The sequence below is a fragment of the Ovis canadensis genome, chromosome 2 (assembly GCF_042477335.2).
Source record: "Ovis canadensis isolate MfBH-ARS-UI-01 breed Bighorn chromosome 2, ARS-UI_OviCan_v2, whole genome shotgun sequence".
Lineage (NCBI taxonomy): Eukaryota > Metazoa > Chordata > Mammalia > Artiodactyla > Bovidae > Ovis > Ovis canadensis.
Genome location: NC_091246.1, coordinates 133,005,187 through 133,149,365, shown reverse-complemented (window position 1 = coordinate 133,149,365; position 144,179 = coordinate 133,005,187). Strand labels below are relative to the sequence as shown.

At 39.0% G+C, this 144,179-nt stretch overlaps 1 protein-coding gene and 1 pseudogene across 2 annotated transcripts; one reads left to right on the top strand and one right to left on the bottom strand.

Annotated features, from left to right (window-relative positions):
• Nucleotides 1-24,141: 24,141 nt before the first annotated feature.
• PPP1R1C (protein phosphatase 1 regulatory inhibitor subunit 1C) lies at nucleotides 24,142-143,920 on the top strand. 2 transcript variants are annotated; one of them, XM_069577061.1, is made up of 5 exons: nucleotides 24,142-24,222; nucleotides 25,866-25,926; nucleotides 71,968-72,005; nucleotides 74,173-74,233; nucleotides 143,815-143,920. In XM_069577061.1, exons 1-5 carry the CDS (start codon nucleotides 24,142-24,144, stop codon nucleotides 143,901-143,903), a joined length of 330 nt encoding a protein of 109 aa, XP_069433162.1. In that variant the 3' UTR covers nucleotides 143,904-143,920. The 2 variants fall into 2 exon arrangements, with proteins under 2 accessions (XP_069433162.1, XP_069433161.1); XM_069577060.1 differs by having other exon boundaries at nucleotides 25,845-25,926.
• LOC138434655 (proteolipid protein 2-like) lies at nucleotides 45,261-46,030 on the bottom strand (annotated as a pseudogene).
• Nucleotides 143,921-144,179: the final 259 nt, after the last annotated feature.

The window sequence follows — 144,179 nt, the reverse complement described above, 5'->3', positions numbered from 1 at the left end:
ATATGATCCCATTCAATGTAATGAAAACTTGTTAATTAAAACCTCTTGGTAAGAACTTTGTTCTCATCAGCTATACCTTTTCTTTGAAATTCATCCCTTTTTAATTTTTTTTCTTTTTTTTTTCCATGCCTTATAATTTACTGGCATTTACAAACTGTAAGGGAGTCATTGAGCAATTACTAAGGGAGACGTGCACAAATATAATTTACTTTCCACCAGGTAAAGGTTGTGTGTGGGTGGGTGTTTACATGTGCCTATCCACTCCCTTTCAGTATTTGTCCATCAAGGAAATAGATGTTAGGAAAATGGCTGATGGTTTAATCTTACCACTACCAACAAAACCAGTTTCATTTTGGTCTGTAATGCTCCCTTATGTTGGCATATTCTCTAAGCAGTATAGGATAGCTCAAAGAAGTCAAAGTAAGTCTCTCTGCCCGATTCACACAAGCCTTCATAATCACGTGTTTCACAGCATGCCCATGCCTAGGTAACAGTCACCCACTAAGTCTCTGTTTGAGGTAACTGTGAATTGGAGAGAGGCTCTTACACAGCATGTTTTTCATAAACTACCCTTTTCCTGATGAAGAAAATAAAACGATCCTCAGTCCTAGCAAAGAGAGAGAAACACAACTGAAATGCTGGCATGCTTCAGTATAGCCTTTGTCGATGCAGTTTCCTTTGCACATTTTTTTGTTTTGATTGTCTCTTTTTGTCACAGGCTCTTTTGGCAACTTTAACTACCATTCACTCCAGTTCAATCACTTAACACTTTTAGCACAAAGGCCAATTTAAAATAATTTTAGATATAAATAAACTGAAATTGTGAGGTATAGGTTTAAAATATTTTTGAAATTTCCATCTGGTATGCTAGATATTTTTATGATTATTGACTCACTAGGTAATTAACTCTAAAGCGCATACCACTTGCTATTAATATCGGTAAATCTTAACATGGATTTTGGGCCAAAAATTTTTGATCACCTATTTGAGTTGGAATAAATAGTTCTGATCGGGTTTTCCATTGGATAACTGTGCTCGTATCAAGCAAGCTCTTGAAATCTCATTCAATCATGAAAGCGTACGGTTTCATCTGGGACAGGCAGTTATTGCAATGTGGGACAAGGAGTTATTGCCCCATTCGCAACCACTTAAAAATATTAAGTCCCCTGATTTATTAAATCACAACATGCATTCACACACAGAATTAATAAATATTAGTTCAAGTATAGTCCTAGATAAAATTCACAAAGGTACACTGTCTTCTGCTCAAAATAGTTTCTTTTTTGAGTCTTTTTTTCTTTCTTTCCTGTGTCCAGGTGATGAAAATCTAACACTGCTCCTTGCAGCCCGAAGAATGTTTCCCATGCCCCACTCAGGCCTCCTTTCCAGTCAAGGCTCATGCTTTGGACCTTTTCTAAACATCATTCCTTGAGCCCAATCATGAGCCAGCAGTGGGTCTCCTGATGGCTGAGGGTCCTGTCAGATGACTGCACTGCTAATCTTTTTGCATTTTGACAAAATGTAAATCACTGATATATGTTTCACAAGATGTTGGCAGGCCAAGATGGCATGGAAAGTCCCTGAGCTCACCCCCTCTCACTGATGCACCAAAATCAGTTATATGCAAAACAACCATCAATGGAAAAGACTAGGTTTTACCAGAAAATGTCTTTTTCAACTAAATACGTAAAGAAAAAAATTGGTGAGATGAGTAGATGGGTAAACCCACATATAATCAAATCCCAAATCCCATTACCCCTCACCAGTGCATAGCCCACAAACTGGAGAATAATTATATCACAGAGTTTCTTCCATCTCAAGTCAGGTTCCTCAGCCTGGGATACAGAACTGGGATGATGAGCCCCTAGAGTATTTGGCCTTGAAGGCCAATGGGGCTTGAATGCAGGAGCCCCACAAGATTAGGGGAAATAGAGACTTCACTCTTAAAGGGGGCACACAAAATCTCACATGCTCGATGACCCAGGGCAAAAGCAGTAATTTGATAGGCGCCTGGACCAGACCTACCTGCTGGTCTTGGAGAGTCTCTTGGAAAGGTTGGGGGAGGGGCGAGACTGTGGCTCACCCTGGGGACATAAACACCAGACAGTCAGCTGCTGGAACACTCCTGGTAGCTCTTTAATGCCAAGACCATTCAAAAGTAAGCAGGCACCGGTGCTGAGGTGCCTCAGGCCAAACAACTAACTTGGCTGGGGCACAGCTCCACCATCAGGAGACAGGTTTCCTAAAGACTTCCTCAAGAGCCACAGCTGTCTCTGGACATGCCCCCAAACATGGCCAAGCCTACCTCAGGTTCAAGACCTAGCTCTACCCACCAGAGGGTGGACTCCAGAAGTAGGACCCTGCAAAGTAGGCTAGATCCTCCCCTGAGACCAGCTGGGTCTTGGTCCTACCTGTAGCAACCCATTTCAAGCTTCAGGACACCTGGGACCCTATATCCAACTATACCAGGAACCACACCCCCTACCAAAGATATGAACTGAGCTCTGGGATCCACAGGCCCTGAAGTCAGACTCCAAGAACCATCTAACCATCTCTCTCTGCAAGTGTGTGTGTGTGTGTGTGTGTGTGTGTGCTCAGTCATATCCAACTCTTCTGTGGCTCCATGGACTGTAGCCCACTAGGCCACTCTGTCCATGTAATTTCCCAGGCAAGAATACAGGAGTGGGTTGCTATTTCTTCCTCCAGGGGATCTAGGGGATCCCAACCCAGGGATCAAATTCACATCTATTGCATCTCTTGCACTGGCAGATGGATTCTTTACCACTGTGCCACCAGCTCCAGGATCGGGTTCACCTGCCAGTGGAGGCAGGGGTGGGCAGCAGCCCCAGAGTCTTTGGGACCCTGATTCCATGCACCAGTGAGCCAGTACTAGGGGGTCCAGGGCTCTGTAGACCCATCTCCTGACCAGAACTGCTAAATAGCAACCAACAGCATCCTCACAGGCAAGGCCTGGTGATCAACCAGACTAGACAGGAACCAAGCTTATTGGACTGCCCACATAGCCTGCCACAACAGAAGGACCCATACAGCCCCCTGAGGAGGAATCTCTAGAGCACACAGCTTTGGCAATGAGAGAGGAATGCACTGCTGGGACACATGTGATGCCTCTTATTGAAGACTTACTTCTCCAAGGTCAAGAAACATAACTTACCTACCACATACATAAAAATACAAATAGCATCTAAAACAAAACGAGGCAGCAGAGGAACAGGTTTCAATCAAAGGAACAAGATAAAACCCCAGAAGAAGAACTAAGTTAAGAGGAGTTAGGCTATCTACTGAGAAAGAGTTTAGAGCAGTGATCGTAAAGATGATCCAAGAACTCAGGATGAGAATGAATGCTTCATGAGTCATGCCTCCTGGATTAGTCTCCATTTAATTAACAGAAGCCTTTTAGGACCTCAACTCCTGAAACAGATTGTGTGGGTATAATAAGGAAGGCAGTGTTAAGTATTTTGAAGCAGTATGGGGGAGGGAGAGAAAGCTACACCCATATGATATTGGCTTTCCAATTTGGTTGTTTGAGATCCAGTTCTTAGTGGATGGCCTCGACATGAGAATCTGTGGGCAAGAGATTTGTTAAGGCTGAACTCACAAAAGAGGCCAGTAGAGGAGTAGGAGAAACTGGATAGGCAGGGGGAAGAAGCTAAGCAATGGAGCAGTTTTAGGTCAAGTCATAGCTCTAGTCTAATTCTATAGGTGGTTGTGCAGAGAGTTTGTTTTGTCTTGGGGGAAAGGAGATGGGCTTTCACTCTCCCACACCAGTCAGCCATTAGTCACAGGCTGCCCTGTGGGGGATACAAGCACTTCCAGCTCCATGCAGGTACAGCTGAAGGAGCTCCAGTAAGCAAAGGAGAGTCTTCTGAAAATTGCAGCTGCGAGCTGCTAAAGTACAATAGAGAGAAGTTGAGGGGGCTCCATAGGAAGACCCAAGGGGATGTGGGTGGAGCACCATCTGTATCCACTGTAATGACATAAACTTGAGAAGGTGCATGGTCTATGAGGCCAGGTCTTGGCAGGCTTGTCGCCTTCTTCCCAGGGATAATCACAACAGCACATCAAGATACGAAATAATACAAGCACTCCAGCAGTATTCCTTGTACCTCCTCTCAGTCAATATTTCCTTTAAAAAGATAACTTGTTCTCTGATTATAGTTTTGCTTGCTTTTAGCCTCATTTAAATGAACTGTACAGTATTCTTCTGTGTCATACATTGTTATTGAACTTATTGTGAAATTCATCCGTGTTGTATCATCTAACTGTAGTTCATTCTTTTCCACTGCTTTGTTGTTCAGTCACTAAGTCATGTCTGACTCTTTGCAACCCCATGGACTGTCGCACTTCCCTGCCCTTCACCATCTCCCAAAGTTTGCTCAAACTCGTGTCCAATGAGTCAGTGATGCCATCCAACCATCTCGTCTTCTGTTGCCCTCTTCTCCTCTCCTGCCCTCAATCTTTCCCAGCATCAGGGTCTTTTCCAATGAGTCAGCTCTTTACATCAGGTGGCCAAAGTATTGGAGCTTTCATTGCTTTGGAGTATTCCATTATACAGCTGTTTCACAATTTATTTTAGCACTGATGGACATTCTTTCCAGTTTGGGACTGTTACAAGTAACGCTGTTAAAAATTTCTTGTAAGTGTATTTTGCGACCCAAATATTTGCATTTCTGGGATACATGTTGGATAGACATCTAGAGCAGAGTTGACTGCACAGACTATGCATATATTAAGCTTTTGTAGACATTGCCATATTTAGTTTCCCAAAGTGATTTTGCCATTTTAGCTCTCATTAGTAGGGTAAGGGGCTTCCCAAGTGGTGCCGTGGTAAAGGATCCATCCGTCTGCCAATGCAGGAAATGCAAGAGATGCAGGTTAGATCCTTGGGTCAGATAGGTCCCCTGGAGAAGGAAATGGCAACATGCTTCCGTATTTTGCTTTGAAGATTCAATGGACAAGGGAGCCTGGCAGGCTGCAGTCCATGTGGTCGCAAAGAGTCAGACATGACTGAGCACACACACAACCGTGTAAGAGAATGTCAGTTGCTCTATATCTTAAAAAATGCTTGGTAGCCTCACTCTAACTTTTAGTGATTCTGGGTGTGTAGGTTGTCTTCTGAACTTTCATTACATTGAAAATTCACAATTAAAAATTTTGCAGAAACTCTCCTTGAATCCAGTAACAACATTTTGAGAATTGCTTATATTGGTGAATAACTCCTTTTTTCACACATAAAATCAAGTGCTAAATATTGCTATTTATTTAGTCAACTGATAAACTTGTATTTTTAATTTTTAAGTCATATGTATCTGAATCAAGACTTCTCTTATATTGCTCGTTCCTATCTCTGTTTGAATTCTGCTCTAGATAGAACAAATTTAATTCCATCAACTACTGAACACACATCTTTTATAAAAAATATTTTATGTTGGCTGGTCTTCAGCCTAGAATTTTCTAGCTCCAATTTAAAATAGATGCACCTGGTAGAAGCATGTGGAAATATTTTGACATCTGCGTGAATTTAAAGGATTAGAAATGAGTTATTTTAGGGTCAACTGGAAAAAATACAACATATTATCAGTGAAAATGCATAAGACTGTAAAACAAGTTACAGTTTTCTGTAAGCTGAAACCTGATAGCAAGCAAGAGGGAGGTGGCTGTTTGGCCCTAGACTATAATTTGAGAAGGTTCCAAGTAATGTGCCCTTCCTCAAATATCACTGTCACTATGTATCATTTTACTAGTCTGACTTTATCTTCTTAAGTGTTTAGAACTTCTACAGTAGCCAATTAATTGCTCTTAATTTAGGTAATCATGGTATAGAATCAGATGCCATCATAGGTGGCATCCCTAACCCCCATGTTGCTCAACCATGTGATCTGTTTGTAGTTTTTCTCCTTACAAATGAAGAAAAGATAATATTTTTTATTAAATGCTGCCTCAAAAAACTTTATAGTATAAAAAATCTTTATAGTATATAATTCTATAAAGCATCTTCCCCCAGTCCTTATCAGCTAACACTTCTCTTATCAGTTAACACCTTATCAGAAATTAGTAGAAGCAGCCACAGAGTATATCATTGAGAATGGGTGGTTGAAAGGGGAAGAACCAAGCATAACAGTGGAGAATTGTTTGAAGGGAAAAGAGTCCTGCTCATAAATCATAGAAAAAAGAATAATGAAAGAATAATTTCCTCACTGTTTTAGGATGAGTGTAAACCATTTGGTTTCTATCTGTAGGATGCTATGAGATCAGTGGCCTTGGTAAGGCCTATAGATTCCTGGAACCAAATTCATGGAACCAAACAGTGATTAAACAAGAAAAGTATTTTGGCCATCCTGTAGCCATGTTTCCCAAATGGGAGAACTGGAGCTCAAAAGGGGTCAAGAACAACTTCAGTATCACACAAAAAAATTTCTCTCTCTATCCCCTCACCAGTTTCTTTCCTTTTTTAATTTCTTTCCAGCAACAAAACAATCAGAATTCTCTCTTCCATAAGCTTTTGTGCCTTTAGATTTCTGTGCCCTTGTTCATCCAGCCTCCCCACTTACAGACAACTGGGCTCACAATGGGGATTGCCAAGACCTTAGTGCTGCAGCTGGGGGTCACGTACCAGTGGGGAGAATTATGTAAGCAGAGAATAATTACTGCAGTGTACAATCAATACATTCACAAAAAGTATGAACCCAAACATGCTCCAGGTCCCCTTCTGTGCCTACTGGAATTGCAGGCACACATATACATTGAAATGATAGAAAATATTTTAGTAGATAATAAATCCACTTTACCCTCTAGGTAAAGAAGATGAACTCAGAAATCAGCAATTTTGAAGGGAGTTTTGATGGTAAAGAGCAGGTATGACGATCTTGCGGGAGAAATCAGAAAAGAGAGAGTAGTAATGTAAGGGCTGCTGCTGGAGAAGGCAGGCTCTATATTGCCTTAGCATTTCCTGAAGAGGCTCGGAGAATCATTGTGCACAGACTGAACAAGTCAAAGACAGGGAGCGGCTGCTGGCAGCAGTAAGAGAAATTAATTAAAGACTTCATTTGGATAACCTGGGCCAGCTGGCTTGCTCCTCACCCCCATCCTCTACCTTCTGTACAAAAGCAGTTGACAGCAGCAGTACTTGCCCCAGGATGAAGCCTGAAAGACTGTTCCATATACAAAGTGAGTCACCTCCATAGGAGAGTCCTCTGTATGAAGGATGGGGCTAGAGATGAAGGGAAGCAGAACCTGAAATAACTTGGAACTTACAAATCCACAGCAAAAGAGAGAGAAGGAAGGAGAACCACTGATTTCCATCATCTACAGGATAAATTTCGGGCAGGGCACTCAAACGGGAGTTCTGACACAGTACTCCGAAGGTGGACAGTGAACCAGGTAACATATTCAGACCTGAAATAAAATTTATTTGTATACCTTTCAAATTCTCCCTGCCCAACCCTCCTGTCAAACATCTAAGGCATCTTCTATTTTCAGAATTTCACTTCAGTTCAGTCACTCAGTCCTGTCCAACTCTTTGCTACCCCATGGACCACAGCACGCCAGGCCTCCCTGTCCATCACCAACTCCCGGAGTCCACCCAAACTCATGTCCATTGAATCAGTGATGCCATCCAACCATCTCATCCTCTGTCTTCCCCTTCTCCTCCTACCTTCAATCTTTCCCAGCATCAGGGTCTTTTCCAATGAGTCAGCTCTTCACAGCAGGTGGCCAAAGTATTGCAGTTTCAGCTTCAGCATCAGTCCTTCCAGTGAACACTCAGGATTGATCTCCTTTAGGATGGACTGGTTGGATCTCCTTGCAGTCCAAGGGACTCTCAAGAGTCTTCTCCAACACCACAGTTCAAAAGCATCAATTCTTTGGTGCTCAGCTTTCTTTTTTTTTTTTTTTCTTTTTTTTTTAGTTTTTTATTTTTTAAATTTTAAAATCTTTAATTCTTACATGCATTCCCAAACATGAACCCCCCTCCCACCTCCCTCCCCATAACATCTTTCTGGGTCATCCCCATGCACCAGCCCCAAGCATGGTGCATCCTGCATCAGACATAGACTGGCGATTCAATTCACATGATAGTATACATGTTAGAATGTCATTCTCCCAAATCATCCCACCCTCTCCCTCTCCCTCTGAGTCCAAAAGTCCATTCTACACATCTGTGTCTCTTTCCCTGTCTTGCATACAGGGTCGTCATTGCCATCTTCCTAAATTCCATATATATGTGTTAGTATACTGTATTGGTGTTTTTCTTTCTGGCTTACTTCACTCTGTATAATCGGCTCCAGTTTCATCCATTTCATCAGAACTGATTCAAATGAATTCTTTTTAATGGCTGAGTAATACTCCATTGTGTATATGTACCACAGCTTTCTTATCCATTCATCTGCTGATGGACATCTAGGTTGTTTCCATGTCCTGGCTATTATAAACAGTGCTGCGATGAACATTGGGGTACATGTGTCTCTTTCAATTCTGGTTTCCTCGGTGTGTATGCCCAGAAGTGGGATTGCTGGGTCATAAGGTAGTTCTATTTGCAATTTTTTAAGGAATCTCCACACTGTTCTCCATAGTGGCTGTACTAGTTTGCATTCCCACCAACAGTGTAGGAGGGTTCCCTTTTCTCCACACCCTCTCCAGCATTTATTGCTTGCAGATTTTTGGATTGCAGCCATTCTGACTGGTGTGAAGTGGTACCTCATTGTGGTTTTGATTTGCATTTCTCTAATAATGAGTGATGCTGAGCATCTTTTCATGTGTTTGTTAGCCATCCGTATGTCTTCTTTGGAGAAATGTCTATTTAGTTCTTTGGCCCATTTTTTGATTGGGTCGTTTATTTTTCTGGAATTGAGCTGCATAAGTTGCTTGTATATTTTTGAGATTAGTTGTTTGTCAGTTGCTTCATTTGCTATTATTTTCTCCCATTCAGAAGGCTGTCTTTTCACCTTGCTTATATTTTCCTTTGTTGTGCAGAAGCTTTTAATTTTAATTAGATCCCATTTGTTTATTTTTGCTTTTATTTCCAGAATTCTGGGAGGTGGATCATAGAGGATCCTGCTGTGATTTATGTCTGAGAGTGTTTTGCCTATGTTCTCCTCTAGGAGTTTTATAGTTTCTGATCTTACATTTAGATCTTTAATCCATTTTGAGTTTATTTTTGTGTGCGGTGTAAGAAAGTGATCTAGTTTCATTCTTTTACAAGTGGTTGACCAGTTTTCCCAGCACCACTTGTTAAAGAGATTGTCTTTACTCCATTGTATATTCTTGCCTCCTTTGTCAAAGATAAGGTGTCCATATGTGTGTGGATTTATCTCTGGGCTTTCTATTTTGTTCCATTGATCTATATGTCTGTCTTTGTGCCAGTACCATACTGTCTTGATGACTGTGGCTTTGTAGTAGAGCCTGAAGTCAGGCAAGTTGATTCCTCCAGTTCCATTCTTCTTTCTCAAGATTGCTTTGGCTATTCGAGGTTTTTTGTATTTCCATACAAATCTTGAAATTATTTGTTCTAGTTCTGTGAAAAATGTGGCTGGTAGCTTGATAGGGATTGCATTGAATTTGTAAATTGCTTGGGGTAGTATACTCATTTTCACTATATTGATTCTTCCGATCCATGAACATGGTATATTTCTCCATCTATTAGTGTCCTCTTTGATTTCTTTCATCAGTGTTTTATAGTTTTCTGTATAAAGGTCTTTAGTTTCTTTAGGTAGATATATTCCTAAGTATTTTATTCTTTTCGTTGCAATGGTGAATGGAATTGTTTCCTTAATTTCTTTTTCTACTTTCTCATTATTCGTGTATAGGAATGCAAGGGATTTCTGTGTGTTGGTGCTCAGCTTTCTTCACAGTCCAACTCTCACATCCATACATGACCACTGGAAAAACCATAGCCTTGACTAGACGGACCTTTGTTTAATTTAACACAGAACAATAAACTAGGTTCCTATTTGATCTGAAGAAATATATTCCAACAATCCTGTTTGATGAAGATACTCAACTATAAATACAAATAGCAATACCCAAACTATAAGTTAATTGAAGAAACTTAATCATAAAAGTGAGTCATTCAGAATGTTGAAAGGATCCAAAGTTTCTGAGTAGCATGAATAGAAAAATACTACCCATATTCAGACATACTTTAATGTAATCTCAGAATGTCAAACAAAAACATAAAATCCTAAGAGTTTCTCAAGAGAAAAAGTTAGATAGCCTATGAAAGAGTTCTCTACCAGTTAAAATCAGTAACACTGGATTCAAGTTGACAGTGGAGAAATATTACCACAGTTATGAAAGAAAAGAAATTAACCTGAATTTCTTCACCCAGCCAAACTCACTCATGTGGGACAGCAAAATAAATACTTTCATTTTTAGATATGCAAGACTTGGGAGGTTAACAACCTATGACTCATTTCTAAAAAATTTACTGAAGAACATAGTTCAGCAAAACCGAAGGAATCCAAGATGAAGCGAGATATGAGGACAATGGTGGCCAAATAAAGCAGTAAAATGAAATAGCATGTCATAATACAACATAATACAAAGAAACACCTGAAATTGAAACAAAAGATTGTTTCCCTATGTCAAGAGTAAAGTCTGGGGAAAGGGACGTGATAAGTGTCTCGTTTGTCTAGAGGCAGATACAGACGATGAACATTATCCCCCTATCAATGATTAGTATAATTAGCTTTCAATCCATTCAGTTCAGTCTCTCAGTAGGGTCAGACTCGTGCCTCATTGGACTGCAGCACGCCAGGATTCCCTGTCCATCACCAAGCCTCGGAGCTTGCTCAAACTCATGTCCATCGCATCGGTGATGCCATCCAACCATCTCATCCTCTGTCATCCCCTTCTCCTCCCGCCTTCAATCTTCCCAGCATCAGGGTGTTTTCCAGTTAGTCAGTTCTTTGTATCAGGTGGCCAAAGTATTGGAGTTTCAGTTTCAATATCAGTCCTTCCAATGAACACCCAGGACTGATCTCCTTTAGGATGCACTGGTTGGATCTCCTTGCAGTCCAAGGGACTCTCAAGAGTCTTCTCCAACACCACAGTTCAAAAGCATCAATTCTTTGGCACTCAGATTTCTTTATAGTCCAACTCTCACATCCATACATGACCACTGGAAAAACTATAGCTTTGACTAGATGGACCTTTGTTGGTAAAAAGAATGTCTCTGATTTTGAATATGCTGTCTAGCTTTTCTTCCAAGGAGCAAGTGTCCTAATTTAACGGCTGTATTCACCATCTGCAGTGATTTTAGAGCCCTCCAAAATAAAGTCTAACACTGATTCCATTGTTTCCCCATCTATTTGCCATGAAGTGATGGAACTGGATGCCATGATCTTGATTTTCTGAATGTTTTTAGTAGGATAGAAAATAATTTCTGAATAAAATCTCTGAAAGTGCAGTGGATTCTAAGGAGATATTTCAAAGGAGAGGTCATTTGAACTCAGTCCTAAAGGAATAGGTACTTGTCAAGTAACAAAGGTGAGGCAGAAGGACATTCTGAGCAAGTGTCCTCATGCACAAAGGATGCACTGTTGGACAAAAGCTGAGTTATTCAATATAGAATAAGAAGTTCGGTGGTGGAGGGTGTGTGGCCTGAGATGTGCTTAGAAAATAAGGTTTTTAACTTTCTTCTCTCTAAAGAGAAGAAAGGTGATGAACTATGCTGACTTTCTTATCATGCTTTCTTAATTGCCTACTCCTAATCACCTCAAGAAACACAAGCTGAAATCAAGATTGCTGGGAGAAATATCAATAACCTCAGATATGCAGATGACACCACCCTTATGGCAGAAAGTGAAAAGGAACTAAAAAGCCTCTTGATGAAAGTGAAAGAGGAGAGTGAAAAAGCTGGCTTAAAACTCAACATTCAGAAAACGAAGATCATGGCATCCGGTCCCATCACTTCATGGGAAATAGATGGGGAAACAGTGGAAACTGTGTCAGACTTTATTTTTGGGGGCTCCAAAATCACTGCAGATGGTGACTGCAGCCATGAAATTAAAAGATGCTTACTCCTTGGAAGAAGTTATGACCAACCTAGATAGCATATTCAAAAGCAGAGACATTACTTTGCCGACTAAGTCCGTCTAGTCAAGGCTATGGTTTTTCCAGTAGTCATGTATGGATGTGAGAACTGGACTGTGAAGAAAGCTGAGCACCAAAGAATTGATGCTTTTGAACTGTGGTGTTGGAGAAGACTCTTGAAGGTCCCTTGGACTGCAAGGAGATCCAACCAGTCCATTCTGAAGGAGATCAGCCCTGGGATTTCTTTGGAAGGAATGATGCTAAAGCTGAAGCTCCAGTACTTTGGCCACCTGATGTGGAGAGTTGATTCATTGGAAAAGACTGATGCTGGGAAGGATTGGGGGCAGGAGGAGAAGGGGACGACCCAGGATGAGATGGCTAGATGGCATCACTGACTCGATGGACGTGAATATGAGCAAACCCCAGGAGTTGGTGATGGACAGGGAGGCCTGGGGTGCTGTGATTCATGGGGTCGCAAAGAGTCGGACACGACTGAGCAACTGAACTGAACTGAACTGGTCACTTCCAATTTAGAAAAGGCAGAGGAAACAGAGATCAAATGGCCCACATCCGCTGGATCATCAAAAAGGCAAGAGAGTTCTAGAAAAACACCTACTTTTGCTTTATTGGCTATGTCAAAGCCTTTGACTGTGTGGATCACAACAAACTGTGGAAAATTCTTCAAGAGATGGGAATACCAGACCACCTGACCTGCCTCTTGAGAAATCTGTATGCAGTTCAGGAGGCAACAGTTAGAACTGGACATGGAACAACAGACTGGTTCCAAATTGGGAAAGGAGTACATCAAGGCTGTATATTGTCACCTTACTTATTTAACTTTTATGTGCAGCACATCATACAATATGCCAAGCTGGATGAAGCACAAGCTGGAATCAAGATTACCAGGAGAAATATCAATAACCTCAGATACACAGATGACACCACCCATATGGTAGAAAGCAAAGAAGAACTTAGAGCCTCTCGATGAAAGTGAAAGAGGAGAGTGAAAAAGTTGGCTTGAAGTTCAACATTCAGAAAATGAAGATCATGGTTTCTGGCTCCATCGCTTCATGGCAAGTAGATGGGGAAACAATGGAAACAGTGACAGACTTTATTTGTTTGGACTCCAATATCACTGAAGATGGTGATTGCAGTCATGAAATTAAAAGACGCTTGCTCCTTGGACGAAAAGCTATGACCAACTTAGATAGCATATTCAAAACCAGAGACATTATTTTACCAACAAAGGTCCATCTAGTCAAAGCTATGGTTTTTCCAGTGGTCATGTATGGATGTGAGAGTTGGACTATAAGGAAAGCTGAGCAGTGAAAAATTGATGCTTTTGAACTGTGGTGTTAGAGAAGACTCTCAGAGTCCCTTGGACTTCAAGGAGATCCAACCAGTCAATCCTAAAGGAAATCAACCCTGAATATTCACTGGAAGGACTGATGCTAAAGATGATGTGCCAATACTCTGGCCACCAGATGCAAAGAACCGACTCACTGGAAAGACCCTGATGCTGGGAAAGATTGAAGATGGAAGGAGAAGGGGATGACAGAGGATGTGATGGCTGGATGGCATCACCAACTCATGGACGTGAGTTTGAGCAAGCTCCGGGAGTTGGTGATGGACAGGAGGCCTGGCATCCTGCAGTCCGTGGGGTCACAAACAGTCGGACACAACTGAATGACTGAACTGAAATGAACTGAACTGAATCACCTCCGAAATGGGTGCTTCCGTTGTGGCACTAGAGGTAAAAAACCTGCCTGCCAATGAAGGAAACATAAGAGACAAAGTTTCTATCCCTGGGTTGGCAACCCAGTCCAGTGTTCTTGCCTAGAGAATCCCACGGATAGAGGAACCTGGCTGGCTACAGTCCATAGGATCACACGGAGTCAGACGCGGCTTAGCATGCACACAATCATCCATTTTGCTCCATGGCTCATCATTTGCACTGGAAAATAGTGCTCAGCACAAGACAACCTGATGAAATTTCATCTTCTTTCTGAATTCAGAATGATTTATTTTCTTCCAAAGTCATTCTGCCTCTCTTACACAAGCAGTGTGGTGAGTCCCATACTTTTACAACTAGAGGGCCAGGGAATCACAGACCAAAAAGAAAAAAGAAAGTGTATAATATTTTAAACTCTCAAGAAACATAGACTATGGGATAGTACTGATGATCCTCATAACAGATTGCTGTGAAATAAATGTGATCAATAGGCAACTCAGATTTACAGACTAGACCAGAGTCACTGCGGACCAACATGATCAAGAAACCATAGCATACGCCCTGAGACATTCAATACAGGTTTCATGGTCTTATGAAGAGGTTCGCTTTTACTGGAAGTGACTCATCTTAAGCAGCAAATTATTTATTTTTTAATGTCCTGTTACTTACGATTATTTGTGGATATGAATAAGCCTGACTTGCACACACAAACTTGGGCAGACACTCAAGGGTGGATCATGCTCTTTTTCAGCGTCTGCTCAGACCCAGAAGATTGCTAATTGTAACAACATGGCACTGAAAGTTGCAATCATCTCATAAAGAATCAATTTTTGCTTAAATGGAAGCTGGAACAACAAAAAATACATATAAATTACTAAATATGTAAAAACATTTGACATAGAAGTATGCAGGTGAGCAGGAGATGAGCAGAAAAAGTAAAGTTAAGTTCTATAATGATGATAAAAAAGGCAAAAATCATGAGTGTTAAAGTGCCAACTTTAAGCATATCTTGAGGTATAAGTCAGAAGAAAAGGATTTTTGGCAAAGCAGATCTTTTTCTGACACTGAGAGTACAGAAAATAATTGGTTTTCTCCTGGAGATGTTCTAATCAAATATATTTCTTGAAAAAGTAAAATTATATTCAATATGAATAGAGTATTCATTCATATACTACCATAGCCTCACTGACATCTATACTATAGAAAGTTTACAAATCACATGCACAGCTCACTTAAAATTATATTCTGTTTAAAAAAAAAAAAAAGATTTTGAGAAGCTTGCCAAATCACTATGAGCACCAGCTTTCTGTTTCTGGGGACTGATGTAGACATTTGCCTCCAGTCTTCCCCGTATTTTGCCTTTTATGCAATCTCCTAAATATCAGCATTTTACCAAAGGCAGGAAGATTTAGGGATAAGAGATAAAACTTAAGTCAGTCAATTATGCCACCTTGGAGTATTCCTAATACAAGGTTTATATAAGCATGTATAGAGAGAGTTGTAGGTAAAAAAAGAAAAAAAATCTTTTTTTTAGGTAAGAAGAAAATCTTTTCTATAGGTTAAAAAAAGTAAAAAAAAAAAAAAAAAAGAAAAAAAGAAAGAAAGAAAAGAAACCAATATCTAGAGTTGATTTATATGGTCATGTATGTTACTCTTTCCCAAGAAATCCAAGAGACAGCTGCCTAATATTAATTAAAGTAAGATATATAATATTTCACTTGATACAACTCAGTGGTACACAGGTTTCCCCCACTACCTGAAAGATCGCTTTTATACCACTTTGCTTTTCTTCAAGACCTACATTAGTACCTGTTTTCGACAACTGAATGAAATCAAAGATGATCTTTCACTTTTACAAAACTAGATGAAAAGTAAAAACAGAGTTCAGCATTCATTTTGCAGGGTAACATCACAGAAGCAGCACACACCCTGAGCAGAGAGAATGACACCAAGCTCCTTCCACGGAACTACACTCAGCATCTCTGCATCAAGCCTCTATAGCTTTGAACTGTGTTTGAGCATCTGTGCTTTATCTTGATTTATTTTGTGAAACTCTTAGCAAAATATGTCCCAAGATGTCAGAAAAGCCTAAGAGAGGGATGTTATGCTTAGCATAAAACTGGACGTAACAAGCATTTCAATCGTAGCGAATGATATAACGTTTTCATGTGTTTCTTGGTATGATTTAGTAGGTTAGTTGGGTGGGTCGGGGAATGCTTAAAAACATTCTCATATAGGTTGATGGTAATTGCTTCTTTAGGTCATTTCAGCTTACAAAGGCTTTCATAGGAACACTCTACTTTCCAATAACAGGGGAAGCAAGTATACATTTCAAATTGGATTCCATTGAGAATATTTGCAGGTCCAAGTAAGTTGAGCAGAATATGCTATTAAAACATATCCCAAAACAACCAAACATTAAATGAAAAATCTTATCTGTTTTTTTTTACATTATTACAGAACTTAAAGTTCTATTTTGGTCACAAATAGTAATTGGAAAAGACTGGTCATACTCCTTGCATAAAGATTTGCTGTTCACTCTAAGATAGGATTCTTCCAGAATTAAGATAAACCTTAAGCATCTCAATCACAACTTACACACAGTGGGGCCCTTCCTGGAATTTTTCTGGGGAACTCACATTTTCTCTTTGTGCCCCCAGGTTGTTTAGATACTATTTAAGACAGCCCAAGCATGAAGGAGTGAGGGGGAGACAGACCAAAGCACCAGCAGAAGGTCAAGGTCAGGTTGGTAGAAGCCCCTAATCTGAGAACCATGATCAGAGTTATCATTGTGCCCCAGGGGTCAGAATTAGGGTGAAGCTGGCTGGGATTTACCTAATAATCATCCACTAGCCATGCCTGAGTACCCTTTAAAAGGTTATACATGTTTTAAAGTAAAGTGCTTCATCATTATCACGAGTGTAGCCCTTTCTTATCTTCTTTAATCATTTAAAACAGTCTCTCCATAAAGATAGTACAGAAAATGCTTCCCTTGATATCTATATTATGGATGAAAGGGTTTAGGAGTCTGTGGAAAAAAATTTTTGACTATCACATTGTGTCTGACATCAAATATATGAGGTCACAAGGACCAGCCTTAGGTGATTCACAAAACCCTGCTTTGAAAAATTAATCTAAAAAAAAGGAAGTTGTTTGCTCTCTATCTAGCATTTAATGACAGATTTTAAAGAACTAAACTACAGATGGAGTATTAGCTGGAGAGTATTTGTTGCCTATTTTGTTTTCTTCAAAATGTGTTGCCTATTCAAGTTTCTTTTTTGAAAAATGTCTAAAAAAGTAAGACTGAGAGGGACTTGGTAAGAACTTGTTCCTTCAAGTATTATCTAACTGAGAAGAATCACTACAACCTATTTCACACTTTGCCTGATCACATTTTGTAGAACTTAATATCATTTATATTTCAAACCTTTCTTCTGATTAAAAGATTTTGAGATTCCTTAGAGTTTAAGAAGCTTAATTTTCTGCCCTGTTAATTCCCTCTTTTTCTTTCACCTTTCTTTCATGCAATTTTAATATATAAAAGTAAGGATATATTCTATTTGTCATCCAAGCTTAGAGAATCAATAAGTCAACCCCCCCAAAAATAGAAAGAATAAAAAGATAGAAAGAATAAAAAAATAGAAAGAATTCCTTGTTTTTCAAAGAAATTCCAAGAGAACAGATTTTCCTGACTTTTTCCAATTATTATTGTAGCATCTATGTATTACATTGCATATATCAGCAAGTATATTGAAAAGCCCTTTGTGTATCTGCAATCTTTCCTGTAATAATGTTGTTATAGGTAAATATGAATGTTACTCAGTGGGTTTTTTTTGCATTTAATTTAACATTCTTATGAAAATAATGATTTCATTCAAAGAAAACTGTCCTTAATTAAAAGATAAACCATTTTTTTTAAAAAAAGGTATTTCATTTCAATTTCTTTGACTTAAGGGAGTGAAAACAATGTTTTTATGTGTGAAAATTAACACCATTTAAAAATATTACTTAAAAATTATACTGTTATTCTGGAAGCTACATTTTGTTTTAATAAACTGAATACCTGCCTATTGCATAAAATAGAAACATATAAAGATTGAACATGTGACATATCTCCCAGAGGAAATTCCTAGCAACATCTCAGGACATATTCTTTCAAACATTTTTTCTCAATTACACACCAAAATATAAATGTCAACCAGAGTGCTTACATGTATCCTCCCTGTGGCTCTGGTTTCTTCACAGTGTGGTGGCCGGTGTCTAGTGGATGCTTTCCCAGATGGAGGCACAAGACAGTGCAACCTCTTGTGATCCAGACTCTACAGTCATGTAGCATCACGTCCTCTGTATTCTATTGGCTACAGACTCTAGACAGTAAGAAATAATGTTTTTTTGTTGTAAGACACCCAATCCCTGGTATTTTGTTGTAGCAATCTGAATGGACTAAGACAAGTGACAATTTTAAAAAAATGACCGTGATCATCAGATAAAAGCTTTAAATGCTATAAGAACTATGTATCTATGGAATTTGCAGCCAATTAAGATGGTAAGAAATATCAATAGCTTCAGATGACATCTTTCTAGATCAGAGAGTGCAATAACTGTTGTTTACATGAATTACAAAGGAAAAACAACTTGTGATTAATATATACTCCTTTAAAAAGGTGTAAAAGTATGGAATATATTTTTAAGTGTCCATTAAAATACTCAAATAAAAACAAGGTATAGCGCAAAGGAGTACATCAAAGCTGTATATTGTCATCCTGCTTATTTAACTTATATGCAGGGCACATCATGCAAAATGCTAGGCTGGATGAAGCACAAGGTGGAATCAAGATTGCAGGGAGAAATATCAATAACCTCAGATATGCAGATGACACCACATTTATGGCAGGAAGCAAATAGGAACTGAAGAGCCTCTTGATGAAAGTGAAAGAGGAGAGAGAAAAAGTTGGCTTAAAACTCAACATTCAGAAAACTAAGATCATGGTATTTGGTTCCATCATTTCATGGCAAATAGATGGGGAAACACTGGAAACAGTGGCAGACTTTATTTTCATGGGCTCCAAAATCACTGTGGATGGTGACTGCAGCCATGAAATTAAAAGATGCTTGCTCCTTGGAAGAAAAGCTGTGACCAAGTTAGTGTATTAAAAGCAGCGATGATACTTTGCCAACGAAGATCCGCATAGTCAAAGCTATAGTCAAGTTGAACCATAAAGAAAGCTGAGCACCGAAGAATTGATGCTTTTGAACAGTGGTGTTAGAGAAGACTCTTGAGAGTCCGCTGGACTGCAAGGAGATCAAACCAGTCAATCCCAAAGGAAATCAGGCCTGATGCGGAAGCTGAAGCTCCAATACTTTGCCAACCTGATGGGAAGAACTGACTCAATGGAAAGACCCTGATGCTGGGAAAGACTAAAAGCAAGAGGAGAAGAGGCCAATAGAGGATGAGATGGTTGGATGGCATCGTTGACTTGATGGACATGAGTTTGAGCAAGCTCCAGGAGTTGGTGATGGACAGGGAAGTCTGGGGTGTGGCAGTCCATGGGGTCACAAAGAGTTGGACATGACTGAGTGACTGAACTGAACTGAACAGTGCTTAAAAGAATGAGCTACAGACTAGGGCAAATTCAAGTATACTGAAACACCTTGTTTCTTGACAACATGACAGATGAAGCCTAAGTAGAGTTATTTAGAAGCTAGATCCCCAACATCTTGTTGTTGGGAATTTATATTATATTCTGTTTATATTAAAAATATAATAAGACAAGATAAAAAAGATTAGGTGTTGGGGACGGGAGTCCAAAGGAACACAAAGGAAAGTCGTGGAGAGTAATATAAAACTACATGTAATTAAATACCACAAGAGGAAAAAAGGGAATGATTTCTCTTGTTTGGAGAATTTGAAGGTGACCTTTTAAGGAAGTAGAATTAGAGGAGGAAGCAATTTGGATAAGTGGAAAGCTTCCCAGGAAGGAAGAGGAGGCCAGAGAAAGGCTGGCTATGGGGTAAAGTGTAGCCAAATGGGGGTCTTGAGGAGCTGTGGAAAATAAAGTCAGACAGGTATTAGAGAGTAAAATTAGGAAGGCCTGATGGTCTGTTGTCCTGATGTTTTGCCTTCTCTACTCACAGAATCTCTTATCTTGAAGAGAGACTATAGCTACTGCTTATTCTAGAAGCTTTTTAAATCTTTAATGATAGCAGCCATTACTTGAAGGAAAAGAAAAACTGCCTTCTTTCAAGTCAGCTTGGTGACGTAATATCAAACTCCAAATTCTTCATTCTGTGTTGATTTATAATTTGAAATGTAAGATCATGATTACTTGTATCCTTTAATCATACTACTTTCTTTCCTTTTATTCGTATGCCATGTCACCTTATGGTCTTTGACCACTGAACTCTTGTAGTTAGAACATCTAACCCCTGCAGTGATTTTGGTGCCTGCTCTGGACTTCTCTGCATGCATGATAAGTTGCTACTTTGTGACCCTATTGTAGCCCGCTAGGCTCCTCTGTCCATGAGATTTCCCAGGCAAGAATACTGGAGTAGGTTGCCATTTCCTCCTCAGGGGATCTTCAGACCCAGGGATCAAACCTTATGTCTCTTATGCCTCCTGCATCGGCAGGTGGGTTCTTTAAAAACCCTTATATGAAAGTACCCATTGTGATTAAAGTCCAGGCTTGATGCAGAATTGTCTGTATTTGAATGCTCTCTCTGCCACATATTAGCTGGATGACATTGGGCAAATTACCTAAACTCTTTGATTCTCGGTTTCTTCATTTCAAATTAGAGATGGCAATAGTACCTAGCTCAGAGAGTTGTTATGAATAAGTTAATAATATTCAATAAGTTAATGCAGATAAAGCACTTAGAATTGTGCCTGGCACATAGTAAGTGTCACTATTACTATTATCTGTAACAGGAAGAAAAAAATGTTCACCTAATATTTATCATAACTATTTAAATTTAAAAAGTCACTCAGTTGTATCGGACTCTTTGTGACCCCGTGGACTATACAGGCCATGGAATTCTCTAGGCCATAATACTGGAGTGGGGAGGCTTTCCTTTCTCCAGGGAATCTTCCCAACCCAGGAATCAAACCCAAGTCTCCCGCATTGCAGGAGGATTCCTTACCAGCTGAGCCAGCAGGAAACTATACTCCCCATATAAACATATTAAAATTTTTAGATTATTTCAAATTTTAAGTTGCATTTTAAGTGGTTCTTGGAATAATTTAGCTTTAAAAGGACTTCAAACACCTTTAACACAGTGTCTCCTTTAATGCCACAGCAAAAACCCTGGCATGGAGTAGGTTGCAGTATCTTCTCAACAAACATTTGCTGTGTCAATGAGTAGCACTGAAAATGTTAAAGAGTTAAAAGACAGACCAGCAGTTATTGTACTAAGTAGAGATATTCTGGGTGCTTTGGGAACACAGAAAAGGTGGCTCTAAATGCAATGTGAGTAGGAAGAGGTCTATGAAAGCTACCTAGAGGCAGTAATACTCAGCTGAGGCCTGAAGTATGCACAGAAGTTGGCCTGATGAAGAAGCAGCTTAAAGGATCTACTGCTGCTGCTAAGTCACTTCAGCCGTGTCCGACTCTGTGCGACCCCGTAGACGGCAGCCCACCAGGCTCCACCGTCCCTGGGATTCTCCAGGCAAGAACACTGGAGTGGGTTGCCATTTACTTTTCCAATGCAGGAAAGTGAAGTCGCTCAGTAGTGTCCGACTCCTCGCGACCCCATGGACTGCAGCCCACCAAGCTCCTCCATCCATGGGATTTTCCAGGCAAGAGTACTAGAGTGGGTTGCCATTGTCTTCTCCCTAAAGGGTCTGCTGCTGTTGCTGCTAAGTCGCTTCAGTTGTGTCCGACTCTGTGCGACCCCATAGACAGCAGCCCACCAGGCTCCCTCGTCCCTGGAATTCTCCAGGCAAGAACACTGGAGTGGGTTGCCATTTCTTTCTCCAATGCATAAAAGTGAAAAGTGAAAGTGAAGTCACTGAGTTGTGTCCAACTCTCAGCGACCCCATGGACTGCAGCCTACCAGGCTCCTCCGTCCATGGGATTTTCCAGGCAAGAGTATTGGAGTGGGGTGCCATTGCCTTCTCCAAAAAGGTCTAGACAGTCAATACTATTTACGGTATTATTTCTGGCCAAACTATTCAAAACAAAGAATTAGTTGTTGAGAATTGTTTAGTGATGTTTATGCTGTAATGCACATGTGGTATTTCACGTTACCACCTATTGTTCTAACTCATATCAAATTATTCTAAATAGGTAGAGATCCATTGTAATCCAGATTAAAACTGTATTTTCAGCTTTGAAAAATCTAGCTATTTTACTCAATGGTTATGATGTGCTGGCCTTGTAATGAGATCTTGCAAATAACTCATTTTAAATAAACAAATTTAATCCATCTAAACTTCAGTAAAAGGAAGTTCTCTTACTGTTCTGCCTTGATAAACTAAGTAGCAGAGCCAGGATTTGAAGTCAAGGCTGCCGAGCATCCTCTTAATTTTTACACTAAATGAAGTTTTGGATTAACTGCTCCTATAGAAATGGTCCTATTTTCCTTATACGTAATGTGAAGAAATACACAGAAGAAATAACTCCTTTAATGATATCAATTCATATTTTCATTTGTAAACTGTTACACAAAATGTAATTTATAAATTTGCTCTTGAAACTATAAAGATGAACCCATCACAAGATTTCTTGCTAGTCAGCACTGTTCTCCAACTGAAAGTGCTTACACATCCACATTTTCATTTGCTTTTTCCCCCTAGAGGCTATAGAAAACTACTTGAGTAATGTGTATATCACTTTCTATAATCTTTCCACAGAACGCTGCATACTTAAATCATTAAAATGGATTCTGGTTATGGACTCAATTTTTTTTTTTTTTAAAGAGAGAAAACTTCATTTGTAAATATCTGGAATAATAGCCAATGCCTAAATGTAGATAAATCCAAAACATATTGAAAAATCTGCGTTAAAAATCTAGCATTCATCAAACACTATCTTTCAATAAGTAGAGAACTCAAGTTCTTTCTCCTATTAAAGCAGCATCATTTTCAGGCTTCCTTTGCAAAAGGAGTTGAATGCATGAAGACCATATGGCTCTGCTATTGTTTCCCCTTATATATTAACAGATGTGAAGAGCAGGCCATTTGGCCCCCTCTACTTTCACCACTAGCTAATATGACCGTAGCCGTTATCATATGACTGTATCATTCTGAAGATTTCCCCCTTTATACTTTACTCTCCTAAGAGGTTTTGTTTACATATATCCCCATTATTGACAACGAATCACAGTGTTGGATCCCATCAGGTTTCCACTGATGTCTAATCACGTCTGTATTCTTCCAAATCAGAGGCTATAACTGGCGCCATCAGGAAATAGAGGTCATTGCAGCAGCAGTGACTTTCAAGCAATTTGCTAAAATTAGCAGTCTAATACTTTCACTCTAATGAAAACTGTGGACTATAATTATAGAATGCTGGAACAGAACGGGAGCTTAAAGGTCGTCAAGTCCAAACCTCTTGTTTTTCTGAGGAAGGTATGGGGGCCAAGACATTGCCTCTGATTTGCTTGAGGCCGCAGAACTTGTTAGTATTAGGAATGGAGCCTGAACTGAGATTTGCTCAGCCGGCGGGGTCATGTTCTCACTACCCCGCAGATGCTCTGTCTCTCATGATCAGCCTTACCTAAGGAGCGCTCACAGCATAAATATAGCTGGTATTATTGGTTGTGGCTTACCCTCCACGGCCATTCATCAGTTTGGTAGCTGGATCTGAAATAACTAAGGTGTCTGACTGATAAGGTACTCCAAGAGAAATGAAATGACTCTATACCCAAACCCTGCCCCCAACTCTAAAAACTTCCTGGTTTCTGTTCATCAATAATGAATGGCCCATCCCTGCAAGACTCAGAGGGAGCTTGCAGTGCACTTTTGAGCAGCCGCTTAGTAATGTACAGTGGATAGAGCCTTTCTTTCAAATCCCAGGGCAGCAGGTCCTTCAAGGCTAGCATTGCATTTTCAATTAGCTGCTGAGTGAATGCTTGGCATGTGTATATTAGTGAAGAGCCACACAATTAGCTTGTTCCTTTCCGTATTGTGCTGAGAGGATCTAAGGGATTGGTGGGGAACAGGCAAGCCAGGCATCACTGTGGATGTTGAAGAAGAGAGTTACTCAGACCTCAGCATCTTCACTTGCTCGCTCTGGAATTACAGCTATTTATTACAAAGCACTCTGTGTGGCTGGGTGGAGTGCGCCTGAGGAAATACATCCCAAACACCACCTGGGTTCGTCTTCCTGAGTCCTTCACATCTCTGACTAATTCTCATCATTATCATGGAGCCAAACAGTCCCAAAAAGATACAATTTGCTGTGCCTTTATTCCAGAGTCAGATTGCACCCGAAGCAGCTGAGCAGGTAAGTGGAACTGGGTGGGGACCGGTTCCTATATATAAGTAATACAGACATATATTCTTGTTATTAATTAAAAGCTTCTTTACCTCTTGAATTTGCCTAACTTTGTGACTTCCCAGAATATGTGAATGAGAAATAAGTTTGCTTTCATATACACTTGTATTTGAGTTTCACTGAAGGAACTATTGGCTAAATGCAGTATTTCATGTGAAAAAATGGTCACATTACCAATTTAGATTTGGATCCAAAAATCTATTTGCTTTTGCTTATTAAAATAACAGCTTCAATATTTAGATAAACATTTTTTTTCAGAATTAGCGAGCATTTTTTTGTTTATACAAACCAAAATATTCACTTAACAATGAAAGCATTAAATCTTGGAATAATTTCAGATCATGGGCTTAATATTTTATGTTTCATTGTATATCAAAAGCAGCAACTATAAATATATGTAGTACAGGATCATAGGTTTGTGTATAATTTTAAAAACATTTTATTCAGATATTAAAAATACTATTTTAACATAACCTGGATATTTTTCCAAGTTAAATATATCTATATATTTTTATTTCTATCTCTTTCTGTCTTCATGGGAGGCTGGCTTACTGTATCACCTTTCCTAATCAGATTTACTTGGACTTTTGATTCAATGGAACTAGTAAAAATATCATTTGTAATAAAATTTTTGCCTACATAATTATTAAAACCTAATACTTGAGTTATTCCTGAATCCTTTTACAAATATTATATACAAAGTCTTGAGAATAATTATTGAATCTGAGGCTTCTATCTTCCTAGAATGTTTTGATAATCTGAAGTAGATTCACCCAAACTCAAGCCAGATAGATACAACCTTGAACTTGTATCTATGTTAAATGGAGCATTGGTTCTATCCTGGACAAGATATTGTTAGTAAAATGCATCCACTATTCTACTAATTTGGGAATTTACTTACATATTTAAATAATCAAGGATACGTTAGAAATTCTAATAATATGTTCCTGTAACTTTTAAAATAAGGGGAAAAAAACACCGCAAACCAAATGTATTAGTTTTAAGTGAATTATATACTTCTGTAAAAGCCATGTTCATTCTTTGTTAGTTTGTTCTAAACACTAATCTATAAAATAAGAAAAGTTTAAAATATTAATTGAAGTTAAGAATGTCTGCTGTTAAATTTAACCTGCTGGAAATTTGAGTTTTCTAAGCTGCTCTTACCCTGTTTAGAAATAAGGGTAATGGATCTTGAAACCATCATCAATATATGAGGCTCCAAGAGAGCCACTGAAATTAGCAAGTCATCCCTCTACCTTCACTGCACTTCAGTATTCATATTTGGTGGCATCATTTGATTACATACAACTATTTCTGTTCTGTGGAAATGTAGTTTTCGATTAAAGAAGGTGATACTAGTATCTGCCAGTTCTACTATCTAACTTTTTTTAATTTATTATTTTATTTTACTAATGTTTATTATTTTATTGTACTAATTTTATTTAATAAAATTAGTGAGAAACCCACTGTGTGCCTCCCAGAAATTTACTCTTTATATTGGGGAAAGATGAGGCTGGGATAGCCTTGCAAACTGTATAGCAACCTGGAGCAGCAACTGACTCTGACCTTAGCTGGTTCTTTATTGTCCCCAGATCAGGAAAAGAAGACCTACACCAGCATCACTTGTGATTCTCAATGAACATAACCCTCCAGGTAAAGACGGACGATATCTTATGTACCAAAGCAATGGAATAGAATTGTTTGAAAAGCATCAAAGAGCATGCCATTGTCAAAAGATTTCAATTCTGTTTTTCAGTTAGAAATAATCTAACAAGCTAATATAAACAAAATCAGAAATAGATACTATGAAAACTGTCTCATCTAACTGCTTTTCCTCTAGAATAACTTATTGGTGGTGATATACTATGAAATGTTTTTTTAGCATTCACAGTCATGTGTTCAGGTGTTTGTATAGAACCTGGTTCAGTGCATATTAATGAGCCTGGTGGAAAGTTGCTTAATTAGGTTTCATAGCTCAAATTACAGCCCTGGAGATGCTTATATCTTTATGGAGTAGGTTTTTTAATTTATCAAAGGTTGTCACGGGGTGGGCAATGAGCCACAATTGGCTACAGCTTTGATGCTGATGTCATCTCTGAATAATGCAACTGACAAGTAACCAGATCAATTTTCAGCACTGCCCATTTGAGAGCCATTCTGAAGAGCTGCATCCATTTGTTGAGGTTTTATTTTCCATTTCCCATAAAAAGTAAAGCTGCATTATTATTCCTGATAAAGGACTATGATCTACAATACACAAACAAGTACTTATTGAATGGGGGTGATTTTAATCTTACATTTAAGTGCTGTTTCTAGAAACAAAAGTAAGACAGCAAAGCTGACAGCATTAATTTGTAACCAAGCAGGACTTGTTGTTGGATATTTTGCAAGTATAAACAATAAGGGTAGATAAAATGAGTTTGCATGAATTGTAGTGAATGATTTGTTTTAAATTCTTTCACTCAGGTGAAAGTATTTGTTTTTTTTTTTCAGATCCTTTTCTAATTAGAGAAATATATTTAAGATAAGAAAGTAAAATTTTAATAGAATATTAGCCATGGAGCTCAAATACAGAAAGCTGTTCATTTAATGGGAAATAAATTAGCAAATTTATTCTTGCCGAAAACAAAGAATTATAATTTGATCCTATATCTCTGAAGTGCTAAGCATTTTAAAATTATTTTTCAGCACGTTATCTCGGTAAATATTTACTTATATTTGGTGAAATAAGAGGTGCAAATGATATGTACCTATAGTTTACAAATAAATGAATAGGTAATTTTAGAGCAATTTTCTGTCACTGCCTTTGCACTAGTGGCTGGCTTTTCTACAGTGTCCTAGAACCTCTGGATGCTAACCTTGAAAAGATGGCTGACTTCTACAGTGTCCTAGAACCTCTCAATGCTAACCTTGAAAAGACATAACAAGAACAGACTCTTCATAATTTCAGCTGTACTAAATGTTTCTTCCCTATCCAATAGTTCTTTCTTCCAAATATTACATGAACACTCCATCAAACAAATGATAACAGCAAAAACAAAAAAAAGTTAATTGTTAAATGAGCTTTTTAAAACAGTTGCTGCTTGTTGTCCTCAAAAGCCACAGAAACAGATGTATAACCTGTTAAGGATGTATCACCCTCCAGCATAGATTAGTTAATTTAATTCAAAGTAATGGGATGCAAGACAAAAAATATTAAATTGAAGGCATCATACTTAAAAAATTTAAAAGTGAAGGTATGTCTTTATGGTGGAGAGGGTAGAGACTACATATTTTCTTCTTGGAATGTCTCTAAACAGCCAATGGTAACAGAAAGATACTAGAAGCTGGAGATGTGGGGGTAGAGGTGCACCAAAGGCAAATTTCATCCTTTTCAAATGTTTTCTAGGGTTGCCAACTGGAGTAACCTTGCAGCAAACTGCTTATCTTTCAGAATTTTTAGTTCACTTTCTAATTAAGTGCCTATTTATGAAAACCACTCTGAGGTGATAAAGTAAGTCTCATTGTCTCTTGTACTTCTTGCTGTTTCTTTTTTACTCTTGTACAATATGTAGTTAACTGGTTTGATTCCTATATTTTTATTTAAAGGGATGACTACACATAAATCTCTAGAAATAAATGGCAATGTCACTTTTTGCAATTTATTTCATCACATTTCTAGATTTAAACATTACTTGTATTTAGTAGGCTTATGAGAAGACTATATTTATTTGACTACTAGTATCAGAAAACTGGGCTTCCCTGGTAGCTCAGATGGTAAAGAGTCTGCGTGCAATGCAGGAGACTCGGGTTTGATTCTTGGGTTGGCAAGATCCCCTGGAGAAGGGAATGGCAACCCACTCCAGCATTCCTGCCTGGGGAATCCTGTGGACAGAGGACTCCGTGAGGTAGCAAATCTGACAAGACTGAGTGACTAAGCACACACAATTAGAAAACTAGAAAACTATTAGGAAAGAATTTCAGAAAATATCTGATCTCTCCACATATCTTTATGAAGGATATAGAAATCAACCCAAGTCCCTGACACTTGCTCCGTTTTATATGTATCAGAGAAGAATTCATGGAAACAACTAGTTTTCAATACCAAATAATTTTAGGAATTAATATAGTTTTTTTATAAAAATTTATTTATTCTAAAATAACTCTTCATTTACTCTTATCAATAGAAATTCATTTATTCACCATTTAAACATTTGTTTATTTATTTGGCTATGCTTCTGTGACTTGTGGGATTCTTAGTTCCCCAGGGATTTGAACTCATGGCAGTGAAGCCCAGAATCCTAACTACTAGGTCACCATGGAACTCCTTCCTCACCTTTTTAAATACACAATTCTTCATTATTTTCTTTTCTGGATTGAATATTTCCAGTACCTAGTAATGATTTCTATCCAAATTCTCCTTATCTCTAGGCCTTTGGAGCCAGAGCTGGACACAGGCTTCCAGTAAAAAGCCTGATTAGAACAGGGCTTCTGAATATTAAAGTTTGTGACATCCATTCTTTTCCACTTACTGTTAAACAGAGACAGTATGGTTACAATTAAGTTTAATGGATCTAATGCCTATTAAACTTGAGTGAGCTGTAGGAGACCAGGAGCTTAGTAAAGATTTGGGTAAGCATCCAGTAGTTTTGGCATCATTTAGAAGTTTGTTGTAGATCTAATAAGTGGAACTAGACATGTAATATAAAATGGGGGATGTTTATTGAACTCCCTCGACCACAGCCAAATTTGGGGGAGACTGATTTTCTCTTCTGCACTTTTTGCTCCACATATTCTTAGAAATGAGGAATAAATACAAAAGCATTTTCTCATATGGATCATGTTCCTAAAAATTACTTAATATAAGACATATGAATTCAATAGCTTAGTATCTCCTTTCAACCTTGAGAGTAAGTCCATTCGTAAAGATAACTTGGATTTCAAACTGACTGGGCTATTTGTCTCCACACACGGAAAAAAGAAGCCATAGTTCATTGTGGAAGTAGCGTGTGACTTTCTAAATGAAGCTTTCATTTTAGGAATCTGACAGTACGTTAATTAATAAGATTTTCAAGGCTCTCAATTTAAAATCCTGAGACACAGGATGACAGAGAATATTGCCGGACTTAGACTGAGTTGTTCAAACAGAGAGGCTCCAGGAGTTTTTGATGGTGGGAGGTTTTCCAGGTCATCAAGTTAGAGTGAAGGTTTATTTGTAGTGTTAGGGCATACATATGCTCCTAATCTCTCTTCATGGAGACCCTCGGTTTTACAAAATGAGTGATTTATGGTCAAAAGGCAGTGGGCACTTTGAGTGCAAGTTCCAGAAATCACACTGAGGATTTTCCTGGGAATATTAAGGATGAGAAAGACATCTCAGCCCCAGGCTTGGAGGGTCTTGTCATTCCCAAGGACCTCCGATCAAATGTATTCAAGTAGAAGCTGTGCTGAACCCAGAGTCCACACAGTTTTGTGTCATTCTTTTTTCTCATCTTCTTTGAGAATAAGGTTGTAATACCTTCTGATCCACAATGATCGTTCATTTTCCAGCATTTATGTTGTCTTATGAATATTAATGACAATACAGAAGAAAGAAAGGTCCAATGTTTGTAGACTATTCAAGGATTAACTGGTATTAATTTCTAAGGACTGTCAGAAAAGCCTATTTTTTTCTCCTCAGCAGTTATTTTTATGAGTTATTGAATGTCAAACCATGCTGAATGATTTAAACATAAGTGATGCATGTGGCTTTCAGAGGTTCACATACTGTAAATTGATTGACTTATTTTCGCATAACAGTTCAGTCTGTGCAGCCAAATGGCCCAGCCAGTAGGAATAATTGTGAGCCAAAGATGAGGTTCCAGTCCTTAGTCATGTCAAAGTCTGCTATACTTTGTGTTCAAAGAACTGGTATAATCTTCAAAGTAAATGAAAGCAAAATGGAAGGGGCAAGTTATAAAACTATGAAGTATAGCTGCTTTATATCAGCAGGATTACTACTTTTGCCCACTTTGAATAATAATATGGGCTTCCCTGGTGGCTCACACGGGAAAGAATCCACATGCAATGCAAGAGACACAGGTTTGATCCCTGGGTTGGGAAGATCTCCTGGAGAAGGGAATGGCTACTCACCCCAATATGCTTACCTAGAGAATTCCATGGACAAAGGAGCCTGGCAGGCTACAATCCCATGGAGTCACAAAGAGTTGGAGACACCTGAGCGAGTAACACTTCCACTTTCATATACTGCTCACCTTTTATGTTGATTTTAATTAGAAATACCTTAGTGAAATATGACAGAATGATGATAAGTTCAATTCACTTCCTTTTTCCTGGCCTCTGTTTTCCTACCCATGGGTAACACAGAAAGTAAAATAACCCTAAGGTACTTTTGCACAATCCAGAAAGGCAGTATTCATAGTGGGTAAAGCAATGCCTTTGGAGTAATACTTGGGTTTGAATTCCAGCTTTGCCAGTTCTTGGTAGTGAGACATTAGGTGTGCAGCTGACCTCTGTGGGCTCAATTTTCTCCTTTTAAAAATAGAACATCGAGGTGTAAGAAAATGCAGAGCACAGTGTCTGCAACCAAACAGATAATGAAGACATGTGATCCCCCTGCATCATCACATCCACACTGAGAAAGCTAAGTTCTCCTAAAACCTTCATTCCTTATCAGAACATGGCCCAGCTCTTTTCCAGTCCTGACTGCATTAGGGAGTATCAGTGTTCCCATGAGGCAGTGATTCTTGATAAGAGAAAAAATGTACCATAACTCCTAATTCTTCATCAGGATAAGATACACAATTGTGAAATTGTTATGGGTCTTATATTGTGGTATTTATTCAACTGACTGTCTGGTTTACAAATATAATTTACATGAAATACGAGTCCTTGGGAATTTAAAAAGAAAACAGCAATGCTACTGATGTCTATAAAGTTATGGAAATATATACTGCAAGCAAAAGATCTTTGTGAAAGACTGTATCCAATCAAAAATGCAACTCATGGCAATTTCCTGGTGGTCCAGGGGTTAAGATTCCACACTTTTACTACCAAGGGTCTGGGTTTAATCTCTGGTCTGGGAGCTGAGATCCTGCAAACCACTTGGTGCAACCAAATTCAAAAAAAAAAGTGCAATTCATATTTCTAGTAGTGTGCAGAAAGAAAGTAAGTTAAATATGGAGTATAAAAAAACCTTTAGCAATATTAAACTCTCATTTGATTGCTCACATTTGATTCTGCTCCGTTTGCTCTCGTTTCCTTCCAAACACTGTCCTTGAGCTGTATTCTGCCCAAGATTGCTTCCTTTGGTTCCTTCTTTCGGCTCCTCTGCCAACTCTTAAGACTTAGTCTAGACTGACTCATTTGTGCAAATCAGTCTCCATATTTTCCAAATAATTTTAATTACATTGCAGCCCGAGACTCATTTAAATCTCAAAACTTTCCCATCTAATCTGATTCACTGCTTGGCTTTGTTATTCTAATACACTCCTCTTACCTGCAACTCTTAAAGCTATTTTTTGATTTATGCATTTGATTCAATTAAGTATTCATTGAGTCCTTATTCTAAATCCTTAAGGAACATGTGGACTAGGTAGCAGAGAATAATACACCTGGGGGAACCAAGATACAACTGTAATAACAAATTCCAACTGCTCAGACCACAGTACAATTAATTCTGACCAAGACACAGAAGCATTTATCATGCTCAGTTTTCTATGAAACAACTGTAGGAGTTTTTTTTCGATCTTTTGGCTTTAAGCTTTTAAGAACTGGCATTAGAGTAAAATTTTACTATTTATTCCAAACTAGTAGATATAGCTACTAAAACTAGTAGTGTATCTAGTAGGTAGTAAATGCTCATGGGCTATTAAATTTAAATGGATAAAAAACAGATTTTCAAATCCAATGGCAATCCATCAAACTTTTGGGGCACTATTCTGGCTAAGGCACAGTGTTAACTGCTTTAGGGGATAAAATAGTAAGTCACCATCCCTTATCTCATCAGAAACCTACTTGAGGCATAATCTAACACATGTATATTGGTGGTAAGATCAACAGTGTGTGGCAAAATATAAGATAGATTTCAATTCAGTACAGAAATGTTTACCATAGGATGTTTTGGGGAACTAGGTTATAGTGTTGTAAAATACAGTACAAATATTAGATGCTTGATAAATAGCAACTATTATTTTGGAGAGGCAGGCATGTACTACTTAAAAGTAGGGGTGCTGGGATCACCCAGGCCTGGATCTGGCTCTCAGATGGCTACTTACTGCCTGTGTTATGCCAAGAAAGTGGCTCGCCTTTTTAAAACTTTTTTTTTTTCTAACACGACCAAATTTCATTAAATATAAAATATACTCATTAGAAATAAGGCTAATCTGCATCCACTGAATAAACAGATGTGAATTTTTGTTTCTACGTAATAGTATACATGAAGGACATTGTAATCAGCCATTCCAGGAGCTTAAGGACACATTTGGTATAAAATTTAAGATAGGAAAAGTTTCTAACAGCTTTCTAATTGCTCTATTTTGTAGTCACATTCAAAGAGAACAGTAAATTATCAAACCTCTAACAACAACAACAAATCTAACCAAGCTATGTAGTTAATTGAGAAAATCATTTCTGTATTTATTTTAGACTTGCTAAGGAGCAAGCTTCAAACTTTGAATATTCTATCCTTTCTCTCACCATTTTCTACTCATGACTTTGACCAAGTAGTGATCTGTTGCTGTTCCAGCAATACAAGACATAATTTGGTAGCAGAATTTACCTGGGGCTGAAGCTGACATGCCCACACAGGGTCTAGACAGATGCCTGCCTGGGCTCCATGTAGGATACTATGAAGGGTACTGTGGTCTACTTGGAGGATGCAAGCTCCATTCAAGGCTGTCAAACTACACAGATAAAACCACAAAGAAAGAAAAAAAGCACTGTAAGGGATGGAAGCACCTATGTGGTTAAGATTTTAGAGATGTTGGAAAATATCTTCCTAAATTAGTATCCATACTACCTGCAATTTTACCTTTTGAAGTTGTTACTATATACTGTTACTATATTCCATCTTCTGAGAAAACACCAGGACTCTGACCAGATGTAACACATTGTCTTGGCACTTGAGAAAAGTAGTCTACCTGGAGATCAAAAAGCCTGAGGTGGAGAGAAAGGAAGGTCCTGGTGCAAACATCCCAGCTGCCAAGATTAGGGACCTCCAGATTCATCTCTTCCCTCCCAGTCTGTTTGTTAATAATGCCTTCTCCATGCGTGGCGCTTCATATCTTCCTTAGTGTTTCAGAGGCCCTTAGAAAGTATTGAGAGGTGTTAAGTCTATGATTCTTTTCTGTATTATGGACAGAAGTTTATCTATGAATTCAATTCAATGACTTTGTATCACTTTTAGCAATTTGATGTAGTGATAATTATAGTGCTTATTAAGGCTGTTTGTGAAATAAGTTACTAAAACCTGCATTATCAAAGAGATATATCTTGACAGTCTGATTAGAATATAAAGACAGTTTGACCTTGGCAAGAAAGCTGAGGAAAATGTACTGTGTGAACTAAGAAAAGCTAAGAAGTTTGTAACCTTTCTGGGTTTTTGTTGTTTCATTCTCTGGATGGAGCAATTTTCCATCATTTTGGAAACAATTTCATAATCACACTCTTTACATATAAATAAATATCTACCTGTTCATAAAAACAACTGAATACACAAAATGGAAGAATGAGAACAATAGGTATTTTGGAATTCAAATTCTAGAATAATTTGCCTCAATGATATAACATCACTGTATGCTATTGTCCTCTGTTGAAGAATAAATTATTAGGACACACACACACAGAGATATTCCCATGCACAAACACATGTACATATGAACATATAAGCCAAATACCTATGTGTAAAAACATCACAGGCTATTTACTCATATAAGAAAATCTACCTCCACCCTAAGTGATCTGACTTTAAAAAGGCATCTACAAAAGCTTTGTGAATTCTGGTTACAAATGGAATAAAGCTAATAGTTATTAAATTTCTAACCCTTTGAAATAAATAAAAAACTAACCACATTATTTGTAAACTCATGAATAGAAAACACTGAAATTACTAGATTCAAATAGTGAGATTTGTTAAATTTTTTTTGAATCAGAAGAGTATTTTAAAAAATAAGTTACATTTGTTGAATATTAGTTACTCTGACTATTTTCTCATTTTGGAGGTTTCTTGTACCCATTTTCACAATTCATGAATACAGGGAGAATTCTTATAATTAGATACAGAAGTATTATAATTAGATACAGAAAGTCAGCTCCTCCTATACCACCTGAAAATCAATGTCTAGCTGAAATGTGTCCCCCCACATTAACATCAACATTTAAACTGTTGAACTCAACATATCTGTCAATGGTATCTTCATTCCTCCAATTGCTGAACCATACAAACTTGGAATCATCTCCAACTCCTCTCTTTCTCCCTTGCCTCTTGAATCTGTCAGTGGCTCTTCTGCTGATTCTTCTGTACAGGTTGAATCTAACTCACTTCCAAAATAATATGGTAATTTCCAAAGTGCTTTTCCATGGCTTTAACACTGGGAGATGGTTTTGTGTAGAGTTAAGAGCCCTAATTTCAGAATCAATGAACATATTATGCTGCTGCTGCTGCTGCTAAATTACTTCAGTCATGTCCGACTCTGTGCGATGCCATAGACAGCAGCCCACCAACTCTTCTGTCCCTGGGATTCTCCAGGCAAGAATACTGGAGTGGGTTGTCATTTCCTTCTCCAATGCATGCATACATGCTAAGTTGCTTCAGTCATGTCCGACTCTGTGTGATCCCATGGACAGCAGCCCACCAGGCTCCTCTGTCCACAGGATTCTCTAGGCAAGAATACTGGAGTGGGTTGCCATTGCCTTCTCCAGAACATATTATGACTTAGAATCAAATCATGGAATGACTGAATATCTGTGTCTTAGATTCCAACTCTATGAAGCACATCATAGCAACTCCAACACTGGTTGTGTTGCTGGAATTAAGCAAGATGATGCATGATAGCACAATTGATGGAATATTTATTCTTTCCCCATTCTGGTTTGTGTGAAAGGGTTTTGGCAGACTTAAATACATAATGGGTCACTTTTCAAAAGGAACTCATTATGAGCTCTAATATGTATACTATAATTTAACTGTCCTAGCTTTTAATTAGCCATAGCTAACAGTGAAGGTTATGACCAACTTAGATGGCATATTCAAAAGCAGAGACATTACTTTGCCAACAAAGGTCCATCTAGTCAAGGCTATGGTTTTTCCAGTGGTCATGTATGGATGTGAGAGTTGGACTGTGAAGAAAGCTGAGCACCAAAGAATTGATGCTTTTGAACTGTGGTGTTGGAGAAGACTCAAAAGAGTCCCTTGGAATGCAAGGAGATCCAACCAGTCCATTCTGAAGATCAGCCCTGAGTGTTCTTTGGAGGGAATGATGATAGAACTGAAGCTCCAGTACTTTGGCCACCTCATGTGAAGAGTTGACTCATTGGAAAAGCCCCTGATGCTGGGAGAGATTGGGGGCAGGAGGAGAAGGGGACGATAGAGGATGAGATGGCTGGATGGCATCACCGACTCAATGGACATGAGTTTGAGTGAACTCCGGGAGTTGGTGATGGACAGGGAGGCCTGGCGTGCTGCAATTCATGGAGTCACAAAGAGTCAGACACGACTGAGCGACTGAACTAAACTGAACTGAACAATAATAATAATAATAATAATAATAAGGCATGTGAGGTTGTCTTATGATTAGCTCATTATGTTTTATCATAATCTGCACATTATTACTATTTCTTGCTTTAAGTAAGTCAGTCATTTCCACTGTAGTCTATGGAGTCTTTAGTACACAAATTGTCGATAACTGTACTAAAGTTGAGATTTAAAGAAATGAACAGAAGAAAGGGAAATAATTGTGTTAGATTATGGCTAGGATAGTCAATAAAGCATAAATAGATGTTTTTCTGGAACTTTCTTGCTTTTTTGATGATCCAGCAGATGTTGGCAATTTGATCTCTGGTTCCTCTGCCTTTTCTAAAACCAGCTAGAACATCAGGAAGTTCACGGTTCACATATTGCTGAAGCCTGGCTTAGAGAATTTTGAGCATTACTTTACTAGCATGTGAGATGAGTGCAATTGTGCGGTAGTTTGAGCATTTTTTGACATTGCCTTTCTTTGGGATTGGAATGAAAACTGACCTTTTCCAGTCCTGTGGCCACTGCTGAGTTTTCCAAATTTGCTGGCATATTGAGTGCAGCACTTTCACAGCATTATCTTTCAGGATTTGGAAGAGCTCAACTGGAATGCCATCACCTCCACTAGCTTTGTTCGTAGTGATGCTTTCTAAGGCCCACTTGAGTTCACATTCCAGGATGTCTGGCTCTAGGTGAGTGATCACACCATCCTGATTATCTGGGTCATGAAGATCTTTTTTGTACAGTTCTTCTGTGTATTCTTTCCACCTGTTCTCAATATCTTCTGCTTCTGTTAGGTTCATATCATTTCAGTGCTTTATCGAGCCCATCTTTGCATGAAATGTTCCCTTGGTATCTCTAATTTTCTTGAAGAGATCTCTAGTCCTTCCCATTCTGTTGTTTTCCTCTATTTCTTTGCATTGATCGCTGAGGAAGGCTTTCTTTTCTCTTCTTGCTGATGGACAGGGAGGCCTGGCGTGCTGCGATTCATGGAGTTGAAATCAGACACGACTGAGCGACTGAACTGAACTGATGGCTAGCATTACTGCTTTATAATTTTTATTTCTGTCTTTGCTTCTGGTGGAGGGCTTCGAGGCTGAACAGGACCTTTGTTCATTTGCCATAGGTACCTTCCTGTTGAAAATAACTTCTCCAGATGGGCAGGATTTCAGATCAAGCAGGACAGACTCAGATTAGATTTGCTCTTCAAAAAGCACTCTAAGGACTATCTACTCTCCCTTCATGCATTGTGAACACAGCCCACCTGCCTCCAAGGATTAAAATGTTTTCAAGAAATAATGCCAGAGACTGACTCTCCATCGTATTTCAGTGAAGTAAAATGTCATGAATCATTGAGCTAAAATGTCTCATCTCACATTCTACCACAGGTCACTTTACTTTGTAAACAGCCCAGAATTCCTGGTGTACTTAGATGGGCATCTTTTTGCTAAAGGTCTTGGAGAGAGCACAAGATAGTTTCATACAATTATATGGTCCACTGACAGAGAAGGCAATGGCACCCCACTCCAGTACTCTTGCCTGGAAAATCCCATGGGTGGAGGAGCCTGGTAGGCTGCAGTCCATGGGGTCGGGAAGAGTCAGACACGACTGAGAGACTTCACTTTCACTTTTCACTTTCATCATTGGAGAAGGAAATGGCAACCCACTCCAGTGTTCTTGCCTGGAGAATCCCAGGGACGGGGGAGCCTGGTGGGCTGCCGTCTATGCGGTCGCACAGGGTCAGACACTACTGAAGCGACTCAGCAGCAGCAGCAGCAACATGGTCCACTGACATCACTGGAATCAAAGCAAACACCAGCTATACTATTTATATGGACAGTTACGGTATAAGGGACATACGTAAAATACATTTTAAAGCACATTTAGGACCTAAAAGACAAAATTACCTCTAAGCTACAAATAAAACGTTAGAAAAAACCCATATAGGCTCAGAGGCAAATTTAAAGAAGTTGATAGTAACATATCTTACTTTCGGTTGTTTTATGATTTGCAAATTCATTTCATCTGTAATATATATATCCTTAACAACTTGTGAGATGAGTATTATCACCTCCATTTTAGAAAGAAGGTGATAGGGGAGCTGCTCAGTGTCAAAGGAGCTAGTACATTACTGAGCCTGAAATTTAAACACAGGTTGTCTATCCAAGGTCAGGATGTTTTCCACTACATTAATAACATTTTTCTACTAATAAGCAGCATCATACTCTTACTAGTTTATTTCTGTCTTCCTCAAGGAAGTAGTTATAAGCAAGTTCTTCACTGTAGCTTGGCCAAGTGAGATTCTGTTTGATATGACACCAGAATTTACTTCTTTCCTTTCAATGCATGTGAGTTTGTTTTGGAGTGATAATTCTACACCTTTTTGCTTTTTTTCTTGGATAATTTATTGGATAAGAGGAATTTAGAGTTTTTAACACTAGATCTTCTATTATATTAAGAAAAAAATCAGATAACCAAACAGAAATATAAATCTTTCCCATTATTCCATTCTTAGAGTTAGACCTTGTCATTTATACATGTGTTTGTTTGCATAGCTATTTATCTGCACTTAGCAGGCATGCATGCATTAGAAACATAACTGTTTTAAAACATTAGTTGGAGGGCCGACAGTTTACAATTGGATCCTAGTTGACCAAGAACACTTCTCTGGTGGCTCAGATGGTAAAGAATCTGCCTGCAATGTAGGAGACCTGGGTTTAATCACTGGGTCGGGACAATTCCCTGGAGAAGAGAATGGCTACCCACTCCAGTAGTCTTGCCTGGAGAATCCTATGGACAGAGGAACCTAGTAAGCTACAGTCCACAGGGTCACAAAGAGTCAGACTCAACTTAGTGATAAAACAACAACAAATTATTATGTAATAAGATTCCTTATTCTTAAAAAGCAGAGGCATCACTTTGCCAGCAAAGGTCTGTATAGTCAAAGCTATGATTTTTCCAGTAGTCATGTACTGATGTGAGAGCTGGACCATAAAGAAGGCTGAGTGCTGAAGAAAAATGCTTTTGAACTGTGGTGCTGGAGAAGATTCTCTAGAGTCCCTAGGACAGCAAGGAGATCAAATCAGTCAATCCTAAAGGAAATCAACCCTGAATATTCATTGGAAGGACTGGTGCTAAAGCTGAAGCTCCAATACTTTGGCCACCTAACGCGAAGAGCCGACTCATTAGCGAAGATCTTGATGCTGGGAAAGACTGAGGGCAAGAGAAGAAGGGGGGGACAGAGGATGAGACGGTTGGATGGCATCACTGACAATGGACGTGAGTTTGAGCAAACTCCAGGAGACAGTGAAGGACAGAGAAGCCTGGCATGCTGCAGTCTATGGGGCTGCAAAGAGTCAGACATGACTGAGTGACTGAACAACAGCAACAAGATTCTTAGTTCGTAAAGTAGAACGCTTAGACTTTGCTTTTTCTTAATAGTTTTTGATCAATGTTTTGATGAAGGAAAAAGGTTACTAAGACAAAAGAAACACTAACATGATCTTTCAAAGAACTAAAATATATTAGCTTTTAAAATAGTTTATTAATGTGCCTCATCATCTAGACTGATGTAATGCTTTAAACACTCCTATCCAAATTACAAATACAGAGAAATTCATACTAATTGCCACCAAACATTTGGTAGTCAGGAGCATATATGAAAATAATCTGTTATAAGCTCATTCCAAATATCTATAAGTTGTAATTCTCACCTTCTTTTTCTATAACTTGTAGAAGTATTCTTTGCAGAGCCATGGTATATTAAAAAAAAAATCCTCCATCAATCATCTTATCAGACAGGACTGACCTGTTATTTTCGCACAGCTAAGCAAAGAGGAACTAAAAAGCCCCTTGATGAAAGTGAAAAAGGAGAGTGAAAAAGTTGGCTTAAAGCTCAACATTCAGAAAACGAAGATCATGGCATCTGATCCCATCACTTCATGGGAAATAGATGGGGAAACAGTGGAAACAGTGTCAGACTTTATTTTGGGGCGCTCCAAAATCACTGTAGATGGTGACTGCAGCCATGAAATTAAAAGGTGCTTAGGGTGTCTGGAAGTTCCCTGGTGGCTCAGATGGTAAAGCATCTGTCTACAATGTGGGAGACCTGGGTTCGTTCCCTGGGTTGGGAAGATTCCCTGGAAAAGGAAATGGCAACCCACTCCAGTACTCTTGCCTAGAAAATCCCATAGACGGAGGAGCCTGGTGCAGGCCACTGTCCATGGGGTTGCAAAGAGTCGGACACAACTGAGCGACTTCCCTTCATTTCACTTCAGATAGCATATTAAAAATCAGAGATATTGCTTTGCCAACAAAGGTCCGTCTAGTCAAGGTTATGGTTTTTCCAGTGGTCATGTATGGATGTGAGAGTTGGACTGTGAAGAAAGCTGAGCACCGAAGAATTGATGCTTTTGAACTGTGGTGCTGGAGAAGACTCCTGAGAGTCCCTTGAACTGCAAGGATATCCAACCAGTCCATCCTAAAGGAGACCAGTCCTGAGTGTTCATTGGAAGGACTGAGGCTGAGGCTGAAACTCTAATACTTTGGCCACGTCATGCGAAGAGTTGACTCATTGGAAAAGACCCTGATGCTGGGAGGGATTGTGGGCAGGAGGAGAAGGGGACAACAGAGGATGAGATGGCTAGATGGCATCACCGACTTGATGCACATGAGTTTGGGTGAACTCCAGGAGTTGGTGATGGACAGGGAGGCCTGGCGTGCTGCTATTCATGGGGTCGCAGAGTTGGACACAACTGAGCGACTGAACTGAACTGAACTGAAGCAAAGAGTAAGGAGCCTCCTTTGGAGAGCAGGGTGGTGGTTAATAACATTTTGACAACTATCAACACATCAGAATTATAAGGACGTATATAAATTGTCAATATTTAAACTACTGTCTTAAAGACCTCTGTAATTTGTGCTTGTATTTTAGATCTACACCACATATTCTTGCCTCGTCTTTTCCAAACAGCACTTTTGTATTTTACTTCATTTGCTCCTCTCTGCTTCTTAGCCTGACATCTAAGATTCTTGACAATATGTGTTGAAACAAATACTCCAACTCCACTTTATTCCCAGGCCTGAACCTGTTTCTCTGACAAGACTGGCTACTTGTCCTCTAACGATTTCTACATTAAATCTTAAAACAAAATTTTTTTTTCTGACTTAAAATGTCCTCACCAGTACTTTATTTTACTAAATACTTGTATTTTTAAAGATGCTCAGATTTTCTCATTTTATTCATTTCTGGACATGGACATTTACCAAAAATATATCTTCTCGTAGTTTAGAGCAGAAAAATATTATTCATACTAAGTTGGGCTCAGATGGTCAAGAATCTGCCTGCAATGCAGAAGATCTGGGTTCAATCCCCGGGTCAGGAAGAGCCCCTGGAGAAGGGAAAGGCTACCTACTCTAGTATTCTTGCCTGGAGAATCCCATGGACAGGGGAGCCTGGGGGGCTACAGTCCATAGAGTTGCAGAGTCAGCCACGACTGAGCGGCTAACACTCACTCACTCACTCATGCTCCATCCTAGAGTGCAGCTTGGTAGTGGTTTAAATTCACAAGTTTCCTGTATCCTACTGCTGCTGAACATTGATTCAGTCTGTGACATCTCCAACTTAATGAAGTCAAGAGTCATTCTCTATGGTTTTTGTTGAATTGCCACTTTTTTTTTTTTTCTGAAACTAAACCTTACCATTTGGACTGGATAAAAGAGTAATTAATCATTGAAAAAAGGAATACTCAACACCCACCTTAACTTCCACTGAAACTATTCTCATCCATTAATTTTGTTTGAAAGGATTATTTTTGATAAGCAAAGGGAGCATGCAGTAAAACTGGAAAAGGCCATGACACTGGTTCCATTCTGGTCTCAAATCTATGCAGGATCACTTTCTCTAAGAATCCCAAACTGATGATTAGTCAGATTCCACTTGACAATTTCCAGTGGTAAGTTAGGCTCTTTTTGAAGCATCATGGTTATGACTAGATAGCTCTGTTAGACAGTTATGCCTTATATCTAGTTGGAGTATCCTTGAATCTTTTAACTACTGATCTTGCTATGTTCTTCTAAAGGATTTCAGAAAAAGTACAGTACTTCTTCCAACTGAGAACTCTTCTTATTTTGGGGGACAGACTTCTTGTTTACTCTCAGTTCTCTCTTGAATAAAATTTTCAGTTACATTCAGTTCAGTTCAGTCGCTCAGTCGTGTCTGACTCTTTGCAATCCCATGGTCAGCAGCACACCAGGCCTCCCTGTCCATCACCAACTCCCGGAGCCCACCCATACCCATGTCCATTGAGTCGGTTATGCCATCCAATCATCTCATCCTCTGTCGTCCCCTTCTCCTCCTGCCCTCAATCTTTCCCAGCATCAGAGTCTTTTCAAATGAGTCAGCTCTTCGCATCAGGTGGCCAAAGGATTGGAGTTTCAGCTTCAACATCTGTCCTTCCAATGAACACCTAGGACTGATGTTTAGGATGGACTGGTTGGATCTCCTTGCAGTCCAAGGGACTCTCAAGAGTCTTCTCCAACACCACAGTTCAAAAGCATCAATTCTTCAGCACTCAGCCTTCTTTATAGTCCAACTCTCACATCCATACATGACCACTGGAAAAACCATAGCCTTATATTTCTTCAAAGTGAAATATAGTTGATTTACAATATTATGCTAGTTTCAAATGTATATCAAAGTGATTCAGTTATACATTTAGATATTTTCACATTCTTTTCTATTACAAGTTATTACAGATATTGAATTTTTCGTGCTATACAGTATATCCTGTTGCTTATCTATTTCATGTATAATAGTTTGGATCTGTTAATCTTATACTCTTGTCTTTATGATTATGATATGGTTTTCAGAAATCTCACCATTCTGCTCCCTAGTGATACTCAAACTGTATTTTTCAGCATGGTACCTAAATTTCACTCTTAATTCAACAGGTAATTATTGAACATCTATTACAGGCCAGCACCATATATATATATAGTAAATGAGAATTCACAAATGAAAAGTGATGGGTTTGTGATAGCAGAAATATAGGATACTTTAGAAGCACAGAGAACACATAGCCCAGTCAGTAATGGCTTAACGGAGGAAGGAGATTGGTGCTGAACCTGGCAGAAAAAGAAGGGGAACTATTTAAGACAGAGAGGAAAACAGGACAAAGTTTCAGAAGTAGAGCAAGGCGATGCAGATTCAAGGAAGTGAGAGGAGTCCAGAATAACACAGCTTGGAGTGGCATCAGGTAGGGGTGGCAATTAGGCAGGCACCATGTGGTGGGGGCATTATAAGCATTTTAAAAGAAATTATGACTAGGAACCACTAAATGGCTTTAAGCAGGAGAGCTCACATGCTCAAATTTTATTCTAAAATGATCCCTGTGGCTGCAGATAAAGAATGGATAAGAGGGAGAAGGTCTCAGGGGGAAGTCAGTGGACTTCATTAATTGGATGGCCCAGGGGCGGGGAGGAGAATGGTAATAAAAAAGAAGTCTGAGTTAAGGCTATCAGTACTGGAGCCTTTCCTAAAATGGCAGTGCACATTTGGAGAAATGGGGAAAGGTGATGAATTCAGAATGGAATGCATTACTTTGGATACCTGAGATAAAAAAGACAGCTCTTATTCAAATTCCAAATGAAATATTCATAACATTCCTGGAAGTAATGCCTCAATAATGGAGCCACTGGTATTAAAAACCAATTTTCTAGAGCCTTTTAAGAGTAAGCACAATGTGCTTATAAAAATGAAATGTTTACCGAGCAATTATTACCTTAATAATGTTTGCAATATATCTGCTCTAGGTTCAATATAATACTTGAAAAACAGTAATTGCTCTTAATCATTACAGATATCCAATTAAACACATACATCATTAGCCAAGCAATTATGATTAGGCACTCAAGTCTACTTATCTGCTGAGTCAAAACTGCCGCCAGCCAATCTGGGGCATGAGTGTTATCCCAGGTCTGACCACTGTTCCATATGCATGCGCTCCAAGGAATAGCTAATCCTAAACTGTATGCCCTCAGCTCAACACATCTATTTAAATTCAAAGTCCAGTTGAAGCAAAATTTAAATTCTTCTTTGATGAATTGTATGTATTTCTCATTTTCGATGTTTAGCAGAGTGAGCATGCGTGGCTGAGTGGGTTACCTAAGTATAAATCTTGGAAGCTTTTAAGATTTATAAAGTTAAAAGCAGCAAGTTGGTTTCAATCTATAACTAAGTGTATTTGTAATTCACCATATAACTACATGTGTTTTCTGCCATTTCTGTTATTTATGTCATTTTTTTGCAAGTCTCAAATAAATGCCTGACTACGCTATCTACTTTGTCATTCTCTTATCCTCAGTCTTTTCCACCTCAATCTTAGAAAAACTGTATTCTAGAAGTATGATATAATCAAAAGATGTAATCTTTAGAACTAGAAAGACCCAGGCCTGAATCCCAACTCTGCCACTTAATAGTTCTGTGACTAAGCAAGTTACCCATCATCTATGAGCTTCAGTTTGCTCATACACAAAATGTAATTAATACTATCAACCTCATTGAGTTGTTTTAATGATGAAAATAATGAATGAAAATGCTTGAGATTATAGCATCTCAGTATTAAAGCCAATAGCAGTAATAGTTTTTCTAATAATCTGCGTGTGCATGCTAAATGGCTTCAGTCATGTCCGCCTCTTTGCGACCCTATGGACCATAGCCTGCCAGGCTCCTCTGTCCATGGAATTCTCCAGGCAAGAATCTGGAGTGGGTAGCCTTTCCCTCCTCCAGGGAATCATCCCAAACCAGGGACCTAACCGGCATCTCTTACGTCTCCTGCATTGCCACCGGCTTCTTTACCACTAGCACCACCTGGGAAGCTCAATAATCTGCCTCGTATTTATTTATTCCCCCACAGAACACTCTCCACCCCACATACACCCTGAGGATGTTATCTAGAGTGGGTTACAACATGGGGCCTAGCGTCTGAAATCTGAGGTACCCTCTTCTGTCATTTTGTTTGTTAGGTGGGGGCACTGTCCAGGCAGAACTGATGTCTGTCTGGATACTGCAGAAGGCGGGCCTAGGCACACCCATAAACGCAGACATACCCAGGAGCATTGATTGGCAGGCTAGCAGGCTAGAAGACAAATTCTTATGATAAAGGCACTTTTACCTCAATAGGAGGCTGGGAGTTGACTGGGAGTGTTGTAAGAGTGGGGAGGAGTTATTTCAAGGTTTATTTGCAGGTTGCTGAGAGAAATGAAGAAAGTCCACCTATATCCAGCCATCTGCAGGGTCAGTAGGGGCTGCTATATGTCTTTGCTGCAACAAGTGAAAGTGAAAGTTGCTCAGTCCTGTCTGACTGTTTGCAACCCCATGGACTATACAGCCGGTGGGATTCTCTAGGCCAGAATACTGGAGTGGGTAGCCTTTCCCTTCTCCAGGGATCTTCCCAACCCATGTATCAAACCCAGGTCTCCCGCATTGCAGGCAGATTCTTTACCAGCTGAGCCACAAGGGAAGCCCAAGAATACTGGAGTGGGTAGCCTATCCCTTCTCCAGGGGATCTTCCTTACCCAGGAATCGAAGCGGGGTCTCCTGCATTGCAGGCAGATTCTTTACCAACTGAGCTATCAGGGAAGGGGAAGGTAATGTAGGCATCATAATCAAAGAGTCATGCAGAGCACAAGGACAACACCCCCGCTGTGATTTTGGAGTTGTTTCCTCTCTCAACAAGCACCACAACCCACAATGGAGGTGATCAGGTAGAGGATGATCGCTACAAGGGTTTAGAAGAAATCACTCCAAGGCCGGTTGATGATCGGTATCTTGGTGTGCAGGTCACACACGTAGACAGCAAAGATAGCGGCAAAGGTCATCTCTATCACCGACAAGGAGTACCCTGATGTCGAGGCACGAAAGCAGATCAGAATCACCAGGCACAATATATTCTCAGCAAACAGGAGAAATCCCTTTCTGGTGGGTGAGAAGTCGGTGCAGGCAGACCAGCAGCTGGGGGCCCAGGGGCACCCAGAATCTGCCATGGTGCGGACCAGAGGCCCAAGAGGCACAGAGGACCTGCTCTCTTGCCTGTGCATTTGAGGACGGTGCATACCCAGCAGTCTTGCCCGCCTGCCATCTAGCCAGGAAGAACATTTTGATTGACGGCATTTTTAAGGAGATACTTCTACATACATAGTTGAAGGAGACATATATGTGTAGTTGAAAGAGATACTGATTACTACGTTTATAGCTAAAACATGTTAACATCCTAGCTTCTTTAAACCACAGGCATCATTGAGTCAGACTAAGTATTTAATTTTGTCATTGTCTCTGATAATTAACTGCAGGAATCTGAGTTTCTGATTATATGGTCAACTGCACTTTTATTAACTACTTAAAAGCAGTTAGACAGCCCTTTAACTTTAATGTCGGTTGGTAGGCTGGGCCCTAAAATATTAAGTTTGTGTGATTCACAGCCAAATTTCCAATTATAAAACTAAAATGTTTTAATCTCACTTTCATCCATGATCTAAAAGGAATCTTTCTTTGTCATCACAAATACATGATAGTGTATAGTTTACCAGTCTTTAAAGAGGTTTAGCATTCATTGAAGTCTTTGCCAAATACTTGATAGGCTAACAGATTTCATATTTCCACTAAAGATTGATGCTCAAAGTGGACTAATTACATCCTTAGATTACTTATTTATTTATTCATTTAGGATGAATTTAGCCATTAATTACTTAACTGGTTAAGAAAGTTACATTTCTGGGAGCCATTTATATATGAGTAGATACACACATACAAATATATATTTACATATACGTATATAAGGGCTTCCCTCGTGGCTCAGATGGTAAAGAGTCGGCCTGCAATGTGGGAGACCCGGGTTCGATACCTGGGTCGGGAAGATCCCCTGGAGGAGGAGGGCATGGCAACCCACTCCAGTATTCTTGGCTGGAGAATCCCCATGGACAGAGGAGCCTGGAAGAAGACATGGGGTTGCAAAGAGCTGGACACGACCGAGTAACTAAACCTATAGCACACACATGCATATATAAATGTATGTAACCAAGATATGTCAATACACTTTACAGTTAATATTTTATGCTTCCTGAATTAATAGAACCCCAGTCTAGGTTTGTTTCCAACTTGCTGTGGTATTTAATAGATTGATAAACCTTTCTAGGCATTTGGTTTGCAAACATATAAAATGAAGTGTCGTATCAGTTCTTGAGGAGATGAGGCCAGTGTGGGCTTTCAGAGTCAAGGCTAAGTACAAATCACAGTCTGCCTAGGGTTTAGATGCTAGGTGAGTACAAGGATGATACTGGAAGTTTGTTCAACAGAGCATATTTGAGGTATGATCAATGTCAGAAGAGAAAGCAAAACCTTCGTGCATGCTTGGAGTCAAGGATAAAACATTCATATCTGTTGTGTGCATGTGCACATCATCACTCACTTTCAGGAGAAGTGAAGATGGAAGTGAAGAAACTTTATTTGTCACTACAATAAAGCTGGGAGGAAAAAGAGAAAAGGGGGAGGTTAAAAAAAAAAGAAAGCAAGCTGGGGGCGTGGGTGGCGGTTTTCATAAGATTAAGGTAAGCCCCTAGAGTGGAAATTGCTCACTGCTTCACTGGAGCACTTCCTAATGTTGTACTTGGCAAAATACATTTATTCATCTCCATGCCTTTAACAGTAGTTTACTAAGAACACATTGTTTTCCTTGAAACTATCATACTGCAACCCCCTTTATAGTCTCGAAACAGATATGCGATACTAAAATTCTAAATTTCTGGGATGTCAACAGAGAAAGAAAAAATGTACTTTTTGGTTTTGCACTGTAAAACAATGGGCAATTTATGTTAATGAATGGTCATTATTGTAAATTAATGTCAGTAAAAAGAACATGGCTATAGTTGTTTTTTTTTTTTTTGAGACTTTATGTCCATTCAGACTAATCAATTTATTTCCCTCAAATTTTATCTCTGTGATCCTATCTTTTTGAATAAAGAAAAAAATGGTAACAATGTGAAAAAATGACTTAACACTATACCTCTTTGTTATAATGACCTATACAAAGGCAAAATAAAAATACTGAGAATGTAATTACTGAGCCCAGTTTTTGTATTAGGTGTGGTAAATAATGAAGACTGCAAGGATTTGATTTGTGAGCTTATAATCTAGTTTTATGAAACAAGACAAGGGAATGAGAACAGTGAAAAGATGCAAGAAAAAACAGAAAGGAATTACAGTGAAACAAGATGATTCATTTCTGAATGAATGATGTTAACAGTAAATGCTCTAAGAGTTCAGAGGAGTGAGAACTCTTAGAGCGTTTACTCCTCTGAACTCCTAGAGCATTTACTGTTAACATCATTCTCAGAAGACTGATGTTTGTAGAACTGACTTTATAGAGGAGGTGGAGTTTCATTCCAGGGATGACCTGCAGAAAATCGGGAAGGGAGAAATTTGAAGATGATAGCTCAGGTCAGTCGGACAGGAGCTGATGGTTAACTCATGCAAGACCAGTGAGAATTCAAGTATGTGGAAGCCAATATGTGGAGGGGCTAGGATGAGTAGTTTTGAATTTATTTTCCATAAAGTGGAAATTACTGGCATTGTATGATCAAATAAAGTCCATGATCAAATAAAGCTCAGTCCTGCAGTATGTGGGGGTAGAATGAGGAATGGCAGGAAGGTCAGTTGGGAGACCAATTGAAGGGTCCAGAAATGAGTGAGAAGGATATAAACTGCAGGATGGCAAAGTAATGGATTACAAAAGACAAATGTAAGACACAGAAAAATGAATCAGTTGACTGCCAAAACTGATTGCCTGGATGGATGTGAGATGATGAAGCTAAGAGAGTCAAGCAGGACTTCAGGTGTGGGTAGTATAAGGACTGGTAAATCCAGACGAAGGAAATAAATTCTGTGGTCAAAATGAAGTTAGTTATAAATGTAAAAATAATGGTCATGTAGCTAGTTTATACCATGTTACACAAATTTACATAGTGCATGATGGCTCAGAGGTAAAGAAGCTACCTGCCAACACAGAAGAGGCAAGAAGTGTGGGTTCCACCTTTGTAGCAGGAAGATCCCCTGGAGGAAGAAATGGTAATCTACTCCCATATTCTTGCCTGGAAAAATCCTATGGACAGAGGATCCTGTTGGGCTATAGTCCATGGGGTTGCAAAGAGTTGGACAAGACTGAGCAACTGAGCACATGCAACATATACATTCAGTTCAGTTCAGTCACTCAGTCGTGTCCGACTCTTTGTGACCCCATGAATCGCAGCACGCCAGACCTCTCTGTCCAACGCCAACTCCTGGAGCCCACCCAAACTTATGTCCATTGAGTCGGGGATGCCATCCAACCATCTCATCCTCTGTCATCCCCTTCTCCTCCTGCCCTCAATCTTACCCAGCATCAGGGTCTTTTCAAGTGAGTCAGCTCTTCTCATCAGGTGGCCACAGTATTGGAGTTTCAGCTTCAACATCAGACCTTCCAATGAACAACCAGGACTGATCTCCTTTAGGATGGACTGGTTAGATCTTCTTGCAGTCCAAGGGACTCTCAAGAGTCTTCTCCAATGGTACACTATTATTATATATTATAACCATATTTATGCCGGATGGATGTGAGAGTTGGACCATAAAAGGACTGAGCACTGAAGAATTGATGCTTTCAAACTGTGGTGCTGGAGAAGACTCTTGAGAGTCCTCTGGACAGCAAGGAGATCAAACCCATCAATCCGAAAGGAAATCAACCCCGAATATTCATTGGAAGGATGGATGCTAAAGCTGAAGCTCCAGTACTTTGGTCACCTGATACGAAGAGTTAACTCAATGGAAAAGACCCCGATGTTGGGAAAGATTGAAGGCAGGATAAGGAGGGGGTGACAGAGATGAGATGGTTGGATGGCATCACGGACTCAACGGACATGAGTTTGAGCAAACTCTGGAAGATAATGAAGTAAGGGAATCCTGGAGAGCTGCAGTCCATAGGGTCACAAAGAGTTGAGCATGCCTTACCAACTGAACAACAACAAGATGCTTATACACAAAAGCCCAACTTCAAAAAAACCACAGATGATAGACTCTATTTAAAAATGAGGTTCCAGATTTCCCTGGTGGTACAGTGAATAAGAATCTGCTTGCCAGTGCAGGGGACACGGATTTGATCCTGGATCCAGGAAGACTACACATGCCTCTGAGCAACTAAGCCGGTGCGTCACAAGTACTGAGCCTGAGTGCCACAAAGAGTCGGACACAACTGAGTGACTTTCATGTCACATTATATCTTCATAGACGCAACTTAAATTTTCCTAGGTATTGTCAGCCTATGGCTATAGATATGATCTCATTTATAACCAATTTTTAAGTACCCTTGTGTGGTAGCCATTACCTACTAATGTGGACCCTCAAGCCCCATGCAAAATGCTTTCCCCAATAAAATACTTTCTTGGGTCCCTTGGGTGAAGTATAACATGTGTAGCACTTCTCATTATTTTTACTGCTCCACTGGGCACAGCTGCTACTACTTTGAGTGTTTTAAACACCAAGTACATCTTTTTGTAGTCTGTAACCACCCTCAGTCCTGATTCAATGCACCATGCTTTGTTTAGTCAACAATATCTCTCTCTTTCCTTGATATTAACCTAATAGTGGGCCTCCAAAATACTTGGGAGCAAAGTCATTACAAAGTTTGGTAATGTATCTCTTTCAGGTTTTAGGTACAGTTCCTTTCTCAATTTTTGGATGAGCAGATGAGTTCAATGAGATTAAGCAATGGCAGATACCATATGACAGATTAATGGCAGAACTGGCATTCAAACTCAGATCTGTCTACACACCCTGTACTCCTAATCACAGAGTTTTAAATATATATGTGTCATGCAATCTCATGTAAAAGTATTAAAATAAGCTCTGGAGATCAGATACAGAGGTTTATCAAATCAACAAGATGGAAACAAATTCTTGTACTGAACCAAGTTCTGTATCTCATTTGGTGAAACAGGCAATAATTTCAAAGTAAGTAGGGACTTTCAGATACATCTCTATAAAAGCAGCTTAACAATATCAGATATATTAAATAATTGAGATGCTTAAGAAATTAGCTCCTTGGAAATATGAGCATGCTGAAACTGGTTTAAATAAGTTAGATGCTTGACATTTGATACTGAAGATCCATGAGAAACATAAGTAGTTCTCAGACTGGAGCATGAGATTACAGAAAAGGATTAAGAAGACTACAGTACCATCAGTTCAGTTGTTCAGTCGTGTATGAATCTTTGCGAACCCATGGACTGCAGCATGCCAGGCTTCCCTATCCAACACCAACTCCCAGAGCTTGCTCAGATTCATGTCCATCGAGTCAGTGATGCCATCCAACCATCTCATCCTCTATCGACTCCTCCTCCTGCCTTCAATCTTTCCCAGCATCAGGGTCTTTTCAAATGAGTCAGTTCTTTGCATGAGGTGGCCAAAGTATTGGATTTTCAGTTTCAGCATCAGTCCTTCCAATGAATATTCAGGACTGATTTCCTTTAGGATGGACTGGTTGGATTTCCTTGCAGTCCAAGGGACTCTCAAGAGTCTTCTCCAACACCACCACAGTTGGAGTACACACCACAACACAACACCATAGTACCACTTATTCTTATTTTTGATTTGATAAATTGTTTACATATACTTATGAATATTCATACTGTGAATCTTGATACAAAATATTTGAGGTAAGTAGATTATATGTTTTAATTCTCATATTGCCGCTGCATAGAATGAGACAAAAGAGGAGTAATACCTTAACTAGTAAAAAAGTTATTGGATTCTAGATTAGAGGGTTTGACTTAGGTCATATTTAAATGGCCTACTGGTTTTCCCTACTTTCTTCAATTTAAGTCTGAATTTTTCAATAAAGAGTTCATGATCTGGGCCATAGTTAGCTCCCAGTCTTGTTTTTGTTGACTGTATAGAACTTCTCCATCTTCAGCTGCAAAGAATATAACCAATCTGATTTGGGGATTGACTTGGTGATGTCCATGTATAGAGTCCTCTCATGTGTTATTGGAAGAAGGTGTTTGCTATGACCACTGCATTCTCTTGGCAAAACTCTGTTCACCTTTGTGCTGCTTCATTTTGTACTGCAAGGCCAAACTTGCCCATTACTTCAGGTATCTCTTGATTTCCTACTTAGCATTCCTATCCTCTGTGATGAAAAGGACATCTTTTATTGGTATTAGTCCTAGAAGGTCTTGTAGGTCTGCAAATCCCTTATGATTATACAGTGGAAGTGCCGAATAGATTCAAGAGATTAGATCTGATAGGCAGAGTCCTGAAGAACTATGGATGGAGGTTTGTAAAATAGTACAGAAGGCAGTGATCAAAACCATCCCCAAGAAAAAGAAATGCCAAAAGGCAAATGGTTGTCTGAGAAAGTATTACAAATTGCTGAGAAAAGGATAGAAGTGAAAGGCAATGGAGAAAAGGAAAGATATACCCATCTGAGTGCAGAGTTCCAAAGAATAGCAAGGGGAGATAAGAAAGGCTTCCTCACTGATAGGTACAAAGAAATAGAGGAAAACAATAGAATGGGAAAGACTAGAGATTTCTTCAAGAAAATCAGAGAGACCAATGGAACATTTCAAGCAAAGATGGGGTCAATAAAGGACAGAAACCTAACAGAAGCAGAAGCTATTAAGAAGAGGTGGCAAGAATACACAGAAGAACTGTACAAAAAAGTTCTTAATGATCAGATGCTGTGCTCACTCATGAAGAGCTAGACATCCTGGTGTGTGAAGTCAAGGAGGCCTTAGGAAACATTACTAAGAACAAAGCTAGTGGAGGTGATGGAATCCAGCTGAGCTATTTCAAGTCCTAAAAGAAGATGCTGTGCAAATGCTGCACTCAATATGCCAGCAAATTTGGGAAACTCAGCAGTGGCCACAGGACTGGAAAGGTCAGTTTTCATTTCAATCCCAAAGAAAGGCAATATCAAAGAATATTCAAACTACTGCACAATTGCATTCATGCCACATGCTAACAAGGTAATGCTCCAAATCCTTCAAGCTAGGCTTCAACAGTGCATGCAAGAACCAAGAACTTCCAGATGTACAAGCTGGATTTAGAAAAGGCAGGGGAACCAGAGATCAAATTGCCAACATTTGTTGGATCACAGATAAAGTAAGGGAATTCCAGAAAAATATCTACTTCTGACTGTGTGGATCATAAAGAGCTGCGGAAACTTAAACAGATGGTAATACCAAACCACCCTACCTGTCTCCTGAGAAAGCTGTAGGCAGGTCAAGAAGTAACATTTAGAACTGCACATGTAACAATGGACTGGTTCAAAATTGGGAAAGGAGGATGTCGAGGTTGCATACAGTCACCCTGCTTATTTAACTTCTATGAAGTGTACATCATGTGAAATGCCAGGCTGAATGAGTCACAAGCTAGAATCAAGGTTGCTGGGAGAAATATCAATATCTCACATGCACAGATGACACTACCCTTATGGCAGAAAGTGAAGAGTAACTAAATAGACTCTTGATAAAGATGAAAAAGGAGAGTGAAAAAGCTGACTTAAAGCTCAGTTCAGTTCAGTTCAGTCGCTCAGTTGTGTCTGACTCTCTGCGACCCCGTGAACCACAGCATGCCAGGCCTCCCTGTCTATCACCAACCCCTGGAGTCCACTCAAACCCGTGTCCATTGAGTTGGTGATGCCATTCAACTAGCTAATCCTCTGTTGTCCTCTTCTCCTCCTGCCCTCAATCTTTCCCAGCATCAGGGTCTTTTCAAATGAATCAGCTCTTCAAATCAGGTGGCCAAAGTATTGGAATTTGAGCTTCAGCATCAGTCCTTCCAATGAACACCCAGGACTGATCTCCTTTAGGATGGACTGGTTGGATCTTCTTGCAGTCCAAGGGACTCTCAAGAGTCTTCTCCAACACCATGGTTCAAAAGCATCAATTCTTCAGTGCTCAGCTTTCTTTATAGTCCAACTCTCACATCCATACATGACCACTGGAAAACATAGCCTTGACTAGACGGACCTTTGTTGACAAAGTAATGTCTCTGCTTTTGAATTGCTGTCTAGGTTGGTCATATCTTTCCTTCCAAGGAGTAGGCATCTTTTAATTTCATGGCTGCAATCACCATCGGCAGTGATTTTGGAGCCCACCAAAATAAAGTCAGCCACTGTTTCCACTGTTTTCCCATTTTTGGCCATGAAGTGATGGGACTGGATGCCATGATCTTAGTTTTCTGAATATTGAGCTTTAAGCCAAATTTTTCACTCTCCTCTTTCATCAAGAGGTTCTTAATTCTTCTTTGCTTTCTGCCATAAGGGTGGTGTCATCTGCAATCTGAGGTTGATATTTCTCCCAGCAATCTTGATTCTAGCTTGTGCTTCATCCAGCCCAGCATTTCTCATGATGTACTCTGCAGAGAAGTTAAATAAGCAGGGTGACAATATACAGCCTTGACGTACTCCTTTTCCTATTTGGAACCAGTCTGTTGTTCCATGTCCAGTTCTAACTGTTGCTTCCTGACCTGCATATAGGTTTCTCAAGAGGCAGGTCAGGTCGTCTGGTATTCCCATCTCTTTCAGAATTTTCCACAGTTTATTGTGATCCACACAGTCAAAGGCTTTGCATAGTCAATAAAGCAGAAATAGATTTTTTTTTTTGGAACTCACTTGCTTTTTTGATGATCCAGCAGATGTTGACTTAATACTAAACATTCAAAAAACTAAGATCATGGCATCCAGCTCCAACACTTCATGGCAAATAGGTGGGGAAGAAATGGAAAAAGTGAGAGACTTTATTTTCTTGGGCTCCAAAATCACTGCAGACAGTGACTGCAGCAATGAAATTAAAAGAAGCTTGCACCTTGGAAGGAAAGTTATGACAAACCCAGACAGTGTATCAAAAAGCAGAGACATCACTTTGCCAACAAAGGTCTGTCTAGTCAAAACTATGGTTTTTCCAGTAGTCATGTGTGGATATGAGAACTGGACCATAAAGAAGGCTGAGCACCAAAGAATTGATGCTTTGGAACTGTGGTGCTGGGGAAGATTCTTGAGTCCCTTGGACAGCAAGGAGATCCAACCAGTCAATTCTAAAGGAAACCAGTCCTGAATATTCATTGGAAGGACTGATGCTGAAGCTGAAGCTCCAATATTTTGGCCACTTGATTTGAAGAGATGACTCACTGGAAAAGACCCTGATGCTGGGAGAGATTGAAGGCATAAGGAGAAAAGGCAGCAGAGGATGAGATGGTTAGATAGCATCATCAACTCAATGGATGTGAATCTGAGCAAACTCCAGTAGATGGTGGAGGACAGGGGAGTCTGGCATACTGCAGTCCAAGAGTCAGACACAGCTTAGTGACAGAACAACAATAGCAACAATAACAACATGGGTGCTTAACATGTGTCTCTTCAAGGATTAAATCATGTCATGCTGCTGCGGACCTTTATCACCCCCTGAAGGAGTTCAGGGAGGATAGAAGAAATGAGGAACTTTGTGTTCTGGAAAAAATGGCAGGACAGGTCTCCAGATAGTTAAATATTTTAGGAGCTGATTTTACAAGGCCTACTCTTGTATTTCTTCATATCTACTAAAATACTAAAACCCTTCATGGTGAGGACTATTTCTCGTGACTAGCAGAAGCATCCCAAGACTAGCAGAAACTTTCTGGAAAAAATATGTGCTTGATTGCATGTACTCCCCATTCATCAAAATCACTTATCCTTCCCTCTGTTCTCCTTGGAGCAATTTCTCAGAGCTATCTGAGGTGCTGTCTCCCAGGCTGCAGTACTCATTTTGCCCATAATAAAACTTAACTTGCAACTCTCACATTGTACATTTTTTTAAGTGGACATAGGTTATCAATAAGACTGCTGCTACTGCTGCTATTGCTAAGTCTCTTCAGTCGTGTCCAAATCTGTGCGACCCCATAGACGGCAGCCCATCAGGCTCCCCCGTCCCTGGGATTCTCCAGGCAAGAACGCCGGAGTGGGTTGCCATTTCCCTCTCCAATGAATGAAAGTGAAAAGTGAAAGTGAAGTCGCTCAGTCGTGTCCGACTTCGCAACCCCATGGACTGCAGCCCACCAGGCTCCTCCATCCATGGTATTTTCCAGGCAAAAGTACTAGAGTGGGTTACTTGCTCAGTCATGTCCGACTCTTTGCGACCCCATGGACTGTAGCCTAACCAGGTTCCTCCGTCCATGGGATTTTCCAGGCAAGAATACTGGAGTGGGGTGCCATTTCCTTCTCCAGGAGATCTTTCCGACCCAGGGATTGAACCCAGGTCTCCTGCATTGTAGACAGATGCTTTACCATCTGAGCCACCAGGGAAGATCCCAATAAAACTGAGATGGCACAAAAAATATATGCTATCCTTCCCTAGTTACTGTACTGTACATAAGATCCCCAGATCTTATTCATCTTACAAACCTGTTTGTATTCTTTGGGAACATCTTCCCTTTCCCTACCTCCAGCCCCTGACAACCTCTCCGTTTCTTTGAGTTTTAATTTTTTAAATTCCATAGATAACTGAGATCATACAGTATTTGTCATTCTCTGATTCATTTCATTGAAACCTAATCCCTAAAGTTCCATCTCTGCTGTCACAAATGGCAGAATTTCTTTCTTTTCATGGCTGAATAATAGTCCATTATATCAGATGGTCCCCAGCTTATGATAGTTCAACTTATATAATTATTCAACATTATGATGGTGCTACAGCAAAACTCATTTAGTAGAAAAAAACTGAATTTTGATCTTTTCCTGGTCTAGTGATATTTGTTACCATACTCTGCTGATGCTGGGCAGCAGCAGCTAGCTGCAGCTCTCAGTGAGCCATGTGATCACAATGGTAAATACACTTGCAACCATTCTGGTTTTCATTTTCAGTACAGTATTTAATTAATTACAGGAGATATTCAATACTTTATTAAAACAGTCTTTGTGTTAGATGATTATGCCCAACTCTAGGCTAACTGCAGATGGTGACTGCAGCCATGAAATTAAAAGACGCCTACTCCTTGGAAGGAAAGTTATGACCAACCTAAATAGCATATTCAAAAGCAGAGACATTACTTTGCCAACAAATGTCCGTCTAGTCAAGGCTATGCTTTTTCCAGTGGTCATGTATGGATGTGAGAGTCGGACTGTGAAGAAAGTTGAGCGCTGTAGAACTGATGCTTTTGAACTGTGGTGCTGGAGAAGACTCTTGAGAGTCCCTTGGACTGCAAGAAGATCTGACCAGCCCATTCTAAAGGAGAGCAGTCCTGGGTGTTCTTTGGAAGGAATATTGCTAAAGCTGAAACTCCAATACTTTGGCCAGCTCATAAGAAGTGTTGACTCATTGGAAAAGACCCTGATGCTGGGAGGGATTGGGGGCAGGAGGAGAAGGGGATGACAGAGGATGAGATGGCTGGATGGCATCACCGACTCGATGGATATGAGTTTGAGTGAACTCCAGAAGTTGGTGATGGACAGGGAGGCCTGGCGTGCTGCGAATCATGGGGTCGCAAAGAGTCGGACACAACTGAGTGGTTGAACCGAACTGAACTGAGGCTAATGCAAGCGTTCTGAGCATGTTTCAGGCAGGCAAGGCTAAACTTGATGATCAGTATGTAGGTGTATTAAATACATCTTCAACTTACAATATTTTCAATGTATGATGGAGTTATCAGGACATAATCCCATCATAAGTTAAGGAAGATCTGTATATATACCACAATTTCTTTATTCATTCATCCATTAATGGACAATTGGTTGTTTCCATATCTTGGCTGTTGTAAATAATGCTTTAATGAATAGAAGTGTTTTCTTTTTCTTTGGGTAATTGCCCAGATGTGGAACTTGTGGATCACAGGGTAATTCTCTGGGTCAGGAATATCCTCTGGAGAAGGAAATGGCTACCCACTCCAATATTCTTACCTGGGAAATCCCATGGACAGAGGAACCTGGCTGGCTGCAGTCCATGGAGTTGCAAGGGTTGGATACAACTTATCAACGAAACTACCAGAGTAGCTCTATTTTTAATTTTTTTAGGAACCTCCATACTATTTCCTATAGTGACTGTTTTTTCCTTCAAATGCTTTGACTATATTATTCTACTCTCTCCTGGACAGCAAGGTTTCTGCTGCAAAACCCAATCATAGTCTCATGGGAGTTCACCTACATGTGAGGATTTTTCTCTTGCCTCTCTAAAAATTCTCCCTTTGTCCTTAATTTTAGACAGTTTTATTATATTATGTCTTGGTAGAACATATTTTTGAGTTGAAATTTTTTGGAGATCTATAAGCTTCATGTACTTGGAGTTGTAAACCTCACCCAAGATTTAAGACATTCTCATCTTTTAAAATAATAAACTTTCTGCCCCCTTTTCCATCTCTTCTCCTTCTGGGATGCACAGATTACTTCTTTTGATAGTTTCCTATAGTTCACTTAGATTTCTTCCCTCTTTTTCATTCTTTTTTTTCTTGTTTTCCTCTGCCTAGGTAATTTCAAATGACCTGCTTTCTATTTCACCAATTCTTTCCATTCTTTGATCAAGTCTGCTCTTGCTCTCTATTGCATTTTTCATTTCATTCATTGCATTCTTCAGCTCCAGAATTTCTATTTGGTACATATACATGTATACACAGAAAGTTCAACAAATCAGGTGTTCTTGCTTCCTGATTTTTTACAATTGTCTCTTGTTTGTTAACCTGTCTTTTGTTGACTCTTGTAGCTCACTGAGATTCCTTAAAACAACTATTTGTCCCAATATTTTATGGGGCAAACTGCAGATTTCCGTTTCTGTGGGATTAGTAACTAGAAAATTATGTGTACCTTCGGTGTGCCATGCCTCTGATGACTTGCATTGCTCTCTTCACATATGAAGAAGCATTTGCCTACTCCAGTCTTTACTGAAAGGCTTCAGGAGAGAAATACCTCTGTCAGCCCTGTTAGGGATCCTGAGGCTAAGATTGTATACCTTCTCTAGATCCTGCAAAGCCAGGCTGAATGCTGACAGGCTCCCATTCACTTTCCCTAGGGCAATGCTGAATGCTCAAGTTTGTGTGCTTTCTTTCAGTCCCATGGAGTTGAGCCAGCTTTTGTGCTTGCTCTCTAGTCTACTGGAAAAGCTTGCCCCTGCTGCCCTTGAAGGCGAGTGCATGACCTAGCACGAAGTGGGAGTGTGTGTGGGTGATGTGAATGGAGTGCTGGGGACCAACTGGAAGGATCAATAGGCAGGTCACCCCCGGTAGCTTGTGATGGGCTTCCTGATGGAGTCTGCAACGCAGTTAGTAGGATCCACGTCTCTTTCATGCCCACTGAGAGCCTGATTGCTAGTTTGCCAGCTGCTCCCCACCTCTTACTTCAGTATTCTGGATAGGTTGAGAAAGAAGTGGGTCTCTTTAGCAGCAACCCACACAACTGGGAAACCTGGGTACACACTCACAGACTCTCTCTGTTCCCTGTAGGAGAAACTGTGGTCAAAGAAGATCTCTCTTGGCACTGAGCTATGCTGCCTTGGGGGAGGAGTAGTGTGGGTAAAGTGAAACTGTTCCTTTTATGCTTTTCAGTGTGTACATTCTCAGATTTTCTTTTTCTGCTCCAACAGTGTGCTGGAACTTCTACACTAGACTTCTGACTTGTGAGATTCTCAACACCAGGGTTCTTTAGGAACAAGATGATGGAAAATTTCTATTTAACCATTTTGATGTTGTAACTTTCCTTGAGTAAGAATTTACAGTAGATATTAAGTTCTTCCAATTCTAAATTTCTATGTTTTTATTTGTCTATAATACTGAAAACTTTACTTTTCTACCCATACAAGCATTGATCTACTTCTCTATTGTTCCTATTGAGCAGAATAAATTACTATTAGGACTGGAAACATGAGCCAGTTACTAGCCTACTTTGAAATCCTTTCTTATGTTGGTATCTTACATTATTTTGTCATAATTTTGGTAGAAAGTGTTTCAGAAGTGATCATCAAATTGCCCTGCTCAAATAGCCCTCTATTAGAGATTTCTCATTTCTCTTGGACTGGCTACTTCAATCTTTCAGCAAATTAGAAGTCTTTGTCATATTTTGAAAAATTTTAGACACATGTGCAATATTTAAACAGTAGTATAACAACACACTACATATTTTTTAAAAGAAAATAGCTACTCTTTAAAGCTTTCTAAAATTTCTAAAAGTAGAATATCAATCATCAATGTTAGAAAAAACTTTATACAAAGCTCTTATCTTATTAAAAGATTTTCCAAATGTAGCCACCTGTAGTAAATAAAGTGAATGAGCCAACAAAATGTAATAAAAGTTAAAAAAAAGAAAAAAATTATAAGTAGGCCAAATTATTCATATAACATATGTTCATCCATGTGTTAATATAATTACTTTTCACCCTACAAAATGTTTTAATATTTGCTTCTTCCCTTTGATTGAGAACACATGATTATGTTTATTTCCATCTTTGACAGCTTCAAAGTGCTTATCATTGAATTTACAGAATATTTATCTGCATTCACTTGATATGATGTTTAATTATTTCATAGTGTTCATTTTTCCAATTATTTTGTAAACTTCTGGTAGTCAGGATTAGTACCTACATTTTTCTTTTTATACATGTCACTCTCTTCCATTTACATCAGCATACACTGTAGTTAACACAAAATATTACTTATGATTAATTAGACTAAGTAATTATATTCCCTGAAAAGGAACTGCTGAACCAGAATAAAAAGTTATGACTTACTTTTTTTTCCTATAAATTTGGTGAGACCTCAGTGAGAACTAGAAATGAATGTTTCTTGATCTTTGTTCTATCAAGCCCAAGTACTATTCCACATCATAGGTAAAATGCCAAATATAAGCGACTTAGATTCTCTGGAACACAGAATCTGAGAAAAGGGTCGGGATGGAAATACTTTAACTGGAAAGCAGTCTCAGAAAATAAGAATGAGTGAGATAAGGAGGAAGGGAAAAGGAAAAGGCTCATAATCAAAGTCATTTCTGTAGAATGGAGGCTCGACTGTGTTGCGGTCACCTGAGAAGCACCGAGACAGCCTTCCTAGTGCTGGAACTCATATACACTGTCTCCATGCCCGTACTGTCCCTTGGCAACAATAACTCCACCTGCGGTTAGTTCTCCTAGAGCTAGAGAATGGCTAGGGAGAAAGATGAAAGATAAATGTGGCATTTATCCTTTGAGGTGGTGACAAGAATTTCCAGACCCAATTCCAACAGGGGTGTGTTCCTCATACCAACAAGCCAATTCTTCCCCACACCAACAAGCAATTCTCAGGACACCAGCACAGTGTCTGAGAATTCAGCTCTATTCTAATTCTATAGAAAAGATAGCATCACGTTTCACAGGTTGAGGACTCAGTCCTACAAGACCATCCTCCACTTCAGATGTTAGTTGTCAGCCCAGGAAGGTACTTATGCTACTTACTGGCTACAAACTGGAGGTTCCAATGACTTCCTTTTTGGGTTTGATTAATTTGCTAGAATGGCTCACTTCATTTACCCGTTAGATTACCAGTTTATTATAAAAGGATATTAGAGGATTTGAATCAACAGCCACATGAAGAGATAAATAAGGCAATGTCCTATTCAACCTCAATTCCCTCTCCTCTTCCCTGGAAATTAGGAGGTGAGACAAAGTTCCAACCCTCTAATTGCATAGCTGGCAACCAGCCCCTACCTTGAGGGGGATCCAAAGTCACCTTCCTTGAAGAACTGAGGAGAAGAGGTTTTTTTTAAGAACTGAGGACAAGAGTCCAAGTATTATCTCACTGCTCTTATCCCAGGAAATTCCAAAGGTTTGGGAAGCTGTTATCTAGAAATTGTGGCTGAAGGCCAAATTCAGATTACCAAACATATATATTTTCCCTATAAATTACAATATCGCAGGTGGGATGCAGAGAACAAACAAATTATATTCGTTGACTACAATACCACAATTATAATTTTTTATGCCTTGATCTGGGGTCTTGTCTTGGTTCTGCACGCCAGCTTTTAAGAGGGGGCATTCACAGGATGAGAAAAAAAAAACAAGATAACATGAGTTATGGAAACCAAGTCGAATGGATAAGCACTGAAGGAACTGAAGGTGTTAGCTTAAAGAAAAGATAGGACAAAAAGATAGGTTTGGTCAGCTGCAGGGGAAGCTGAGCTTTTCTGGAGCTGTTTACTGCAGCTATGACTGAAGTCAGGGACGGGCTGATGGGATGAGACACAGGCTATATGAAGCATCCTCTATGAGAAGTAATCTTTAAGAAAATTTTAACAAGAATATTTTAAAACTTTCTTCTCAACCTTTGGAAATGCAACTCCAGTGAGGCCCAAAAAAATCAAAGAAAAACTGACTTGTAAATGGTGATGGCTAAATATTAGAAGAGCAAGAGAACACACAAATCAGCATTTTTTTTTCAATTCACTATTCAGAGTTATATTTAGATGAGTGCGAAATGCATTTGGTCAACCACTTCACATTCAAATTCATATGTGTGGAAATAAATTTGATCCATCTGTGTCTGAATTTTTATTTTTTAAACCACCAACATTTTCTTTTACAAGAACTGATTTCCAAGGAGTCTTATGATATCCCCAACTTCCTGCCAAACCTCTCAAAAAGTCTGAAATGTGGAAGATATACTGAACTTCCTCAAATATACTGGTTTTTAAATAACAATAAGCAATAAATAAGCAAAGTAATAGCTGATTTATCTGTTACAATGGCATCTGTGTTGAAATTAAGCATAAAAGAGGAAACGAGAAAGTTCTATACAGTATATATTTTTAGTACATATTCAGTTCAGTTCAGTTCAGTCACTCAGTCGTATCCGACTCTTTGTGACCCCATGAATCGCAGCATGTCAGGCCTCCCTGTTCATCACCTACTCCTGGAGTTCACTCAAACTCACATCTATCGAGTCGGTGATGCCATCCAGCCATCTCATCCTCTGTCATCCCCTTCTCCTCCTGCCCCCAATCCCTCCCAACATCAGGGTCTTTTCCAATGAGTCAACTCTTCACACGAGGTGACCAAATTATTGGAGTTTCGGCTTCAGCATCAGAACTTCCAATGAACACCCAGGACTGATCTCCTTCAGAATGGACAGGTTGGATCTCCTTGCAGTTCAAGGGACTCTCAAGAGTCTTCTCCAACACCACAGTTCAAAAGCATCAATTCTTCAGCGCTCAGCTTTCTTCACAGTCCAACTCTCACATCCATACATGACTACTGGAAAAACCATAGCCTTGACTAGGCAGATGTTTGTTGGCAAGGTAATATCTCGACTTTTCAATATGCTATCTAGGTTGGTCATAACTTTCCTTCCAAGGAAAGTTTTTAATTTTAATTTCATGGCTGCAATCACCATCTGCAGTGATTTTGGAGCCCCCCAAAATAAAGTCAGACAGTTTCCACTGTTTCCCCACCTATTTGCCATGAAGTGATCGGACCAGATGCCATGACCTTCGTTTTCTGAATGTTGAGCTTTAAGCCAACTTTTTCACTCTCCTCTTTTACTTTCATCAAAAGGCTTTTTAGTTCTTCTTCACTTTTTGCCATAAGGGTGGTGTCATCTGCATATCTGAGGTTATTGATTTTTCTCCCAGCAATCTTAATTCCAGCTTGTGCTTCATCCAGTCCAGCATATAAGTTAAATAAGCAGGGTGACAATATACAGCCTTGACGCACTCCTTCTCCTATTTGAAACCAGTCTGTTGGTCCATGTCCAGTTCTAACTGTTGCTTCTTGACCTGCATATAGGTTTCTCAAGAGGCAGGTCAAGTGGTCTGGTATTTCCATCTCTTTCAGAATTTTCCACAGTTTATTGTGATCCACACAGTCAAAGGCTTTGGCATAGTCAAGAAAGCAGAGATAGATTTTTTTCTGGAAATCTCTTGCTCTTTTGATGACCCAGCGGATGTTGGCAATTTGATCTCTGGTTCCTCTGTCTTTTCTAAAACCAGCTTGAACATCTAGAAGTTCATGGTTCACGTATTGCTGAAGCCTGGCTTAGAGAATTTTGAGCATTACTTTACTAGCATGGGAGATGAGTGCAATTGTGCAGTAGTTTGAGCATTCTTTGGCATTGCCTTTCTTTGGGATTGGAATGAAAACTGACCTTTTCCAGTCCTGTGGCCACTGCTGAGTTCCAAATTTGTTGACATATTGAGTGCAGCACTTTCACAGCATGATCTTTCAGGATTTGAAATAGCTCAACTGGAATTCCATCACCTCCACTAGCTTTGTTCGTAGTGATGCTTCCTAAGGCACACTTGACTTCAGATTCCAGGATGTCTGGCTCTAGGTGAGTGATCACATCATCATGATTATCTGGATTGTGAAGCTCTTTTTTGTACAGTTCTGTGTATTCTTGCCACCTTTTCTTAATATCTTCTGCTTCTGCTTCTGTCCATACCATTTCTGTCCTTTATTGAGCCCATCTTTGCATGAAATGTTCCCTTGGTATCTCTAATTTTCTTGAGGAGATCTCTAGTCCTTCCCATTCTGTTGTTTTCCTCTATTTATTTGCATTGATCACTGAGGAAGGCTTTCTTATCTCTCCTTGCTATTCTTTGGAACTCTGCATTCAGATGCTTATATCTTTCCTTTTCTCCTTTGCTTTTTGCTTCTCTTTTTTCACAGCTATTTGTAAGGCCTCCTCAGACAGCTATTTTGCTTGTTTGCATTTCTTTTCCATGGGTATGGTCTTGATCCCTGACTCCTGTACAATGTCACGAACCTCCGTCCATAGTTCATCAGGCACTCTATCTATCAGATCTAGTCCCTTAACTCTATTTCTCACTTCCACTATTCAATCACAAGGGATTTGATTTAGGTCATACCTGAATGGTCTAGTGGTTTTACCCACTTTCTTCAATTTAAGTTTGAATTTGGCAATAAGGAGTTCATGATCTGAGTCACAGTTCAGCTCCCGGTCTTGTTTTTGCTGACTATATAGAGCTTCTCCATCTTTGGCTGCAAAGAATATAATCTGATTTCAGTGTTGACCATCCTGTGATGTCCATGTGCAGAGTCTTCTCTTGTGTTGTTGGAAGAGGGTGTTTGCTATGACCAGTGCATTCTCTTGGCAAAACTCTACTAGCCTTTGCCCTGCTTCATTCCGTACTCCAAGGCCAATTTGCCTGTTCTTCCAGGTGTTTCTTGACTTCCTACTTTTGCATTCCAGTCCCCTATATATGCTTAGATATGGTATAATGCATATAACCTACACAACAAGTCATGTGTAAGCAGTTTGCGTATGAACCTCTAGTTTAAATGTGGAATGGATGACCCAGGACAAATTTGTGCTTACTTCTGAAGAATGATTTAAGTCATATAGGTTACCAACGAAGTTCCCCCATCTACCTCCTGGCTACTCCTGTGTCTCCTTACAGACTTCTCTGCCTCAGTCTATCCCATAACTATTGCTATTACTTAAGGGGGTTCATGTAGAGCCTTTGTTTCTTTAGTTCACCATGCTCCTGTAGGGTAATTTAATCGCTGACCATTTAGATGTCAATGACTTTTAGGCCTGTATCTTCAGCTTGGCTTTCAGTTTTGAAAAAGACTTTTCCTGAACCCTTCCCACTTAGTCAATAAATATTACAGCATTTCCATAAATACTCATTTTATGACCCAGAAACTTTTTTTGACTTCTTTTTCCTTCTTTGTCACTCCCTTCCTACCTCCAGTGAGCCCCCAAGTCCAGACCCTTCTTCCTCTTAAGCATCTCTCCTATCTAGTTCAAATCATCCTTTTCTACCACCTGAATTACTGCAACACCTCCCTAATTGAACTAATCATACTCAGGATAGCTTCCTCCAAACCATTCTATGCATAACTGTTAATGGCTCTTTCTACAACAGAAATCTGATCATACCTCTTTCTGGTTAAAACCACTTTTAACCACTACTTTTCATCACTTTAAGAATGAAGTCCAAATTTCTCAATGTAGTTACAAAGCCCTAAATTATCTAGCTTATTAGGTTTTCAAACGCTTCTCTGAATTCACCCCTGGTATTCTACTGTCCAAATATCTGAGTTGTTTTGTGTGTGTGTGTGTGTAATTTCTAAAAAATAGTCATGTTTTCTCACACTCCAGTGATAGATACTCCCGCACTTTCTTCTGATTAAAATGTATTCTCCTCCCCAGTCCTATCCCATCCAACTTCCTTGTCTCATTGGTTTTTCCTGTTCTACTGACAGGACCATGCCAGCTTAAATGTCCTATATTCCACTGGTTCTGCCAAGGCTGTTTGATGCCCCACCCACCTTGTGCTTCCTCTCTTACAGCCTTTACTTGTCACAATGTACTATAGCTGTTTCTTTGTCACTCTCTTTCAATACAGTTTAAACTCTCTATGAGGATTAAACCCCACTTCCTAGCAGGACTCCCAACACATATTACACATGCAATAAATTGCTGTTAAATATATTTAAAATCTAATATACCATTTTAGATCCATATTAGCAGCCTGACATACGAAACAGACTATTATAGGTGCTAACTTACAAACTGCATTTAAGAATGTGTCTTCATTTTCTTCTTGTATCATCATTCATAGGAAAAATGTCTTAAGACTTATACAAATATAATGCTATTTTCCCTCTTGAGGTGTAAACACACACATAATTTTTTTTCTGTTTTATTTGAACTTGGTGCTAAATGTATTGTGTATCTAATTACAGTACTTTGTCTTTTAATAGTTCTTTTATATACCTACTATAAATAATCATTGCTTTTTAAAGCATACTGGAAATCCTCAAGTAAATTACATTTGAGACAGTAAAACTGAGAGATTGTATGAAGGTTAAGATTTTTAGGACAGATAAAATACTAAGAGTTGTATCAGAACTAGATTACAAATATGTTTAATCTTCCATGCTTTAAAACTGAATAAAGCATCTTTTTTTGGAGAAATATTACCTAGAACATCAAGCAAATGTTTATAGATGTTCTAAGACAAGAGCTAACTTCTATATTTTTCAAGTCTACAAAAGTTATATGAAGTGGGATAGGATTGTAAAGATATACTTCCACTGACCTTTCTTTCTGTTTTTAACAAAAGCACATTTACTATTGATGACAGAATGCCTATAGTGGATTAAGCTATGAAAATATTACCACATGTTTCTAGGGACATATGTTTTTAATATGTAGATACTTTGTGATTTTTAGGATTATATCTTTCATCTATAGCTAAAAAAGAGAATTTTACTTCTTATAGAAAATTCTAGTTAAAAGAAAACTGTTACTTGATGTCATTTTATAATAGTCTTTTCATGATAGATCTACTTAGATAAAATTACTTTGAAATTCACAGTGGTACATCTACACAGTCAAAAATGCAAAAGAATTTGGGAAAAAATTAAAATGTTTTTCGGTGGAGGATCTCAAATAGGAAATAAGAATTTGACTTAAACAAGAAATCCTTTAGTTTAGCAGTTTGATTAAGGTACAGAAGCTTCAAAATGATCAAATGTTCACTTCTATTGGCTTCATAATACGTTTAAACCTAATTTTAAGTGTAGCATTTCTTCCCAGTTTTTCTTAATGAATTGTAGCCTCCAAAGTTGGTCTTCAAAAATTATGAACTGACAATTTAAATTAGAAATACACTGATCATATTTTCAGGTTGAACCCTCATGTCAAGTAATTAAATTTATGAGCTATAAAGAAACATTAAGGAAATTTACCTTTATATTCCATTACCTTTTTTTTAAATGGAAAATATTCCATTTTTTTTCTGGTGGACTGGTACAAATTGCAAATCAGATTTTAAAAGTCCCTGTCAATTTTAACAGCTAGCGGGGGAAAAAAAATAGAAGGCATTCCATGAAGTGGAAAAAGTACTAAATATTCCAAATTTTAGTAAGAAGCTAAATCTGTTCTCATACCAATGCCTCTTAGACCTATCTCTAAAGTAGATTTTCTCAAAATTCCCTATCATCACCATTCAAATGATTAACCTCTGAATAATTTTCTTGCTTTCACCTTGTTTCCCTACTCTTAGTTATGTGTCTTCATTTGGGGACTCTGCTACGGATACCTCAGTGGTATTCTATGTGATAGAATAGTGAGATTTTAGTCTTTTAAATTGGATAAAACCTTCATTAATCATATTCTGTTAAAGGTATTATTAGGTCAAAATGACAGCACGCTGCTGAGAAGATAATGTGTTTGTTAAATAATTACTTGATAGTCCAATTACCTGAAATATCTGATATTTTTTAAAATCTATAAAATTGATATAAAAATATCACTTGCAATCAGCTTTCTAGGTAATTCAATGAAAAAGAGCTAGACTTTTTAAAAATCAGAATTACTGGAATGAGTGTAACTGCTTAAACAGATGTCATCCCCCCCACCCCCCCCAAAAAAATCCATGCATTAAGTGAATCAATTTATTTTCTTGGAGCAAATATGGGAAATCCAAATGCCAAACAAGAAGAAAACCTTTACCGAAGACTGAAAATTACAATTGATAAGATGATGCGGCAGTTCTTTGACCCCCACATAAGCTGGTTCTGTGGTAGGATAAAAAATGTTTTATAAGAGAAACCAAGTTTATAAAAATCGAGACTACTAATGAAAAACAGACTTCTGAGGTTTTAAATGATCTGATTTTTCTGTTCTTCTTTTACTGTGTTTGGAAATGACAGCAGAAATCATGAAATATAAGCATAAAAGTAGTTTGGAATATTTCTAACCTCTATCACAAGACAATTACTGGTTGAGAGTTCTTTCTTAATAAACCAACATGATTCATCTTGTGTTTTCCTTGTCATCTCCTTCACCATTGCCACACAGAATACTTTGTACCTGGTTCTTTTCTGCTGCCACAAAAATGAACCATTTCGTGGGGAGCTCTGAGAGATAAAAATCTATTTGATAATGAGGCTATCTCCCTCATTTTGTCAATTAAAAGTGGAAAGCTATAAATAATATAAGAAGAAAAACACAGCTGTGTGAATCTTGGCACAACAGGGTGAAACTATCCCTACGGTTTGCTTCTTTTTCCCACTTCCCCCTTTCCAATGCATATAAATTCATTGCTCTGGCAGCTTCAGTGTGGGCCCCAGTTTTGACTAAATCTAACAGCCCAAAGAAAAACACAGCTGAAACCACTGCCTGGTGGTTTAACTCACAGCCCCAAATGATAGGCCTCCAACAGAGCCCAGCAGGTTTTCAGCAAGAAGGCTTATGAATAGAGTTCATTTTGGAAGGTCAAGAGTTTGATAAAAAGTCAAAAACAGAGGCTTTACCATAGCTGTCTTAAGAGATTTTGCATAGCCCTACTAGAAAGAAACAAGGCAATATTCTAGTCCCCTACTGTAAGAAATACCTGACAGATTTCTCTGGCACTTTAAAACTGACTTATTCTATGTTAAAATGCTAAAACCACAAGGAAATGACAAGTTCACATGCAAAATGAAGAGATGAACTGTGCACAGCTATTTCTTTCATTTGTATTTGTTTTATTCTCGTTCAGTTCTGAAGACCTGTGGGTCAGTGATCATTTCTGAACTAGTAAACCTAGAGCCTTTATGGAAATTTTGTCCTTGATTCTGCCCTTCTCTATGTGGTTCAACTACAGATTATCTCCTCATCAGCTGTGATCCAAGGATCTCAAACAAAACAAAACATATATACTCAAAGCAATATAAACAGAAGATAATCAGCTGAAATGTGGTTTTGTTTAGAAACTGCTGTTTTCAGAGATCTGATGGTAAATTCCTTCTCAGACTGTCAAAGATGGCACCAATGTCATGATTAAGTCTCTAGAACACCTCAAAAAGAGGACTAAACTGTTTTTCTCTGTTGCTACTCCTCTGTGCAACAGATTTAATTTCTTCCTACAAAGTGGGGATAGAAAAAATTAAAAAGAATACTGAGTGAAAATATAAATATACTTAGGATAATATCTCAGTTTTCTGCCAAAGTATATAAGCCCATTTATTAAATGGAGTGGAACATATAACTGAAACATACACTGAGCATTCTTAATGGTGTTTATGAATAAAGATACAACAAGCTTTTATCAGAAATATTATTTCAGGAACCATACTGCCATAATTATACTCAAAAGGAAATTAGAAAAATTGTAAATTTTCAATATCTTAAAATTAGAAATTAGACAAGGAGCTTTAGTACTTTCATTTTGACCAAAAGAAAGACATATATTACAAAAAAATTTTTAAAAAGCAAAAACTTTATTTTAGAATAGGCAGGATTTAATATCTCATCTTCATTGTGGAAAGGTAATTTCACTACAGATAACATTGTGGGTTGACTACTTTAAATGTTTACCATCCGATTCCATCGTTTTATTGTTTTGGTCTACCTTACTGCTTTTTGAAGACTTATTTTCTCAATTGGCTGCTTTTAAGATTTTCTCTTTTATATTTGGCCATCAGAAGTATTTCTATCTGTTATGCCCAAGTCGCGAAATCTCCCAATGACCACCAGGGAGCCGATATCCGATGCAAAAGCAAGAGAGTTTTTATTACCAAGCTCGAGCTGGGGCTCCCATCGACGCAGCAGCTATAGGGAGGAGCCCCGAGCTCTGGGTTTCATTGCTTATATAGGGTATTCTGGCTTGAAAAATTTGAAAACGGGAGTTTCTGGGTTGGGAGACGTCTAATTGGTTACCTTCTGTGGAAGGGTTAGGTGTTGGGTTCTGATTGGTTCCCATTTCCCGGGCTGGCCACGGGTTCTGATTGGTCCCAGGGGGTGAGGTTAAGGGATTTCCAAAAAGCTCTTTTCTGGAAAGTTTTACAAAATGGAGTCTTCTTTAACAAAATGGAGTAGCTTAGGTCCTTCACTATCATAAGTCTAAACACAATTGTCCTTTTTCTCCTTCTGGTTTTCTTGTTTCTGTCTAGGGGTTTGTTAAGTGTCTTATATCAGTGTCATCTGTTTTTTAATCCTTGATCATTCTGTCTTCCATTCTCTCCCTCTTCTACTTTCGGGACTCCAATTACCCTTATTTTACACATTTTTGACTGTATCTCAATTGTCAGTTATTTTCTGTTCTGTTTTTTCCATTCTTTTTTTTTTTTCCTTTGTGTGCTTTAGTTTGGATAACTCTACTGAGCTGTCTCCTGTTTCATTAACATATTTGTATCTTCTGCTAGATTCAACATGCCCATTTTAAATTGAGATCTTATCTGTTGAAATTTTGAAGCTGCTTCTTTTCATGGATTCTATTTCTATGTTGATTGTTTATCTTTAAATCTATTTTGTCCCCTTATATTTTCATTGAATGTATTAATGATAGTCTTAGATTATGAACTTCAATATGTGAATCACCTATGAGTTGGCTTCTACATTTTCATATTCTTAGTTATTATTCTCTTTTTTTTGTCTAGTAATTTTTATTGAATACTGGACATTTGTATTTAAGAAACTTTAGAGACACCAAGATGTTAAAAAATATTTTTGAAGTTGCCCTAGAAGTGTCATAAGAAATATTTCTGACAAAGTTACTGATTCTTTCCAGGAGCATATAGAAAAAAGAGGGCTGCCTCTCTTAGAGTCAGGATTGGGCTCAGTGGAAAAGTAGGTTTGCTCTGCTTATAGGTAAACAAGGAAAATCGACAGAGGCTACAGTCAATACACAGTACTGCAAAATCCATGAGGAAAGGTTATTTGTGCCTTAACACTGTGAGGTTCATGATGCCAACAGCTGGTCCTCCTTCCGGATTGCTGGTGGGCAATTTGGGATCTCAGTGTAATTTTTTTATTACCTTTTTAAACCTTTGGGAGAGATTTATCTCAGAAGGCAACTGTTTCTTTCTGTGTCTCGCTTCCCTCTCAGCCACTAGACTGAGTCATGGAAATTGTATAAGCATTAGAAAATGATTAATTCATTCTGTCCCACGTTATTGAAATTTTAATGTGCATATTATAAGAAAACATATCTAAATTGCACCTACTTCTCTTGCAGAAATAGATGACAAGAGGGTGACCAACACACAAGCAGAAGTAAGTTTTCTTCTATTTTGTGTTAAATATATGTCCAATCCAATCAGCTAAAAACACAACCAGCTCAATTTGATTGTGATACAAAATATGATATCAATACAACTGTGTTGTATAAACTATTTAATTTGCTTTTCCTGACTGAATAAACAGTAAAATGGTGTCATTAAATTGTGACCTCTACCTTTGATTCTCCACCTATGAAATCCTAATCCCTGGGAAAAACCTCTAAAATAAACTACTGATTTTAGAGTCAAGATATGGTATTGATAATTGCAGTTTAGTGACTGGTGGTGTGTGACCATCACAGCCTGGGGCAGCCAGCGTTGGAATCCTGGAACAAGAAGGTGGAGGACAGACGCCTCTTAAAGGTTCTCTGATGTGTGGAACTGAGGGCAGAACCTGAGGCCAGCGGCTCCACACACACACGTAGGAGTTCTCGTTGAAAATGTGAACCAGGGGAGGCTAGGGTGGCTGCTAACAAAGGATATACAAAATACAAGAAAACGAGCAAATGTGTGTCCATAAATGGAATAAGTATTGAACAGGATTCATGCAGACTTTGTAATTAATGGCCACATGAGTAGGCATACAGCAATGTAGAAAGAACAAAATACCAGAACATTGTCTCTCAGAACATTTCTAACAATTTATTGAAACTGTAAACATGACATGGTTTGAAAACTAAATTCCTACAATAAAATAGTTTTTATTACTTGGTAAACTTTACTAAGCAAACCAACTTTTATGCAGAATTAATTTTCTACTTCATCTTTGAATATGTGTATATGGGAATAATATATAATAAAACTGGAAGTGAATGCTTCTTAAAATCGACCAGATGTAACAGAATGCATAGAGGCACAGCAGAAGTCTCAGACATCCACACATTTATTCTAATGTAGAGCTGCCCCGCTTGCATCTGCGCATAACAGACATATCCAAACACTCCATTCTGGGGAAATTTGCTTGTACCATTTGCTTTGGTTGATATGGATTCAGTAACTATTTGGTTGAATTTTTTTAGTTTTTAATAGATTGTTTTTGCATCCTTTAAATACCAACATCTTGATGACTCCTTTGAGGGCAAGTAAGCTTTAGTATGTGTGAGTCAAGATGCCTGAAGCTCTATTTACTGTGAAACAGTTTCTCATATTTTTCAGCCTCTGTACACTATGTTCTTTCTAATATGGATGGAAAGCCTAGAACAATCCTCAGGAAGTATCTTGCAATTATTTATAGTCAAAATTTTCGAAGCAAAAATAAATGCTCCAGACATGAAAACTCCAGCCTTCGCCACACTGAAATATAGTAGATACACTGTTAAAAAGGAGTTTTTGATATAATCTGATTGAGGTATAAAGACTACATATATATAATTTATTATAATGAATAATGGTTTATACATATATCCTATGTGTATATATATATATATATATATATATATACCTATATCTATCTATATGTTTATCTCCATCTAAACTTTAAAACTTTGGCCCTTAAAAGTGTTCCAATTTGTATCATTTTTAGTGCAAAAAATTCTTCCCCAATAAATTAATTCTGATCCAAAGTGCTTAAGTTAGAGTGTTAAATATGTTTTGTTATGAAAGATCTTTTTTTTAAAATTTATTTATTTATTATTTTTTTGGTTATTTCTGTATTTTTTTTTATTTTTTTAATTTTAAAATCTTTAATTCTTACATGCGTTCCCAAACATGACCCCCCCTCCCACCTCCCTCCCCATAACATCTCTCTGGGTCATCCCCATGCACCAGCCCCAAGCATGCTGCACCCTACGTCAGACATGGACTGGTGAAAGATCTTTTGAACATATGAAGGAAAAGTACCTCAACACTGTAATTTCCAGTAAGTGAAGTTATTAGATTGAACATCTCAATTCCATAGGGTTGTAGATTGGTATTACTTAACAAAGACTCTCATTAACCCTCCAGAACCATTAACAATTCTACAAACAGATATAATTATACCTTAGTCATAGTTTTGGAGTGGATTTTGTCCTGGCATTTATGTTTTTCTTTAAAATGTGAAGGATTAGTAGTAGTTTCTTTTCTCTACTTAAACTGTTAGTAGGTGTTTATTTCTCTCAAAGGGCTAATGACATTGTACTTTTTATCCAAATATAAGACTTTTCCCTTTTTTCTTTATCCAGGCACAGAATGCAACCCCTAAGCAAAGGAAGCAGAGTGTATACACACCACCCACCATGAAAGGTACTGTTCAGGTACTGTTTCGGGTTCTTGTGAGTGCTAAGCTCATGGCTGACAGGCATTCTGCTCTCAGGCACCTTATACCTGCTTAAAAGCTACATCTAGTCTCACCTCCACAATTGGTAACGTGACTTTCAGTAAGGTAATGTTATTTGAAATCTAGTTTAACCAAGAGTCAAACCGTTGAAGAAGGAATAACTAGATATGTCTCAAAATCTTAGTCTGGACATTCAGATTTTCCAGAATAATGACAAAAGTTTCCTTTTACCCTTTCTCACATGTTTTCCTTGCAGAGATTTTTCTAGAACCCCTAATTACTCTTGCCGATGTTCGCAGATAATTATCTTTCTTTTTTTTTTTTTTTCTTAGGCTTAAGCAAAGTAGTTCTTGAATTTTGGACAGATACAATGTAAAGTGTTGCTTCATTGTTCTGTGTCAGAAGCAGCTCTAAGAAACCCAATCAAACAGCTATTAGCTGTACATATAACAGCTGCTGAAGTAACAACTAAGAAGGCTAGCTCAGGCTCCAGCATCCTCCCAGAGTTTCTACCCCTCTCTTCCAAATTAGAACTGCTAAAAGAACATCTAAGTGTATCTGAATTTTGACCAACATCAATTTCAGGGAAGGCTTCTTTCATTTCTCACACAAGAGTATCGCTGACATGAGGGAGAATGTGTCCCATCCAGCAGCTCATGTTCCAGCCTGGCTCTTGGGCCGCTGGCCCAGAGGCTCATCATGCAGTTGTCCAGCTTTGTTTCAACTGCAAGAGAGGCCAGCTGAGCAGCTTACTCTGGAGTCTAGAGAGATGTCTAAATCGGGAGTGAAATTTTCCACTCTGTATTCTCTCTAGATTTGGGGCCTTTACAGAGAGGTGGGATATAAATGGACACATTAATAGCTACTTTCCATAAACTTCCTTCCTGCGCAGCTATAAAATATCATGCTTGCTTGTTCATGAGACTACAGTAAATAATGTAATCAGCATTGTAGTTCATTTCAGGGTAATTATTGAGGCTATCAGGCTTCCTTCTCTCAAGACCAGAATAATCATTTTTGAAGATACTTTGCCTATTGTAAGCCATCTTGTACTTTTAAAACATGACAGTTTTGGCATGAATGGGCCTCGATGAAAGATATATGTTCACTCATTTAATGGTTTCCTCTGTTCTATTTTGGGTTAGTTTAACTAAATAAAGACTGTTCTCATGTCCTTAGAGAATAATAGCATTATTTTTAAAGGAAAATCTTAAAATCAAATCCCAAGGCTCATAGTTTTCATTATATTTAGCTCTCTAATATCATAAGAATGTGGGACCCTAACATTTAAGGAAATTAGTCATATTGTACATATTTTACACATATGATAATCATTGTTTTTCATGAGTTAAAGACTTGAGAAAGCACAGAAATTCCTTCATGAGGCTATTGGGGTATAAGCCACTTAGGTCCTCATTTATTATCTGTAAATACTTAGGAGAGTCTCCTGCTTCTGATAAAAGAGAAATCAGTCCACATGTCTCTTTAGAGACAGAAATGAATACTTCAGGACAGAATTAAGCAATAGTAACATATGGTGCATTGTGGGCACATTAAGAAACTTCAACCATAAGAAAGATGAGTTAGTAAAGGAAATGTTACTGAAATGCAAAATCAATAATACAGTTGCTCTGAAATGTATAATTCTTCAAATTGCAGTGGAATATGCAATTATTGAGTGTAAAAATATTTGCTGGGAGAGCAAAGTAGTACCAGGAGTGATTAATAGTTCTGAAAAAAATCACTCTAACCAAATGGCCAACTAGGGTTTCATAAACGACCCTGTGAGTAGCTAGTTAGTAAAACAAAACAAACTAGCCAGATTCCTTCCTTCTCTCTTATTAGGTTCTGAGGAGTTACTGGACACAGAGGCCAAAGTGACAGGAGAGAGATACTACATCTACCAAACGTCGTTGCAATTAATGCCCAGATAGACTCATCTCCCAGCTCCCATATTCATTTATTTTCCCTCCTTTCAATTACTATGGTATTTATGGCCCCACCAGATTTCTGGAAATAGAGATATGTCCAGGTTACCTCTTATGATGAAAGTTCTATATGAAAGTTCAGAGGTGGGCAGAGGGTAAAAAATAGAGCAGAGAAAACCATTTTAAACAGGTACACGGTCAGGAATGATAGGCTAATGACCTCCAAATTTATATCTGTAGGCCTAACGTATCTCCTGAACCTCAGACTTTCTGCTGCTGCTGCTGCTAAGTCGCTTCAGTCGTGTCCGACTCTGTGCGACCCCATAGACGGCAGCCCACCAGGCTCCCCCATCCCTGGCATTCTCTAGGCAAGAATACTGGAGTGGGTTACCATTTCCTTCTCCAGTGCACAAAAGTGAAAAGTCAAAGTGAAGTAGCTCAGTCGTATCCGACTCCTAGCCACCCCATGGACTGCAGCCTACCAGGCTCCTCCATCCATGGAGTTTTTCCAGGCAAGAGTACTGGAGTGGGGTGCCACGGCCTTCTCCATCAGACTTTCTAACAGCTACCAATTTTTTTTCACTTGAATGAATGACACTTATTGAAACTTCTCAAATTTAACACATCCAAAAACAAACTCATTGGTTCTTTTTTGGGTTTTCCTCATCTTAATACATCTTATGCAGCCATCGAAAACAAAAATCTTTGCATAATCCTTGACTACTCCCCATTACCAAACCATCATCTACTCATGTTAATGCTGATTTCAAGATGCGCCCCTACTCTATTTTCTAAATCTTCCATTGCTACTACCTTGTGTGAGCACCATTCTTTCTTGCCTTGGCTGCTGAGGTAGCCTACCTACTACTCTCCTGCCTCTGCTCCTGACCCTCTACAATCTAATCTCTACACACAACCAGAGTAATTCCTCCAACTCACAAATGTGATCATGCAATCCCCTTGAGCAAATCCTCAAAAACTTCCTGTCACATTCAGAATACAATGAAAAATCCAGTCATGGCTTACACCTCCCTGAATGAGCTGCACTGGTCTTTCTCCTTGATCTTATCTCCTTTCATACTGCCCCTGCTCACATTAGGGTTCAATGTCATGGACTTTTTCATTATTTATGAACATCTCAAGCACACTTTCATATCAGAGCATTTGTGCTTTCCACATTTTTTGCTTGAGAAACTCTTTACCCAGTGGCCTCACAGATGGCTCAGCTACTGTTCCCTCCTCAGAATGGTCTTTCTTTCCTGATAACTGCCCCTCCTACCACTGCTATCTACCTCCTTACAGGGCTACCTCAGTTTTTTCCATGGCCCTAATCATTAGGTACCAATAATGAGGTATCCATGACAACAGTCTTGTTCATTTGATATCCCCAGCATCTAGTACAGTTCCTGGCACAAAACAGGTGCTCAATAAAAACTTGTTGAATAACCATAATGAATTGGGGAATTCAGCCACATTGTCATCTGTTCAGAAGAGGATGTCCCTTAAACCTTGCTCTACTAATTGTCATACTTGTGATTCTGCTTCTGCTTCTCTGTGCTTTTCACTCTCTGGTTGAGCCCCTTCATCCATGTTTCTGTTTTTCTATTTTTGCTTTTCCCCACTTCCCTTCCCTCTGGTCAAAGAGAAAATCTGATTTGGAAAATTAGTTACCATCAAGAATGATGCATCAATTTTCCTGGATTCTTAACAAAGGTTATCTCATGGACCACTGGAACGATTAAGTGATTGCCTCTGACTAAAACCTGATTCTTCCAACAATTAGCTTGTGGCCGAGATGGCAGCATCGTATGAAACAAACCTGGCAATGTAAATAGAAGAATCTGGACATGGTTTTCTTCCTTTAGAGATGTTTCATGATAGATCGGAATATTGACTCTAAGAAAATAATAGCAGATTTAGCTCTTGGTCTTGCCACCTCTCTAGTCACAACATTATAGTCATTCTAAGTTGTCAAGCTTAAACAGTAACTAGTACAATTATCTAAAGTTGTATAAAATATCACTTCCATTTTTTCCACTGCATCTAACCTCAGAGTATTAGATTGGCTATGTTCTTTTGAAGGTTCTGTTAACAATATGTTAGGCTTGGGTTATAGCCAGATAATCAAAAGTTCCAGGTGATTTTGCTGTAGCAAATCTAAAAACTGACCAGACTCCAGATATGCAGTCACCTATGTAACATGTCTTTCTTATGTCACAGGAAGAAATCTCATGGAGATCAAATATCATGAGATCAAAATTAGCTTGTTAAAAACTGTGCTTTGATCTCCACAGCAAATCAATTTGTCCTTCAACATTCCCCTTCTCAGGAGGTGCTTATTCCTGAGTTCTGGGAGTCGCTAGTGACTCTCCCTCCCCTTCACTCTTCATTAGTGGAGCGCCATGTCTCGTGAGGTGCACCCCGTTAGTATCTCTCCCACCTTCCCCTCCTCTCTTTTGTCTCAAATGCCACAATAACAATTCAAATCACATTCATGTCTTGTATATAAAAGGTTACTCTCCATACAGTCTCTCATCTCTACTTCCCATTTGTTTTCTACACTGTAACCAAAGTAAAAGATGCTTGCTTCTTAGAAGAAAAGAAATGACAAACCCAGACAGTTTATTAAAAAGCAGAGATATTACTTTGCCAACAAAAGTCTGTATAGTCAAAGCTATGGTTTTTCCAGTAGTCATGTATGATGTGAGAGCTGGATAATAAAAAAGGTTGAGCGCTGAAGAACTAATGCCTTCGAACTGTGGTGCTGGAGAAGACTCTTGAGAATCCCTTGGACTGCAAGGAGATCCAGTCAGTTAATCCTAAAGGAAATCAACCCTGAATATTCACTGGAAGGACTGATGCTGAAGCTTAAGCTCCTGGCCATCTGATGCAAAAAGCCAACTCATTGGAAAAGACACTGATGCTGGGAAAGACCAAAGGCAGAAGAAGGGGATGACAGAGGATGAGCTGGTGGGATGGCACCACTGACTCAATGGACATGGATTTGAGCAAATTCTGGGAGATGATGAAGACTAGGGAAGCCTGGCATGCTGCAGTCTATGGGGTTGCAAAGAGTATGACATGACTGAACAATGACAACACCAACCAAATTGAACTTTTAAACTTGAGTGTGATTATGCCACTCCCTCGGTTAGAACTTTTCAATAGCTCCTCACTGCCCTTAGATAAAATTCTTATTCCAGAGCAAAGTTTGGAAAGCTTACTTCCCAATCTGCCTCTCCTTTCCTTATCCACTAGTTCTAGACATATTGGCATTCAGTCAGCTTCTACATGCACAAAACTCTTTCCTGAAAAAGTTTATATAGGTTCTTCGCTTCATATAAAATATTCTCCTTTGCCTCCTTCTTGTCTTCATTCTTTATTTGGTTAGTTCCTACTTATCTGTCCTTAAAGGTCAGATCTTGAAAAGAGCTTTCCCTAACCATCATTCTAAATTATCTCTAGCTATAAACTCTCTATAAGAATCTGCTTGCAATGCAGGAGATCCAGGTTCAATCCCTGGATCAAGAAGATCCCCTGGAGAAGGAAATGGCTACCCACTCCAGTATCCTTGCCTGGAGAATTCTATGGACATAGGAACCTAGTAGGCTACAGTCTATGAGGGTGCAAAGAGTCAGACATGACTGAGTAACTAAAACTCTTCCTTTTCCATAAACTCTCTACTGATAGTTATACATTCTCTATAGTTCTTTTATTGCAAGTAATCACAGTGTTCATTTATTTATCAAGTGTCTGTCTCTCCAACTAGACCAGAAGTGATCTATATGGCAGCAGTGATGGTGTCTATTTTGTGCATTACCTTATCTGTAGGGCTTAACATGATGCTTGAGATATAGCAGTGCATATACATATACTTTTAAATATATATTTTATGTATGCAATACTACTGTTGGTGAATGAATCATTTCCTTAGGACATTTACATTCTGTCTGGTCTATTAGAATGATCTTTTCTCTACTGAAATTTATATTCATGGATTTTGGCTCTATATCTTATTGCTATTTGTGATAAGTTTAAAAAGGACAACTATCTGAATATTTCAAGACTTCTATCAGGTCCTTGCCTTGCTTAATTTCTCTCTTTCTAGGTTAAAACATTTCAATGTCAATTATGCCTGTTCCTTCACATTCACTCTTGATGTCTTAACAAGCTTCGGCTTATACCATTCTAGAAGGGCATCATTTAAATCAACTTATTCTTAAGGTGTGATCACGACTCAGACAGTAAGGAAACTGCCTGCAATGCAGGAGACCTGGTTTCCATCCCTGGAGAAGGGAATGGCTACCCACTCCAGTATTCTTGCCTGGAGACTCCCATGGACAGAGGAGCCTGGTGGGCTATAGTCCATAGGGTAGCAGAGTCAGACAGGAATAAGCAACTAACACTTTCACTTTCTGAGCAGAGAGGAGACTTCAATTATGCCTATCACCTCCTCCATCCCAGGTAGTTTAATTCCATTACTGCAACCCAAAATGGTATTAGCTTTTTCTGGCAGCCATATACATTGGTGACAAATAGTGAACTTATCATAAATTCAAAACTTCAAAGCCTTTTTTTCAGGTACTGCTTTAAAGCCATATTATTTATAATGTATTCCTCATTTTAGACCTTTTCTTAGCCAGAAAGCAAGACACTGCTATCATACCAACTGAATACATTTTCTCTGAATCAGCTGTCATGGGAACATGACATAATTCATATCATGATTCCATCACCTATTCTACTCTATTTTCTATTATCTCAATTATTTTTTCACCCTCAGATTATATACATTTTATTTTTGGTATTTTTAGCCACATCTGTAATAGACATATCAAACAGAACAGGGCAAAGAAAAGTCTGTAGCACACTTCTCTCTCTCTAGTTGACACTGATCCCCCTGAAGGCCACCATTCAACAAGTCATCAAGTAGACTTCTTATGTCAAGATTACATCCCTTAAAACCAGAGGATATTATGAACACTCATTAGATTGATATATTTCAGATATGGTCAACACACCATGGTGTGTTGACCATATCTGAAATATGTAAGTCATAAATTTGTAATGTATATTTTGCATAAAATGACAAGCTTAAGTTTGCATAGGAAACAGACTTACTTTTCCATTACCCTGTGTAATGTAGTGCTTTATAATTATGTGAGTAGAAAGATCTGAAGATTATCAGAAAAATGATAGCTGACTACTGAATACCCATATGACTTCTCTGGTGTTTACATCGTGGTCAGCCCTGTAATTTACAGAACAGTCAATTAAATTATTTTTGGATAGCTTGAATCATGTTTTCAGAAAAGCAAAGTAGGTTTGAAACTTGAGGCAGGAAATGGCTGACACATTTCCACCCCCATTGTTTGTGTGTTTGTGTGTGTGTGTGTTTTACTGGAAGGCAAATGCCTTCAACTGAGACAGCAAAGCAAGCACCATTGATTTAAAAGGAAATATGAACATGAAACAAAAGCAACTGACTGAAAAACTGCTTTGTATAGTATCATGTTCAGTTCAGTCACTCAGTGGTGTCTGACCCTTTGAGACCCCATGGACTGCAGCATGCCAGGCCTCCCTATCCATCACCAACTCTTGGAGTTTACTCAAACTCATCTCCATTCAGTTGGTGATACCATCCAACCATCTCATCCTCTGTCGTCCCCTTCTCCTCCTGCCCTCAATCTTTCCCAGCATCAGGGTCTTTTCCAATGAGTCAGCTCTTGGCATCAGGTGGCCAAACTATTGGAGTTTCAGCTTCAGCATCAGTCCTTCCAATGAACACTCAGGACTGATCTCCTTTAGGATGGACTGGTTGGATCTGCTTGCAGTCCAAGGGACTCTCAAGAGTCTTCTCCAACACCACAGTTCAAAAGCATCAATTCTTCAGTGCTCAGCCTTCTTGATAGTCCAACTCTCACATTCATAAACATGACTACTGGGAAACCATAGCCTTGACTAGACGGGCCTTTGTTGGTGATGTCTCTGCTTCTTAATATGCTGTCTAGATTGGTCAGGTTGGTCTACATTGTCTAGGTTCATAAAGAGTATGAAAAGACCATTAGTAGCATGAGATTGGTGCAAATGTAATTGCAGTTTTGCATTTTTGAAATTTGCCTTTTGATACTGAACACATTCTTAAATAAATGTGGTTATGTTATACATAATTTTAATGTGTATTTCTTAATTATGTTTTTTGCTAGTGACTTGTATTACTTGCTGTTTATTTTATATTTATTTTCAACTATGGAAATGATGTCAGACAAAAAACAAATTTGAAAGATTTTCTTATTTGAGTTCAAAATTGGTTGTAAAGCACCAGAGACAACTCGCAACATCAATAACATATTTGGCCCAGAAACTGCTAACAAGTGTACAGTGGTGGTTCAAGAAGTTTTCCAAAGGAGACAAGAGCCTTGAAGATGAGTGTAGTGGCCGGCCATTCAGAAGGTGACAACGATCAATTCAGAGCAGTCATCAAAGCTAATCCTCTTAAAAACTGTATGAGAAATTGCTGAACAACAGAATGTCAATCATTCTATGGTCATTCTGCATTTGAAGCAAATTGGAAATGTGAAAAACTTTGTAAGTGTGTGCCTCATGAGCTGACCGCAAACTGAAAAATTTGTCATTTTGAAGTGTCTTCTCTTATTCTATGCAACAACAAGCCATTTCTCAACTGGATTGTGACGTGCAGTGAAAAGTGAATTTTATACAACAACTAGCAACAACCACCTTCAGTGGTTGGACCGAGAAAAAGCTCCAAAGCACTTCCCAAAGACACACTTGCACCAAAAATAGGTCATGGTAACTGTTTGGTGGTCTGCTGCAAGTCTGATCCACTACAGCTTTCCGAATCCCAGTGAAACCATTACATCTGACAAGTATGCTCAGTAAATTGATGAGATGCACTAAAAACTGCAATGCCTGAAACTGGCATTGGTCAACAGAAAGGGCCCACTTCTTTCCCATGACAACCCCTGACCACAAGTCACACAACCACAGCTTCAAAAGTTGAATGAATTGGGCTACGAAGTTTTGCTTCATACTCACCTGACCTCTCACCTACCTACTATCACTTCTTCAAGCATCTTGACAACTTTTTGCAGGGAAAGCACTTCCACACCAGCAGGAGGAAGAAAGTGCTTTTGAATAATTTGTCAAATGCCAAAGCATGGATTTTTGTGCTACAGGACTAATCAAACTTATTTCTTGTTGGCAAAAATGTGTTGAGTGTAATGATTCATATTTTGATTAATAAAGATGTGTTATGAGCCTAGTTATAAAAATTTAAAATCACTATCCAAAATTGCAATTACTTTTGCACCCACCTAACACATTACATGAGAAATGCTGGGCTGGAAGAAGCACAAGCTGGAATCGAGATTGCCAGGAGAAATATCAATAACCTCAGATATGCAGATGACACCACCCTTATGGCAGAAAGTGAAGAGGAACTAAAAAGCCTCTTGATGAAAGTGAAAGAGGAGAGTGAAAAAGTTGGCTTAAAGCTCAACATTCAGCAAACGAAGATTATGGCATCTGGCCCCATCACTTCGTCGGAAATAGATGGGGAAACAGTGGAAACAGTGTCAGACTTTATTTTTGGGGGGCTCCAAAATCACTGCAGATGGTGACTGCAGCCATGGAATTAGAAGATGCTTACTCCTTGGAAGAAAAGTTATGACCAACGTAGACAGCATATTCAAAAGCAGAGACATTACTTTGCCAACAAATGTCTGTCTAGTCAAGGCTATGATTTTTCCAGTAGTCATGTATGGATGTGAGAGTTGGGACTGTGAAGAAAGCTGAGCACCAAAGAATTGATGCTTTTGAACTGTGGTGTTGGAGAAGACTCTTGAGAGTCCCTTGGACTGCAAGGAGATCCAACCAGTCCATTCTAAAGGAGAGCAGCCCTGGGTGTTCTTTGGAGGGACTGATGCTAAAGCTGAAACTCCAGTACTTTGGCCACCTCATGTGACGACTTGACTCACTGGAAAAGACTCTGATGCTAGGAGGGATTGGGGGCAGGAGGAGAAGGGGACGACAGAGGATGAGATGGCTGGATGGCATCACCGACTCAATGGATGTGGGTTTGAGTGAACTCTGGGAGTTGGTGATGGACAGGGAGGCCTGGCGTGCTGCGATTCACGGGGTCACAAAGAGTCAGACACGACTGAGCAACTGAACTGAACTGAACACAGTACCATTTTTAACACATAAGTAAGATTTTTCATGAACTTCTGAAAACATCTTCTTCTTCTCATTCTTTATAATTTCTTTAAAGGAAAAGTTTATCTACTTCAGTGTCCAGAGATTATTCTTCTAATATGTCCTGTAGATCTTCTCTGAATGCTTATGGCATTGGACGCCTACATTTTTTTTTTTTTCTCCAAGGATGGCTGTGATCTTGATACTTTATCTCAATTTGATCACTGTCTTTCATAATAGAGCAACAGATGCAGATAAGGAATAGCCCATGGAAGGAAATGGATCAAACTGGCCAAAGAAAAAGGCTAACACAGTTTTGGAGGATAACAGTGACAGTGATTTTGGAGGATGTTATGTACAGTGGCAAAGATGTGCCATGTAATATTCAGTTCAGTTCTAGTTCAGTTGCTCAGTCATGTCTGACACTCTGCAACCCCATGGACTGTAGCACACCACGCTTCCCTGTCCATCACCAATTCCCAGAGCTTACTCAGATTCATGTCCATAGAGTCAGTGATGCCATCCAACCATCTCATCCTCTGTCATTCCCTTCTCTTCCTGCCTTCAATCTTTCCCAGAATCAGGGTCTTTTCAAATGAGTCAGTTCTTCCCATCAGATGGCCAAAGTATTACAGTTTCAGCTTCAGCATCAGTCCCTCCAATGAATATTCAGGACTGATTTCCTCTAGGATTGGCTGGTTGGATCTCCTTGAAGTCTAAGGGGCTCTCAAGAGTCTTCTCCAACACCACAATGCAAAAGCATCAATTCTTTGCCACTCAGCTTTCTTTATAGTCCAACTCTCACATGCATACATGACTACTGGAAAATCCACAGCTTTGACTAGATGGACCTTTGCTGGCAAAGTAATGTCTCTGCTTTTTAATATGCTGTCTAGGTTAGTCATAGCTTTTCTTCCAAGGAACAAGTGTCTTTTAATTTCATGGCTGCAGTCACCATCTGCAGTGATTTTGGAGCCCAAGAAAATAAAGTCTGTCACTCATTGTTTCCCCATCTATTTGCCATGAAGTGATGGGACCAGAGGCCATGATCTTAGTTTTCTGAATGTTGAGTTTTGAGACAACTTTTTCACTCTCCTCTTTCACTTTCATCAAGAGGCTCTTTAGTTCTTTGCTTTCTACGACAAGGGTGGTGTTATCTGCATATCTGAAGTTATTGATATTTCTCCTGGCATTCTTGTTCCCAGCTTGGGCTTCATCCATTTAGCATTTTGTATTATGTACTCAGCATTTAAGTTAAATAAGCAGGGTGACAATATACAGACTTGATATACTCCTTTCCCAATTTGGAACCAGTCTGTTGTTCCATATCTGGTTCTAACTTGCTTCTTGACCTGCATACAGATTTCTCAGGAGGCAGGTGAGCTCGTCTGGTATTCCTATCTCTTGAAGAATTTTCCACAGTTTGTTGTGATCCACACAGACAAAGGCTTTGGAGTAGTCAATAAAGCAGAAGTAGATTTTTGAGGAGAACTCGTTTTTTCTATGATCCAACAGATGTTGGCAATTTGATCTCTGGTCCCTCTGCCTTTTCTAAATCTAGCTTGAACATCTGGGAAGTTTACAGTTCACATACTGTTTAGCCTTGAAGAATTCTGAGCATTATTTTGCTAGCATGTGAGATGAGTGTAATTGTGTGGTAGTTTGAGCATTCTTTGGCATTGCCTTTCTTTAGGATTGGAATTAAAACGGACCTTTTCCATTCCTGTGGCCACTGCTGAGTTTTCCAAGTTTGCTGGTATATTGAGTGCAGCACTTTCACAGCATCATCTTTGAGAATTTGAAGTAGCTCAATTGGAATTCTATCATCTCCACTAGCTTTTTTCATAGTGATTCTTCCTAAGGCCCACTTGACTTTGCATTCCAGGATGTCTGGGTCTAGGTGAGTGATCACACCATCGTGGTTATCTGGGTCATTAAGATCTGTTTTGGATAGTTCGTCTGTGTGTATTCTTGCCACCTCTTCTTAATATCTTCTGCTTCTGTTAGGTCCATACCATTTCTGTCCTTTATTGTGCCCATCTTTGCATAAAATTTTCCATTGGTATCTCTAATTTTCTTGAAAAGATTTCTAGTCTTTCCCATTCTGTTGTTTTCCTCTATTTCTTTGCATTGTTCACTGGGGAAGGCTTTCTTATTTCTCCTTGCTATTCTTTGGAACTCTGCATTCAAATGGATATATCTTTCCTTTTCTCCCTTGCCTTTAGCTCCTCTTCTCAGCTGTTTGTAAGGCCTTCTCAGACAACCATTTTGCCTTTCTGCATTTCTTTTTCTTGGGGATGGTCTTGATCCCCGCCTCCTGTACAATGTCACGAACCTCTGTCCATAGTTCTTCAGGCACTCTATCAGATCTAATCCCTTGAATTTATTTGTCATTTCCACTGTATAACTGTAAGGGATTTGATTTAGGTCATACCTGAATGGTCTAGTGGGTTTCCTTATTTTCTACAATTTAAGCCTGAATTTTGCAATAAGGGAGTTCAAGACTGGAGCCACAGTCAGCTCCTTGTCTTGTTTTTGCTGATTGTCTAGCGCCATGTAATATTAAGTGCCAATTAACCTTCAAACTGGGGCTTCCTTGGTGGCTCAGTGGTAAAGGATCTGCCTGTCAATGCAAAAGATGCAAGTTTGATCCCTTGGTCAGGAAGATCCCCTGGAGAAGGAGATGGCAACCCACTCCAGTATTCTTGCTTGGGAAATCCCATGGTTTGGGGACCCAGGGGGCTACAGTTCCTGGGGTCACAAAAGTGTTGGTCATGACGTAGTGACTAAAAAACAGCAGTGTTAAGATCTATTTTGAGGAATTATTTGAATCTTGAGTTTAGAGTCAGGTGCACCCCTCCTTGTTTCCCGATTCTGCAGAATGGCAGAATGAAGCCCAGTAGTGAGACCAAGAAGGGACAAAAGGTCTTGGAGATGAATAAAACATTGCCAGAGCTGTGCGCTCTTCCCAGTAGGAACTGAAGAGTCAGGGTTAGAGGTGCCTGATCCTAGTAAGCATGTGGACAACCAAACCTTGCAACATTCACTCCACTTTTACTTGCACCAATCTCAGGTAGACTTGTGGAGCTGGTCTTAGACCTTTTACTTACTTTGTAACAAAATTCTTTGCTTCCTTTCACCAGCCTCCTCCTCTCAGACACCACATTTTTCTTTTTCCCAGCTTAACAGCCCTCTCAGGGGCACTCAGAGAAGGCGATGGCACCCCACTCCAGTACTCTTGCCTAGAAAATCTCATGGATGGAGGAGCCTGGTGGGCTGCTGTCCATGGGGTCGCTAAGAGTCAGACCCGACTGAGTGACTTCCCTTTCACTTTTCACTCTCATGCATTGGAGAAGGAAATGGCAACCCACTCCAGTGTTCTTGCCTGGAGAATCCCAGGGATGGGGGAGCCTGGTGGGCTGCCGTCTATGGCGTCGCACCGAGTCGGATAGGACTAAAGCAAGTTAGCAGCAGTAACAGCAGCAGCAGAGGCACTAATGTTTAAATTAAATAAATACTATATTTCAGAAAAGCATAAGAACAAAGTGATGGTTAATGGTCAATTTGGAGTGCTAAACAAGATCATACAATAAACACTTCTAGTCAGATGGATGACCAGAAAATCATATAAATGCAGCCTATAATTTGGCAATGTAGGTAGGCTAACAATGATTATATACAATTATCAGTTTGCTCTTCCTGAATTGGAATCCTGTTATAACTGTGCTGAAAAACAAAAATTCTCAAGAGGAATAGACCAGCCATAATATCTTATTTTCATCACCCCCTGCATGTTGAAAATTCAGGGAGAGAAGATAAAAAGATCTTTTAGCTTCTCATCAGAGTATCTTCACCACATTGCATTCCTTTTTTAAAACATTTCTTTTCCTCTGTGGTTGTTCTCCAGGTATTCATCACATTTGCCTTTCTAAATCTTGGCTCTTTTGTCCACGCTGGCTCAGTTTATTTACTGCATAGGGTGGGGTTTATGTATGCAACTCAAGAAACATTTTAACAGATTTCTAGATAACACAGAACATTCTAAATATATACAAGTTTTGTTTTTTTAAAAAACCCAAATCTGCTTCTATTTCTAGATTTACTTCCTTCACGTCTCTCCAGTTTCTTTCACTAAGTTCTATGTTAATATTTTCCTTATTTCTTTGAATTCAGAAGGTTGGGTCAGATTGGAGAACTGATCTGAGAATGTATCTTTCGTGAAAGTCACTAAGATGTCTTCTTTTCTGAGATCAACATTGAGAGAGAGTAATATAAGAGGAAAATGTCAGCAAGTATGAGTGCATTTAATATTTTATAGCATTGTCATAGATTATTAGGTTGAAAGACTGAAAGATTCTTGAGATAAATTAAACTGCCAGTTTGAAATTTGAGACTGGAAACTTAATCTCATGTGGTGCCAATTAAACTTTGATAAGGAAACCACTGTTCATCAATATGGTTCCATTTGTGTGTCTGTATAAAGTTACACCTATTTTAATCTTAATCTTTTACATTTATATTCTCCTGTTTAAATAACATACAACTTTTAAAATGGCTTCCTATCTTAGAAGTAGGGGAAGAGATGAACTTTTGTATTTAGTTGGAACAGACAAACCAAGACCCAGTATCTCTACATTTTCCGCAAGTCTGAAAATGGTAAAAGTCAGTTGTATAAGCAGTAAAAATACACTGCCACACATCAGGCATGGCCTTAAAGCTATGTGGCTGCAGAGATACAAGGCAAAATCCATACCTTCTGAGAGACCAGTCTGGAAAAGCAACACACAAGTGGACAGGTAGCGCACACCATGGTAAATCTTTGTACAGGGATTTGAGCAGTTATCAGTGGATGTGAGGAGACTCACACTCCATCTGGGGGAACCAGAGGGTGAAGCCCTTTAGATTACAGAAGGAAGAGTCATGTTTTCAAATGTCTGCAGAGTTAAATGGACTGTGTCATGGAAATGTAGAACACACTGCTCCCTATCTTCATTCCTTCTGTTCACATAAACTCACAAAACATTTAAGATGATACCATAATGTAGACAGTTAAATCCTATGTGGATTATCACAAATTACTTTGCTGTCATGCAAAGTCTAAAAAGGCTCCACTAATGGACTATATAGACATCACTTTTAAATGCATTTAGAAATCCTGTGCACTTGATTCCATTTTTAAAAGTCTGGTTCATATCTTTCCTCTCAATAACATTACTTTTAAAGCACAGTAAATTCCAACTCAAATTATACTATTTAAAAAGTAAACTCTGTATTTTAGAACAGTGTTAGATTTACAGAAAAACTGGTAATACAGAGTTCCCATATATGCTATATCCAGTTTTTCCTATGATGTACATATCATATTAATATGGTACTTTTTTACAATTACCAAACCAATATTGATTCATTATTATTAACTAGGGTCCATATTTTATTTACATTTGCTTAGCTTTTGCCTAATGTCCTTTTTCTGATATAGGAACCCATCCAGGATACCACCTTAACTTTATTATGTTTCCTTAGGCTGTTCTTGGCTCTGACAGTGTCTCAGAATTTCCTCGTTTCTAATGACCTTGACAGTTTTGAGGAGTACTGGTCAGCTATGTTCTGGAATATCCCTCTAAAGGGATTTGTCTGATGTTTTTCTCATAACCAGACTGGGGTTGTGGGTTTTGAGGAAAAAGACGGTAGATATAAAGTGACCATTTCGTCACATGATATCCAGGGTACATGCTATGAACCAGACTTATCACTGTTGATGTTGACCTTGATCAACTTTGCTGAGGTGGTTGCCCAGGGTTTCCCCACGACACAGTACTGTTTTGTTTTTGTTTTCTAATCTCTTTTCCATATTTTTTACTTTGGAAGGAAGTCACTATGTGTAGTTCACACTCAAGGAGTGGGAAGTTTTACGCCACCTCCTTGGAAAAAAGCATCTACATAAAATTATTTTGTAAATATAATTTTTAGACTAAATTACAAATAAATAACTATTTGGAATCCATTTTGCATGGAACATTTGTCACCTCCTCCATTTATTTACTTATTCAATGATTTATTTTCATCAGCATGAACTCGTGGATATTTATCTAATACTCTAGGTTACAACTCGTACTACTTTATTTTGTTGTTCACACCATTATTACAGGATTTTTTGTTTGCTTGTTTTAGCATATTCTTACTTTCTGACACTACAAGACACTCATTTGTATATTTTCTGCCCCACTCTTAGAGAATCAGCTATTTCTTCAAGGAGCCCTCAATTTACTATATGTTTATTTGAATCACTATACTGTAAAATATATGTTTGTATCAGTACATAGTTACTAAAGGTAGAGAAATCTATCTCCTGCTCTGCTGAAGTATATGTGCATTATATCCATTAGCGTTTTGGAGGGTTAATGCCACACTATCAGCATGCTAAGATAGACACACTCCACTCTTATCAACCCTAGTGGGAGTTCCAGGAAGGAAACAAAAAACAAAAAACAGTGCCTATTAGTAGTGCAGGCAGCTGTTGTCTGTAGGGCTTGTCTTCCTTCATTTAATACCTAATACAGTGTTGTCCCCTGATGTTTTCTGGGATGAGATTTGTACTGCCTCTTCATAGACACAGAACTGGTAACAGGTTTCTTGGAGACTATCAGTTTGCTTTACTTAAAGATCTCAAAGAGCAATGTTTAAATACCCTATATTTGTGCAGTGCTTCAGCATACACATGTAGTTTTGTATAGTTTATTTTTTATAGGAAACCCAGTAGGATCTTTTATTTTAGAGGAAAGAGAGGCTCACAGAAGAGCAGGGTTCTCTTGTTTAATGTCAGTCTCCTTTACAAGGTCAATTAGTGACTGGAGCACTTTTTGCTTTTCTGTTGGGTATTTTTCCCATTGACCCATAGATCCTATTTGTCCTAATTAAAATCCAAAGATCCTTCAGCCTTACAACTTAATGAAGTTTTTACAAAATCTTTTATACAAAAGTTCCTACATAATTTTTATATTTAAACTCACATTCAGTTCAGTTCAGTTCAGTTGCTCAGTCATGTCCGACTCTTTGCGACCCCAGGAATCGCAATCCCTCCCAGCATCAGAGTCTTTCCCAATGAGTCAACTCTTCGCATGAGGTGGCCAAAGTACTGGAGTTTCAGCTTTAGCATCATTCCTTCCAAAGAAATCCCACGACTGATCTCCTTCAGAGTGGACTGGTTGGATCTCCTTGCAGTCCAAGGGACTCTCAAGAGTCTTCTCCAACACCACAGTTCAAAAGCATCAATTCTTTGGTGCTTAGCTTTCTTCACAGTCCCAACTCTCACATCCATACATGACCACTGGAAAAACCATTTGCCAACTAAGGTCCATCTATTCAAGGCTATGGTTTTTCCTCATTGGAAAAGACTCTGATGCTGGGAGGGACTGAGGGCAGGAGGAGAAGGGAACGACCGAGGATGAGATGGCTGGATGGCATCACGGACTCGATGGACGTGAGTCTGAGTGAACTCCGGGAGATGGTGATAGACAGGGAGGCCTGGTGTGCTGCGATTCATGGGGTCGCAAAGAGTCGGACACGACTGAGCGACTGAACTGAACTGACTAGACGGACCTTAGTCGGCAAAGTAATGTCTCTGCTTTTCAATATACTATCTAGGTTGGTCATAACTTTTCTTCCAAGGAGTAAGTGTCTTTTAATTTCATGGCTGCAATCACCATCTGCAGTGATTTTGGAGCCCCCCAAAATAAAGTCTGACACTGTTTCCACTGTTTCCCCATCTACTTCCCATGAAGTTAAGTGATAGGACTGGATGCCATGATCTTCATTTTCTGAATGTTGAGCTTTAAGCCAACTTTTTCACTCTCCACTTCCACTTTCATCAAGAGGCTTTTTCGTTCCTCTTCACTTTCTGCCACAAGGTTGGTGTCATCTGCATATCTGAGGTTATTGGTATTTCTCCTGGCAATCTTGATTCCAGCTTGTGTTTCTTCCAGTCCAGTGTTTCTCATGATGTACTCTGCATATAAGTTAAATAAGCAGGGTGACAATATACAGCCTTGACGTACTCCTTTTCCTATTTGGAACCAGAGACCTATATATAATAACAATGTACTCAAAGTAAATTTGCCTTAATATTCTCTCTCTCTCCAATCTGCCTATCCCCACCCCTGAGAGCTGACCACACAAATCTGACCCTGTGAATTTTTGTTTACAACCCTTCAAATGCGCACCCATCCCTTTAGGACAAGGCACTGGAAATAATTTGCAGGGCTGTTTATGATCTGGCCCCTCCTCCCTGTGCAGCCCCACCTCCCACCACATGTCCTTTAATCTCAAACTGCAGCAACGCTGAGCTACATTTAAATTCTTCAAAAACAACAGTGGTTTCTGGCCTCCACGTTTCTTCTGTAGCTTCCCTTGCATAAACGTCCTCTCTCTCAGCCCCCTACTTCTAAATCCTTTCATTTTTAACTTTGAGATTCAGAATGCACTATACCTACTTTTTGTGTGCATGGTACCGTAATCCATTCTAGCTAGACTCAATTCCTTGGAAACAGGGCCAATGTCTTTTTGTCTTTAAAGGGTATTCTTATGTTTTCCATTTGCATTTCTAAGGACTCTTAGCAAATGCTGAATCAGTGACTGAAAAATCTTGCTGATTTAAAAATGTTAGCGTAACAGTTTCATTTTACCTGTATTTAAAAAATTAGACATTTCTGATTTCTGTTTCAGTCACTCATTTATTTACTCACTCACTCATCCTCACTCATTCTACAAACATTTATAAGATGCTTAGCTTTGGTCAGGCAGGTAATGCATTGAAGCTCTTTTGGTTGAGTCTGAGCTAAACACAGTCCTTGCCACAGAAAAAACATCATCAAATGGAAAAGAAAGCTGTGTAAAAACAGCAATGATAATATCTGTAGGATTGATGTGGACAATGCTATTTGAGTATGGAAGAGGAAACCACTAGGAAACCCTGTCACAAATAGCAAAGACTGCAGGAGAAATGTACCTTCTCTGTCAGTTGAGGGATGAATAAACTTTTCATAGAGAAGAGAAGCCTGTGGGGTGGATTTCAGGCAAAGGGTTGAGCAGTTTCAGAGGCACATAACTTGAGAGGGCAGGTGAGCCTGGAACACTGTGACCCTGGGGATGAAGCCTGTGGAGGAGGGAACATGGAGAGATGCTGGGGACTTGGTCAAAGGTCCTGTGTGCCGGGTGCTTAGGAGCTGGGATTTTATCCTGAGAAAACAGAGTGCTTTTGGACAATTTTTAAGAGTACTCAATATGTTACCTTGTTGAGTGCTTTGAAAATATCAGGAAGAGGGAAAAGGATTAAGAAGCTGATTCACAGAGTTAACTTTTAAAAATCAGTCTACACCAGATTTTATTTGCCTGAGTCCATCTGCCTGTTTCCACTGCTCTTATTTACGCAAGATGGCTAACCACTAGCACCAACCTCTTCTTCTCTTGCTTTAATGCATTTTGACTTTCTAAATAATATGTGAGCTGTGAGAAATTGAAATACTCATCAGAGTATCTTCCAAATTAAATTAATGGAAACCCAAATAGAAATGTGTTATAAAGTAAAAATGTCAAAATAAATTGAAGAATTGGTTCTTAGTGGGATGAATTTAAGATAGGGTTACATTCTTACAAACTTGTGCTGGGCTATGAAACTCTTCTAAACAATCTCCCTTTTAAAACCACATCATCTTATCTGAACCCCCCAAAAAAATCTGATCACAAGATAACTTTAAAAATAGTTTCATGAATTCCTTTCTCAGTAGGTCCTCATGAGAAAGTACCCCATGTTTCAATTGTCAGAATAGGTTGCATTCTTTCTATGGAGTGTGTATTATGGGACAGTAAAGATATCAGCATTGCTGCCAATCAATATACAAATAATTATTAAATTTGAACTCTATGTAAAACTCTGAGTGGTGTATTAAATAAATGAACTATCAAATTCTAAAACATTCTAGGTCAAATTCTAAGGAATGCTAGTTTCTTCATTAAGAGATAAAAACACCAAACAGAAGTACGAGTGTCCAAAGATAAGTTTCAGGAAATCAGTTAGCCCACATATAAAATTACAAGATAAGCACTGCATTTATGATCTGTCTTGTTCTACATCTCTTTATTTCTGGTATAATTGCCAATAGGGGCCAAGATGTTATCCTTGATAGGTAAGCTGAAGTTATCTTTTTTTTCCTTGACAGAAATTTTATTCACTGCATTCTTGTGTAACTTTGTAAGATTTATTCTCAAAACCAAAAGTAAGGTGATCTAATGACTTCCAACAGGCTATCTTATAGCAAAGTTCTCACATGCTTACCTTGATATAACAAGACAATCTCAGCTTTAAATACAGATAGACTACAACTGATAAAGGACTCTGGGGGCTGGAATTGGCATCATTTTTCCCCTCTGACTCCAAGGCTATTGCTTAGTCTATTATTAAATATTTAATTTTTAAAAGCATATTGGTCCTCCTAGACCCCAGCAGTCGAGAAGCAAAAAAAAAAAAAAGAAGTAAGCTATAGAAATAATAATTAAAATGACTGCAAGAGATGTGAGTACCGGCTGTCTGAGGAGGGGAGAAGCGGAAACACTGCAAATTTACACAGTTACATCACTGTGCAGGAAAAGATGACCAAAACAATGACCTGGAATCACTCAGAAAAAAAAATGCTGTACTATTTTTAATGTCATATGCACTTTAAAAGACAGGAAAGTGAAAGTATGTGATGCAAAATTTTAAGTCTCACTTTTTTTTTTTAAGAGCTCCTACTCAGTGTGGTATGTACACACTCCACAGTGCACAAAAATGCAAGTGTGAATGCCCTCTCATTCTTTTTCTGAAGCCTTGATGCTCACTCTTAAAATATTTTACAGTGGCTGCAGAGTTAGGGAGGGTGTGAATGACACGTAATGGGTCTCAAGCTCAGTGGCTGATAAACTGGTGCTCTAGTCATTCAAGAACACTGGGAAGGACGTGCAAACAAACTTGGTCTGTTTAACAATTTTGCCTCAGTCAACACCTTACCTTGTAACATGTAGTGGAGATTTCTTCAAAAATCTTTCTAGAGGGCTTCCCTGGTGACTCAGTGGTAAGGAATCTGCCTGCCGATGCACAAGACATGGGTTTGGTCTCTGGTCCGGAAAGATCCCACATGCTGCAGAGCTACAACTTGGGCCCCACTTGTGCCACATCTTTTGAGCCTGTGCCCTAGAGTGCAGGAGCTGCAACTATTGAGCCCACATGCTGAAACTACTGAAGCCTGGGCACCGCAGAGCCTATGTATGCTCCACAACAAGAGAAGCTACTGCAGTAAGTCCCCATACTGCAACTAGAGAGTAGCCCCCTGTCAACTAAAAAGATGCACAACTTGAGAGTGGTAAGTTTTATTTGGGCAAAATGAGGACTGCAGCCAGGGAGACAGCACCTTAGATAGCCCTGAGAGACTGCTCCAAAGAGGCGGTGGGAGAAGGTCAATATATAAGATTTTGGTGAAGGGGAAGTCCAATGCAATCAAGACTTACGTTACAACGTTCCTGTTAGTCAGGAGGAGCTGATGTTACCGTAAAGGGATTTTAGTGAGTTTCTAGATATGAAGAGACGCAAGGATTGGGATCATGAAATCAGTTCCTGAAAATATCTAGTATCTAAAGACCTGTTCCACCAGATTGCCTGGAGCACAGAGTGCCTCACTCCACTCTGAAATCCCTCAGAGGGTGTTGAACGTCAACAGCTGCAGCAGAACAGGGTTCAATCTCTACAGAGGCAGATGGCAAATGCCTTTGTTGTTGTTCAGTCACTGGCAAATGCTCTTGAAAAGAAAGTTGAAAGAGTTAGCCGCTCAGCTGTATCCTACTCTTTGTGACCCCACGGACTATAGCCCACCAGGCTCCTCTGTCCATGGAATTCTTCAGGCAAGAATACTGGAGTGGGTTGCCATTTCCTTCTCCAGGGGATCTTCCTGACTCAGGGATTGAATCTGGGTTTCCTGCACTGCAAGTGGACTCTCTACCATCTGTGCCAATGTGTAGTTGACACTCTGCTCACCACAACTAGAGAAAAGCCCACAGAGCAGTGAAGACCCAGCACAGCCAAAAATAAATTTTAAAAATTATTTTTAAAAATCTTTCTCAGAAATCTAAAGGTAAAGACTGGCTTCCGATTTCTTCCTGTCCCTACAAAACATTTCATTTTGTTAAGAAAATTGAAAGTATTATGCTAAAACATTAAAAAATATTGTGATTTTTCATTTTGGGGTAGTGAACTCCTGAGCCAAATTGCCAAGGCCATAGTGATACACTGTCACAACCACTGTTGACTAAAAAATGTAGTCACAACCTGAAAGTAAGGAGTTATTTTATTTGGTGGAAATGTTAGGACTTCAACTCTGGGAGACTGCTCTGAGGAGGTGGGGGAAGGAATCAGGATGTATAGAAGTTTGCAACAAAGATGGCAAGCAATCTGAATATCAAAGACTACTGCTAGGTAAGGAAAACCAGATATCTCAAGGAATTTAACATTCTTCTATGCATGGGTAGATTTAAGAGTTTGGGACTATTGAAGTCATTCCTTTTACATGCATCTCAGCTATCTGGGGCCAGCAAATTGGTTTTTTTTTTTTTTTTCACATCCCCACCCTGAGCTCCTCAGCAATCATCATGGAGGGTGGCGGCACTGGCTGGATCTCAGGCATTGTTATCCTTTGGGGAGCCTTCACTCACATTTGCGAGGCCTGAAATCACTGATGGCTGTCACATTCTGTTTATTGATGTGACAGGAGATGTTCCATTTTACACCACATTAAAACGCTTTATTGATTATTCAGAAAATAATGACTAATTAGAATAATAAATTATTCTCCCATACTAAGATACTTGGAGAAATAGTTCAACTAACTTAAAATTTTTGTTGACTTTTCACCCTACGTAGGACAGTATGTCCATTTTGTCAGGTAGTTAGAATAGGAAAAAGGAGTCCAAAATAGCGGTGGCTAAAAGACAAAGAAAGGGAAAAGTCTGCAAAAATAAAACAAAGGAAGATCCAAGGACCTGAGCGAGAACCTCAGATGAAACAAATAGCCCTCTTGGCTAGCCCAGTTAACACAGGGCAGGGTCAAGGGGAGAAGAAAATACATATAAAAAGGAGTCAAAATTGAGCCTCTCTCTCCTCTTGGCTTCTTTTGGGTTGGCCTGCCTTCATGCCTCGAGGATGTATTTTCTGTTGCTTGCCAAATAAAACTGAGCTGTAACACTGGTCCGCAGTTTAAACTGAGCTGTAACTGAGCTGTAACACTGGTCCATCTGTCGCTTCAAATTTTTGCTGCGGCCAGAGAGAACTGAACAAATTACATATTCCCCCAACAATCTCATGTGAGACTATGAAGACTAATGATCTTAGTTCAAATTCCGAAGAGAGCTTCCATTTGGGGCTCATTTGATGATCTCTAGATTATCAGTTCTGCCTCAATCTATAGTAGTTCAGTGAAAAATAAATATACTTCATGTGCTGAAAATTACCTGTGAATGACTGCTACTGAACAAGGGCTCATGTCCTGTGGAGCACAAAACCAAATTCAGATAGTTGTATTTGCAAAGTAAGAGGTTTTTGCATGGAGTCTTAACAGGGAGATCAAACAGTTCATGCTTAAAAATCTCCAACTCCTCAATGGCTTTCAGTCAAGGGTTTTTAAAGACAGTGTTAGAGGAGAGGGCTGCAGGATGCATGATCAGTTTGTGGACTTTTTGATTAGTTGGTGGTAAGGCAACACAGTGATGTTTTGGGAATCTCAGCATTCTGGTTCCAACCATTCTGAAAGCTATGTGCTTGTCATCAGCCTATAGCCATCATCCTCCACCAAGCTGGGAATTAGTCTGGATCTTCTGGGACAGTTCTTAATGTCTCTAAAGGATTCTGAACTTCTAGAAGAATGGGGCAAGAAGGAAAGTCCTCCCCCTCCATTCATTGAAGTAAAAGGTAAATGTCCTTACTTTTAATGTTATAGAAGGAATCATATATTTAAAAATCAGATCTTGAGAATGGAAGGAAGGAGTACCGGATCAGAGATTTCCTACACTTCTCCCCTTCCATGCTTTAAGCCCTAATGGTTAATGTAGTTTATCAGAGCTCTCCTAAGTCATCTAACCCCACTATTATTTACTCCTTGATGTAATTCACTCTAAACAATAAATTCATTAGCCCTTGTGAAATAATTACTTCCAAAATATTCTTCTATTAATCTTTCCCAATTATATATGCCTGTGATATAGTATTTATGCTATTTTCTTTGACATCACAATTTTTATACTATTAAGCAACTCAACTAGATTTTACATAACACATCTGTAAATCCTAGCATGGAGATATATGGGACAGAGATTTGTTTGCCAAAGGTTCTTACGCTATTTGATAATGTTGATCTCTACATACTGCTTTGTACTAATCTTCGAGTTTTTGGTGGGATTAAGGCACACGTTGATTGATGTTTTTGAACTGCGGTATTAGAGAAGACTCTTGAGAGTCCCTTGGACTGTAAGGAGATCCAACCAGTTCATCCTAAAGGAGATCAGTCCTGGGTGTTCATTAGAAGGACTGATGCTGAAGCTGAAACTCCAATACTTCGGGCACCTGATGTGCAGAGCTGACTCATTTGAAAAGACCCTGATGCTGGGAAAGATTAAGGGCAGGAGGAGAAGGGGATGACAGAGGATAAGGTGGTTGGATGGCATCACCAACTCAATGGACATGAGTCTGGGTGGACTCTGGGAGTTGGTGATGGACAGGGAGGCCTGGCGTGCTGCGGTTCATGGGGTCGCAAAGAGTCAGACACGACTGAGCGACTGAACTGAACTGAAGGCACACAGTGTGTCTATGAGTCTCTCAGTCATGTCCCACTCTTTATGACCCCATGGGCTGTAGCCCACCAGGCTCCTCTGTCCATAGAATTTTCCAGGCAAGAATACTGGAGTTGGTTGCTAAGGGATCCTCCCAACCCAGGGATCAAATCCAAGTCTCCTGATCCTACTGCACTGACAGGTAGATTCTTTACCACTGTGCCACCTGGGAAGCCTGTACTAAATCTTACTCATCTTAAAAATGAAAGTGTTAGTCGCTCAGTCGTGACCGACTCTTTGCAACCCCGGGAACTGTAGCCCATCAGGCTCCTCTGTCCATGGGATTCTCCCGGCCAGAATACTGGCATGGGTTACCATCCCCTTCTCCAGATCTTCCCCACCCAGGGACTGAACTCAGATCTCCTGGGTTGCAGGCAGATTCTTTAGTGTCTGAACCATAGGGGAAGGTCATCTTCAACACTGTGAAAAACCATAATATAATTAATTTTACTTCGGGCTTTCTTAGACAACAGTAGGCAAAGTGTCATTTGATTATTTAATTAACTTTCTATAATTACTTAGACATGCAGATGCATTCTAGAATTAATGAAAACACACAAATAAATCTAGTCTACTTTAAAAGCTTCAAAGACATAAATATGAATACATGCTTAATAAAACAAAACTAAAACTCTCCTTATAGCAAAGAACCCCAAAGCATGGCAAAATACACTTTAAGTTTCACATAACTTAAACACTGCTATAATAAACTATTTGTTTACTAACACTTTAAATGTCATAAACAAATTTAAATGATTTTTTGAGGGGGTTAAGATACATTTTCTAAGAGCTGAATGAAGATAAACTGGAGAAACACCTGCATGGTCGTAATGTTAATGGAAATCAATTTTAATTAACATATGAACTCACTGAAATTAGTGATGAATAATACTCTGAAAGTTAATACCACAGGTTCCAGTTGTCAATGCCAAAGCTTTCTTTCATCTTATTGTGTTTAATTGTTGAATCACCACAGGTCCCCTGTTTTACCTGTAAGGTCAAATCAAATAATTCTTTGCATTTATATTAGCATCCTTCATTTTCCAGACAGGCATTTTAATCCCTTCTGATCTCTAAGACAAATATATTTTTTCATGTAATTATATAATTACTTGGCAGACCAGAACAGATCCCACGGAGCCACTCCAGTGTGTGCCGTGTAAATACTGTTCTGTTCTACCCCTGGTAATTGGCCAATAGATCCCCTAGGACGTTTTGATTCCTTAAATAAACACTATGTGGGCGAAGGGGGTTGTATTTTCTCATTGGCAGTGAAACCAGAAAGAAGAGCTTCACATTAGGTGCTTATTACATCATTTAAGAAAGAACAAACTGCTCATGACACTAGGGCTCCCTCTGCTGGTTTATGGAGTTAAAAAAGCACAAGTATTAATATTTTCCTGAACTAGACCCTCTTAGGAAAAAGAAGTGTAATTTTAGAGACCCAGTGGTGTTAAACTAAAGAAGTAAGCAACACAGAGACTTCTAATTTTTATTTTTCTAAAATTGTAAGCCACCGTCCTCACCATCTGTCTTTAGTTATCTTACCATTATGTGTGTCTATACGGTTACTTTTTGCAATAAAAAAGAAGCTTTAGAACAATGGTAATTTTTCTGAACTATAACCAAAGAAAGCTTTATGAGTCTATCAGCTCCACTTAAGTAGTTCCATCTATCCATTAGGCAGTGGGTTATTAATAACAGCCTTAAGTTGCCTTTACTCCATCTATGGGAGTGCAAAATAAAAGATGTCAAGAAATGAACACCTTTTTCAAACTGACCAATTAAACCCCTGTGCATCTCATCTTTATGGCACTGGTGACCATCTTTATATGGTCTAGGCAAAAAGTAGCTGAAATAGAGAGAGGATGAGAATCAGAGAAACATAGGCTTAAATCCCAGATCTGATGATTAAAAATCTGCGAGGCATTCCTCAAATTATTTGTCCTCTCTGTTCTCTCTTGTTCCCATCAGTAATTTGGTGATGAAATTCTCAGAGTCTTTGTGAGGGTTAAATAAAGAAATGTATGTATGTATAGTGTCTGGCATGTAGTAGATGCATATTAATCATAGTTAATATATTCCTGAGAAATAGAAGTTTTCTGCCCCAGTGAACTGAATATGGAAGAAAAGTAACTTCCCTTCTAAAAATTCTGAAACTGTGGCCACAAAACATGTGTTCAATCATATAAAACAGAATTTTTATTGAACGAAATCAATACTTATAGACTCTATGATCCAAACCCATTCATTTTTTAATATGAAGATAAGAAATGTAGTTGACTCTACAGAATTGTGGGTCCCAGAAACCTATTACATTGGCTATAAAAGAAGCTAGGTAAACAGCATATTCTGCTGAAGAGGATTTAGATAATGAGTTATAGATGCTGTCATAGATTATTACAAATAAATGCATGTCTTTGATAGGTCTCTTTGACTCTATATACAGTAAATGTGTTTATTTTAGTATATTAGGTTTTGACAAGACAGTAAACAATGGTTTTATAATCAAATAGCTAGATAGGAAAAACTGGTTTAAGCCTAACATTTATGTATTCTGAGCGACTGTCTGCCTCCAGGGAATATTGTGCTATCTCTAGTTCTATGTACATAGGCTAGGTTACTCTTTATTATCAGGTAGTAAAAAATAATAGAGGAGTACAGGTGGTGGTTGAGTGCAAATCTCTAAAGCCAGAACACCTGCATTTGAATTCTAGCTCTACTTAGCTGTCTGACCTTGAGAGAGTACATGGGACTCCTCATCTGTGCTTCACTTTCTTCACTTATAAAACTGTGGTATGAAAGTGTACCCTTAATATGTTTTGTTCAGTTCATTTCCGTTCAGTCACTCAGTCGTATCTGACTCTTTGCAACCCCATGTACTATAGCAAGTCAGGTTTCCCTGTCCATCACCAACTCTCGGAGTTTGCTCACTCATTTCTGTTAGGTTGGTGGTGCCGTCCAACCATCTCATCATCCTCTGTTGTCCCCTTCTCCTCCCGCCTTCAATCTTTCCCAGCACCAGGGTCTTTTCAAATGAGTCAGTTCTTCGCATCAGGTGGCCAAAGTACTGGAGTTTCAGCTTCAGCATCAGTCCATCCAGTGAATATTCAGAACTGATTTCCTCTAGGATTGACTGGTTTGATCTCCTTGCAGTCCAAGGGACTCTCAAGAGTCTTCTCCAATACCACAGTTCAAAAGCATCAATTCTTCAGCACTCAGCTTTCTTTATAGTCCAACTCTCACATCCATACATGACTACTGGAAAAACCATAGCTTTGACTAGACAGACCTTTGTTGGCAAAAGTCTTTAATGTGCTTTTTAATATGCTGTCTAGGTTTGTCATAGCTTTCCTTCCCAAAAGCAAATGTCTTTTAATTTCATGGCTCAGTCACCATCTGCAATGATTTTGGAGCCCAAGAAAATAACTGTTTCCATTGTTTCCCTATCTACTTGCCATGAAGTGATGGGACCAGATGCCATAATCTTAGTTTTTTGGATCTTGAGTTTTAAGCCACCTTTTTCACTCTCTTCTTTCACTTCCATCAAGAAGCTCTTTAGATTCTCTTTGCTCTCTGCCATAAGGGTGGTGTCATCTGCATATCTGAGGATATTGATATATCTTCCTGCAACCTTGATTCCAGCTTCTGCTCCATCCAGTCTGGCATTTTCCATGATGTACTCTGCATATAAGTTAAATAAGCAGGGTGACAGTAAACAGCCTTGACATCTTCCTTTCTCAATTTGGAACCAGTCTGTTCCATGTCTGGTTCTAACTGATGCTTCTTGACCTGCATACAGTTTTATCAGGAGGCAGGTCAGGTGGTCTGGTATTCCTATCTCTTTCAGAATTTTCCACAATTGTTGTGATCCACCAAGTCAAAGGCTTTAGAACAGTCAATGAAGCAGAAGCAGATGTTTTTCTGGAACTCTCTTGCTTTTCCTATGACTCAATGGATATTGGCAATTTGATCTCTAGTTCCTCTGGCTTTTCTAAATACAGCTTGAACATCTGGAATTTCTCAGTTCACATACTGTTGAAGCCTAGCTTGGAGGATTTTAAGCATTACTTTGCTGGCTTGTGAGATAAATGCAATTGTGTGGTAGTTTGAGCATTCTTTGGCATTGCCTTTCTTTGGAACTGGGATGAAAATGGACCTTTTCCAGTCCTGTAGCCACTGTTCAGTTTTCCAAATTTGCTGGCATATTGAGTGCAGCACTTTCACAGCATCATCTCTGAGAATTTGAAGTAGCTCAGCTGGAATTCCATCATCTCCACTAGCTTTGTTCATAGTGACGCTTCCTAAGGCCCACTTGACTTCGCATTTCAGGATGTCTGGCTCTAGGTAAGTGATCACACCATCGTGGTTATTTGGGTCACAAAGATTGTTTTTGTATAGTTCTTCTGTGTGTATTCTTGCCACTTCTTAATATCTTCTGCTTCTGTTAAGTCCATACCATTTCTGCCTTTTATTGTGCCCATCTTTGCATGAAATGTCCCCTTAATTATCTTGAAGAGATCTCTCATCTTTCCCATTCTATCGTTTTCCTCTATTTCTTTGCATTGATCACTGAGGAAGGCTTTCTTATCTCTCCTTGCTATTCTTTGGAACTCTGCATTCAGATGGATATATTTTTCCTATTCTCCTTTGCCTTTTGCTTCTCTTCTTTTCTCAGCAATCTGTAAGGCCTCCTCAGACAACCATTTGGCCTTTTTGCATTTCTTTTTCTTGGGGATGGTTTTGATCACCACCTCCTGTACAATGTTACAAACCTCCATCCAAATCTCTTCACGTACGCTATCAGATCTAATCCCTTGAATCCTTTTGTCACTTTCACTGTATGTGTAAGGGACATGATTTGCAGGGCTGCCTAAACAAATTACCACATACTTGGAGACTTAAAAGAGCAGAAATTTATTTTCTCATAGTTCAAGAGGCTAGAAGTCTGAAATCAAATTATCAGCAAGGCCATGTTCCCACCAAGAGCCGTGGGGAAGAATCCCTCCTTTTTCTTCCTGCTTCTGGCAACCCCAGCTGTCCCTTGGTATATGGCAGCACAACTCCAATCCCTGCCTTTGTCTTCACATGGCCTCCCCTCTGAGGCTCTGAATGTCCTCTCCTCTTCTTATGAGGACATCAGTCACTGAATTGAGAATACTTAATACCTAATCAAGTATGATCTCATCTTAAATACATCTACCAAGACCCTGTTTCCAAATAAGGTCACATTCTGAGGTTCCAAGAGGACATGAATTTCAGGGCAACACTATTCAATCCACTGCATATCATATGGGGATCTTTTTGAGGGTTAAACAAGTTACTGTAATTAAAGCACCAGAATAATGCCTTTCACGGATGTTTTAACTAAGACGTCTTCTAAAATTTTATCTGTAGTTTAGGTAGTTTCACCCAAGTTTCAAATACCCAATTGTATATGCTAGATGGCTTTCCTCAATGGCCCACCATGTAAACTCAAGCTATCTAAAACTGCCTTCATTTTCACTCTCAAATGAAAACCAGTGGATCCCCCCATTCTTGTAAGTGGTATCACCAACCCATTTGCCCATCTCTCGTTTCCCAAGAGTCATAGCCTCAGCAACGTTTATAATTTCTCCTTTTTTGTTATCTTATCTAATCAACCACTTGGTCTTGTAGCGTTTACCCTGAGAGCAACCTGCTTGTTATATTCTCCCTTCTCCTTTTCCAGAGTTGGCCTTTTTAAACATTCACCCAGATGAGAAATAGCATAACATGGTCACGTAGAAAATCACAGTGAACACACACACACACACCTGCACATATATGAAGGCACACATACATTTCAGAGAGGCAAAAAACTTATATTTTAATTCAGATAATAGGTTCAAATGATTTAATGAAAAGGAGGGAATATGGTATACAATAAGGGCTTGCCAGGGTGGCACAGTGGTAAAGAATGCACCTGCCAATTAAAGAGACACAAGAGACACAGGTTCGATGCCTGGGTCTGGGAAGATCCCCTAGAGAAGGGAATGGCAACCTGCTCCAGTATTCTTGCCAGGAAAATTCCATGGACAGAGGAACCTGGTGGGCTGTGGTCCATGAAGTCACCAAGAGTCAGGCACAACTGAACACAAATAATGAGAAATAATGAAGGTAACTTTATTTAGTAACTCTGCATATAAACTGACTATTATAGAGAAAAGAGAACCTTGGGGGAAAGAGAGAGATTTTTTACTATGCTTCTAATCTAGAAAACATAAACAAAGATGTGGAGATATATCATGGATTCTGTCAGAGAGTTTGCAACTCCGGCATTGGTTACCTTATTAGTAAAATATGACTTTAAAAATGTTATTTAAATTCTTGAATCCTCCTGATGATGCGTTATCATCTGTAAATTGAGGTTATACCTACCCATAAGGTGGTCATAAAAATTAAATAAGGAAACAATATATAAGATGCCAGTATAGTGCTACACGTTCAATAAATATTAGCTATCAGATATAATTTTAGGATCATATAGACATAAATTCTCTACAATTCTTGCATTTATTTGTTTGAAGCCTCACTGGATAGCTTGTTTCATTCTAAATGTTCCTCCAATTCTGTTGCATTTTAGCAAGGCTGTATGGTTTGGGGACAGTGTGTGCAGATGCTCGAAAGAGTATGGCTTCTGAGTCCTGAGCTGCTGTCCTTAGGCAAGGGGTGTGGTCTTTCAGAGTTTAGTGTCACCTGTAAGAGCTTCCCAGGTGGTGCTACCAGTAAAGAACCTGTCTGCCAATGAAGGGGACATAAGAGACACAGGTTTGATCCCTGATTTGGGAAGATCCCCCAGAAGAGGAAATTGCAACCCAGTCGAGTATTCTTACCTGGAGAACCCAATGAACAGAGAAGTCTGGCCAACTATAGTTCCTAGAATTGCAAAGAGCTGGACATGACTGAAGTGACCTAGCATGCACGCACACACATCATCTATACAAAGGGGGTAAAATGTGTTGAGAATAGATAAGTGCTGGGTATAGAATTATGTCAGTGTCCCCCACCCACACCCCCTCACCCAGGTCTTAGTTTCCAGATGAGTATCAATGGGTGTTGTTGACTTCTTTTCATTCTTGTTTCAAAAAGACGATGCATTCCACTATGGTGCAGAGATTATATGAGGTATCTGGAAAGTAAGCATCAGAGCACTGTGACAGAAACTTTTGGAATTCTTACACTCCTGATGCTAGAATAATCAGCATATATTCAGCATCTATTCAATGTTGAGATTCTGAAGAGTGCTGGATCAGATAAAAGTGGTCACTAAGTAAAGCCTGAATTCTGAGACAAACTTGCAGGGTTAAAATAGAGGTGAGCTCTCATAACTTCTGAATGGCTTTCTTAAATATATTGTGCTGTCAATAAAAATAGCACTTAGCAGCAATTATATTAACAGAGTACAATGTGTGTGGCTGAAAAGCCACTCAGAAAACTCTTTAAATATACTTCATATCCTGTGTAAGGTCATATCCATTTCACTATGGCTATATATCTTATTCTGCACATTACCAATATTTGCAATATTAAGTCATAGATGTCTGGGAGAGAAGCCTCATGTGCAGAAACTTTACACATAATGGGAAAATAAATACCCTAAAGTTCTAAGTATACACACATTTTTTTTTTAATGTCTCCCCTCCCTAGTAGCTATTTGACAAAATAGATCTCAACATACTGAAACTTACTCAGGGTTACATATTACCCTTTACCTACCATTCTGTTTCCTGTAAAGAGATACATACATGTTTGTTTATAAGAAGCTTATGAGCTAGTTAGGAATTTCATATACAGGACAGATAAATGCTAAAGATACATAAATTTACAGATAAATGCATGCATGTGATGCTGGAATAATTTGCCTTTATAGTGACAGAACTTACAAATGTGATCAGAGGTGGTACAGTTATGAAAATACTTTATAGCAAAAGATCTCACCTGATGTTTAAGGACTCAGATTATGTCTGGAAAAATCATGAAACATTGTTTCTACAGCATCTTTTTGTGTGTCTGGCATAGAAATCACTGTTGGAAAGTTGCTCTGAAGGACAAAGGCCAGACTCTGAGTTTTAGCTTGATCTGGGAAAAGTGTGAGTGAAGGCTGACTCTGAGCATAGGGACCATTCTATCACTTACATTGGTTTCCTCATCTGTCTTTATTGGCCTGTGTCTAAGTCTTAGAAGAATATGGGCTCAAGAAGTACTGAATATATTTGACTATACTAGCAATAAGTGAGTGAAGTGAAGTCACTCAGTTGTGTCCGACTCTTTGCGACCCCATGGACTGTAGCGCACCAGGCTCCTCCATCCATGGGATTCTCCAGGCAAGAATACTGGAGTGGGTTGCCATTTCAATAGAAACATTAAAAAGACCAAGAGAAATACAAGAGAAACTAAGAGACTGAAAGAATTATTTCAGTAAAGGCTCTGTTGGACACTGAAGGCCTAAGCAAGTATTTACTAGGAAACTCCTCTAATCAACGGCAACATGAAGGGAGAAAGCACATTCTGCCCTACAAACATGTTTCTACACTTCCTTCCATTTTGGTGTCAGGTGGACCCTAGTTGACAGTAGGTTATGAACCAAAGCTGTACCTCATGGGAAGGAAACGAGCACCGAGTGGAGTCTGGTGACACCCAGTGGGAGACTGTGGTACCTAGAGGGACAGAAGCAAGACAGCCTGACACTCCTTTGCGAACACTGCTACACATTACACCCTGACAAAGTCTTGAACACCTTGGCATAGGCCCAGGGCAGAGTGGATTTTTAGAGGCCTTAAGTGGGTCCAAGAGTTAAAAAAAGAGACTTGAAATATTACTGATTTTAAAGTCTCGTTAATTCCTCAGATTGCTAACTGCTGCTAAGTTACTTCAGTCATGTCCGACTCTGTGCGACCCCATGGACAGCAGCCCACCAGGCTCCTCTGTCCACACGATTCTCCAAGCAAGAATACTAGAGTGGGTTGCCATTTTCTTAGTCTAGGAAAAATCAAATTATAAAAGCAAGACAGAATTTTCATATTTTCAATCGTTTGTTTTTGGTTTGAGCCTTCTAATTGAAACAGACAAGTTAGAGATAAAAATTAACTTTTTCTTACGTTTTTGCAAGCTTTCTCTTATACACACTTTCTTCTCCATGCACACAAACACACACATCTCTTTTTAATAAAAATAACATACTCTTAATATTTATCCTTTAATTGTAAGAAACGGGTAGCCACTAAATTGTTTCCTAAAATGTTCATTACTATTTTATGTAGCTTTACCCTCCAGCCCTACTGGAATATAAACATGAATATAGGTGCCAAAGTCAATACTTCTAAGAGATAATTAAATTCTGGTTTAATTCTCTTTTGGCAAAATGAGAAATGCCTTTTATTTTATTGCCTCTAGCTTCTTACATTAAAAACAATCCCTAAAGAATTTGATGTGTGGAATGTTTTTGCTGCCTAAGGCAACTGTCTGCTTTGACTGTATGACAGAATTGACCTCAGTTATATTTGTTGAAGTTCAAATATTTGGTGTTCCTTCAATGAAAAACTACACTGCAACATGCCTGAAGGGAAACTGTTTTAAAACAGAGAAGGTACAGATAATAAAGCTGATCACATAACATGCACATTTGGACTATTTCGCCCTCCAGTATATTTTAGTGTTTTGGTCAAATGAAGGTGTACTGATAAATACATTAAAAATAAACTCTAGATAGATCATAGAATACAATTTTTAAATGATAGTATAAAATAACCAGGAAACAATGTTGATACATGAATTCAATACATACATATGAAATACTGAGTCTGGCAATATATTTACAAAATTCATCTAAGACATATATGAAAAGTTAAAACGTTACAAAGAAAAAAGTGAGAGAACTACAGAAATAAATAAAAAAATTCTGAGAGCCAAGACATTATTGAAAGATAAACTGCAGACTGTAAAACATGACAGAATGTTACCATCATTATATCAAGAGCTCTCTTAATCAAGGAAAAATCATGCTAATACTTTAAAAGGAAAATAAAGATGTGACTACTTTATAAAAAGAAAATGAGTTCCCCAAGCAAAGAAAAAAAAAGCTATCTTTCATAATTGAAGAAAAATAAAACAACCTATATATTTTAAATTCTCTTTACATATTTACTATTTGCATGTTGTGAGAGTGTGGGAAAAGAAACATTCTACATATCACTAAAACAATCCATTAGAAATGGTCTTTCATGATTTTAACCATATTTTTAATGATTCTTTTTGTCTTTCCCTTGGTATCTTGTGGTGGAGTCTTGCCACAGGATATGGCACAGGATATGACCCAGTTGAATACTTTCTCCTCCGTGGTGCCCGTTCTCCCCTTGGTTCCCTTGCACCACACCTACCAAGGTTTCCACCTACCTCAATGGTTGTTCCTTCTCTGTTTCTTGTTCTTTCATCCTCCTCACTCACAACTCTCAGTGGTGGTGTGACCCAGGGATTAGTCTGGGTCCTCCTCTCTATTCATATATTCACCCTCTTAGAAATCACATCCAGCTTAACGGTTCCATATACCTTTATGTACAAACGATTTCCAAATTTATAGCCTCTAAATTCCATATTCGCCTATCAAACTATCTTGGAAATATAAAGAATATTCCTTTGGGTATGAACAGACATCAATACATCCCCTACAAAAACCATGATCATCTCCTTTCCCCTACTAACTTCCTCCCAGTGAAAGATATCTCCATTCTTCCAGCTGCTTAGACCAAAAACTCCTTTTTTGACTTCAACTCTCATATTCAATATCCAATCTCTCAGGGAATCCCTTGGTTCTACTATTAGAAAATATTTAGCCACCTCTCACAATCCCTCCTGTTTTGTTAGAGCCATCAGTATTCTTCACCTGGATTACGTCAATTCCCTCTTAATGGGTCTGTTTTTACTTTTGTATGCCACAGTATATTATTACATCATCATTCTGAACACTACAGTGTACAGAATGTATATTAATACATCAACAAGAGGGATTCTTATTGTCCTGATAAGGACGTTAAAGCTCAGAATCTGGATTCCTGTTACCTCTCTGACCTTTCTCCCTGCTGCTCTTCCACTAGCTCATTCTGCTTGAAGCACAATGGCTTCTTATTTTGTTCCCTGAAAATGTCAGTCATCTCTCTGCCCTAGGGCCTTTGTACTTTCTGTTCCTCCTGCCTGAATACTTTCTTTCTCTAGATGTCTGCATGGCCAACTCCTTAGTTCTTTCAAGTTTTTTCCTCAAAAGTGTCAGCTCCTTAAGAGGACCACTGTATTTAAATTGGAAATACCAATGGCTCCGTTGGGTATCCGCCGACAATGTCAGAAACACAGGAGATGCAGGTTCAGTCCCTAGGTCAGAAAGATCCCCTAGAGAGGGAAATGGCAACCCACTCCAGTATTCTTGCCTGGGAAATCCCATGGATAGAGGAGCCTGGCAGGTTGTAGTCCATGGGATCGCAGAGTTCAGCATGATTGAGCATGCATGCAATGTCAACGTATTTAAATTCAGTTCAGTTTAGTCGCTCAGTTCTGTCCGACTCTTTGCGACCCCCCTGTCCATCACCAACTCTCGGAGTTCACTCAGACTCACGTCCATCAAGTCCGTGATGCCATCCAGCCATCTCATCCTTGGTCGTCCCCTTCTCCTCCTGCCCCCAATCCCTCCCAGCAGCAGTTTTTTCCAATGAGTCAACTCTTCTCATGAGGTGGCCAAGGTACTGGAGCTTCAGCTTTAGCATCATTCCTTCCAAAGAAATCCCAGGGCTGATCTCCTTCAGAATGGACTGGTTGGATCTCTTTGCAGTCCGAGGGACTCTCAAGAGTCTTCTCCAATACCACAGTTCAAAAGCATCAATTCTTCAGTGCTCAGCCTTCTCCACAGTCCAACTCTCCCACTCAAACTCAACTCCTGCTCATTTTCTCTGCTCTATATTTTCAAGATACCTTTATCTTCTAGAACATTTTATCACTTATTCATCAGGTTTGCTGCTTATTATCTGACTTTCTCACTGAGAAAAAGCTAAAACAAGGTCAGGATCTTTTTTTTCTTTTTACTTGCATATTCCACTACAGAAGAATGCCTCACGTGTGGTAACACTCAAGATATATCTGTTGAATAAATTCAGTTCAGTCGTTTAGTCATGTCCAATTCTTTGTGACCCCATGAACTGCAGCTCACCAGGCCTCCCTATCCATCACCAACTCCCAGAGCTTGCTCAAACTCATGTCTATTGAGTCAGTGATGCCATCCAACCATCTCATCCTCTGTCATCCCCTTCTCCTCCAGCCTTCAATCATTCCTAGCATAAGGGTCTTTTCCAATGAATCAGTTCTCTGCATCAGGTGGTCAAAGTATTGGAGTTTCAGCTTCAGTGTCAGTCCTTCCAGTGAATATTCAGGACTGATTTCCTTTAGGATTGACTGGTTTGATCTCCTTGCAGTCCAAGGGACTCTCAAGAGTCTTCTCCAACACCACAGCTCAAAAGCATCAATTCTTCAGCACTCAGCCTTCTTTTGAGTCCAACTCTCACATCCATACATGACTACAAGAGAAACCATAGCTTTAACTAGACAGATCTTTGTTGCCAAAGTAATATCTCTGCTTTTTAATATGCTGTCTAGGTTGGTCACAACTTTTCTTCCAAGGAGCAAGCGTCTTTTAATTTCATGGTTGGTGCTGTTGCTTGGAGAATCCCAAGGACAGGGGAGCCTGGTGGGCTGCCGTCTTATTGGGTCACACAGAGTTGGACACGACTGAAGTGACTTAGCTTAGCAGTCACCATCTGCAGTGATTTTGGAGCCCACGAAAATAAAGTCTGTCACTGTTTTCACTGTTTCTCCATCTATTTGTCATGAAGTGATGGGACCAGATGCCATGATCTTCGTTTTCTGAATGTTGAGCTTTAAGCCAACTTTTTCACTCTCCTCTTTCACTTTCATCAAGAGGCTCTTTAGTTCCTTTTCCCTTTCTGCCATAGGGGTGGTGCCATCTGCGTATCTGAGGTTATTGATATTTCTCCCTGCAATCTTGATTCCAGCTTGTACTTCATCCATCCCAGCATTTTGCATGATGTACTCTGCATATAAGTTAAATAAACAGGGTAACAATATACAGCCTTGATGTACTCCTTTCCCAGTTTGGAATCAGTCTGTTGTTGCGTGTCCAGTTTTAACTGTTGCTTCTTGACCTGCATTACAGCTATAGAAAGGAATGCATTTAAGTCACTTCTAATGAGGTGGATGAAACTAAAGCCTATTATATAGAGTGAAGTAAGTCAGAAAGAGAAACACAAGTACAATATATTAATACATATATATGGAATTTAGAAAGATGGTAACTTCGATCCTATATGCAAGGCAGAAAGAGAGACATAGATATAAAGAACAGACTTTTGGACTATGTGGGAGAAGGCAAGGGTGAGATGATTTGAGAGAATAGCTTTGAAACATGTATATTACCATATGTAAAACAGATGACCAGTGCAAGTTCAATGTATGAAGCAGAGTACTCAAAGCTGGTGGGTGCTCCAGAAAATCCAGAGGGATGGGGTGGGGAGGGACAGGCAGAGGGTTCAGGATGGGGGGCCACTTGTGCACCTGTGGCTCATTCATGTCAATGTATGGCAAAAACCATCACAATATTGTAAAGTACTTATTCTCCAATTAAAATAAATTAACTAAAAAAAATACCTGTTGAGTAAATTAATGAACTCAGTAACTTTACACTCCATGAAGCAGTGATCATGTCTATGTTGGTCACTACTGGATCCCCAGAGCCTAGTAGGCTATTTAGCACTTAGCATCAGTTCAGTTCAGTCGCTCAGTCATGTCTGACTCTTTGCAACCCCATGAATTGCAGCACGCCAGGCCTCCCTGTCCATCACCATCTCCCGGAGTTCACTCAAACTCATGTCCATCGAGTCGGTGATGCCATCCAGCCATCTCATCCTCTGTCATCCCCTTCTCCTCCTGCCCCCAACCCTTCCCAGCATCAGAGTCTTTTCCAATGAGTTAACTCTTCACATGAGGTGGCCAAAGTATTGGAGTTTCAGCTTTAGCATCAGTCCTTCCAAAGAACACCCAGGACTGATCTCCTTTAGAATGGACTGGTTGGATCTCCTTGCAGTCCAAGGGACTTTCAAGAGTCTTCTCCGATACCACAGTTCAAAAGCATCAATTCTTCAGCGCTCAACTTTCTTCACAGTCCAACTCTCACATCCATACATGACCACTGGAAAAACCATAACCTTGACTAGATGGACCTTGGTTGGAAAAGCAATATCTCTGCTGTTTAATATGCTATCTAGGTTGGTCATAACTTTCCTTCCAAGGAGTAAGTGTCTTTTAATTTCATGGCTGCAATCACCATCTGCAGTGATTTTGGATCCCCAAAAGATCAAGTCAGCCACTGTTTCCACTGTTTGCCCATCTATTTCCCATAAAGTGATGGGACCAGATGCCATGATCTTCGTTTTCTGAATGTTGAGCTTTAAGCCAACTTTTTCACTCTCCTCTTTCACTTTCATCAAGAGGTTTTTAGCTCCTCTTCACTTTCTGCCATAAGGTTGGTGTCATCTGCATATCTGAGGTTATTGATATTTCTCCCAGAAATCTTGATTCCAGTTTGTGCTTCTTCCAGCCCAGCGTTTCTCATGATGTACTCTGCTGCTGCTAAGTCACTTCAGTCATGTCCGACATATAAGTTAAATAAGCAGGATGACAATATACTACTTGCTAAATGAATGAATGAGAATGAGAAATGGATTTATGGAATGAGAAATGGATTTATCAATCATGGCACAACCTTGGTCACAAGCCTATACTTTATAATAGCATGTATTTTCCTTTTTTTGCTCAAAATTAGAAATACAGTTTATATGCTATAAAAAGGTGATAAGTACTCAGTGAGCTTCCATAGGGCATAAGGATACACTAGGAAATGGACTGATGGTAATCACCTGCTGCAGTAAACTCTGTCGTTAAAATGAACTGCTCCAAATGCCAGCACCATACTTGGGGAGCAGAGTAGATCACCTGTTGGCTATCTTTTAAGTAATAACATTCTTTCTGGTAGTTCTCAGCAGTTATTTTAACTTTTGTGCAGGTTTCCCTGCAACTGTAATGTTGAAAATTTAAAAACCAACATGCATTCTCTGACTGTGAACTGACAATGCACAGAAGACGTAAAACTTTATCAACAGATCTTTCAGGCAACTGCCTTGAGCATTTTCTCCATGTAGTTTATTGGGATAACAAGTAAAGTGGCACCAACAACTTCTCACTTTCTACTTTGGGATTTTACTATGGGTAGATTCTAACATGCTTTAGACTATTAAGTACAGATCCTTCACACGTTTGAGACTCATATACAAATTTTCTAGTCCACATGTTTCAACAGATTTCTAAACTGGAAACCAGTTTGTGAAGTTTGGAGGAGGGATGTTGATGTTCATCCATAGCACCCCTGGGGTGGTGTTCATCTGACTGCTTAATCATCAGAGTTCACAGCAGTCAAGGTGATAGGAACACAGAATGAGGCTGTAACCAAGGAGCCTGTGATTTCCCTCGATTACGTAGAGACTCATACCCAGGCAAGGCTGACTCGGTGTTTGGCAGTTTTCTTATCACTTGATTCCTCTTGTCCCAAAAAGTTTCACAGATATTTTAACTACATTGATTATTTCTTTGTCTCTGCCCCTCAGTAATGTGTTCTTTCCTTAGCTCTACAAGTTTGGTTTAATGCAATCAAGACGAAGACAAACAGTTTCACTAACAGATTTTCTAGTAGCAATAAAGAGATAAACTTGTTTGACCTAAATGAGTCAGAATCATTCCTTAGTACACACAACATTTCTTATTTAAATTCATTTACACTACTTAACAAAATCCCACTAGCACCCAGACCTCTAGGCCTTTTAACAGAGTGAGACAATCCCAAATGCTAGAGGAAAGGAAAAAAATAAGCAGTTGGAGTTTCTTCTCTCTAGACAAACCAGCCCCATGCAGGAAGAAATACCATTTATGTCTTGGTTTTGTAAACTAAATTCTATGATTATAGTGAAAACCCACCTCTGAATAAGAGGTTGTTGTTGTTGTTGTTGTTTTTTCTGAAGCATGTCCAGCTGGAGCCAGACAATTATGAAGTAGATTCCAGCTGTTTAGATTATTTCAACACAAGAGCAACTAAATACTTCCACAGAAAGGACTATCAACAGTAAATTCTGGTTTAAAGTTGTAGGTATATAGAAAGCCAAATCCTTCAAAACCACTCCCACTCATCTTAGAAAGGGTAGTAAAATGAAGAGATTAATTCTCATTTGCAATTTTAACTGACTGTACTACTGTAAGTCTCCAGGTGTCTCAAATTGTTCCAAGCATAAGTGTCACCATTTGCTATAAGCACATAATTCCAAGTTGGAAAAGCTAGCCCTTTCCTAAGAAATTAAAAAATATGCCAGCTTTGGGATAAATGTTTCATTATTTCTTCAATAACCATAATTGTTTGTGAACTGTGTGTTTTGTCTCACATTTAGCTTCTTGCCTTTTTATAAATGTAGAATTTATTTACAGGTGTAGATATTGCTATAAAGTCTCATTTTTATCACAGAGCACAAAGCTAGTGTTTAAAGTATAAAAAGGTAGCCAAAGAGTAACATGATAACCATATGGCAATTTTCTTAAACCACAATAATCATCACTATACTGCTAATAAATTTGGTAATATTCTTAATTATATACTCTATAACTAGTAAAATGAATAATAGTCCATAGCAATCCTTAAAAAATCAGACTGTATAATTTTATGTTTTAAGTAAATAAATCTTAGTTTTACTCTATGCCCAGCATTATCTTCTAAGAGCACATGTATTTTTAAGCAATTTATATTAATATTCCATTTTACATGCTTACAGTATATTCTCTCTTTATACTCACATATTTGAATTATACAGTTGAATCTGGTTTTAATTTCAAAACCTGACCAAAAGCAAAACATTTCAAGTATAAATATTTAGTCTCTCAAGATGAAATGGATTCATTTTCCTTTAGTATACATTCATAGTATGTATGTTTTGTTTGGACATTCTTGTCTGTGGAGACTTAACAAAACTATCCAATGATATTTTGTATAAAGATAAATGCTAATTCTGATTGGGTAACAGTTTGGGGCCAAAGTGAAAATTCCTTTTCTCACCTGATGCTATGTCAATTTACTGTTAAACAGGTCTCCTGAACTATAAATTTGTCTTGTGTGTGTATATATGTGTGTGTGAATCTATGTAGTGAGTATACTTTCTGAAAATAAGGCTGCAGGAGTTAATAGGTGAAGAATGTCTTCAACCTTACACAAGTAATAAATTGGGTGACACTTGCTATTTATAACAGATGAAAAACAGATGAGAATTTTTTTCTGCCCTAACCTCTGATGAACAGATAAACTTAGTTTCTTTAAATCATGTGCTTAATATTTAACTGAATCTTATTTTAAAAGATAGTCCAAGATGAATTGATAAAATCATTCCAGATGCAATCTTCCAGAAATGACAATATAAACTTAATTCTTAAAGGATAAATTTAGGCAATATGCCAGATTCTGAAAGTCAAACGCTTTCAGATGATAACTAGCAAATTTCTCATAACACCTAATGTTTAACTTTTCACACCCTACTTCTCTATTTACACATGCCAATATTCACAGTTACATAAGAATACAAACCATTATTTTACAAAATAAAAACTTTAAAGTTTGAAAATAAAAATAAGCAACCTGTTGTTTCCCAGGGCTGATTAAATAATCTAAAAGTTTTACCTTTCTTTCCTAGAAACAAATACTGAAAGCAGTTAACCAAGTCCAGGGTTAAAAGAGGAAAAAAATGAGTATATAGTTTTGGATACGTTGAGTTTCTGATGACTACTGGTGAAGGACTATTTTTCTAGCCTTAAAGAAGTAATAACTAATTTGGAGGAATACTAATATTTATCAAGGAGGTAGTAAATGCAGCAAATTAGAACATGAAGGAGACTGAGAAGGAAGAGTAAACAAATGCAGCAAGGAGGTCACTGGTAGAATATCCCAGAAGCCAAGAGAAGTTGAATCCTCAAGAAAGAGTAAACATTTAACAGTGGCAAAGACTGAGGGATGGTGAAAAATGATTAAAGTTTAAAAAAAAAAAACCACTTAAAAAAAAAAAAAAGAAAGGCCAGTTGGATTAGGCCAATCAAAGGTCCTCTATAAACAGTTTTGGTAAAGAAACTGAAGTGGAAGTCATATCAGAGTAAGTGGTTGAGTGGATAGGATATGAGAAAGTGGGACCAGTAGTGTAGACAGCTCCTTTCTCAAAGAATGAGATAGAAGCAAGAAAAATATGTATGGTTAAAGGAGTTTTTTGCTTTATTTATTTTTAGGGTAGAAGATACTTGACTACATTTGAGTACATTAATAAACTGAGGGGAGGACCACACTAGAGAGAGGATAAAACGAAGTACTACACAGAGCAGAGGCAGATCCTAATGATTCTGGAGTTGGAGATGTGCACAGAAATCCTTCCAAGACCATCAGCACTACCAACCCTACCTACCCTGCTCTATTTGTCTCGTCTCTACAGCATCAACTGATTGTTTTCTATAACACTATATAATTCCCACATTTGTTACTTTTACTATTTGTCTTCTTCTCCTCAGTCTCCTCTGTGACCTCTTCATTTCCTGCTATTCCCACTTATCCATTTAAATGTAAGTGTTCTCCCAGGACTTTTTAAAGTTCACAGGGGCAGAAATTTTAATCTTTTGTTCATTCATACATTTCCAGCACCTACAACATGGTGGGCACTCAATAAATGCTTGTTGAATGAAAAGATGCTAAGAGTGTAGAATTTAAAAGGTGTAGGGGTTAGCTTGAAAGATTTTATTCTTTTATCTGCAAAGTAAGAATGATTAAGTTGCAATTTAGAAGGAAAGTAATGTCAAGAAGATTTCATGTGTACTGAAAGCGAAACATTCCCTATATAGATCAGAGGTTATTTGCGGGAATATGTAACCCCATATAAGTTCGTGATTTGTCTATCCCACATACTGATTTAATTTTCTTTTTATTCAACTGTCATCATTTAAACAGACTTCCCTGTAGCTCAAAAGGTAAAGAACCTGCCTGTGATGCAGGAGACCAGGGTTCGATCCCCGGGTTGGGAAGTTCCTCTGGAGAAGAGAATGGCAATCCACTATAGTATTCTTGCCTAGAGAATTCCATGGAGAGAGAAACCTGATAGGCTACAGTCCATGGGGTTGCAAAGAGTCAGACACCACTGAGCAACTAACACACACACATCATTTAAGCATTAGATTTAATGCAGTGATTCAGAAAACTTGTCTTGGAAAATAGGAGGATGTGGCAGAGGAACATGACTCATATCTCAGCATGACAACCATCACTTGAACCTGATTTGAGGCTGTCCCCTCATTACCACCACCCACGACATAGCTTTACAAGATAAAGTATGTGATCTTCATTTGCCGAGGTCCTCCCCACTCTATGGTATCCTTAACCTCTAAGTCCACTGCCAATTGCTATTAATGATAAATGGCATGGTTCAGTAACAGAACCTGAGCTAATGTTTTGTATAGCATGCCTGTTTCATCTTGCCTGGACTTTTCAGGCAAATGTATCTGCAATCCAAGACATTGATAATATTCAACTAACAAGTTATTTGTGTTCCAGTGGGGTTTCTCTTGTCCTTAGAAACAGATTAAACTCCTCACCATGGACAATTAGATCCCCCCGGAACTAGCTGCTTCAGTCCTCTGACCTCCCTTCACAACTCTCCACTTGGCTTCAAATGTACTATTTTCTGTCCTCAATGGCCCTCTTCCATTTTCAAGCTGCCTCCAGCCTCTATGCCATTATATTTGCAGTTTTCTTTAGAATTTCTTCCCTTCAAATAATCAGCATGGCTGGCTCCTAATTCTGTTACACATGTAAATATTTGTTAACAAGAAGTTCCTTCCTTCAAAACCATACAAGTTGTTCTGAAATAATGCATCTCAGCACTCTGGTCTTTCAGGGTCTTCAACAAGCAACTTGTGAGAAAGGTTTATTCAAGGCAAAGGGGGAAATTTTCTAAGGGCAAGATTAATTCAAACTTTTAGTCAGAATCGAGTGACAAAGACCACACACAGAACAGACTGGAATTCCAAAACTTGATTCCACTTTGAAGAGTGTGTACTGTTAGGTTTACTCGATTCTTAAACTCTGTTCACGCAAATACAACGGTGCCCATTCAATGCAGCTAGCCAGCAAACGTATCTTGAACACCACTTATTTTCCTGAAGAAAAACTTCTAGCATATTATATACTACTTAAAATATTTTGGCATTGACTGGAGTTATAAATGGTGCTCTTATGTCAGTCTTCCATTGAGTTCAGTTCAGTTCAGTCGCTCAGTCATGTCTGACTCTGCACCTCCATGAATCGCAGCATGCCAGGCCTCCCTGTCCATCACCAACTCCCGGAGTTCACCCAAAGTCTTGTCCATCCAGTCGGTGATGCCATCCAGCCATCTCATCCTCTGTCGTCCCCTTCTCCTCCTGCCCCCAATCCCTCTCAGCATCAGAGTCTTTTCAAATGCGTTAACTCTTCGCATGAGGTGGCCAAAGTATTGGAGTTTCAGCTTTAGCATCAGTCCTTCCAATGAACACCCAGGAATGATTTCCTTTAGAATGGGCTGGTTGGATCTCCTTGCAGCCAGTTTTCCATTAAGGTCCTTCAAATACTAACTCCCTGGAGTACTAGTCCTGATTAGCTTACTTGATGTTATTAATAAATCCTCCCTAAGGGGGTGATAAAATTACCACAGATTCATTCCTGTACATGCACAGGCATATCACATACTCCATGAAGTGTTTTAAAGTACATCATAGGAAATATCACAAACGGGAGTTTATCACTAATACATAGAACAGATAATGAGAATCCTTTCCTTCCTTCCTCCCTGCCCCTCACCTTAAACCAATTTTGAGTGGACTGACAAGAAAATTAAACGTTGGCTTACTGTGGGACTGAGGGACTGGTTTGCTCCTTTATTCTTTCGGTGGAATTGATGGGATTCGAAGAAATTGCTTCCGGCACCTCCCATCGTAACTTGAAAAGTATTTGATCACAAACGACTCCAGTCTGGATCGGGCTTAAAATGGAACTATGGCTGTAGCCCTCCTCGCCGCCTTCGCGGTGAATGTGGCGCACGTGACACGTGGCACTGTGCCGGGATCGGAGCATGCGCCGTTCATGCTGCATTCTGCACGCCGGTACTGGCGTCTCTACACCTATGTGCTCAGTCTGGCCTAGAGGCTGCACACAGGCGGGAGGCGAGTGCTCTCTCGATGGCTTCACTGCCAAACAGCTTTACCACAATGCGCCTTAATGGAGAATAACAAAAACGGTGTTGGAGTAGTGGGAAATGGCAGTTTTGCACAGGAAGCTTTGGGAGCTGTGCTTTACTGTAGTTTGTCTGAAGTTAGAACAAAATTGAACAAAAAATGAGGAATTTGGTGCTTTGGAAAGTGTGAAAGCTGCTAGTGAACTCTAGACTCCTCTATCAGAAGTAACTGAAATGAATGAAATTAGCAGAAAGTCCAGGACTTATCAATAAATCTTGTTATGAAGACCATTGGCTGATCAAGATGACACTCAGTAACCCTGCACAACTAGATAAGTGAAGAAGCATATGGAAAAAATACATAAGATCTATTGAGGAGTGAAGACAGAACCCCTAAATAAACTAGTTTGAAACAACTTAATCTAAGATCATTGTCTTAAATTAATCGTGGGTAAATTTTTTGAAAGCAACTTTTAGCAAAAGAAATTATTTGCCACATATGTTACTTGTAGAAAATACCCTGTAAATTGCTAATTATTTCAGATAAACTCTGTGCATCTTTTTCACAGCACTTTATAACCTTTAGGTCAGTTGGTACAGATTTGGCTGCAATGCAAGAGACCCTGGTTCGATTCCTGGGTTGGGAAGATCCACTGGTGAAGGGATAGGCTACTCTCTCCAGTATTCTTGGGCTTCTTTTGTGGCTCAGCTGGTAAAGAATCCTCCCACAACGCAGGAGATCTGGGTTAGATCCCTGGGTTGGGAAGATCCCCTGGAGAAGGGAAAGGCTACCCACTCCAGTATTCTGTCCTGGAGAATTCCATGGACTGTAAAGAGTCAGACATGACTGAGAGACATTCCGTTTTATAACTTTGAGGTTCAGTTCAGTTCAGTTCAGTCACTCAGTCGTGTCCGACTCTTTACGACCCCATGAATCGCAGCATGCCAGGCCTCCCTGTCCATCACCAACTCCTGGAGTTCACTCAGACTCACGTCCATAGAGTCAGTGATGCCATCCAGCCATCTCATCCTCGGTCGTCCCCTTCTCCTCCTGCCCCCAATCCCTCCCAGCATCAGAGTCTTTTCCAAAGAGTCAACTCTTCTCATGAGGTGGCCAAAGAACTGGAGTTTCAGCTTTAGCATCATTCCTTCCAAAGAAATCCCAGGGCTGATCTTCAGAATGGACTGGTTGGATCTCCTTGAAGTCCAAGGGACTCTCAAGAGTCTTCTCCAACACCGCAGTTCAAAAGCATCAATTCTTCTGTGCTCAGCTCTCTTCACAGTCCAACTCTCACATCCATACATGACCACAGGAAAAACCATAGCCTTGACTAAACAGACCTTAGTCGGCAAAGTAATATCTCTGCTTTTTAATATGCTATCTAGAATATCTAATATTCTATCTAGGGATAGAACCCACATCTTCAGCATTGCAGGTGGATTCTTTACCATCTGAGCCATTACGGAAGCCTATGTAGGAGACATAAGAGACATGAGTTCAATCCCTGGGTCAAGAAGATCCCCTGGAGGAGGGCACTGGCAACCCACACCAGTGTTCTTATGTGGAGAATCCCATGGAAACAGAGGAGCTTGGCGGGGCTCCTGTCCATAGGGTTGCAGAGTCCAACATGACTGAAGTGACTTAGCAGGCACGCACCAGTTATAATATTCAAATTTCCTGAAGTTATCTGTGGTTAAAAACTAGTTATAAAAATTCTGTAATTCAAGGATGACATTGTTTTCTTATGTCTTATATAATATTGTAACTTGCTTACAGCCACCCCTGGACTTGGGTTAAAATACCTAATGATCTTCCCACTGGAAATAACTGGTGGTGGAGAAGAGCTTTGTTAGTCGTACACTGTCAGATGAAGAACAGTATTCTTAAATGTGCAATATACTGTGTTTACTGGTGCTGTTTTTATACAGTGAAGCATCAGCCTTGAGGCAGAATAAGAAACAATTCAATAATAAAACATTTACCTTTATAATTTAAAAAAAGGAACTGTTGTTTCTGTATTTCTGGATCTTTATAGGGTAAAGAGACACTGTAGGCTTTCCTGAATAACTGTCATGAACCTCAAACTATGCTCCTCCCAATTTCCTCTTCCCGCTTCTTGAATATGTTTATTGCACACAGGTGTAAATAGAAATGTAGAATTTACCAGCAATTTCATCAGGCAAAGAGAGGAGAGGTTTAATATCAAATACTCCATGATAGACACTCTTAAAATCTTACTGAGTGATCTCTTTTCTTCCAAGTCTGTCTTCCAGGTCCCTTCTGCCTCTCATGGGATCCAGCATCTATCCTCTCTTCACTCCTCTCCCCTCAGGTGCTGCCTAGCTCCTGCAGATCCCAACCCTTCTTCGCTTCCAAAAGCAAACACATTTCTCTTCTTTATCACATGCATAATAACCAAACTTTTTTTTTTTTTCTGAATCATTGATGCCAGTGATAGCACAAACCCTAGAACCCCAGCATCCAGTATGAATGTGTTTATCAAAATAGCTACTGTAGGTCTTCTGGAGGATTTGTATGTCTGCAGTCCTGAAAAGTAAAATTTCTTGTATTTTATATCTTTTTTTATAGAAAAATGTAAACATCTTACAAGCATATTTTTGAAACACAATCACTTCTTAATTTGGAGACTTCATACAAGAAATAGAAAAAAATGCTCGTTAAGCTTGGTTTTTCTTCAAATATGATGGTTATAACTTCCTATGATATGGTATTTGTTATGTAGCAAAAAGGTACAAGCTGTTCTGTCCCAACATGCACTAATCTACACTTATATGTGTACAGAGTATTAACCTAAGAACAAATATCTAAAAATAACTGGGCTATCATAATAAATACCTTTAAATAACTTCGTTTATAAAAAACCTGAAAAATTTGATTCCAGTAATTGACTCTTCAACAGATGTAATCCGTCACTCTACATTCTTTTGTCAATTATGTTTTCTAGGGAAAAAAAATCAGAACTAAGGTCATTTGCAAGTTTGTAATAATATTGGTCCAGGAATCAGGATAAGTTGGAATTCCTAGAACATTTCCATGATTTATGGGAAAAGTACTTTAGAATATTTGAAATCAGTACAGTCATAGAAAAATATCTGCCTTATTCCTAAGTAGCATCAGCTTTCCAAATAGGCAGAGAAGAGGCAGCTGTCTAAATATTATGATGTAAGAAACGGTACAAAGTCCTAATTTTCTGAATCATCTCCATCTATCATTGTGTTTCTCGACACCTGGATTAAAATTGTCATTGCTTGAAGCTTTCCTCAGACTATGAGAAAAGAAGCCATATTCTTTAGGGGGATTTTTTTGTTGTTGTTAAAATGTTTATCAAAATATATTGCAAGGGAATGGAGGTAAATCTTGGGAATGAAGATAACTTCAATTAGGAATACATTATGACTAGAAGAATGAGATGTTGGCCCAACAAGAATGAGAAATGATGTGTCATAGTGGGAAAGCAAAAAAAAAAAAAAACTACAATTGACTCTTGAATAATGAGAGTTTGAAATGCTTAGTTCCACTTACACATGGATTTTTTTCCCCACTAAATATGTACTACTGTTGTCAAACTCAAATTTGTGTGCCCAACACACAAAAAGGCCAAACAAACCCAAACTCTTTTGGTGGAGAAAGGATTATTTATTGCAGGGCCTTGTAAGAAGAAAGGGATTGCTCATGTTCAAAAGATCCAAACTCCCCAATGTGCTTCAGGGAAGAAGTTTTCACAGGGAAGACTTGGAGAGAGGTCTGCAGGCTGTGTGGCTTTCTTCTGGGTTGACTGCTGGTGAGGTAACAGGGTGGTGTTTCAGGAATCTCAACAATCAGCCTGCTGGTTCCAAAGTGGGGTCCACATGCTTTGCTCAGGCTGAAGTTACCATCCTTCACCTGGGTGAGAGCCTTAATTCCTATAGAAGAACTCAGGTTCAAGCCCCATGGCTACACTGGTATTTCTGGATTCCCTCACTCCCCTGGTGGCTCAGATAGTGAAGAATGGGCCTGCAGTGTGGGGTACCTGGGTTCAAACCCCTGGAGAAGGGAATGGCTAACCCTCTCCAGCATTCTTGCCTGGAGAATTCCATGGACAGAGGAGGCTGGCGGGCTACAGTCTGTGGGGTTGCAGAGTTGGACATACACGTCTAAGCGACTAACACTCCTAATTAGTAACTGTTTAAATCTGCCCTTTGGGGCCCAGGGAAGGTCGAGGAGGCTGAAGGCCTTTTCCTACAAATAAGAAATGAGGAACATGGAAAGTCTTTTATGGTTGGGAGAGCTCACAGGGAACGGCTCGTTTCACTAATGTACTACACTATCTGTAGTTGGTTGAATCCACAGGTGCAGAAACACAAACATAGAGGGCTGACTATAAAGTCATATGTGGATTTTCCAGTGTGCATGTATGTGTGTGTGTGTGTTGAGGGTGAGGTGCGGGTTGGTGCCCTTAACCTCTGTGTTGTCCAAGGGTCAACTTTAAATTCCAAACCAGGAATTTTGGATTTTGATATTGACTTGCCAAGGCATCTTGGGCCACTCATTTAATTTTCGGCAGACACAAATTTCCAGCTGTGAAATGGGAATAATAGCAGAAGCCCTTTCCATGTTCCAGTATAATGTCGAGGATAGAATGATATGATTTTTGCCCTGATAAATTGAGAAATGTTGTAACTGTCGAAACCAGCTCGACAAGCAGGGTTTCCGAAAGTGCAATGCAGCGAGAGAATGAGAAACGAGAGGCAAGAATTCAGAGAAAAGAGAGGACCAGGGGACCAACACTGCTCCAAAGTGAAGGTGCCAAACCTGAATCCAAGCCAGCTTTACTATACTTTCAGCTGTGAATGAAAGAATATACGGGGAGTTAAACTATAACTCACGTGGCCTTCAGGGCCAAAGAACAAAATGATCATTAACCATTGAGTAATTAGGAAACGGTAATCAATGACAAATCAGTAACTAAGACTACTATTCTTATCTATAGATTTTCCACCAAATATGTAAAACATGTGACTCTGAGATGCCAGTTGAGAAACATTCTGGGGTCGGTCTTCCGACCCCAGGATCATATCTTGTTTTCAAGATTATGAACTGTTCCCTCTGGACTTGTTCCAAGAGTCTCATGCCTTATAGCATCCAGTTTATCAATAATTATAAGTTTCTTTTGCAGCCCTTGCTGGGACCTGCTTTTCTTTTATTCTTCCTGTTTCTTACAGTAATAATATATTATTGCTTTATTAAACAACATGATAGAATCAGGAGAATAATGGGGACAACCAAAGAGAGTTTTACTGTAGGTTAGTGTTGATTATAAATATTGGTAAGATAGAATAAAGGTGCAAAGGAAAGAAAGAGAATGAAACTTCCAAAGTGATCCTTCAGTCTGAGACAGATTGGATGCCGTGTTAAGAGGTTGGGGTTAGTCATGCTTCAACTGAACCTCACTTTTATTTAGAATTAACTGTGATCATAATACAAGGATAAATTAGGTGAGAGGGGACATATAGATGAACAAGAACAACAAAATAAGAGGCATCAAGAATTACAGATTCTGCTTACTTATATTTTAAAAACCAAATGGAAATAATGATGAGGAGGAACTCAAAAGCTAAATTGTTGGGGGAATTTTTAAAAAGGTTTTCTTTGCTATGTTTGCCTAGAATCTTTAGGATATTGCTTTAAATATGTTCTGATATCATGTGTGTCAATATCTGGCATGTTTTCTCCACAATTTACTGAATAATGTTCAATCTGAGAAAACTGACAAATTTTAAGCACTTTAAAAGTGAGTTGTGACAATTCTGGGCTGAACACTTGTTTTAAAATCACTCAAATACTGTCATCTGATTATTTACAAATCCACATAGTGAAGTTGATCATAAGTGCTCATGGCTTTTTAGTAATAAAATTATCGTCTCAAGAACAAAAGAAAGTGTGAAACCAGTGTGATGATTTTTACCCCTGACCTGAAAGTCTTCTATTCATTCTTCAAACAATGCCTTGCCCATGGGGAGACAATTACTGACTTTGCAAAAAATGTCCTAAATTTTCTCTATTACTTTAGTTCCAGTCATTAGTGTAAAGTTCAGATTTAACTTGAAGTTCACTCCTGAGACAGTGGAATATTTCCCATCTTTGTCTAGTTCTCAGCTCATCAAAAGTTGCATTCAAAGATGGAGGTATAGGGGAAAAAAAGGGAATATCCCAGTTGCCTTTCATTTTCCCTGTCTTCTTCCATCCCAGAAGGCGATTGGAGGGAAAACATAAAAAAGGGAGAATAGATTATTCAGGACACTTTGGGCTTCACATCTTAAACTCCAAATCTAATTTACTTTAGTTGTAGTCATTAGTGTAAAGTTCAAATTACACTTCGGAAGAAGAACTAAAGAGCCTCTTGAAACTGAAAGAGGAGAGTGAAAAAGTTGTCTTAAAACTCAACATTCAGAAAACTAAGATCATGGCATCCAGTCCCATCACTTCATGGCAAATAGATGGGGAAACAATGGAAACAGTGACAGACTTTATTTTCTTAGGCTCCAAAATCACTGCAGATGGTGACTGCAGCCATGAAATTAAAAAATGCTTGCTCCTTGGAAGAAAAGCTATGACCAACATAGACAGCATATTAAAAAGCAGAAACATTACTTTGCCAACAAAGGTCTGTCTAGTCAAAGCTTTGGTTTTTCCAGTAGTCATGTGTGGATGTGAGTGTTGTACTATAAAGAAAGCTGAGCGCTGAAGAATTGATGCTTTTGAACTGTGGTGTTGGAGGAGACTCTTGAGAGTCCCTTGGACTGCAAGGAGATTCAACCAGTCATTCCTGAAGGAAATCAGTCTGAATATTCATTGGAAGGACTGATCTGAAGCTGAAACTTCAATACTTTGGCCACCTGATGTGAAGAACCAATTCATTGGAAAAGACCCTGATGCTGGGAAAGATTGAAGGCAGGAGGAGAAGGGGTTGACAGAGGATGAGATGGTTGGATGGCATCACCAGCTCGATTAAGATGAGTTTGAGTAAGCTCTGGGAGTTGGTGATGGACAGGGAAGCCTGGCATGCTGCATTCCATGGGGGTGGCAAAAAGTCAGACATGACTGAGGAACTGAACTGACTGAAGAGAAATTTACTGAAAGACTATTTGGCTACTTTATGAGGGAAAACAAATCACTGGGCAAGAAAGGAAAGGAAGCAGCTGAGACTCAGGAAATAAAGAGAATCAAAGGCTGCCATCTTATCCATTCCCTTTATTATAACTTCATCCTCACTACTGTCCCCTGAAGACCAGCTGTCGCCTTAAGTAGGAAACATGGGCATCAAGAGCAAACAAGTTTAACACCATGTATCATCCATTTGTTAAAGACTCTCTTATAATGACTTGGTTTCAAACAACAAGATCATGGGAGAGGGATTATACTAGGAGCAGCATGGGTCAGATATCCCCATCCTTGGCATAGCAGTCAGAGGGTAAGAACAGAACCAGGCAGTGTTGACTCTTACCTGATATTTGGAGCAGGGAGAAGTGCAGTTCTGAAAGAAAGTAAGTGGGAAAGATAGTCATTCTCTATAACAAGGGGAGGACAGAGAAAAGACTAAACAATAGACACTCATTATAAAGGACAAATCAAGAGTATCTGGGGGATAATGTTACTTGTTGAGAAATAAATTTTTCTTAAAATCTTACAAAATTATACCTCTTATTTCTATCCGCTTCTAACTATATTCTGATACTACTGTTGGTGAATTTCCAGAACATGCAGACTCTAATTATAAAAAGGGATTGTTTTCAGAAATTTGATTTGTAAGGAATTTGGATCTGAAAATACATAGAATCAGTGCTATTTTTTTTCAGGCCAATTTATAGAAACAGGGTCCATAATATTGCCTAAATTATCATAGAAACAGCCCATTTCAATCTAACAAAACATCCATTACAGTATCTATCTAGAAAGTCCAGTTGTCCCATGCCATGGAAGACATTTTGCCTTCTAGTGGTTTTACATGGCTATCAGGCAGCCAGGTTGTGGTTGGGTAAGAGAAGGAGGGAAGGGAACTCTGCTGGGACTCCCAGGCACCAGCCGTTTTGTCATTTTCTGGATCTGGTTTTGTACAAAGCAGAGAATACAGAATAAAAGTCTGAAAACCTGTGTTCTAGAGTCAATGATTGCTCTCTGCTGTGGGACTAGAAAATAGGTATTGGTTCACATCTTAATATGATAGTGGTGGTAACAGTATGTGTCTGTGTGTATGTGTATGTGTGTGTGTTAAGAGGCAGTCAGACTGCTGTTTGAACTCAAATCTACTTTTAAAGTTCTTCTGACCCTAAAAGGTCATGCTTCTATGATTGAGAAAAAGCACTTTTCCACAACTCTATAGCTGCTTAAAGGAAGGCAGCTCTGTAGCCTAATAGTTTGTGGGGAGAAGACTAGAAGGGATTAGAACAGGGATGTGGCTACTCTTCCATGTCCATCCGTCTATATGGCTCCCTTACTAAAGAGCTTCTGGAAGTTGTCAATAAATATATCTGTTATCAATATGAGTTCATTTGGAGTTAATATCAAAAGTCTAATTCATGGCCAGCTTTGAGTAAAAAGCCCTAGCCAATGGCCCTTCTGGCATCTTCTCTGAGAGGCCCAGCTACCTTGTATTAGCAAATTGGAGACTTTCTAGTTAGCGTATCAAGCCAGAAATAATAGTGCTGTTCATTCTCAACAATTTCATTTTATCCCTAAAAATATGATGGTTACCCAATCAATTATATATGTGTGTGTGTGTGTATTAGTCGCTCATTTGTGTCTGACTCTTTGCAACCCCACGGACTGTAGCCCACCTGGCTTCTCTGTCCATGGAATTCTCTAGGCAAGAATACTGGAGTGGGTTGCCATTCTCTTCTTCAGAGGAACTTCCAAACCCAGGGATCGAACCCTGGTCTCCTGCATCGCAGGCAGTTTCTTTACCGTTTGAGCTACAGGGAAGTCCATATATATATATATATATATATATATATATATATATATATATATATGTTTTCCCTATCAGTAGTGTCTATTATTTGAGTGAGAAATGAAATAAATATCTAAGAAAAGGTAAGTAGACTATAGATGGACAGTAAGTTCAGGGAAAAAATTGAAATAATTTCAAGTAATTTTGGTTAGGGCTGATGACACCACCCTTATGGCAGAAAGTGAAGAGGAACTAAAAAGCCTCTTGAAAGTGAAAGAGGAGAGTGAAAAAGTTGGCTTAAAGCTCAACATTCAGAAAACTAAGATCATGGCATCCAGGCCCATCATTTCATGGGAAATAGATGGGGAAACAGTGGAAACTGTTTATTTTTTGGGCTCCAAAATCAGTGCAGATGGTGACTGCAGCCATGAAATTAAAAAATGCTTACTCCTTGAAAGAACCTAGGTAGCATATTAAAAAGCAGAGACATTACTTTGCCAACAAAGGTCTGTCTAGTCTAGACAGTGGTCACGTATGGATGTGAGAGTTGGACTGTGAAGAAAGCTGAGCACCGAAGAATTGATGCTTTTGAACTGTGGTGTTGGAGAAGACTCTTGAGAGTCCCTTGGACTGCAAGGAGATCCAACCAGTCCATTCTGAAGGAGATCAGCCCTGGGTGTTCTATGGAAGGAATGATGCCGAAGCTGAAATTCCAATACTTTGGCCACCTCATGAGAAGAGTTGACTCATTGGAAAAGACTCTGATCCTGAGAGGTATTGAGGGCAGGAGGAAAAGGGGACGACAGAGGATGAGATGACTGGATGGTATCACCATCTCGATGGACGTGAGTTTGAGTGAACTCGGGAGATGGTGATAGACAGGGAGGCCTGGTGTGCTGCGATTCATGGGGTCGCATAGAGTCACACATGACTGAGCGACTGAAATGAACTGAACTGAACTGAAGCCATAAACATACTTCAGGAGAATTCTGCCTCTTAATCTGTAGGTTTAAATGAAATTCAACATGAGTTTTTTAAAAAGACTTACATTAAATTTTGTTAATAATTTTAGAATTTTTCTAATATAAAGGTGATTGTAAATTAAATGCAGTGTATATATATTGAAAGTAAGGTTGTTTTCCTTTTCTAGAGAAGAATTTGAAAATTTAAAAGTCATGGTTTTAGGGCAATTAATTTATAATGTCAAAGGTGAGTTTCACAGTTCTAAGTTTGGTATTGAAAAGAATTTCCCAGGTAATCCTGTGTTGAGAAACTGAATAAATTTGATAGGCAAATACTTGCTTTTCCTAGTTATTACGTTTTTATATCATAGGGTAGAAATAACAGAAAATTACAATTTTAAGCAAAAAAATTTTTTTACTATTTTTCCTTTGTCATATAAACAATATAAATTTGCTTCTCACTAGGCCTTTTGCATCAAGTATTAATAAAATCAAGATTTGAAAAGAATAAATGGTACCAGCTCATCCAAGGAGAGTTTATTAAAGATCTATGTAAAAAGAAGAGAGATTGTGACTTTACACATGGGCGACAAGTAAAACAGACCAACTGTAGGGCAGAAAATCAAAAATGAAAGTGGGTCAGTGAGTCCCATGGTGATACAATAAATTGCTATTATTTAAATGAATGGTCAGAGAGTAAAACTGCCTGTGAACAAGAATGCCTAGGAGAACAATGGTAAATCTGAACAGAAGAAGCAGAGTCAGAGCAAAAGAGTTGCAAAGCTCAGAGTGTGAACTGCAAGTCCTTGGGTCAAGCAGAGGATGAAACAGAACAATCTCATCATTCATAAGCTTCCTGGCTGCCAGCAAGCTGCATAATGAAAAGCAAACAGAGCTGAGGCCCTCCACAGAGAAAGGGGATCAAAACAGCCTCAGGACATGGAGAGAGCTAAGCTGATTTTGAAACTACATGTAACTATCAACTCATCAGGATTAGCACTTTCCCACAAAGAAAAAAATTAAATAACAGAATCACTGAGGAGACCAAAATACTTAACCAAGTCCATCTACATGACTTATATTATGAAAGCCATGTACCCAATAGGATTAATTAACTGTGTTTGGTGATCAAAACAACTTTATATGCTGAGGAAAGTACCATTTCTCCTTTTTCATCTTTGAGATTTTCTGCATATTTTCTTAGATGGGTTGAATTTCAGGACCATAATTACTAAATGAGTCAAGATTGCTAATCTGAAATAGTATGGGAGACAGAGAAGAACAAAGATGTGCCTAAATGGATTGGGTAGAAGTTCATCCATTTGAAAAAAAAAACATTGGCTAGGTTGAAAATTCTTGATACGTTGAATAGGAAATTTTTTTTAAAGTGAGATAATTTTAAAGTTTGTTAAATGATCAAAAGTTAGTTAGATCAAAAGTTAGTCATTTCCTTATTTAAAATGCACTGAGCATCTGTAATGTTCCGGCATTGTTCTGGGCTCTGCTGATCAGTCAAGAAATAAAACAGTATGTTGGCTCCAATTTCATGGTGCTGATATTCTAGCAGAGGCCCACCACAAGTCCATAAATAAAGAATATGCAACCAAGAAGTGATTAGTGCTCTACAGCAAGGAAAAAATAAGCTAAATCACACTGAAAGTAAAACATACATGAGATGTTTTAAATGGGACAGTCAGTGGTCTTCTCTGAAATAATGACATCTCAACAAAGGCCTAATGAGGTGAAGAAAAAAGGCATATGAGCCCCTCAGAAGAAAAGGAATCCAGTAAAGGGAATGAGGTGAACAAGGTCTGAGGTCATGCAAGGCCTGTGTGTAAAATACCATGTAGCCAAGCGAGTGAGGAAACAGTTAGGACGAGGCAAATCCAGAACGAGACAGAACTCAATCATGTAGCATCTTAATGATTATGAATTTATGGTGAGTCATTTGAATTTCATTCTTAGGATAAGGATAATGAGAAGTCATCAAAGATTTTCACCGGAGGAACGATGCAATGTTTTGAGAGATTATTCTGCACATTGTTTGGGGAATTAACTATAAGGTGGAAGAAGAGAAAGTGGGGAAACCAGTGAGAAGGCTGTCTGAGATCCTCCAAGTAGAGATTAATGATGGATGGGACTAAGGTGGTAGTGCTGGAACTGATGAAAGCTTATTAGATTTGGAATACAGTTTTGCATGTAGAGGCTTCACAATTTGGTCATGCATTGGAAAAGGAGTATGAAAGGAACAAGATGACGCAAGGAATACGCTAGACCTGAGAATATTCTGTTAACTAAGATGGGAAAGATTTGGAAAAGATAAGGTTGGTAGGGGCCAGGTGCTTGTTTCTGTTTGAAGATTCAGCACAGAATCAAGACCATGTTCTAGATATACTAAATTTGGGATGTCTATTAAATATCTAAGAGTCAGAATACAGTTAGGCTGTTGGTTATATGAATCTGAACTCAGACGTGGGACTGGGCCTGACAATATACAGTTGGAAATCATCAATTTACATAGTATATTTAAAGCAGTAGTATTGGATGAGATCACCTGAGAAGTGAGTAGAAATAGAGAAAATATTCAATAACCAAGTCCTGGAAGTGGCTGGCATGTAGGGTGAGAATGAAAAGGATTGTCTAGCTGGCTATACAGAGAAGGCAATAGCAACCCACTCCAGTACTCTTGCCTGGAAAATCCCATGGACAGAGGAGCCTGGTAGGCTGTAGTCCATGGGGTCACAAAAAGTCAGACATGACTGAGTGACTTCACTTTCACTTTTCACTCATGCATTGGAGAAGGAAATGGCATCCCACTCCAGTGTTCTTGCCTAGAGAATCCCAGGGATGGCGGAGCCTGGTGGGCTGCCCTCTAGGGGGTCGCACAGAGTCGGACATGACTGAAACGACTCAGCAGCAGCAGCAGCAGCAGCAGCAGCAGCAGCAGCAGCAGCAGCAGCAGCAGCAGCAGCAGCAGCAGCAGCAGCAGCAGCTGGCTATAAAGACCAAGAAGGAGTGGCAAATGAGCTAAGTGGAAAAACAGGTGTGTTTAATCATTTTGAAATTAAATTACTGTTTCAACAAAAAGTGACCAATTATGTTAAATGCTGTCAAGATTTTATCTAAAATGGGTATGAAACTGACCACTGGATTTCCCCAGATGGAGTTTGTTGGGGAAATTTGACAAGAGCTATTTTAAAGGAGTGATGGACATAGAAGTCTGATTAGAGTATGTTAAGGAAAGGTTATAAAGTGAGTAACCTTTTATTACACAGTAGGAGTTTTGTTCTAAAGAGAGGGGGGCAATGACTAGAGGTAGGATAGAGTCAAGAAACAGTTTCTTGAAATGGAATAAGTGAAAATATGTTTTGTGGTTATGGAAATATTTTAGTAGAATTGGAGAAATTGAAGATGCCAGAGAGAGACAGTTTATAATTTTTGGAGAATTCTTTGAAAGGGTGAGAGATTCTGTGAAAAAGAGGGGTGGATAAAAATGAAGGGTGAGGCTTATGAGAGGAGGCAGAGATATGGGTATAGATTCAAACATATTGGTAGTTTTGGCCATGCTGATGTCAATTAATTAATGGTTACTTCAATTATTTCTGTAAAATTAACTGAGTGTGAAGAGAGTACAGGGTTGTGAGAGACTTGAGAGAAAAATGAGACAATCTAACAATCTCTGGTGCGTTTAGACAATAGATGTTCAGTGATTATTGACACAGATGGATTAATACCATAAGGCTGATTGTCCACCTGACAATCAGTGAGCAAGAGCTTTAATCCGTGGAGGGAGGGGTTTACCTGCAGAAACAGCACGGTCAGCTCTAAGAGTCATCTTGAAACTGACCATGCAGTGGTCTGATCAGTGTCATCTTGATTGTTTTAAGTACAGGTAATCTTCATTCCCATGGTTGGTTCCCATTTCTTTGAGGCCTGTTCTCAGGATTTCGGCAGTTTAAGTCTTGGCTACAGTCTGGTCATCACGTAGTTAACTTCTTTCATCTGGTGGGGGTTTTCAGTATCTGCAGTACAGCTCAAAAGAAGCTCAAAGGGGGTTTCAATAGCCAAAAGACAGTTCAGAATATTATCTACAACCCTTGAGGAGAAACTAGAAGCCATTGACTTGGCATCTGGTCCCATCACTTCATGGCAAATAGATTGGGAAACAGTGGAAACAGTGTCAGACTTTATTTTTGGGGCTCCAAAATCACTGCAGATGGTGACTGCAGCCATGAAATTAAAAGACGCTTACTCCTTGGAAGAAAAGTGATGACCAACCTAGATAGCATATTCAAAAGCAGAGATATTACTTTGCCAACAAAGGTCTGTCTTGTCAAGACTATGGGTTTTCCAGTGGTCATGTATGGATCTGAGAGTTGGACTGTGAAGAAAGCTGAGTGCCAAAGAATTGATGCTTTTGAACTGTGGTGTTGGAGAAGACTCTTGAGAGTTCCTTGGACTGCAAGGAGATCCAACAAGTCCATTCTAAAGAGGATCAGTCCTGGGTGTTCTTTGGAAGGAATGATGCTAAAGCTGAAGCTCCAGTACTTTGGCCACCTCATGAGAAGAGCTGACTCTTTGGAAAAGACTCTGATCCTGGGAGGAGTTGGGGGCAGGAAGAAAAGGGGATGACAGAGGATGAGATGGCTGGATGGCATCACCGACTCGATGGACGTGAGTTTGAATGAACTCTGGGAGATGATTATGGACAGGGAAGCCTGGCGTGCTGTGATTCATGGGGTCGCAAAGAGGCGGACACAACTGAGCGACTGAACTGAACTGGACTGAATGACCAAATGATTATCATTTGGTCTCCTTTGTTTTCTTCTGTTTCTGCATTTTTAAACTTTTTTGATTAACCTTATTTTTTGATAAAGGTTTTTCTACAGACAAAAGGCAGACTGAGGACTTGGGAGCCCAGGGTAAGGGCCATAGGGCCCTGCTCCGTTTCAAGGTTATGGTAGCCTAGAGTGACCAGTGCTTCAGTAGAAAGGTACTCTCCTTGGAAGGCATAAACTTTGAAAATGCCAGGACAGGACATCCTTCTCTGGACACACTTAAAAAAAAAAGGCATCATTTGTTCTGTGGCTTTAAATGCAACTCTGCATTCATTATTTTTTTTAGCACTTTCAAGGCTAACCACTGACTCCTGCTGATTGATGCATTCTTTATTTTAGATATGCTATTGTGTTCAGTCAATGACAGCCAAGCCTTGCAAGAGAAGGAGTCATTCTGTCTCTTGCTATAAGTGAAATTGCCCAACACCGTCTAGCTCCATTTTGTGTAGGCTTAAGAATTTAACTTTACTTCTGAGTTCATGGAATGCATTAGTTTTGAAGAAAAAGGGAGAGCACTTGGCTGTAGAGGGCAAAAGAGATATTTGGTCTATCAAAGTGATTCTCAATCTTGGCTAAACAGCAGTATCCTTGCAAAATTAAAAAAAATCATATTCTTGCCTGAACCCAACCTTAGACTTACTGATAAGATACGAACACTTTGCATTTTGAAAAATGAGACTAGATTACTCTTTAAAGATACTCTTTGAATTCATACTTCTAATGAAAGCAGGTAAATGTACCTTGTCTCCTATCTTCTCCTCAGTATTTACTGCTAAATCTTTTACCAGGTTTTACTCTTGGGCAACAGCTTTGGTAAAATATATGATAAGGAAAATATACATAAATATGCAATACTTCTGGATATTTATGAGTATCAGACAAACATGCTGCCTCTATTCCTATGTATGATTAAGAAATTAGCATATTACACATTTATTCTTCTGCAGAGAAATGCTTCTCTAAGTAATGTGTAGTTAAGTGAAATGATAATGTGTGGATTTGCAATTTACATTAACTGAACAGTCATAGTATGGGGGCAGAGAACAACTGTGCTGTGTATATGAAATTACTTTCAATAAAATAGAAAGGGATAGATTTAGGGTGAGTTCAGGACATATTTAGGCTTCCCTGGTGGCTCAGATGGTAAAGCATCTTGCTTCAATGCGGGAGATCCCTGGGTTTGATCCCTGGGTCGGGAAGATACTCTGGAAAAGGAAATGGAAACCCACTCCAGTACTTTTGCCTGGAAAATCCCATGGACGTAGGAGCCTGATAGGCTACAGTCCACGGGGTTGCAAAGAGTTGGACATGACTGAACGACTTCACTTTCACTTTTCAGGACATATTTGGTGTTTACCTTTAGAATGAAATGTATAGATCATTTGATCTCTGTGACCCTAGGTGTTAAATTAATAGATAGCTATTATTATAGCTATATTATATTTCATTTATTATATATGAATGCATTTATTTATTATAAATGATTTATATTTATTATAAATGAATGTCAAGAAGATTAGACAAAATACATGTGAAAGCGTTTTGGGAAATGCAAAGCACATTTTCAGTCTGACAAATGGTGGGCCTTTACTTCTTAGCCCTGATGTACCATATTATGGCTTAAATCATATTCCTTGAGTAAATTAACATAATTATTTTGATAAAATTTGAAGGATTGATATACAAGCAATCATCCTTTTAGAGCCATTGAACTCACTCTTTTGTGTATAGTAAGCCTTCAGAAAACTAATGATTATTAAATGTATTTTTCAAATAATTTTCTCATAAAGAAATTAGACTTGCTATTTGCTTAATCTAACCAGCATATTGCTCCATCAACGGCTGTCCAAATTATTATCTCCGAGTTGGACCCCTTCTTCCCCACATCAGAACTCTCCAAATGCTTCATTTCTGCAACATGCATTCATTGAATTAATTTCTTTCATATGCACACCATCACCTCTGACCTACATTCCCATCTGATTTGCAGCTGTATCTCTCCCCTGTTCAACACACAGAAGGAACATTATTATATCGAACTCATATTGCTTCTTTTCTGATAACCCAAACATTATTTGTAACTTGGTTCTATTCTGAGAATTTTGCCAAGTTAAATTTAAATTCTACATCTTCCTGACTACAAATTCTATTAAAAACATTAACCTCCATGATGAAAAAAAGACTGAGAAGTTAGATTTATAGCTGTTGTGAGTTGAAAGAATTTGATGATGAAAAGGGCCTCATGATCTTAAGTTACTACATTTTCCTTCAGGTTTTATTTGGAAAAGATCAATGACAATGGAAGACTGAGCGCTAGTGGTCCACGTGAAAAGCTCCCAGTAGAAATTAGGGGCCCAGATTTGTATCCTAGCCCAGCACATGATTGCTATGTGAATTTAAACAGGTCCCTTTACCAACTGAAATTGTCTTTTAATCTTTCAAGGGAGAGATTAGACTTGAATTCATATTCACAACTATTTGTGAGTCAGATCCCTCTGAGATTCTGCGGAAAACTACGGACCTTCTTCCCTGAAGAGGTACAGATATAAGTATAAATAGAATTCCAAGAGGGTCAGAGCTCTCAAAATACACCCACAAATTCCCTCGAGGACTTTAGAATGAGTTCAAGTAACTAAAATATGTGGTTGAAAAAAAATGAATTCATTTACATTTGCTACTCCCAATGTGAATTAGTTTTAAAATGTGGATTTGGGCCATTTATGTCATTTAAAGTTAGAATTACTTTCTTGTAAGTTACAGTACTCACAGCAGAGCAGATTCTTCAGTAGAAAAGACCTGCTTTGTATATGAATAGCATATCAGAGTCCTTGAGTTTTTTAGTCTGTCCTGCTACTCAGTGCAGGATTCCTTAACTCTCCTCTGAAATGGAAATTTCACTTTGACTTGAACACACACAGTGATGGGGACCTCATTCACATGCTTACTGCTGGGCAAACAGGAAGAACTTAGAAATTTTCTTCTTTATATTAAACCATACAGGTGTCCCCAACTTAATGATGGTTCAACTTACAATAGTTCAAAGGCAATATACATTCAGAAGAAACTGTATTTCAAATTTTGAATTTTAATCTTTTTCTGGGCTAACGATGCTGGGCAAGGCAGAGAGCACAGCTCCAGTCACCCATACCATGATGAATGAAAACAACCAATACACTTACAACCATCCTGTACTCATACTGCCATTCTGTCTTACACTTTCAGTATGGTATTCAGTAAACTGCATAAGATGTGCCACACTTTGTAATAAAGTAGGCTTTGTGTTAGGTGATTTTGCCCAACTGTAGGCTGATATATGTGTTCTGAGCACATTTAAAGTAGTCTAGGCTAAGCTGTGATGTTCGATAGGGTGTATTAAACGCATTTTCCACTTATGATATTTTCAGTGGTTTACCCTTTTGTAAATCAAGGACCATCTGCACTTTGCCTTTATCGCATGAATGTCAGCTCTCAGTAGCTACTTAGATAGATTTTATTTCTTTTTCCAGGCTTTGAGGAAATCAACGGCAACCTCTTTTGTCCTCTTAATTTTCTTTTTACTTAACAGTCCAATTTCATATCCAGTTCTTGAAGAGATTTCGTACAACTGCTTTCAATCCCAGTTATTTCCTTCAGTGGAACTCTTGAGATGCCAAGTCCAGAACTGGGCAGCATAATCCAGGAAAGTTCTGCCCAGTGCACAGTTTGAGAGAAGTCTCCTCTCTTAGACTGCTGCCTCTCCTGTTAGAAGAGCTTGGTTCCTACACACAGGTGACTCTGCTGGGTCACCATGAAATTGCGGTCACTTGAACCCCTAACCATAATCAATCTGGGTTGTCCTCATTCTCTTTTAGTACCAAAATAACCCTCCTACAGAAAAAGCTCCCTTTGACCTCTACCTTAATTGCTTAGGCCATCTTCCCAGCTCTTTGGAATACTAATTTTGTCATTCATCATGTCATCTTTTCTTCCAAGTTTCATGTCATCTACCTGCCCATTTTTTCCCTCGGAATTAATTGATAAACATATTGGCCTGTGGTTTGCCAAATGTAAGCTCCTTTTATGGATGAATTCTTTGTAATTCTTCACTCAGTCACTTCACAACTTCCCCCAACTTACATCTAACCTCCTGATCTACAGAATGGAGAGGGGCATGAGTGTAATGTTCTGGTGGGGGCACCGTTTCTTTTCTTTTTCTTCTTTTACTCCATCTGCTTTCTTTTCCTCAAACTATTTTCTTTTTCCTTCATGTATTCATATTGCAGCCTTGTCTTGTCTATGGTTTCTTCTCTTGCGTGTTCATTCTTGCTATGGAGAAAAGCACCTCTGTGCATTTGGGAATCCCTGTGCTTTCCACCCATGTGAACCCTGTCTGTGTCTTTCTTGCTTCAGGAGGCCCTTTGCCACATGTTGGGAATCAGCACTTGCCACATGTTGGGAATCAGGTGAGGTGTTTTCCTATGTGCTCATTAGCATCTGGCAGAAAAGGAAACTTTAAGAATTTCCTCAACACCTCCAGACCAAGTTGCTTTCCTTCACCTCCAGAATTACTCAAATATTGAATGCAGGTTCAAAGAAAATTTAAGTATAAAGCATATGTGTGTCTGGAGACAGGAAGAGGAGGATGGGGAGAAACACTTTAGACAGTCCTCACAGACTTCACGCTTTAATCTCAGCATTTATTGCATCTAACACCAACCAAACATTGCTGGCAAGGAAAAAGAGTCAAAACACAAATTAACTAACATCTGTTACTCAATGGAAAGATGATATTAGTAATAAATGCTTTGGGAACCAAAGAATCTGTGGTTCTATAGAACAGCTCTGTGTTGTCACCAACTTCTGCCTCATCAACATCTTTCACCTGGAAATGGTTAATGCCACAGTCGACTAAGACTGAGAAGGCACGTTTCAAGTTTTGCTGGAATCATTCTACTTTAAAGAAGGCTTTCTTATATAACTTTGTGGCCATTATTATTACAAAATAAATAAGTAAATAGACCTATAGTCAAAATATGGGGAATAGTTGATTAATGGTTTAATAAATTGGAAATTCTAGTTACCACTTTTTAAAGTATTTGACCCCCTCATACAGACAAATCAATGTTGCCATTGAATTAACCCTAATTTAAAGAAAATTGTCTGAACACAACTTCATTACTCTGTAATTACCTCAAGGATAAAAGAGATGAACTCTGGAGACAGTAAAACCTTTGGGAACCCAGAGAGATGCAGACAATTTTAGCTCAGGAAAGAGTGGAAGGCAGCTGAATGATTACTGTGCTTTAATATTTCAGAGGGAATGACAAGATGGTTTGAACCAGATTAGTAGGTAATCCTACAATAAATCCTAGAGATTGATAGATTAATTTAGGTTAGCACCCGAAAAGTTAAAGGTGAAAGTGAGTTGGGTGTCTCTTGACAGTGGAACTTTATACTTCAATCACTCATTCATTCATCCAGTCAGTCTATGCTGAGGAACTTTGATGCGTCAGAACTTCTCTTGGAACCACACTATCATTGTTGTTGTTCTTCAGTCACCCAGTCGTGTCCAACTCTTTGCAACCCCATGGACTGCAGCATGCCAGGCCTCCCTGTCCCTCACCATCTCCCAGAGTTAGACCAAGCTCATGTTCATTTCATCAATGGTGCTGTCCAGCCATCTCATCCTCTGACACCTTCTTTTCCTTACGCCTTTGATCTTTCCCAGCATCAGGGACTTTCCCAATGAGTCAGCTCTTTGCACCAGATGACCAAAATACTGGAGCTTCAGCTTCAGCATCAGTTCCTCCAGTGAGTATTCAGGGTTCATCTCCCTTAAGATTGACCGATTTGATCTCCTTGCTGCCCAAGGGACTTTCAGAAGTCTCCTCCAGCACCACAGTTTGAAGGCATCAGTTCTCTGATGTTTTGCCTTCTATATGGTCCAGCTCTCACAACTGTATGTGACCACTGGAAAGACCATAGTCTTGACTAGATACACCTTTGTCAGCAAAGTAATGTCTCTGCTTTTCAACACACTGTCGAAGTTTGTAATCGTTTTCCTGTCAAGAAGCAATCATTTTCTGATTTCATGGCTGTAGTCACCCTCCACAGTGATTTTGTAGCCCAAGAAGAGGAAATCTGTCATTGCTTCCACCTTTTCCCCTTCTATTTGCCATGCAGTAATAGGGCTGGATGCCATGATCTTAATTTTTTTTTAATGTTTAGTCTTAAACCAGCTCTTTCTCTCTGTTCCTTCACTCTCATCAAGAGGCTCTTTAGTTCCTCTTCTCTTTCTGCCATTAGAGTGGTATCATCAGCATAACTGTGGTTGTTGATGTCGCTGAGGTTACTATCCTTGTAACCTTGAACAAATCATTTATCTTCTTGGAATCTAAATTTCACCATCCAGGTATTTTTCTTGTGTAGTTGTTATGAGGTTTAGTAACTCAGGTATGTAAGACTCTAGCAGAGTGACTGATTGAATGCTTGTTAAACTCCCTTTCCTTCTCCTTAGGATTTAGATCTCTTTTTCTCCTATGTAATCTATACCAAGATGAAATAAGTTCCATTTGTTAACAACAAAGTTCTCTCTATGGTGACTGTGAGGGATCTGTGCTTGCAGATGAAATTAAAGTATTTAAATATTATTACAACCAATCAAATATATTTTCAAGATAATCCCCCAAGCCCAGGGATGTCATTCCTTGTCAAATGGAGGCTTGCTGACTACAGTCTATGCAAATCCACTCTCTCTCTGTTTTTTTTTCAGTTTCTTCATTTCATAGTATGCAAGAGGAGTGACTTCCTTTCATTCATTACTTCTAACTATAATGTTTTCCAGTAATATTTAGAAAAATCTCATAAACCAATTTTCTGAAAAATATAATATTTATAAACTTTTCAATGTTAAGCACCACTATAAGGCAGAGTGTCAGCTAGCATGATGTTTTAGCAGAAGAGACCCAAGTGAAATGAAAGATAATTTTGTAAAGTATGGTTGTAGTAATTTCCTTCTGATTTATACCCCAAATTTGAAATAATTTTGAAAAAAATCTGAACATATATTATTATGGAACTTCCAAAGACATATATTTAAGTGCCACATCATTAATTCCATCAGTCATTTATACAATCAGTATTAATGAACACCTCCTGTTTGCCAGGCTGTGTGCCTGGGACTCCAAAGTGAAACTCCGCAATCCTGACATCAGCAAGTTTCTTCTAGTGAGAAAGACATGTAAACAAATATAGTTCTATAAAGTAATTGATACAAAAGAAAGTGATCCCAGAGCAGAGGGAAATATTTGAAAGACAAAGGAGGTCCACTTGGAGAACTTGGGGAGCCTTCACAGAGGAGGCCAGCTGAGGTCAGGATGAGTGAGAGGTTATCAGGTGGGTAGGAGGAAGAAGCTGTTTGGCAGGGAGAATAGAATGAGAAAAAGATGGAGGTTTGAGGGAGCCTCGAGTGACCTGTGGGCAGCTGGTGGTTCAGATGGTAAAAAAAAATCGCCTGCAATGCAGAGACCCAGGTTCGATCCCTAGGTTGGTAAGCTTCCCTGGAGAAGAGAATGGCTAATATGGCTAGAACACTTCAGTATTCTTGCCTGGAGAATTCCATGGACAGAGGAGCCCAGCAGTCCATGGGGTTGCAAAGAATCAGACAACTGAGCAACTAACACACATAGAGTGATCTGTAATGTTTAAGAGCAGGTTAGTATTGTTAGAGGATAAATTACTGTTAGAGGGGGATGCAGGAAAGGCTGGTGGAAATGAGGCCAGATAGGGGGAGAAGCCAGATCATATAAGCTTACATAGCAGGCAAAGCTGTGACAATGGTTTTCCTCTGTGTAGGTTGTGGGGGAAGTGACTGAAGACTTTTTAATACAGAAGTTTCAGAATCATACCCTTTTGTTTTTATTCCTAAAGATGACTAACAATATTCTGATTCTTTTTTTTGTTTGCAAGTTACAGAAATGGTGCACACAGACCTCTTTGTTCCTGAGGCTCTAATGGTTCTCATTGTAACAGAGTTCATGGATGCCAAAAGAAATATTTGAACTAAGTGATATGTCAAGATTGCAATAAGAGCCTGTGAGCGGATTTTTAGTTAACAGGTTTTTAATAGGCAGTGATGCAATTCTTAATGAAGAAGGTTTAATTACTGCAAAAGATGCCTGTTTCTAATGGAAATTGGGCTGGGTGTGTTTTTATCCCTCGGTGAATTAATTAAAAGGTTTATATAGGATTGAGTGTTTAGATTCTTGGAGAAAACACATAGACACCAATGAAAACGTTCCAGTCATTTTCTTTATCTCTTGGAGCAAAGCAGTCAATCTGCCAGAAATAAATTGAGCATAATTTTTATAATTTCAGGGGTTAAGCATATGAAAGGCCAGAATGAATCAGCATTCCCTGAAGAGGAAGAAGGCGTGAACGAGAGAGTGCAGCAGTGGGACCATTAATTACGGGTCTGCAACAAGAAGGCTTCTTGGGAATAACTGAACTATTAACCTTTCTGAATATCCCATGGAATGCCACTGCTTGACTTCCACCTCCGCTCTCCATACTCATACAATAGTAATACACCTCCTGGGAAGTGCCCCTTGGTGGAACTTTAGAACTACCTACAGATTGTTTCATATTACGATACTTACAATTAAAGAATAAGTATTCATTTTACAGTGATTTTTCTTTTTAACAACATAGAAAATCTGCAAACATGTGAGTGTTCTAACTTT

Coding starts and splice junctions, on each gene's coding strand:
- PPP1R1C (XM_069577060.1), top strand. CDS start 24,142: ATGGAGCCAAACAGTCCCAAAAAGATACAATTTGCTGTGCCTTTATTC. Junction 24,223..25,844: donor CACCCGAAGCAGCTGAGCAG/GTAAGTGGAACT, acceptor CTCTGACCTTAG/CTGGTTCTTTATTGTCCCCA. Junction 74,234..143,814: donor CACACCACCCACCATGAAAG/GTACTGTTCAGG, acceptor TTATAATTTCAG/GGGTTAAGCATATGAAAGGC.